At 57.8% G+C, this 133,795-nt stretch overlaps 12 protein-coding genes and 1 pseudogene across 41 annotated transcripts in view; 6 read left to right on the forward strand and 7 right to left on the reverse strand.

Moving 5' to 3' along the window:
• Positions 1–2,596, forward strand: part of LOC149861557 (sulfotransferase 2B1-like) — a 9,061-nt gene extending 6,465 nt beyond the window's left edge. For both annotated transcript variants that reach the window (XM_090052548.1, XM_090052549.1), the window contains exon 7: positions 1,626–2,596. In XM_090052548.1, the coding sequence (XP_089908674.1) occupies positions 1,626–1,735 (110 nt within the window). In that variant the 3' untranslated portion in view covers positions 1,736–2,596. The remainder of the gene's footprint in view (positions 1–1,625) is intronic.
• Positions 2,597–9,547: 6,951 nt separating this feature from the next.
• On the reverse strand, positions 9,548–13,021 carry SCN1B (sodium voltage-gated channel beta subunit 1). The gene is made up of 6 exons (XM_090052603.1): positions 12,631–13,021; positions 11,942–12,108; positions 11,544–11,784; positions 10,742–10,883; positions 10,525–10,629; positions 9,548–10,216 (listed from the first exon to the last, which is right to left on the reverse strand). Exons 1-5 carry the CDS (start codon positions 12,671–12,673, stop codon positions 10,563–10,565), a joined length of 660 nt encoding a protein of 219 aa, XP_089908729.1. The 5' UTR covers positions 12,674–13,021; the 3' UTR covers positions 9,548–10,216; positions 10,525–10,562.
• Positions 13,022–13,447: 426 nt separating this feature from the next.
• GRAMD1A (GRAM domain containing 1A) lies at positions 13,448–21,043 on the reverse strand. 10 transcript variants are annotated; one of them, XM_090052342.1, is made up of 18 exons: positions 20,912–21,043; positions 19,922–20,099; positions 19,799–19,819; positions 19,369–19,453; positions 19,057–19,160; positions 18,875–18,970; positions 18,711–18,791; positions 18,503–18,603; positions 17,928–18,060; positions 17,345–17,804; positions 16,651–16,769; positions 16,424–16,566; positions 16,201–16,304; positions 15,799–15,966; positions 15,612–15,699; positions 14,525–14,632; positions 14,330–14,450; positions 13,448–14,121 (listed from the first exon to the last, which is right to left on the reverse strand). In XM_090052342.1, the coding sequence occupies exons 1-18, from the start codon at positions 20,953–20,955 to the stop codon at positions 14,035–14,037; spliced, it is 2,241 nt and encodes a 746-aa protein (XP_089908468.1). In that variant the 5' UTR covers positions 20,956–21,043; the 3' UTR covers positions 13,448–14,034. The 10 variants fall into 10 exon arrangements, 8 of the variants coding, with proteins under 8 accessions (XP_089908468.1, XP_089908465.1, XP_089908467.1 ...); XM_090052339.1 differs by lacking the exon at positions 20,912–21,043 and adding an exon at positions 20,187–20,876 and having other exon boundaries at positions 19,057–19,207; XM_090052341.1 differs by lacking the exon at positions 20,912–21,043 and adding an exon at positions 20,187–20,411.
• Positions 20,909–28,310, forward strand: LOC149861560 (ly6/PLAUR domain-containing protein 3-like). Of its 13 annotated transcripts, XM_090052498.1 has the most exons (9): positions 20,909–21,046; positions 21,134–21,596; positions 21,692–21,785; positions 22,001–22,290; positions 22,703–22,783; positions 24,039–24,170; positions 25,006–25,182; positions 25,572–25,718; positions 26,891–28,310. In XM_090052498.1, exons 2-9 carry the CDS (start codon positions 21,584–21,586, stop codon positions 27,118–27,120), a joined length of 1,164 nt encoding a protein of 387 aa, XP_089908624.1. In that variant the 5' UTR covers positions 20,909–21,046; positions 21,134–21,583; the 3' UTR covers positions 27,121–28,310. The 13 variants fall into 13 exon arrangements, with proteins under 13 accessions (XP_089908624.1, XP_089908619.1, XP_089908621.1 ...); XM_090052493.1 differs by having other exon boundaries at positions 21,692–22,290; XM_090052497.1 differs by lacking the exon at positions 21,134–21,596 and having other exon boundaries at positions 20,937–21,046.
• Positions 28,311–30,490: 2,180 nt separating this feature from the next.
• Positions 30,491–35,834, reverse strand: PSMC4 (proteasome 26S subunit, ATPase 4). Its single transcript, XM_090052506.1, has 11 exons — positions 35,680–35,834; positions 34,981–35,079; positions 34,616–34,802; positions 34,039–34,185; positions 33,701–33,810; positions 33,260–33,353; positions 32,913–33,080; positions 31,610–31,686; positions 31,314–31,482; positions 30,962–31,017; positions 30,491–30,667 (listed from the first exon to the last, which is right to left on the reverse strand). Exons 1-11 carry the CDS (start codon positions 35,776–35,778, stop codon positions 30,554–30,556), a joined length of 1,320 nt encoding a protein of 439 aa, XP_089908632.1. The 5' UTR covers positions 35,779–35,834; the 3' UTR covers positions 30,491–30,553.
• Positions 35,835–38,861: 3,027 nt separating this feature from the next.
• On the reverse strand, positions 38,862–47,013 carry LOC149861562 (uncharacterized). 2 transcript variants are annotated; one of them, XM_090052397.1, is made up of 7 exons: positions 46,883–47,013; positions 45,728–46,606; positions 42,686–43,707; positions 42,482–42,596; positions 41,485–41,970; positions 39,464–39,621; positions 38,862–39,129 (listed from the first exon to the last, which is right to left on the reverse strand). In XM_090052397.1, the coding sequence occupies exons 2-7, from the start codon at positions 46,356–46,358 to the stop codon at positions 39,121–39,123; spliced, it is 2,421 nt and encodes an 806-aa protein (XP_089908523.1). In that variant the 5' UTR covers positions 46,359–46,606; positions 46,883–47,013; the 3' UTR covers positions 38,862–39,120. The 2 variants fall into 2 exon arrangements, with proteins under 2 accessions (XP_089908523.1, XP_089908524.1); XM_090052398.1 differs by lacking the exon at positions 41,485–41,970.
• Positions 47,014–47,125: 112 nt separating this feature from the next.
• On the forward strand, positions 47,126–52,650 carry LOC149861563 (uncharacterized). Of its 5 annotated transcripts, none has more exons than XM_090052374.1 (7): positions 47,126–47,252; positions 47,737–48,417; positions 48,690–49,708; positions 49,882–50,008; positions 50,169–50,711; positions 51,653–51,810; positions 51,974–52,650. In XM_090052374.1, exons 1-7 carry the CDS (start codon positions 47,153–47,155, stop codon positions 51,980–51,982), a joined length of 2,637 nt encoding a protein of 878 aa, XP_089908500.1. In that variant the 5' UTR covers positions 47,126–47,152; the 3' UTR covers positions 51,983–52,650. The 5 variants fall into 5 exon arrangements, with proteins under 5 accessions (XP_089908500.1, XP_089908502.1, XP_089908501.1 ...); XM_090052376.1 differs by having other exon boundaries at positions 50,217–50,711; XM_090052375.1 differs by having other exon boundaries at positions 48,708–49,708.
• Positions 52,651–58,461: 5,811 nt separating this feature from the next.
• On the forward strand, positions 58,462–80,900 carry LOC149861564 (interferon-inducible GTPase 5-like). Of its 2 annotated transcripts, none has more exons than XM_090052508.1 (2): positions 58,462–58,559; positions 78,916–80,900. In XM_090052508.1, the coding sequence occupies exons 1-2, from the start codon at positions 58,557–58,559 to the stop codon at positions 80,224–80,226; spliced, it is 1,314 nt and encodes a 437-aa protein (XP_089908634.1). In that variant the 5' UTR covers positions 58,462–58,556; the 3' UTR covers positions 80,227–80,900. The 2 variants fall into 2 exon arrangements, with proteins under 2 accessions (XP_089908634.1, XP_089908633.1); XM_090052507.1 differs by lacking the exon at positions 58,462–58,559 and adding an exon at positions 69,354–69,433.
• Positions 80,901–84,130: 3,230 nt separating this feature from the next.
• On the reverse strand, positions 84,131–86,682 carry LOC149861565 (uncharacterized). The gene is made up of 2 exons (XM_090052636.1): positions 86,159–86,682; positions 84,131–86,049 (listed from the first exon to the last, which is right to left on the reverse strand). Exons 1-2 carry the CDS (start codon positions 86,663–86,665, stop codon positions 85,804–85,806), a joined length of 753 nt encoding a protein of 250 aa, XP_089908762.1. The 5' UTR covers positions 86,666–86,682; the 3' UTR covers positions 84,131–85,803.
• A 2,068-nt stretch (positions 86,683–88,750) lies between these two features.
• On the forward strand, positions 88,751–96,304 carry ZNF30 (zinc finger protein 30). The gene is made up of 7 exons (XM_090052391.1): positions 88,751–89,923; positions 90,027–90,213; positions 90,617–90,706; positions 91,204–91,376; positions 91,872–91,998; positions 93,550–93,666; positions 94,376–96,304. The coding sequence occupies exons 1-7, from the start codon at positions 89,567–89,569 to the stop codon at positions 95,587–95,589; spliced, it is 2,265 nt and encodes a 754-aa protein (XP_089908517.1). The 5' UTR covers positions 88,751–89,566; the 3' UTR covers positions 95,590–96,304.
• A 2,210-nt stretch (positions 96,305–98,514) lies between these two features.
• LOC149861567 (maestro heat-like repeat-containing protein family member 2B) lies at positions 98,515–110,590 on the reverse strand. The gene is made up of 10 exons (XM_090053771.1): positions 110,023–110,590; positions 109,091–109,226; positions 108,836–108,931; positions 106,383–106,457; positions 104,919–105,054; positions 104,434–104,543; positions 103,660–103,810; positions 102,535–102,691; positions 102,092–102,239; positions 98,515–98,622 (listed from the first exon to the last, which is right to left on the reverse strand). Exons 1-10 carry the CDS (start codon positions 110,088–110,090, stop codon positions 98,515–98,517), a joined length of 1,185 nt encoding a protein of 394 aa, XP_089909897.1. The 5' UTR covers positions 110,091–110,590.
• An 18,809-nt stretch (positions 110,591–129,399) lies between these two features.
• On the reverse strand, positions 129,400–130,692 carry LOC149861568 (ribonuclease pancreatic gamma-type-like; annotated as a pseudogene).
• A 2,587-nt stretch (positions 130,693–133,279) lies between these two features.
• Positions 133,280–133,795, forward strand: part of LOC149861569 (uncharacterized) — a 13,792-nt gene continuing 13,276 nt past the window's right edge. For both annotated transcript variants that reach the window (XM_090052395.1, XM_090052396.1), the window contains exon 1: positions 133,280–133,795. This exon is cut by the window's right edge and continues 694 nt beyond it. The gene's annotated coding sequence lies outside the window, so the exon portion shown is untranslated.

The following is a 133,795-nucleotide window of genomic DNA, read 5'->3' on the forward strand; positions in this document are numbered from 1 at the left end:
CCTCTGAGAGCTGTCCCAAAAAGTCTAGGTCTAACTCGTCCCTTTCTCCCCGACCCCCCCTGTAATCTGACCCATACTACCTCAATTTGCCCTTCTTTTAGGCCCAACTTAACTACAGAAGATGTATATTGCTCCTTAACATAGAGAGCAACACCCCCGTTTTCCCCTACTCTGTCATGTCTGCACAGCCTGTAGCCCTCAATGCCCACTGCCCAGTCGTGGGTAGGGTCCTACCAGGTTTCTGTTAGCCCAACCAGGTCGAATTCTTTGTTTGCAAACAGGAGTGCAAGTTCCTTCTGCTTGTTCCCCATGCTCCTAGCATTAGTATAGAGACATCTAAGCCCCACAATAGATGCCCAGGATCAGGGCGGGATGCTCTGCCCACCTCTGTCTATCTGGATTCAGCTTCGACTGGTTCCCCACAGTCAAGCACTGGGAAAGGGAGGAAGGCTGCAGGGCCTGGGCTGGGTGACAAGCTGGGTGTCATCGGCTTGATGGTGGCCCTGCAGCAGGAGACCCTTCGGTCTGCTTCTAGCATGACAGGGAGGCTCAGGACACAGCAGAAAGTCTCTTGCCAGGAGAAAGAAGCTGCGGGCAAAGGTGATGAAGAGGCAAGTCAGAGCACTATGCACCTGGGGGTGACAGTGGACAAGCTGAATACGAGCCAGCAGTGTGCCCGTGTTGCCAAGAAGGCAAACAGCATCCTGGGCTGCGTTGGTGCGTGTGTTGCCAGTAGGTCCAGGGAAGTGATTATTCCCCTCTATTCAGCACTGGTGATGGCACATCTGGTGTCCTATGTTCAGTTTTGGGCCCCCCACTACAGAAAGGATGCAGACAAGTGGGAGAACTGGCAACAAAAATGGTTCAGGGGCTGAGGAGCAAGACTTGTGAGGAGAGGCTGAAAGAACTGGGCTCATTTAGTCTGGAGAAGAGGAGACTGAGTGGGGATTGAACAGCAGCCTTCAACCAGCTGAATGGGGGCTGCAAAGAGGCTGGAGCTGGGCTGTTCTCAGTGGAGGCAGGTGACAGGACAAGGAGCAATGGTTTTTGAGTTGCAGCAAGGGAAGCTGAGGTTGGATACTAGGGAAGTCTCTCTCAGTAGGAGGTGCTGGAACAGGCTGCCCGGAGGTGGTGGAGTCTCCATCCTGGGAGGCGTTTAAGACTCAGCTAGATAAAGCCTCTGCTGGGATGGTCTAGTTGGGGCTGGTCCTGCTTGGAGCGGGGGCGTTGGACTAGATATGACCTCCCGAGGTCCCTTCCAGCCCTTGTCAACCATTCGATGCCTTGGGGTGAAAGCCAGACTCACAATGTCCAGAAAGCTGGCGGAGAGCTGCCAGGCAAGCACATGGTTAAGGACCTTCCCCAAAAGGGGTGGTTGGAGACTGGCCGCAGCTGTGGGGGAGCCAGGACCAGGCCATGGCTTTTGAGTAGCAGGCAGACAACCGCTGATTTAGAGGGTCTCCCCCCTCCCCCCCCAAAGAGAGGCACTGACGGCCCCCCGGGGCTCTTCAAAGCCAGGGTAGCCAGGGGCCAGTTCAGCACTGGTCACCCACACAGAGCTGTCACAGTGGGTCCCTGGGGGGTGCCCCAGGGACTAGTCTCTCACCTCACTCCTGGCTCTGCAGGGGTCTCCGGGGACTGGAAGAACCTGCTGTCGGAAGAGCAGAGCCGCCGCATCGACACCGTGTACCAGGAATGGATGCAGGGGCTGGGCATCACCTTCCCCTGGGACTGACATCTCCTCTGTGTGACCCCAGCCCAGGTCTGAGCCCCCGCATAGCGCGGGGTGGAGCAGGGAACAGCAGAGGGGAGCTGGAATGGGGGGTGGGGATTACCGACACAAACAAGCACACACACACACACACACATGCATGTACAAGCACACACACTTATGCATGCATGCACAAACACGGACATACACATACACATGCTCAAACACGTGCAATGCACAAACACCCATGCACACGCACACCCACACCTACACATTCATTTGTGTACACATGCACATAAACAAAAACACACATTTGCACACATGCACGCACACACATATCCACAAGTGAACACGTGCATGCACATACAAGCCCACATGTACACATGCATGCACACACGTACATACACATATGCATGCTTGCACACATGCGTGCACACAAACACATGCACATACATATGTGTGTGCACCCATGCAGACATACACATACATATCCATGCACACGCCTGTACGTATCCACACACACACACGCACTTGCATGTACACGTGTGCATGCACACACACACCTACCCATGCACACATATATGCATGCGCACACACACAGGCACCAGGAGTGCGGGCTGAAGCAGAAAACGGAGTGCCCCCCCTCCCCCACCTGCAAGACACCGCTACCAGCAGGGGGAGGCCGGGACGTGCCAGCTGCACCTGTCTCTCCCCGCCAGACCCTACCACTCTCCCCTTACCCAGGCTGCTTTTCCGGGCCTCCCCTCTGAGGGGGGAGGAGTGTCACAACCCAGGCCTGCTCCCAGGCACCCTCTCCTGTTCCTTGCACAAGTTGCACAGCTGTTTCCGACCGGGGTATTAATAGCGTCATGCCGAAGCTGGCTTGTGCACCACTCAGCTTTGCCGCCTCCCTGTCTTATGGCGTGGACACGCTCCCTGAATTTTATTTGTTCTTGACAAGCGTCAGCCAGAACGAGCGTGGAAGTGACGGCATGGCGCTGCGAGGAAGCCAGGCATACGGTGCCATGGGGAGGGACGGCTTCAGCTGTCTTTTAAGAGGACGTTCAAACTAGGTGGGAAGTAGTGAGGAAGCCCTTTGACTCTGTTGACATGAGGTTCGTAAACATCTTGGAGCCACAGGGCCCCTGTGGAGGTCACTAGTCCGACCCCTGCCTGAGGCAGGATCAGCCCCATCCAAAGCAGCCCAGACACATCCACGTTTCAGCCTCTTAGCAAAACTACTGCCCAGCCCTGTCTGCGTGAAGGGGCTCCTGTTTCCTGTGCTCCGGGCTGGTTTCACTGGGGCTGTCCCAGATCAAATGCCTGTCCCAGGTGTCCTGTCAGTCGGGGCCACTAGACAATGTTGTGCCAGGAGAAGGGTTTCAATGCCTCCGCTCCAAGCAAACCTACCGACCTCCTTTGCCGCACCCCCCCGCCCCGCTGCTCTCCCACATGCTCACCTGAGCCCAGAGAGAGCAAGGCAGGGAGACGAGGCCCCATGTGCAGCCCAGGGAAACACGGTATTGCCTATTGCTGGGGCCAAGACCCTGCTCAGCCGCCTGCCGCCTCCTGCGTGCTCTGGGATTCAGCCTCTGGGACATGCGTGCACAGCCAGTGCGGCGTGTCTCCAGACTCCTCAACAGGCCACACAATTGTGTGCCCACACACTGGCAGCACAGAAAGACAAAGAGAAGTGCCAGCACACTGCCTGCACCGCCAGGCGGGCGCCAGACACAGCAGGACCCCCCGGGGGCTCTGCCGTGGGACGCGGCCCTTCGGTTTGGCACCTTCTCTTCTATTGCGAGACCAAATCCCCTAATGCGCGTGCAGAAAAGGCAGTGAACGCCTGAGTGCAATGCGCTGCAGAAGACCCAGGGAAGCTCTGGGAAAGGCCCTGAGTAGTAACAGCAGGGCAGAAACAGGGATGGGGGTGAGCTCAGTGGGCGCACAGCTTGCAGGGGTTAAAGCCGGGCAAGGAAACTAAGCAGATTATTGGGGGGCAGGGGGAGGGATGCCCCGGGGAACTGGGCACTCTCCGTCCTTGGAAGGGCTCAGGGGGAGACTGGACCGGTGCTTGTGGGGGTTGATCTCGGTGCAGCAAGGCCTGGAGCGCGCAGTAAAGAGTGACAGATGGCAGCCGGGAGCTGCCCACCCACACGCGCGCGGAGTATTAGGGATGATGAGGAACCTGAACCAGCAGGTGTTGGCGAGGGCCGTGCACAGCAGAGCTACCCACTTCACTGGGAGGCTTTGCACAGGGCTGACCCTACCTCGGGCAGAGGCTGGAGCCAGTGAGCTCTGGAGCACCCTCCTAGCCCTGCTGTTCTCGGGGGCCCTGGGCCTGGCTGCTGCAGGTGAGGGTCTGAGGTGGCCATTTAGGGGATGCCTCAGAGAACCACTGATCTGTAAATGCAGGGACCTGGAGTCAGTGGCCCTGAACCCCCCTGCCTCCCAGGCTCCTATCAGGGGCAGCAGCCGTTGCAGAGCACGGCTGCATCCGCAGCTAAATGCCTCATCTCTCCAAACAACCTCAGCCCTGCTCACAAGGGCTGGAGCATCCCGGGGCGTCTACAAGGAGGACAAGGTGCCCTGCAGTTGCCCTGCACCGACTCCCCTCTCACAGCCCACAAGGCCTGGAAACCCAGGAAAGAAGCAGCGCAACAGCTGGCTAAAAACACCATTAGACCCTGGAGTCAGGAATGAACGAGCAAGCGCTGAACAGGGGGCTCCGCTGCGCTGGGGGCAGCTGGAAGCAACTCAGCCAGTCAGTGAAGTAATGCTGATCCCCTGGTGCAGAGCCAACGCATGAAGCACAGGACTGGTCCCCACCTCCTGCAAAGCACCAGCTCTGCAAACCTGAGGGGGGCACGGGGTTGCACTGGCTAGGCCATCCCTGCTGAGCTTCAATGAGGGGTGTGCCTCGTTAACCCTTCTGCTGTGCAGCAGAGCTCCCCTCCTCTCCAGCCCTCTGTGCCTGGGTTTGCCCCCAGGTCCTGACCCCCGAAGCACCAGGAGCTTCCCAGATGGAAGTCTGCAGGCCTGAGGCCAGGGGAAAGGCAGCCCGTTCCCCTCCCAGAACCAAGGCAGTTGGTTCCCCCATCACAGCTTTAGCAAACCAAAAGGTGTTCAAGGCCAGATGGTTGATCAAATATTACATAATCGGTAGGGGCATCCGTGTGTACGTGTACTGGGGAGAGGGGCAGGCCACCTCTGCCACTCAGGGGAGGCAAGGGAGCAGAGGCCAAGAAGGCTGCTCCTAGGCGGCAGAAGGTGCCTGGCCATGGCGGTGTGGCTGGCGCAGGGCTCCTGGGGGTGGGGGGAGGATGGCCACAGAGGCCCCTGGGGGAGGGCAGCAGGGTCGTCTCCCATGGATGAGCCACATGTGGCTCCATGCTGCTCCCTGGCTGGGCCCCTCGGCTACACATTCCCACCCTGGGCTTTGCCCCCAGCCCCAAACCCTACCCCACTCCCTCCATCTCCGTGGGGTCCTCAATCCGCATCCCCCAGCCCATTCCCCTTCACAGAAGAGATTGATACTTACCCGCTGTGCTGGGCTGGAACCTGCCATATCCCACATTTTTCTCCTTTAAAGGACACGATCTGCATTTTTTCCCATGGTAAATGGAAAAACCGGCTCCCTGGTGATGACCCACCCACCTGTACCCTACTCGTCAAATCCAAGCTCTGCCCCTGGAGCCCCAGCCTTTTTGCCAGGCACTGGAGACGTGTAACCCGCTTTCCCAGCTCCTCATAGAGCAGATCTGGGTCTCCCCTTCCCATCTCTTTACAGCTGTGCCCCACCCCTGTCTCCCAGTAGCTGTTGGGTTGGGTTTCATAGCATCACTGCCCTGCCTCCTTCACTCAGACCTGGAGCAACCCCAAGCCCCTGGCCCTCTCATAGTCTGAGCTTTTCTATGCCAACTGCGACAGTGCACAAGAAGCTAAACATGAGCCAGCAGTGTGCCCTTGTTGCCAAGATGGCTAACAGCATCCTGGGCTGCACTGGCAGGAGCGTTGTCAGCAGATCAAGGGAAGTGATTCTTCCCCTCTGTTCACACCTGGAGTCCTGTGTCCAGTTTTGGGCCCCCCACTGCAGAAAGGATGTGGACAAGTTGGGGAACTGGCAACAAAAATGGTTCAGGGGTTGGGGCACATGAGCTGTGAGGAGAGGCTGAGAGGGCGGGGCTGGGCTGTCCTCAGTGGGGGCAGCTGACAGGACAAGGAGCAATGGGCTCAAGTTGCAGCAAGGGAGGTTGAGGTTGGAAAACACTCTCTGACGAGAGAGTGGTGAAGTACTGGAACAGGCTACTCAGAGAGGTTGTGGAGTCTCCCTCCTTGGAGGTTTTAAGGCCCAGCTAGACAAAGCCCTGGCTGGGATGGGAGTGGTCCTCCTTGAAGCAGGGGGTTGGACTAGATGTGACATCCTGAGGTCCCTTCCAAACTTCAGCCTCGATGATTCAATGACTGTGATTCACAGGAAGAACAACACAGGTTTGCTGAGTGCTTGGATGCAGCCTTCCAACAGCTTTGCAAAGAGTGCACCCTGTACTGCAGCGCCTCAACTGGGGAGCTTGTGGCACCCTTTTAGGAGCAGAAAAAGTGCAGGCCTCTCTCCGAGGGGTGTCTGGCTTCCCGAAGGTAGCTCTGTGACAATGAGGATATCAGAGTGTAAGTGAAGGAGCAGCGAGAAGAGTGAGACGTTGTGGGAAGTGCCGGGAGCATTGAAGAACCCTGACATTTGTAGCTAGGGAGAAATTCCCTCCCAGCCCCATGCAGCAACTGGCACAGCTCAGCAGTCTGGGACATCCCCAGAGCAGAGCCCGGGCATCACTGTGCCCAAGAGTCCCGGAGAACCCAAACCCCAACCTGCAGGTCCACTGACTTTGCTGTGTAACTCAGCACAAAAACAGCCTCTGCGCCAGGGGCTGGAGGGTTGCCGGCATAGCACCGAGCCTTGGAAGGGCTCTGGAGGGGATCCAGGGGACTAGGGACAAGCGAATGCAACTTTGCAACCTGGCAAAAATGATAGGAAAAACAAAGTGCACATGTGGGTCATAAGGGAAGGTCATGCCTCGCAAACACGCTGCAGGTCTTCAGCCAGCTTGTGCAGATGCTGCACACAGGCTTTCTGGGAGCTTTTGACAAAATTTTGCGCAAGAACTCAGCTGACCTGACCTCTGTGGATCGAGGGAAACAGGAGCGGTTTTAAAGGGGCCAGTATCCCAGGGGAGGGAGCTACACCGTGGGGTCCTCGTCCTCCACAAGGTAGTGCTGGGGGCTGACCTGCTCAGGAATGATTTGGAAAGGGAAGGGAATAGCGAGGGGCCTGTGGGTGCAGGCAAGACCCACTTAAAAAGCCCCGAGGGGCTGCCAGGAACAGCACAAGGATCTGGGAAGGTGAAGGGATGGGCCGCATGACAGCAGCTGAACTGGAGCAGCCTGCGCGAGCCTGGCTGTTTTGGAGCAGGGTTTGCTGGTCTATCAGGACGCTGCACTCCAATGTCTTCTTCTTCAAAGAAGAAAACCCCATGGCTCCTTCTCTGCAGCTGACCGGAAACAAAGGGGCTCCCAGAGACGGGGAGCCATGGGTCCCCAGAAGGCCAGGGCCTGAGAAGAGCAGGGTCTCCAAGCCCGAGGCTGCCCCACATGAAGCCACACGAGGGCTAGCAGCAGAGATGTCCTTGGGATTGTGGAGAAGGTGGAAGAAGAGCTTTCCCTTCCTACTTGGAAAGAGGCAGTTGATGCTTTTTGCATCATTAATATAGTTTCTGATACATTTTAATGCAAGGGGTTGAGCATGAAGACACCCCCCCGACCCCCCAAACTAAGGGAAGATGATGCTAAGCGCCGAGCTGCTTCACTCACCGGCCTTGCAGAGCTCGGCTCTGGACAACGAACGAGCTAGGGCTAGTCCTAGTGGACACAGGTTTCAGCCCCAATGCATTGCTCACGTGCCTGGTCCTGTTTCCATCAGCAAAGCCCTGGCGTCTGGCCTCTCAAGCCCAGCTCTAGACAAGGTGACCCAGAGCCTGCACTTCATGATGGAGGAGACAGAGGCACCAGAGCCAAGAAGGCTGACGTGTCCTTCCAGGGGAGAGTCCAATGGAGGCCCTCGCTGCCCCTTCTCAGGCCAGGAGCGAGGGAAGAGCACGCAACCCCAGGCCTCCCCGCTCCTTCGTTTAGCTCCAGGTGGCCTGTCCCCATCCCTGCAGCCAGCCCGTGGGTGCAAAGCCAATACACCCCAACGAGCAGGGGGGGCAGGAGGTGAGATCCAGTCTGAGCCTGATGGCACCTGCAGCCCAGCAGCAGGGTCATGCGCTGAGGCCCCTGAAAGTCACCTCGCCCAGGAGCCGGCTGGACCAATGCAGAGGCCTCAGGCACATCGTGGAGGCTGGAGCGACCAGTTCCTCACACTGTTTTCAATGCCTGGGCTCATGTATCTTGGCCTTAACCCGTGCCAGGAGAGCCCCGAGATGGCTCTGATGGATTTCCAGGCAGCAGCCTGGGCTTTTGGGGCTTGAATAATGCATGAGGCGCTTGGAGGCCAGGAACACAGCGGCTTGCAGCCAACGCTGCAGGGAAAGGATGGACCTCGAGGGGGTTTGGGGCTGGGTCCTGCAGAGGCCGAGCTGGGGCAACCCGGATGGTCCTGGAAGGAAGAGTTTGCTGCATCTCCTCTGCCCCGGTCACAGTGAGTATCAGCACGTGGCACTTCCCTACGCTTAGGGTATCACCACGTCACACATAGCACACTTAGCACAAGTCCCATGGCAGCGCTGGCTGTGATTGCGCTCTGCATTGCGCAGGAGCCAGTCCCAGGTCTATGACTGGCTCCCAGGCTGTGCTAGTTCTGCTCCTAGCCCTTCACCTCCCCAAAAAAGGCCTGACTTTGCTGCACTACAAAGGCGTGTGGCACAGCTCGGACACAGTGCTAGCCCCTGCAATGTGTTACACACAATCACACAACTGGCCAGTCAACTAGACAATCAACTGAGACCAGCCAAAGGTGCAAAGTAATGATCACGCCCTGAAAACGATTATTCTGCTGGGCTGGGCTGGGCCGGGGGGAGCTGGGGAAGGGGGCCCTTCTCCCCCTCCACCCCAGCCCAAGGCCTTGCCCAGCCCTGTCTGCCTGGGGCAGCTGCTGACCCCAGCTGGGTCCTGGCAGCTTCAGGGAGGGTGTGGGGGGGGGAATGCCCTGCAGGCATGGGCATCAGTTTGGCATGGGCTGCTGGACACACTCAGAGGCACACATGCATGCATACACACACGTGACACAGGCATATGGGGGACATGTGCGCACCCCTCAAATGCATAGATCTGGGGGAGGGGATACACACTCACACATACACAATGCTGGCATCTAGGACACGCACACACAATGCACGCATCCAAGACACATGTATACAGACACAAGACGCAGGCATCCAGGACCCATACACTGCAGATGTACATTCACAAGCGCAGGTGATGCAGGCATTCAGGGCACACGCACGACACACGCGTCTAGGACACACACACACATACACATGCATGCACACATAATGCAGGCATCCAGGACAGACACACACATGCACACACAACACAACATAAGCATCCAGACACACGCACACACGCGCATCTGGGACACACATATGCACGCGTGGCCCTGCACGCCCTGTGCCCATGATTCAAACTCACCACCCCAGATGTTAGGGCCAGTGCCTGCAGCCTGGGCTGGGAGGGGGCAGAGGTGTCGCTGCCCCTTCCCTCCCTCCCCCCACACACTCCTTCAGCTGGAGCAGGACCAGTCCCCCCACCTTGTCCCCCAACCCAGCCAGGACATGGCACCAGCACTGAAATCCAGTCTCTTTATTGCATGAACAATCCCTACTGTACAGCGCCGGGTGCCTGGCTGCCCGTGGGTCTGAGGATGGGCCGGGCTGGGGCCACATTCCCTGAGGAGCCGGGCCGGGGTGGGGACCGGGCCAGGCATGGGGGCAGCTGGTGCGTGGGGCTCTGTGGCCCAGGAGCCGGTCCCCCACCCCTCTGTGGCCTGGGCCAGGGGCTGGGGATGCTCTACCCAGCTCAGGGAGGCCCAGCAAGGCTGAGGGAAGTCCCGGCTGCAAGGACCACCTTCGGACCCACCCCGTTGCCCCGGTCTGAGAGCGCTGGTGTGTGCGGGGCAGGAAAGGGCAGGGGAAACGGGCCAGGGCCCACAGCTGGCCGGCGGCCTCCCCTCCTCAGACCCAGAAAGTGCTGGCGGTGCGGTCGGCGCGGCGACCCAAAGCGCGTGAAAATGTGCAAACGAAGCGAGCGTGCGAGGGCCCAGCCGGGGGCGGGGGACGGGCGCGGGGCCGGCCCTGCCACGCGGCGCCCGCCGGCCGGGGAGAGCGCGGCGATTCACAGCAGCATGCTTTGCTAGGAGCGGGCCCAGGCATGCAGGGGCCAGCATCAGCCTGGCCTGGGCTCCGGGCGGCTCAGCGCTGCGGGGGTCTTCGTCCGCTGTTGGCTGCGGCCACAGGCCTGGAACAGAGGTGGGCGCGTGGTGTTGCTTGGCTGGTCCCTGCCCCAGGCAGCAGCAGGAGGCTGTTACCCTCACCCCGGGCAGCGGCAGCAGACTGCTACCTTCGCAGGAGCGGGGTGGGAAGGACGGGGGGAAAGAAGCTGGTCCAGTGCTGAGAGCAGTGGGCTGGGAGCCCAGATGCCTGGGTTTTATCCCAGCTCAGCGAGGGGCCTGGGGTCCGGGGTCTTTCTCTGACGGGTGGGCACTGGACTCCAGGGGGTTAGAGCAGAGGGATCTGGGGGCCCGAATGCCTCCCCCGGTGTGGTACCTGCTCAGCCAGGGCCTCGTGCTTGGCGGTGCCCACGACTACTCGGCCACCTGCACGCCGGTGCAGTTCTCTTTGCTCTCTGAGGTGATGGCCAGGTACTCAGATCTGCAGAGACAGAGCCGTGAGTGGGGGCAGAGCCAGTCTAGCCCCCTCGTCCACGGGTAGCCAGGGCTCTTTCTGGTCTGGGGGTGGCCCCGGCCCTGGCCCCGGCACTCACGCATTCTCCTGTGCAGCGGCCTCAGTGGCGGCCGCGATCTTCTTGTAGCAGTACACCATCTCGGCCACCAGCCAGATGGTCAGCACCACGATGAGCACGTACATCATGATCTCCGAGATGATGGAGGCGAGGTCCCGGTTGGCTGCAGGTGCATGGAGGGCAAGAGCAGGCGAGCCTGGCTGGGGACCCGTGTGCTCCCAGCTCCCAGCTCTGGGAGCAAGTAGGTACAGGGACACAGCAAAGGCAGGGGGTGCCAGGGGTGAGGGATCATGGAGCAGCACTGGGTGCTAGGCAGGGGGGATCTGTCTAGGCCAGGCCTTGCGGGGGCTGCTGCTCTTGGTCTGGGATGCCAACCAGGCCAGTGGGTGGGATGGGGCCAGGCTGCATCCATGGGTGCAACCATAACCCTAGGGTGCTGGCTGGGAGGGGTGGAGGCATGTCCATGCATGTAAATATGGGGGGCATGTGTGTGTGTGCGCGCATTTGCATGCAAGCATGTGCACATATGCATGCACAGGCTTGTGTGTGCATGCATGTACACAGGTGTATGTCTGTGCATGTCTGTTTGTACGCATGTGTGTGTATGTGTACACACAAGCATCTGTGTGTGTGTGTGTGTGTGTGCGTGCACATGCATGTATGTATCTCTGCAGGTGTGTGTGTGCATACAAGCCTGGGTACATGAATGTATGTGTATGGCTGTGCACATGCAAGTGCAGACACGTGCCTATGTGTGTCATGGGGCCAGCCCTGGCAGCAAGCATGGCCCCGTGTCCGTGCCAGTGGCAGCACCCACACTTACCCTTATCCACCACGGTGACGTGGATGGTTTTGTTGATGACGGTGTTGAAGACGTAGCCATCAAAGGTGAGGTTGCGGTCCACACGGCACAGGTACTCGCCGGCGTGGTCATAGGTGACATTGAGCAGGAAGACGGACAGGTCCTGCAGGTCCCGCGTGCTCTTGCTACCATTCCACACCAGCAGGTTCACAAAACGGTCATCCAGCACCAACAGGTCTGTGTCAGGTTCAAAGCGCAGGATCTGCACCCAGGGAAGAGGGGTGAGGCTGGGGGACCCTCTCGGGCCCCATGGGGAGCCACCCCTACGCACACAGATGCACACGTATCATGGGAAGAGATGCTGTGCACGCACATGCACCACGGAGGATGCCCGCCTGCCGCACCACACGCGGCCCCACCTTGTCGAAAGAATCAGCACCCTTTTGCTTGAAGTACCACTCGGTGTAGGCCTCGGCCGTGGTCTCACTGCGCTTCTTGCACGAAATGCATTGGATCTTGAAGGTCTTCCCAACCACAGCCTCGGTTTCTGAGTCCACCTCCACGCAGCCTGCCCAGCACGACGCCACTGCAGGCACACGGAGCTCGTCAGCCTCCCACCCGGGGATTTGCCACCACCACCCCCGCACGTCACCTGTGCTGAGTGGTACCTCGGGCCCAGGCAGGGGCCGGAAGCACACTGGGGGGGCGGGTGTGCGCGCGCGGGCAGGTGTGTATGTGCATATGTTCAAGTGTGTATGGCCATGAGCATGTGCACACATGTAAGCATGTGTGTGTGTGTGTGCATGTTCAAATGTGTATGGCCATGTGCATGTGTATGTATGTGTGTGTGTGCAAACAGGTGTGTACACATGACGTGTGTGCGTGTCTAGGCCAGTGTGTGCCAGTGTGTGCAGGTGGCACAGGCCCGACTTGCTGCCTGGCAGGTGAGCAGGGCTGGGGGGTGGGGGGCGGTCAGACCTGCAGGCCGGGGGGGCGAAGGGGAGGGGGCCTGGCCGGGGCTGCTGGTCCCCCCTCCCCCCCGCTCCGGGCCCGGGGTCGCCCGCCCCAAGGTCACGGCGCCGCGGCGGGGCCCCGCGCCCGCACTCACCGAGGACGAGCGGCAGCAGCAGCGCGGGCCCGAGCGGGGCCATGGCGGGCGGCGCGGGGCGGGCGCGGCGCTGGCGCGGGCTGAGACAGACGAGCCGCGCCGAGGAGCCTTGAGGAGGGTATTTATAGCCGCGGCGCCTCGGCACGTCCGGCCCGGCCGGGCAGGGGCTCAGCGCCCCCGCGCCCCGCTGCGCATCCCGCCGCCGCGCTCAGGGCATCGCCGCGCCGGGCCGGGGCTGCGGAGCCCGCACTGCGGAGCGGGGCCGGCGGCGCGGCGTGATGCATTGCAGCACCGGCACCGGGCGGGGCGGGCGCGGGACCCCCCCGCACGGCTCCGGCTCCGGCTCCCCTCGGCCGCCCCGCGCTCCCGGCCGCAGCGTCCCCGCCCCGCCGCCCGCCCCCTTCCATCCCGCCCCTGCTCCCGCTCCCCCCGCAACCCTGCCGGCGCCCCGCGCTCCGCTCACCCCTGCGCCCCCTCCCCCAACCCTGCCCTGCCCCCCCCGCCCCTCTTCAGCCCTCCCGGTGCCCCTCACTCCCGACCCGGCCCCCCACTGTCCCTCACTCCCTGCAGGCAGCACGCGTCGGACCCATGGCAGCTTGGGGCGCTCTGGCGGCCCGGAGAGCCCTGGGCAATGGGAGCAGTGACCCCAATGGGGGGGCAGGGGCAGGAGGGGCCCTCGCATGACCCCAGCGAGCAGCTACTGAGCTCCGACGCTGCTCCCCCAGCCCAGCCCAGCCCAGCCCAGCCCCCGCATTGACCGCTGCTGTGGGACTGGGACATGCAGGGGCTCTGGGACACATGGATGCAGACACGCGGGTCCTAGTGGTACCTTTGCACCTTTTATTTGTCTCTAATAAATAACACTGGTGGCACAGCTGACCCCTGGCTTCTGACCCTTGACCCCAACCCTAAGTAGGGCCCTAATACTGACTCCCGGGCCAAGTCCCCCTGGCACAGGGAGGACGTCAGACCCGGCACCCCCAGGCACAGCACAAGGATGGCAGTGTAGAGGGGGCTGCAACCCTGGTGTCCCAACCCCTGGCTGTTCTTCAAGGAGAGGAGCCCAGACCCCCGCCCCCACCATGGAAACCAGGCATCCCGCTCCGCCCCAACCCCAGAGCTGCAGGGAGAACCCGGGGGGCCGGGCTTCAAGCTGGGGGATGGCAGAGGCCTCACCCCTGTGTCCCCCCCAGCATGGAGCCACTCCCTGATGGGGGACTGGAGACCTACAGTGGTTGCCCCCGCCCTAGACCAGCTGGGGGGGCAGGGGGGCAGCAGGCAAACCCCAATGTCTGGGTGGCAGCAGCTCTGTGCAGCCCAGCCACAGGGCCAGGGCCAGGCGGTCCATGCCCCGGGGCCGGCAAGTCCCAGGCCTGGCTCCGGCTCCGGCCCCGGGGCCCATCCTCAGGAGAAGGCGCCGTCCTGGTGCGGCTCCAGTTCTGGCTCTGCCCTGGCGATGCCCTGCTGCAGCTTCTCCAGGGACAGCTTCATCTGTGGGCAGTGGGCACGGTCAGCGGGCAGGGGCAGAGCTGGCTGCGGGATCTGGGCCCAGGTATTGGGGCCCCCAGCTTTCACTTCCCCCGCCCTGCTACCCCCGGGGGCTGGCCGGAGAGAGCCCGGGTGTTCGGGCTCCTGGCTTTCACCTCCCTGGGGCTGGAGAGAGCCTGGGCATCCAGGCTCAGCCCCCCGCCCCAAGTACCTCGTCCAGCAGCTCCACAGAGGCGCGCAGGATCTGGCGCCACTTCTGCACCTCGACGCGCTGGAACCGGCGCTGCAGCTCCAGGACCTCAGCCCACTCGGCTGCTGTCTGTGGCAGCTTCCTGCGGGGTCAGAAGTCAGGGGTTGCTGGGGACCCCCTACCCCCCAGGGACCCCACCCTGCACCCCTGACGCACCCCTTGGCCAGGGCATAGGCCTGCCAGGCCTCCACGGTGCGCGCCGCCTGCTCCAGTGCCCAGAGCCGGTAGAAGAGCAGCATGTTGAGGACGACCAGCACCACCAGGCTGCAGGAAGCAGGCATCAGCCCTGGCCCAGAACCCAGGCGGCCAGGCTCCCACCCTGCACAGATTATCTCCCCAAACTGGACAGAAACCGGGCATCCAGGCTCCCAGCCCTCGCCCCCTCCCGGAGCTGCAGAGAACCGAGGTGTCGGGGCCGTACCCCAGCCCCTGCTCCCTTCCCAGAGCCAGAGGACCCAGGTGTTTGGGCCCCTCCCCCAGAGGTGGGAGCAACAGGTCTAGGGCTAGAACCGTTTGGCGGTTATTATTCCCAGACCCATCCCTTTAAGAACAAAAGTGGGGGGGGGTCTAATTTGCATGCAGTGTCCTGATTGGCTGGTGCCAGCCCGAGCAGCGGAAGTACTCAATTTATCATGTGTAGGCTGGCCAACCAGGGTGCAGCATGCAAAGCTGGCTGCCCACCCAGGTCTCCCTCACGGGGGGTGGCACGCAGGGCTAATGGGGGTAGGGACAGGAGAGACTTGAGCTAGAGGGCGTCAAAGGGCAGGGGCTCCTGGGGACAAGGTGGGGGGGTCGTTAGGGTCAGGTGACATCATGGCAGGGCAGATCGGGGGCGCAGGAGTCATAAGAAGAGGGTGGGGTCGTCACTGGGGTCAGGGCAGAGCAGGATGAGGGCGCGCAGGGGTTGTGGGGGCGGGGTGGGGCAGTCACTAGGAGCAGTCAGGCGGGGGTCGCGGAGTCGAGGCAGGTGTCCCGTACCTCACACAGATCCTGAGGGCGCAGGGGAAGGAAGGGAGCGACATGAGACAGCTCCCGCGCCCCGGCCCAAGCCCCCCACCCCCTACCAGGGCAACTCCTGCCCCACCTGTGCCCCCCCCCACACTGCCTCCCCCTGCTCTGGCCCCAGCCCCGCCTGGAGCAGCCCAGCTTTGTCACCTCCCCCAGCACTGTCTGGGCTCTGCAGCCATGCCAGCGCCCCCTCCAGCTCCAACCCCAGTCCTGTCCCCCTCTGAACCTCCCTTACACTAGGCTGATGATGAGGATGATGGTGGAGATGCTGTGGCCTGGCCCCCGCTCCAGCACCTGCTCCGTGAGCCGTGCTGACAAGCTGCCTATGGCAGGGGGAGGACAGGTGAGGAAAATCCAGTGCCTCACCAGCTCCCCACCCCCGCAGGGCAGCCCCCACTGCCCTCCAGGCCCTAAGGGCTCACCGGAAGGGTGCATGGTACGTGGTCCACCCTGGGCGCCAGCTCCAGGGGCCTCGGTGTGGGGGGGCGGCCTCCAGGCCAAGGCACGCTTGCGGCGCCGCAGCCCCCGCAGCTCCTTCCCGCAGCCGCTCTCCTCCAACAGTGCCTTCTCGGCCTGCGCCAGGGCCAGCTCTGGGGGACACAGAGCCACGGGGGTGTCAGCGGACGGCATGGAGCTGCGGGCTGTCCAGAGAACAGGCTCCCGGGGGACAGAGATGGGGGCTGCCAGAATGAACTCCATCCAGGAGCCAGCCCCACAGCTGCAGCTGGCTCCAGCACACCAACCCCTGGCTCCCGCCGTGCGCACCCCCCACCCCCAGCATAAGGACTTAGGCTCATGGGTCAGGCTGACAGCACGTGGCCTACCCAGGTGCTGGAAGTACTCCTCCACACCACTCCATGCGTTCTTCTCGATCAGCGCCTTCACCAGTGTCCAGGGCTGCTTGCGGTACCGGATCTCCGATGAGACCCTGCGTGGGGGACAGGGCCCAGGGGTCACGCATTCTTGAGCCTCCACAGCCCCCCAGCTTGCACAGGGCAGGAGAACAGGGGCGGTTCCCAGAGCTCCCCGCAGCAGCATGGCACTTACCGGAGCCGGGCCCGGCTGTGAGCCAGGGCACTGATGCAGTAGCGGTGCGCAGTGTAAAAGTAGTCCTGGTAGGGGATGCCCTGCGTGATGACCTCCGAGTCCACGGCGCAGGTCCCGCTCTGGGGGCCAGGGCGGAAGAGGTTCTGCAGGGACCGGGGGGGAGACGGGTTAGAGCAGCCATGGCACTGGTGCCAGCACCCTCCCTGCAGCACTAGGACACTCCTCACCTGCGTCTCTACCACGGCAGCAGCCTTGGGGCCCAGCGGGTTGGTGACAGGGATGGTGTAGGACAGCACGCGGCTCTGACGGCACTTGTTCTCGCCACCCCATGCTGTCAATGTCAAGTCTGTAGGGCAGGGGGAGCATCAGGATTGGTGGGGCCCAGGCCCTCTACCCCCCCCCAAACAGGGTGGCTCTAGGGCCCTAATGGTGGCTGCACCTGCCCCCCAGCCCGGCCCGGTCCGGTCCTCCTCTGTGCTGTGCGGACTAGCCTATGAAGCACAAGACCCAGCTCCGCGTAAGGCCAGAGACTGGCTGCAGAGGGATGCAGGGAAAGGGCAGCACTCTCTTCGGGGGCTCACATGGATGCTGCTCCTCCACCACCCAGCGTCTGGCCCTGTGGGAAGCTCCCGGCAGCTGGACATGGCCTGATTTGTGGCTGCGGATGAACCCAGCCCATCAGGTCAGCCCACAGGCTTCAGCCTGGGTAGAGGGCTGGCTCCCTCACTGCTGCCCTTGCCAGCAGCCCCCCATGAGGGCCGTCACGCCCAAGTCGCACAGCCCCCAAGCCAACTCTTTCCAAACTCTTGGGTCTGTCACCCAGTGCTCTCCCAACCTTCCCTCCGGAAGACCTGGGAAGCTGGGCTGGCCCGCGCGGCTGCTCACGGCCCCGCAGGGAGACCCCGTCCTTCCCACGCCCACCTGTGAACTTGCGCTGGGCCAGGAAGTCCTGCATGAAGGGCGAGTCGCTGAACAGCATCTGCTGCAGGCGCTCAGCGCCAACGTGGTACACTGCATTGATCAGCAACCGCCCAGGCAGGTCCGAGAAGAAGGAGTCCACCTCAGCTGCGGGCACTGGCTCCGATCTGGGCCCAGGACTCCTGGGTTCCCTCCCCAGCTCTGGGAAGGCAGCGGGGCCAAGCAGCGAGTGCCCAGGAGGCCTGTCGCCTTCATCGTGCGTGGAGGAGGAGGAGGCACAGGAGGAGCAGGAGCGGCTCACGTCAGTTGGCAGCTCCTCACTGGGCGCCACATCACCCGGGGAAGGAGCGGGGGTGGGCAGAGGGGTGTCCCTTGGCCCCTCAGGCTTGGGCGGGTCCTGCACTGGCGTCGTGGTCTGTTCTGCTGCACCGACTGCTGGCTCCTCCACATCCTCCACCGCCTGCTGAGTGGCCACAGGGGTCACCCTTGCCTTCGGGAGTCTCCCCACCCCCATCTGCTGCCGGGGGGGGTCTCAGCATCCCCAGCTGCACCCCCGGCCATCCACCCCACCCCCGCCCCTGCTCACAGAGATGGTGCCATCACTGCTGCTGGCTGATGAGGGGGGGCTGTGGTACTGGCCAGCACCCCGTGGGCCTGCCTCAGGACTGGCATCTGGCTGGGGGTCGCTCAGCTCGGGGTCGTCGCCCTCCTTGGCACTGCTGTGGGGCAGGGGCAGCCATGTGGGTCATGGCCCAGGGGGTAGCAGGGGTCATGGGGTCACCCCGGGAAGGTGGGGAAGGCAAGGTCACTGTGGTGGGGTCAAGGGAGGTGAGCACCAGGGCCTGAGGTCATGGGGTCAACCCAGCAAGGTGGGGGAAGAAGGCAAGATCACCAGCCCAGGGTCAAGTGAGGTCAGCACTAGGGGCGGAGAGCTCAGGGGCACAGCTCAGCCCAGCACGGCGGGCATGGGGTCAAGGTCACCAAGCCATGGGCCCAGCGTAAGGGCGTTAAGAGTCAGCCTAGCACACTGGGAGGGGTCAAGATCACCGGGCTGGGGTCAAGCAAGGAAAATGGGTGGGGCAAAGGTCGCAGGAGCAGACTTCGCTCCAGCATAGGGGGTGGCTCAAGGTCATCAGGCAGGGTCAGGGGGCAATGACTCACCCCAGGGTGGGGGCCACGTAGTCATCATCCTCGCTGGTGAGGCCGAGCTCAGTGCCGTAGCCCTGGTGCAAAATGGGCCGCAGCTCCCGTGGCGACAGTGTCTGCGAGCCGGGCCCCAGGTCAAGGCACATCCGACCCGGCCCCCGGCCCAGCCCGACCCTGGGCCCCACACCCCCGGCCTCCCTCTCGCCCACCCCCGCTCCGGCACCTTGCCCAGCTGCGCGTTAATCCAGAGCCTGTGGATCTGGTCAAAGCAGCGGTCTCGGGCGCCAAATGACGTGAAGAAGTGCTGGGGGGCAGCAGGAGGGTGTCAGGGGGGTGTCGGGCTGGGGGAGGGGGCATGGGCACAGCATAGGGGCAGGGGGCTCTCACCTTCTCAGCCTTGGTGCAGACGAGGATGGCATTGGGGATGAGCCTGGCCGTCTTCTCCTTGCGCAAGTGCGTCACCTCCTTCAACGGGATGGAGATCTGTAGGGGCAGGGGCAGAGGTGAGGGCTGAAGGGTCAGGGCAGGTCTGGGGCAGGGCGGCTTCTGCAGGGGCCGCGACAGCTCACCGCGGTCTCCCAGCGGAAGATGTTGCTGTAGAAGCAGAGCCGCGTCTCAGACAGGTAGATCCGGCCCTGGAGCAGGATGTCCCGCTGCAGCGCGCACGAGTAGTCTGCAGGGAGCAGAGGCGTCAGCACCTGCGCAGGCTGCGGGGTGAGGCTGGGAGCGCCAGCAGGGTTGGGGGTTGTGAGTGAGGGGTACCAGCAGGGCTGGGATGGGTGGGCTCTGCAGGGCCAGGGGAGGGCAGGGGCACCGCAGAGCTGGGGTGAGGGCAGTGAACTGGGAGCGAGGGGCATTGCGGGGCCGGCCCCCCCACACACCTACGAGCAGGCGCTCGGCCTCGTGCAGCCCCTTGAAGATGCGGCGGAAATCCTCGTTGCGCCGCTTGTATGTTGGGCTTAGCACCTGCGGGGGGGAGACATGGGGGGACATGGGGGACGCCCTGCCCTCCCCTCCCCACCCACCCCAGGCCCTGCCCGGGGCCTGGCCCAGTCTGCGTGGGGGCAGCTCAGGTGTCATCGGGGCCAGGGGGCACTCACTCAGGTCCAGGCTCCTTGGTCCCCCCTTCATTAACCCCATCCTACCGCGGGCCCTGCTGTACCAGGGAGGGGCAGGAAGCAGAGCGCAGGCAGCGCCCGGCTCCTCAGGGCCAGGGCAGGGTGTCAAAGGAGCAGGGGTCAGAGGTCAGCGGGTGCTGGCCGCCCCACGACTGGCAGCGCCCAGGCGGGACGGGGGGTGGGGGGCACTTACGCTGTACCAGCTCTGCACGCGCTGCAAAGCAACACATGGCATCAGCACCGCGGCCCCGCACCACGCCGGCCCCGGCCCGGGCCTCCCTCCCCCCGCCGCCCCGGCCCCGGCCCCGGCCCGCACCTTGGGACTGCGGATGAAGCTGCGCCCGGCCAGCGGGGAGTAGAGGGCGGCGGCGGCCGCGTCGGAGCCCCGGGGCTCGGCGGGGGGCTCGGCGGGGGGGCGCGGGGGCAGCAGCGGGAGGCGGCGCCGCAGGCCCGGGGAGCTGCCGGGGGAGCCCCGCGGGGAGCCCGAGCCGGGCCTGGGGGGCGGGACACGGGTCAGGGGGGCCGCGGCCCCCCAGGCCGCCCCCCGCTTCCCGCACAGCGCGGCCCGGCCCCGCACTCACCCGGCGGCGCGCTCCGGCCCCCCCGCGGCCGTGCCGGCCCAGGCGCCCGAGCCCAGCAGCGCGCGGAAGTTGTCCATGGCCCCGCGCCTGCGATGAGCCGCCCGGCCTCAGCCGCGGCCCCGGCGGGCGGGCGGCGGAGCGGGCAGGCGCGGCGGGCCGGGCCGGGGCAGAGCCGGGCGGAGCACGCGGCCCGGCCCCGCTCCCCCGCAGCCGCGCGCAGCCCAGACAAAGGGGCCGCGGCGGCCCCGCCTCGCCCCGCGCCGGGCCCGCCGCCGCGCCCGGCTCCTCTCCCGGGGGGGCGCTGTCTGCCCGGGCCCCCGCGCCCCCTCGCCGGCCCCAGCACGGAGCACAAATAGCCGCAGCCGGGGGCGTTGCGGGTCGTTGCCCCCGCACCGCCCCAGCCCCAGCCCCAGGCCCAGGCCCAGGCCCGGTTCCTCTGCTGCCGGCCTGGCCTCTCCTCCAGCGTGGGCCCTGAGGGCGCCCCCGGCTCCTCTCCCCAGGGACCGGGCTGACCCGAGACTGGCCCGGCCCGCGCCGGAGCCTGCCCCACGTCCAGCCCCGGGGCTGCCTCCCGCTCGCGGCCCGGATGCCCGCCTGCACCCGGCTACTGCCCTGCTGCTGCCGGCCCCAGACAGACTGAGCGCTGGCTGTCCCAGGGGCTGCGGCCACAGCCTCCCTGCCCCGGAGCATCTTGCCCTTTGGTTCTGGCGGGGAGGTGTTCGCACCTGGGCCCTGCGGTCGGTGGGGATGTGGGACAACCCGCCTCCATGTCCTGTCCCTGCTGCTCAGCCGGGAGATGGAGAAGTTGGGACGTGCAGAGAAGGGCAACGAGGATGATGAGACCGGGCCTGTTTGGCAGGGTGAGGGAAGCTGGAGCAGGGCCCTGGAGCGCCAAATGGGGAAGAGAAAGCAGCTGAGGACTGAGTCTTTGCTCCCTCTCGCTGCAGGGGCTGTGATGCACAGCAGACCTGGCGGCTGTCTGGAGCAAACGAGCAAGTTCCTTTCCCCACGTGTCATTTGGCGCAACAAATGTGGTGGCAGCCACATGTGCCACGCAAGGAAAGGGGCAGCAGTAGCTACGAGCATGGCGGCACCAGCCACGGGGCCAGGGGAAACCCCTGCTCCGACCCCGGTCAGGCTTGCTCCCTAGCACGAGGCCCGGGGCAGGCCCAGGCCCCTGGGCCGGACTCGGGGCCCCTCAGGAACTGCCAGCTCCTCCTTCCCACTTGCTTCTTGGCTGCACCTGGGGAAAGCACCGGTCTCCTCTGAACGGGGACCGCCAACAGCCCCATTGCACCCAGCCAGCTCCTCACTGGTGTTTCTGGGCCTGTCTGCTGCGTGTAGCCTCTCAGCGCCCCCCGGGCACTCCCAAAAGGGTCTCGGGGCACCCTGGCGCTATGGGGAGGCCCGGTAGGTTATAGTGTGCAAGCCTCTCCTTGACCTGGGCTACCGGGGCGAGCGCCATCTCCCACCGAGCGCTGCATCTGGCTCTGTCATGCTCCCAGCTGCTGCTGCCAGAAGACGCTGGGAGAGCTGGAGATGGAGCCCACTGGTGCCAGGGATCCTGCTGGTGCCCCCAGCGCTGGGCCCAGCTCCCAGGTGAGCCTGTCCCTGGTTAAAGCTGCTGCCTGTCTGCTGTGTAAGCCACTGCTCCAGGCAAACACCTGCCTTATCAGCCAGGCACTTGTCGCACGTGCCAGCCTGGCACAGGTCCAGCCGCCCGCCCTGCACACAGGGCATGGCCTGCCAGGAACGTGTCCTGCCCGGCTCTGGGGGCAGTGCCCCGTGGCCCATCTCCACCTGCTTTGCTGCAGCTTCAAGAAGCAAAGAAGCTCTGACGTGTGCTGGGCAGCCCAGGACTGTGACCCGTCTCTGCCCCCCGTCACCCCGGCCAGTGCTTCTGGAAGAGGTTCTCCTTCCCCTGGGGCTCCTGAACCCGGCCGGGATGTGCGTGGATGTTCCTGGCAGTGTGCGGCCCTTGCAAGGTCCTGGCTGCAGGGTCTGTCCCCTTGTGCGGCAGAGGCAAGACCCCATGTCCCTGCCTGTCCCCCTCGGCCCCTTAGGGGGGCTCTGGATGCTGCTCCTGTCACTGCTGGTGGGGCTGGTACGGACACCTGGGGCCTTCCCTTGGCTACAGGGACCACATGCTTGCAGGGTGTGCATGTGTGTGTGCATGCACACTTGCGGGGGGCATGCACATGGGGAAGAGAAAGCAGCTGAGAAGACCCATGCTGGCAGGCGTGCGTGCATGGCTGTACATGTTTGTGCAGACTTGCAGGGTGCGTGTGTGTATGTGCACGCATGTGCACCCCTGTAGGGTGCGGGGGGGTGTGGGCACACGCTTGCAGGGGAAAAGCTCTGAGTGTGTGTGGGGGGGGGGGCTGAGTGCCCACATCTCCCTCCTCTCATTGGCCAGCTCACCCCCGATCCTGCAAGTATGCAGGGGTGTGTGCACACATATATGCATGCAATGCGTGCACATGTACACACATCCAAACATGCAATTTGACTTGCAGAGTCACGTCCAGTTTCCAGAACCTGCCTGAGGACGGATCAGCCCTGTTCAAGCCAGCCCAGACAAACCCCGTGCCGGACCTGTGAGCCACGCGACACAGTCACCCTGACACAGCCCCAGGCATCGCCCCCGCCCCTGCCCTGGGGAAAGCGGGGGGGCCACGGCTGCCAACCTCCTGCTGCTGCCAGGGGGTCATGGATGCTGCAGAGACCCCGGGTTGAGGCTGTGCCCCTGCTGCAGCAGAAGGCAACCCCCCCCAGTCCATACCAGTCTGAGCAGGGGGAAATCCCTTCCTGCCCCCACTGCAGCGTTGGTTTGATCCTGAGCACAGGGGCAAGAGCCTCTAACCAGGACCCAGCAGGAGCATTGGCACAGTGCCCACACAGGGGCTGTATCCCTGCTTGGGGCAGGGGGCTCTGTAACATATGCCAGGACTCCTGGATTCTCTTCCCAAGCTGCCCCTGCCTCAGTTTCATTTAGTGTGCCCCCCACCCCAGGCCAGCCACAGCTTAGGGGCCCTGTGATACCCAGCCCTGGCCTGCCCTCCGCCACCCAGCCCAGAGCTGGCTGCATCCCAGGTCTGTGTCCCTGGACCTCGGCCCAGGCTCCCGGGGCCCAACCACAGCACTGGGAGGGGGGCCGGCCACAACAGGCCAATGTCTGTGACCAGTAGCACATGGGTCACAGCTGAAAGGGGGGCTGCAGGTCAGGAGTGAGGGGCTCCAGCAGGGCTGGGGGAGCAAGGGGCTGTGAGTGAGTGACACAGGCAGGGCTGGGAGACCTCCATCTCCAGCTCTCCCAGCGGTAAGGCAGGGGGGCTCCTGTCCTGATCCCCCTCCCTCGGAGTCCAGCACTTCCTGGCAGATCTAGGCGTTGGGACGAATTCAAGAGGTGGCACCGGGGGAGGAGTTTGGGGGGGGGGGGGCAGAGATGGGAGCCGTATATAGACCCCCTGCCCCAGGGGCCAGAGCCCAGAGCAGCTGCCTTCTGTTGAGCCGCAGGACCCCCTGGCAGGATCAGGCCCCACAATGCCTCACAGGTGCCCCCCGCCCTGGGCTGTCTGGGGTCTCCTGGCCTCGGTGCTGCTGATTGAAGGTAGCAGAGGGGGGAGGGGGCAGGGGCAGAGAGAGGGGAGCCCGAACGCCTGGGTCCTCTCAGCGCGGACACCTGGGGTCTGGTCTCTCCAGCTCTGGGAGGGAGCGCAGGACGGGGGTGAGAGGAGGGGGGACTGGATGCCTGGGTCCTCTGGGCGGGCAGTGGGGTCTGCATGTGAGAGCAGGTGGGTGCAGAGCCCGGACGCCTGGGAGCTGTGGCCTCTCCTCTCTTCCACCCCGCAGTGGCCCTCAGTCTGGACTGCTACAGCCACGAGGGCACCTACGTAAAAGACTTGGGCCAGCCCAATGTGACCCGGGTGACCTGCGGGCCAGCCCACAATGTGTGCGTGGAGCAGATGCTGGCCATGACCATTGGTAAGGCCCTGCCTCAGTTTCCCCTTGTGTGCCCCCACCCCCAGCGCCCATTACAGCTTAGGAGCTGTGAGATACCCAGCCTAGGCCCCTACCCCAGAGCTGGCTGCATCCCAGGTCTGTGACCCTGGACCTTGGTCTGGCCCCAAGAGCAGCTCTGGGCTGGGGCCCTGCTCAAGGGTTTGGGCCAACCACAGCTGTAGGAGGGACGGCAGGGCCGAGTCATGACCTGGAGGCAGATCAGGGGCTTCTGGGCTGGAGTGAGGGGCACTGGCAATGCAGGGGGGTGGCAGGGGCTTTGGGTCTGGAGTGAGGGGCACTGGCAATGCGGGGGGGCGGTGGCAGGGGCTTTGGGTCTGGAGTGAGGGGCACTGGCAAGACCCTGTGCCATAGGAATGGGGGGCAGCCATGAGTGGGTGGACTGCCCCTGGCACTGAAGCAAAGGGGCGCCAAGAGGCGCTGCCCAGCTGGGGCGGGGCACAGGACAGAGCTACAAGCAGCTGTTTGGGAGGTCACGGGTATGGGGGGAGGGCAGCTCCCATCACTATGTGTACTCCCAGGCAAGCATGGGGGGTGGAGGGGGCATGTGCCCTCAAACCTGAACACAGGGCAAAGGCAGGCTGCCGTTGCAGGCTTTGTCCTGAGCGGCAAACTTCCTTGCCATGGCACTGGGTAGGCCTGGAGCATGCAGGGCATGGCAGGTCAAGAGTGAGGGGCACTGCGAGGACTAGGGGGGCAGGGCCTGCGGATCGGGAGCAAGGGGCATCCATGGGCTGAGGGGCGGCAGAGACGTGGCAGGCTCCATGCCTACACTGTACCCCCTAACCTCTGTCTGCAGTGGGGAAGGAGTCGGCCGTGCTGCTGCGGGCAGGATGCAGGTCTGAGCATCACATACAGCTGGAGAGCCAGGGCTACGGGATGTTGCCTTTTACCTCCTTCAAGGTCCACATCTGCATTTCCGACCTGTGCAACGACCAGTTGCTCAACGACAGCCTCCCCCTCAATATTCCCCCAGGTACCAGCACTGTCTTGGGGGCATGGGGCCAGGGAGGGGGCAGGGGCTTTCCCCCTCCCCAGTGTGGCCCTAACTGGCTTTGAACTGGTATCCAGGCTGGGTCAGGGAGGGTGTTTCCCCACCAGGGGGTGCTGGATCCGGGCCCCAACCTGAGCCCCTGTCGGGGGATGGGGCAAGGTCCAGGCCTGGCCCAGGTGAGACCCCCCCCAGTAGTGGTCCATGGACCCCAGCCCACAAGGCCAGAGCTCCAAGCCCCAGTCCCCACAGCCCAGGTCAGAGAGGGAACCAAGGCATCTGGGCTCTGCTGGCTGGTGGGGGGCAGGGGCCCCCTCCATCCCTGTCTGGGGTGGGGGGCAGGTATCGTTCACTAAGCCCCTGCCCCCTTGCAGAGGCCGCTGCCAATGCCACTGATGTCCTGCGGTGCTACAGCTGCCTGGGCCTGACCCCCGAGAGCTGCTCAGGGGAGAACATGGACGTGGTCCTGTGCCCCCCCAATTTCCCCCGGTGCGCCATCGGGATGGTCACTGCCGCCATCGGTATGGAAGCCTGCTGCCAGGATAGCTGGTCACGAGGGGTAGGGAGCGCAAGCATGTTAATGTGGGGAGCAGGGGAGAGTGGGTGGAAAGTGTGGGGGGCTGCGGTGGGTTTGGGGTACATGGGAGGTGTTGGGATATATGGACTGACCAGATGCATGGGTCTGTATGGGGATGGAGGGGTGTTGAGATGGTCAGATGGATGAGTGGGTGCATGGATGGATGTGTGAAGGGGTAGATGGGTAGACCCCCGTTTACCACCATCGCGCTCCTGCCACCGTTCTCCTGCCGCTGCCATGCCACCCTAGCCACCAGGGGCACGCGCCGTTCATGCACTCCACCCTCACCCCTGTCTTCCCTCTCAGCTTGCCCCCATGCCATGCTGGTCCTAGCCCTGCAGGGGGGAGAGCTACCCCAGGGCTTCCCAGCCCACATGGCTGCTTCACCTGAAGGGCTGATACCATAGCTCCACCACCCCTTTCACTGTGCCCAAGCCCGGTCTTGCAGGTTTTATCCCTTGTGTCGACCATCAACCCGTTCCCAGCCTTGGTCTGTGATGGGCCTCGCTGCCTGGGTGCTTTCCCAGCCAGGCTACACCCGGGGGGCATTCTGGGCGGGTGTCTCCACCTGGGCACTTCACATCTCAGGGCTACTCCTGAGTGCAGCACCTCAGCTTGCACCACCCACCCACCCACCCTGCCTTCATGGGCTCTCTCAGGTACTGCGTCCTGCCCTCGCCAGCTCCTATCTGTGTGCCAGGCCTTTGGCCCTCATCTCTGGGCCCCTTTTCCCTGCCTACACCCCTCTCTGAGCAATGGACCCCTGGCTCCGATTTCTGGCCGGCTCCAAAAGTGACAGGTGCACCTTGTCACAGAGTGGGCTATTGAGCCAGGTGCACGGAGGGATGTGTTGCAGCTCTATGCTCAGTCAGTTGCAGGTCTGGGTGGGTGTGTGTCTAGTAGAAAGATGGATGGATGGATGGGTGCGTGGGCAGGCAGGCATTGGGGCTGACCAGCCAATGGATGAGTGTTGGGGATGAGCTGGGGGTGCATACGGGATGGATGGATGTCCTTGCCAATGGGGAGTTTGGAGGCCAGGTGGACGGGTGTTGTGGGGGTGGATGGGCACAAACCTGCTGACGGCTCCTGCCCCGTCTCCCCTCTCTCTGCTCCCAGATGTGACCCACACTGCCTCCTTGTTCTACCGCTCCTGCCAGGACAGCAGCAGTGTTCGGAGTAGTACCAGCACGCGGACCGAACCCACCACCACCTGGGAGATGATCACCAGGACCGTCACAGCTGGCTGCAGTGAGAGCCTCTGCAATGATGGGCCCCATGAGCTCCCCACCCCACCGCCCGCACCCCCACACACCGGCCTAGGGGACTGGCAGCCCGAGGGGAACTAGGCCACCTGGGGCAGGGGGTCCCAGTGCCTCCCGGTGAGGAATGTGGAAGAATTCCCTCCCAGTCTCTTCTCAGTCTTTGCTATTGGTTTTTTTCATAGATTTCATAGATTTCATAGACATTAGGGCTGGAAGGGACCTCGGGAGATCATCGAGTCCAGCCCCCTGCCCAAAGGGCAGGAAGTCAGCTGGGGTCATGGGATCCCAGCAAGATAAGCATCCAATTTACTCTTGAAGGTGTTCAATGTAGGCGCTTGAACCACCTCCGCTGGCAGACTGTTCCAGACCTTGGGGGCTCGGACAGTAAAGAAATTCTTCCTTATGTCCAGCCTGAAACGGTCTTGCAGGAGTTTGTGACCGTTCGACCTTGTCATCCCTTGGGGCGCTCTGGTGAACAAACGTTCCCCCAGATCCTGGTGGTCACCCCTGATAAACTTGTAGGTGGCCATCAGATCACCCCTGAGCCTGCGCTTTTCCAGGCTGAATAGCCCCATGGCTCTCAGCCTGTCATCGTAAGTTTTGTTTTCCTGATCTCTGATCATGCGCGTGGCTCTCCTCTGGACTCTCTCAAGCTTCTCCACATCCTTTTTGAATTGTGGAGCCAAAACTGGATGCAGTACTCCAGCTGCGGCCTCACTAAGGCCGAGTACAAGGGGAGAATGACGTCCCGGGATTTGCTCGAGAAGCATCTATGGATGCATGCCAGCATTTTGGTCGCTTTACTAGCTTTTCCCCCTTTGTTGTTGTCTCCTCACCTATGAGTAGTTGCCCCTGGTTATGGCTGCGTGACCTCAAGCAGGTACAGGGAGTGGTGAACCTAGTCTCTATTGTTGTAAGCATTGACCTCGTGGCATTGGGACAGGGGCTTGAGCCATGTCACACCCTTAGGTGACTAGAAAAACAGACAGAGACCAGAAGTGCTAATACTGCTTCTTTCAGTTACATGTTTTGAGATAAAAAAATCCTGCATGTCTTATTACTCTGTGCAGAGGTCTAATTAAATAAACTTGTTTTAGTTTCTCCAAGGTCGTATTTTTTTTTTCTCTTTATGTGTGCTTGAAAACTTAGAGAGGAGGAGGATTCCTTTGAAACAGACAAGTGAGCGATTCCCCTTGCTGTATGAAATCCTCCCTGTGATCACAGTGTAGCCCTAAATAAAGAAAAGCTGGCTCTGTCAGTTCTGATTCAACCACGCCATGAAGTTTGATTTCTTCCACAATTTGGTGCCGTGACTCAGATCAAGACGCCCTGAGTGATCAGTTGGGGCACAGACATCTCTTTACTGAAGCCCTGGCGCCAAACCAAGGTAAGAGACCTTTTGGAATCTCTACTGGGGCTTTTCAGTGAGAGGCTGTCTCTGTGTCTTCCTGATTCACTACTTGAGGCTCACCCTAGCCGAACTTTTTCTACCAGAACTGTCAGGCCCGCTGTGTAAGTAGTAACTGTGAGTAGAAAGAGTCAAGGTTAAGGACTCTGTGTTGCTGTTGTCAATGCAAGTATTTCCCCGTGTGAATTGCGTTAAGTTCTGTAAAGAACTGTGAGGTCTCTCTGAGGCCAGGAGTGGAAACCTTGTGCAGCCGCCCTAAAGACACCAGATTTGTTCTGCGTGCTCTTCGAAAGCGAGGGTGCAAGGTGGAAACTCTTAAGAGTGTGAGTGTTTTCCACGATAAGCGCTGACCAAGGCTGAGACTAAAGAAATGCTCTTGAACCTCGTGCCTCCACGCAGAAATTCCCCTATGTGAACTGAGAATATGAACTGAGAAATATGAGCCACTGACCAGGTCCGAGACTAAGGTTGGGTTCAGCCGCCCCAAGGCTGCCCGGAAGGGCAGTTTTGAATGCAAGGGGGCCCAACTGGAACCTCGTGACCCTGTGGACAGGTTTACCCTTTCCCCACCCTCATAATGAGCTGTGTCTAACCATGAGTAACTGCATTGTGTGCTGTTATTGCAGTGGAGTCTTGTCTTTGGACATTGGCCACAGCATCTCTGTGCCGCCAGCAAATCTCACAACCTGACAAATCTCACACCCTCAATAAGTCATTCCTGTATGAATGTCCTGGGCTTGACAGGACTGATCCTACAGTCTCAGGCCAGACTTGGATTGGACTTTCCCCTGGGGTTCCTCCCAGCCCCGCTCCCCATCCCCTCTTGAGGAACCCAGGAGTCTGGGAGCACGGCGCTAGGTGCTTCTGCTGCCTTCTCGGCCTCCTTGTACCTGCTTCCCTCCTCGGTCACGCAGGGATGCTGATAGCAGCAACATGCGTTTCTGACACTGGAAGGTCTTTCATTGGGCACCAGCCATGACCCGGCTTGCAGGCAGCCCAACGCTGCCGCTATCGCCACCCTTACGTGACCTAGGAGCAGCAGGTGCAAGAGCAGCAGAAGCACCTCCCTGCCTGCTCAGAGCCCTTCTGCTGCCCACTTCTGTTGGAGAAGATACATTCAAAACTACTTATCATTAAAAACCCCAAAGGAAACGGGATGAGCTGTGCCCAGTGTGGCCATGCTTTCTCAGACATCTGGGTCCTGCTGGGTGCTGCCTCTTGCTGCTCTGTGGGCCAGGAGGGGGGGTTACACATATATAATAAAACTAAAACTAAAAAAAATGACATTTCTGTCAAGAAAACCACTAAAACAATGTCAAGTATTTTTGGTAAAAATTGCTCTCCTTTCTGTCCTGCCAAAAAACACACAGGTACTTGATGGGCTTGCCAACCTGTGAACACACAGGCGTGCCCATATGCTCGCAGGGCTAACCCGGTGTGATGGCCAGGCAGGTTGGAGCTGCGGCCTCACGCAGCGGTCCAGGACTGCGTGTACAGGGTCGTCCGCCCCAGGGCCCTGAGGTCATGTCCAGCCTGAAGCCATGACCTCGCACAAGTGCTCGAAGCACCAGGAAGACGCACAAGCACGACCGCTCTGTGGCTGTTACTCCCGGTGCCTGAGTGGGACTGCCCTGTCGTGTCCTCTCTCCAGAGAGAACTGTCACCACACCCAAGACATGCTCGTGTGTCAGAGCAGCTTTGCCAGCGGCCAGATACTGCCCAGATCAGCACATGCCGAGTACATCCCTCGCCGAGGCTGGTGACCTGGACCAAACGCTGCATCCAGAGCCGGAGAGTCCATATGCTTGGTCTGCCTGCTCCACACGCTCCTTTCTTCACACGGCCTTCCTAAGCATGACACTCCGCCTGCCGTGCACGCAAGGCTGGCCCAGACATGTTCCCTCCAGAGCAGGGGAAGAGCCCTCGGCCCTGCCCTCTGCTACCAGCTCCAGGCGTGAGGCCAGGCTGGGGGAGGCAGGGCTGCTAGGCAGAGATGAGGCCTGGTGCCACGAGGCAGCCCTGGGAACAGAGCGGAGCAGACTGGCACAGCGGGGACCCGTTTATTTATCCCCGACATACCGGACAAGCCCCCACCCACCCTGCTGCGGCTCATTTGTAGAACTCGTGCTCCTGCTCGTCCTTCTTGATGACGGTTTTGTAGGCCTTCTCGAAGTCCTTGGCCAGCACAATGTAGCGGTTCTCACGCACAGCCAGCATTCCCCCCTGCCGCAGACACAGTGTCAGCCCCCGCATGCACGTGGGGGAAGGGCCCAAGCCAGCCCTGTGCTCCCTGAGGTCAACACAGGCTACCCCTGGGCCCAGGAACAGCCCCCACCCCTAGAGAAACACGCCTGCAGAGGACATGAGGGACCAAAGGCCCACCGGGGGGAGGGGGTGTCAGGGTTCCTTGCGCAGCGGCTCCCCCCCAGGCCCCTGGGACTGCAGAGCCCTGCCAGCACCAGCCCAGGGCTTTCGACAACAGGACCCCGACCTCGGGCAGGTGGGTGCAGCGCTCACCTCCTGGCAGATGGAGTTGATGTCGGCTCCTGAGATCTTGTCCGGTCGCGCCACGTCTGGGGTGGGGAGTGAGGGAAATGCCGGCACCACAGCTGGCCCTCCCTGGCCCCCACAGCCAAAGCAACGGAGCAACCCTGGACCCAGGCCCCATCCCAGCAGCGTGTGGCTCTGCTGTCATGCCCAGGCAGGAGAGGCTGCCAAGGACCCATCTCTGCCCAGCCGCTGCTGGCTGGAGCCTCCCCTGCTCCCCTCATCACTCTGGCCAGCCCTGCCCTCTGCAGGGCTTGGCGCTGGGCCAAGCTGCCTTGGGAAAGAGGCAGCCAGGTGCCTCCGCCCCGTCCCCAAAGGATACAGTCCTCCAGGTCCACCTCCTCCGACAGGTTCATCTTACTGGTGATAGTGGAAAAGATGAGGCGCTTCTGGCGCCGGTCGGGCAACGGGAATTCAATCTTGCGGTCCAGGCGGCCAGGCCGCAGCAGTGCTGGATCCAGCGTGTCTGCCCGGTTTGTTGCCATGATCACCTGGCCCACGTGGGAATGGTTATGGCTACGGCCCCCATCCTCCACCCTCAGCCCCCAACTGCCATTCCCCATTTCCCCTCCCACACCCTTCAGCCCCCCTCCTCTCCCATCCCGTCCCAGGCTGCACCTTGACGTTGACGTTCTGGTCAAATCCGTCCATCTGGTTGAGCAGCTCCAGCAGGATGCGCTGCACCTCCCTGTCAGCTGGGGAGAGCGACAGGCCACGGATGAGTGGGTGTGGGGCAGGGCCAGCCCATGCCACCACTGTCCTTGCAGCCCCTGTGTCCATGGACCCTGCTCCACAGAGCAGTGGCATGGTGGCCCGGGTGAGTGGTGGGGATACGGGGCCAGGGGCGTGGCTGAGTCAGGTCCCCTGAATTTGCAGGGAGCCCTTGGTCCTGAAGTTCCTCGCTGAGCCAGGCCTGAGTTGCTGCCCCCACACCCTGGACATGGCTACAGAGCAGCACAGGGAAAGAAAACCCATAGGAGGGACACAGGGACAGAATGGGGGTACCCAGGTACCCCAACACCTGGCTCCGCGATGGCGTCAGGTGATGCTCAGAGGATGTGAGGGGGACAACTGCATCCTGCGCTTGAGCAAGGCGCCTGCCGTTCCTGCTCCACTCTAGCAAGGGGCCAACTGAGCAGAAGAGCACAGCACCTGCCAGCAGGGTTTTCCAACAGAGGTTTCTAAGGCTCTAGAAGGTTTTTAAGTCCTGGCAGGAGCTTCTGCGCCCCCGGCTGGAGCTCTGCCGACCCCCTGCAAGCACAGAGGTGGTGTCAGAGCCCTGCGCTGCACTGGAGCGCAACTCCTGCTCCATGGCTGGAGGCCTGTATTGCCTCCCTGGTATCTAGCTGTCAGAGTACAGGTCTGACTGCAACTTTGTATGCTATGGCTGCAGCGGGAGCATGGCCTGGGCACTCTGGAGCATCAGTTAACAACCTCCTACAGCTGCAGGCTGTTGGCAGCTGTAGCTCCCCTGCTTTCCCTGGGGCAGGGCTGGCAGCGATGCCTAGAGCCGTGTCAGGGGAGGCTCTGTTGTGCTGCTCAGAGGTCGGACACGGGATTTGTTGGGACTGTTTTGGACGAGGCTGATCTTGTCCCAAGCATGACTTGGATTACATGTTGCATCCTCTGCATGTCCCTGCCAGCCCTGCAGCTCTGGGTTTCTACGGGGACAGGGTGCCGTAGGGAAGCAGTCTCCCTGCTGCCATCTCTATCCCCTCCTCCGTTACAGCGTAAACCCTGAGCCCTCTCCCCCAGAAGAACTTACCAAATCTCATAAATAAATTACTTGCTTAAGGTCAAGCAAGAGAGACCTGGTGCAATGCCCCACGCAGAGAGTCTCATCCCCAGGAAAGGGATAGAGGCTCTGCCCTCCTCACTGGTGTGAAGGCCCCACACCCCCTGACCCCCAGCCCCAGCTCACCCCCAGTCTGGGCATCAAAGCGCTTAGTGGCGATGGCATCGATCTCGTCGATGAAGATGATGGCAGGTGCGTTCTCTTTGGCCAGGCGGAAGACGTCTCGTACCATGCGCGGGCCCTCGCCCAAGTACTTCTGCACGAACTCCGAGCCTACCACTCGGATGAATGCCGCTGCACAGGCAGACAGACAGCACATCAGCCCATACCTCAGTCATCAGCGTAGACAACTCTTCCAACACCAACGTGAAGACTTCAAGAGTCTGGGACTGAGGAGCTCCAGCAGCACTAGCTGCTCATGTCTCCCCCAGGCCCATCTGCCCAGCCCAGAGGCCCTCCTCCCCTCTGCTCACCTGTAGTATGATGAGCCACGGCTTTTGCCAACATGGTCTTGCCGCAGCCAGGGGGCCCGTACATCAGGACACCCCGCGGGGGGTCAATGCCGATCTGGAAGAGGCACGAGGCAGAGTGGTGAGCTTACAGAGGATCATTGATGAGGTCACTAGACAAGGCTTGCACCTCCACTAGGCCCAGACACACAGGGGGTCCCCTCAGCACCATGCTGCTGGGGCACTTCACCTGCTGCCACGGGCTCAGAGTCTTCCCCATGCTGGCCCCCAATCCACCAGGCCCCACTAAGTGCCCATACACAGCTCTCCAACTGGTGGGAGCAGGCACAGTAGCAGAGATCCTCTCCCAGCCATTTGGGATACCCCCTTAGAGCAGTGGAGCTGGGATCCCTAGCCTCCCCCAGCAGTGGGGTCATGGTCTCTGACCCTGACCCCCACCCCTACCTGCTTGTAGAGCTCAAAGTGGGTAAGCGGCAACTCCACAGCCTCGCGCACCTCCTGCTTCTGGATGTCCATGCCGCCAATGTCCGCGTACATCACGTCTGGCTTTTGGTCTATGTGGTGCACAGGCCGGACTGCTGAGCACGGCTGCCCTGGGGCCCCACCGTATTCCCCTGCCTACCGGGGCTGCGCAACCCCACTTCAAACATAGGGCATACAGCCCAAAGCCCCCATCACCTTGCAGCAGGGCAGAGGCCCTGGCAGTGTCTCCTGCCAGACCAAGGGCAGCTAGAACCCACCCCTGCCCACAGCCTGCCCTATGGCAGGGAAGGGGTCCGTACCAGAGGTGAGCATCATGATGCTGCTGTCAGCCTCGGGGGGCAGCACATCCACCAGCGCATTGCTGTGCTTGTGCAGTGCCACCGAGGCGTTGGGCTTCAGCAGTTCCCGGTCGATGGTGCTCAGGATCCGCACGTAGTAGTTGGAGCCTGCGGGTGGGCCAGTGGATTGCTCAGACCACGCTGGGGGGGCCCATGACCCAGCCCCCCAGGGCCAATGCTGCACTGAGCTGCCCAGCTTGCGTGAGGCAGACCCTGCTGTTTCCCACAGAGACAGAACCAGCACTGGGCAGTCCTCCGGCATCCCAGGATGCACTGCTCCCAGCCCCACGGCAGGAGATGACCACCTGGTGATGAGTCAAAGCCATGCAAGCCCCTGGCAACCGCTCCCAGCATGTGCCTCAGCACCTCCCTCATCACCCGGGGACAGATCTTGCCAGGCCATGTGGACTCAAGCTCTCATCACGCTCTGGGGCACAGGAGCAGGGGGGTCACCAGCAGGGGGACGCTGCCAGCCCCTGGGGCGCCCCCAGACCAAGAGCGGTGACCGGTCCCCCCACCCCGCCGAGCATGGTGCTACCTGTGGTGGAGCCCACGATGGCCGTGTTCTGGTCGACGGCCTCCAGGAACTGGCCGATGACGAGGGGGATGCTCTGGATGCGCTTGACCTCCTCCTGCGCGTGCAGGAACTCCTTCTTCAGGTTCTTCTGCTCATCCTTGATGTACTCCTCCTGCACCTCCAGGAACTCCAGCTCCTGCTGCAGCTTCTAGGGGCGGGCGGGCGGGGGCCACACGGTCACACGCATGGGGGACCCTGTGCCCCTTCCCCCCCATGGGCAGGAGTGGGAGCAGGGCACACGGTCACACACACGGACATAGGGACCCGGTGCCCCTTCCCCAGCTGCTGCCCAACCACAGCCGGGCCCCGCAGGAGCCCCCACTCACCTTGAAGCGGCTGTACAGGTCCTCCAGGTCCTCGGGCTCGGGGCACAGGAAGGACAGGCCGGTCTGGGGCCGGGACACGGACAGGGCGGGGGCCTCATCCTGGCGAGCACGACGGGCAGACACGTCAGCACCGGCAGGTCGCAGAGACCGCAGCCGGGCACGCAGCCGCCCCGGAGATGCGGCGCACGCGCACCCGTTTGCGCAACGCCCTGACCGGGGCCATGGAGCCTGCACACGCGTGTTGGTGACAGGGGCAGGTGCGGGTGGGGAGGGGGCAGTGTGGCAGGGTGGACACCTGGGTCCTTTGGGCAGGCAATGAAGTGGGGAAGGGAAGGTCTGGGGGGCAGGGGGTGGTCCCGGACCCCCGCGTCCCCGGCCAGGCCCGGCCATGACTCAGCACTAGTGTGCGAGTGTGCATGTGCGTGTGTGCACACACACGCCAGGCCTCCCCCCGCCCAGCGCAGGGGCCGTGTTGTTGCATGTTCTACGTAGACGTGTGCGCACACACGCGTGTACACACACGCAGGTACGTGTGCGTGACTACACAGCCGTGTGTGCGTGCACGCGCAGACACGAGAGCCCGTGGGCCTGGGGGGGTGTATGCACATACACGCGGGGGGGGCAGGGACCCCGGGGTGGGGCGGCGCGGCGGGGGGAGGGCCGGGGGCCGCGGGACACACGGGAGCGGCCCCCCCGCACCTGCGCTTTCTCCGCCAGGATCCCGATCTCCTCCATGTCGCTCCGCGCCGGCTGCGTCACTGCCGCGCGGCCCCACGGGAAGGGGCGGGCGCGGAGCATGCCGGGAGCGTGGGGCGGGGGCCGCTCAGCAGCAGGCGCGAGAAGCCCCTCCCCCCGCGCGCCCCTGCCCGCCCCGAGCGGTGCGTGCCCCTCCTTCCCGCGCCGGCAAGCCCCGCCCCCTTACGGGGGTGGGGGGACCATTGCGAGCCCGGGGGGTGCGCTCCCACCGCGCCGTGCGGTGCCTGCTTCCCGCGCGGGACGGCCGTGGCGGGGGCGTGCCAGTTGTCCGCTTGGGGCACTGGTGGGGGGCTGCTGCCCGGCTGAGCACCCGCCTCCGCCTGCCACCCGCACCAGGCTCAGAAGCCCCCTCCAGGCCTGGCCCCCGGTTCTGGCACGTCCCTGTCCCCCCCACAGGGCTCTAGGCCCCCTCCCCCCCACTGCCCTTATGCAAGCGCAAGCATCGGGCCTAGAGGACACCCCAGTTTTCTGCTACTCTGCTCTGTATTGGTAGGAAACCCAACGCCCTTCTGTCCTCTATAAAAATGGACATAAAGGTGTCCGGTTTTGTATCAACAGAGGACGGGACAACCAGACTGTCCTCCATGATGGCCGCCCCAAATTCATGCCCCCTCCCAGCAGCCGCCGTGTGCCGGGGCTCCACACATCCCCGCTTTGCTCCCCCTGCGCGGCCCCAGGCCTTGCATGCATGCACTGCTGTCACGGCGGGATCCTTCCGCCCGGGCCCTCGCTGCCCGCCCGACAGGATACCGTTCAAACAAAAGAGGGAAACTTGCTGAACCCAGACATGACGACTGCATTTCCTTTTCCTGGTGCGAAACAATGAAACTGCTGAATTCGTTGCCTACCTTTGCATCTTTTTTACCTGGTCCCATAGTGTTCCAATATAAGGAAATTTGACATGATTGGCAATTGGCTTTTTTGGCTGGTAATGTTGCCAATAAATACTACAGCCAGCCAGGAGCGTGGCCCTGCAGTGTGGAGGGCGGTGTCTGGATCAGGGACAGGCAAAGTCTGGTCTGTAGGCCAGCTCCAGTGGGCAGTGGACTCCCATTTCCCAGCCGCCCCTGCACATGGCTAGGGCTGGTCTCAATGCTCAAGGCTGGGGTTGCCCTGGAGACCAGCCCTAGCTGCACTGGCAAGGCATGCAGCAGAGCAGGGCAGGGAATTGCTGCACCAGGACAAAGCCACGATCTGCAGCCTGCATTCTGTGGGCAGCAGTGTGCGAGGTACAGATCGCGGCTCCAGAGCAAGCTGCCCCCATCACAAGATCCCAGCAGCTCTGGAACAGCCCCTGCCCTGCTCTGTTGCATGCCCTGCCAGTGCAGCTGGGGCAGATCTTCATGGCAACCTCAGCCTTGCTATAGCAGCACAGCTGTGGCTGGGGTCTCCGTGGAAACTGGGTCCAGCCATGCACAGGGGCTCCTGGGAAGTGGAGTCCACTGCCAACCAGATTCGCCGTTTTGCCCACCTCTGGTCTGGCTGGTAAGCCTGCTGTGAGGGAAGGGGTGTGGGGCCAGACCAAGGCCTCTGCAGTGAGGGAGTGGGGCAGCCACTGGGGTTGGGGCAGGCGCTGCACAGCTGGGGCAGGGCACGGGATGGAGCCATGAGTCATCTGGGGGCCACAGAGAAGGGGCAGATCCTGCCACTGCATGCACCCCAGGAGGGCATAGGAGGTGTGTGACCCCAGATGTGTGCGGGGCAAGGGCTGGCTGGGGCCAAGGTTAGCACTGGGCTCTTCAGCAGAGGGGATGTCTGTGTGTGCGTGTGCTGGGCTGTGCTCAGGGCCAGTGGCAGCAGTGTTGGCACCAGTGGCGGTGCTGGCTATGGGGTGAGCTGCAGCCACTTCATATTTTGCTGTAGCCCCCCTCTTGTCAGTGCTGCTGCCACCCACTTCTCCCCCACCCGTCCCAAGTGCGGCCCTGGCCCAGCTCCCTGCCATGAGTCGTCCAGCAATGCCCCTGGTTCCAGGCCGCAGCGGCAGCCCACCCTTGCCTCACACAGATCTGGGGAGCACATGCTCCCCATGCCCTCTTGGGAGCCACCCCGCCCCACTCCCTGTGCCCACCAGAAAAGCCGCTCACTGCTCTGTCCCATGTCCTGCACTGGCTGTGCAGCTCCTGCCCCTGCCCCACTCCCTCCCTCACTGTGGGGGCCTCAGTCTGCCTCCCCACACCCTTCCCTCCCCAACAAACTTACAAGCCCAGTGCTGCTCTTCAAGCTGTCAAGCCGCATATTGGCAATAGGATGGGTTTCGGCCTATGTGGCTCGTTTCAAATTGGCCATTGGTATCAACCCAAAAAATTTCTATCCGTGCACACGTACTGCGTTCCCCGGGGAAGCAATGCAGGGGTTTAGGAGGGTGGGAGCTCGGACGCTTGTGTTCCTTGGGCAGGGAACGAAGCAGGGGGTTGGGTGCTTGGATGCCTGGGTTTCCCACCAGGCTTCGACATGGTTCAGCACCTCCCCCCAGGTCAGCGTGACCCCTCCCATCCCCATCTGCACCTTTTCAGCCAGGATCCCAAGCTTGTCTATCCCAGACCCATGCTTGTGGCATCACTTCTAGTCCACCCTACACCCGGGCCAAAGCAGGAAATGCAGTGGGCTGCTGGGGGTTGGAGTCCCACGCCTTGGGTGCATGATGGGAATTGGGGTCCTGACACTGAAACATGGTAGGAGCTGGAGTCCATGCCACCTGCCCCATCCCCCTGTGCCCACCCTGTCCAGTCCCAGGGCACCCTGGTTGCCTCCTGGCTCCAGCTGGCTCACAGGGGCAGGCTCTGGGGTGCAGTCACCCATCCATCACAGCCCCCAGCCTGCCCCTGGAGCAGGGCAGGCAGGACAGGTCCCACATGGGGTACCCCGGGGTCCCACTGCCTGTCCAGGTGTCCCTGCCGGCAGCACCCCTGCTCCCTCATCCTGGTTTACAGCAGCTCCAAGACAGGTACCGTGAAGCCCTGACCCCTGGGCCGGGCCAGTGCTGTGATACAGCTGTGACCCTGGAGCCCAGCTGGTGGAGGCTGGGGCAGCAGTTGGATCAGGAAGAGGGGCTGCATGGGGCCCGCAGCGGTGCAGCCAGGAGCAACATGCAACCGAGGGCAGTGCTGGGAGCAGCAGTCTGGGGCTCTGCGCATTGCTTTATTGAGACCACCCTGAGAAACGAGATAGGGAGAAGACAGAGGCCCAGAGCACTGTCCGTCCTATTGAGACCCACGGCCTGGGCTGCAGACTCCATGGATCAGTCCCTGTCAGCCCATGCAGCTTGGCCTGACACTGGGTCAGTACCAGGGGCTCCAGGTGGGGCCAGGCAGGAGCTCTTCAGCATCCGCTGGGGGCAACGCTCCGGTGGGTCCCATGGCGGTGGCAGCAACCAGGCACTGGGCATCATGAGAGCTGCAGGACGGGCATGGCATGAGCAGGAGCTGTTCCCTGGTTCTCCACCTTTGTGGTTCCCAATTGTTCCCCTCCCCAGAGAGGACCCCGTGGCACCGCTGGGGCTCCTACCCTGCAGGGGCTTGGCCCTGCCCCTGGGCCATGCAGCCCTTGTACTGGGACCCAAGGTCCTGCTAGGGAAGGCAGAGTCAGCACCCCCCTGGAAACAGAGATGCCTGAGCACAGCCCTGCATTCACCCAGCTGGGGGGAAGCCCCGGGCGGAGAGAAGCCCAAGGCTAGACATACAGGTGCTAGGGCCCCATGAGTGCTGTGGCAGAGCAGGGAGACACTTACATGTGTGTCTGCAGGCAGCAGCTTTCCTGGGCCCTGGGTGACATCTTGGGGGCCCTTGGTGGTGGGAAGCCTCCGCTCACTCAGCACACGTGAGATGGTGCCCAGCGCAGCTTGCAGGTCCCGCATGGCAGTGCTGCTCAGTCCCAGCAGGGGAGAGGCTGTGGGATGGAGGCGCTAGGTGAGGCCACACACAGCCACGGTACACAGGAGCCCCCCACTGCACCTGCCCATGGCTCTGACACGGCAGGCTCTGGAGCCAGTGCTGCCCAGGGGCTGTGGGTGGGGCCAGCTCTGTCCACCTTTGGAACCGTGGACCTAGCCCACCACCTTACATGCTAGCCTCCTTTAGATGTGGAGGCTACAGAAAAAGGGGACAACTGAATTCTTGGGTCTACAGGTAAAAAACAGGGACGGGAGCACAGATTAAATGTTCAGAATAAGTGCACCAAGCAGGGACACCAAGCAGAGTGCACTCAACAGCGCCTGCTGGTTCTCAAATGTGTCCAAGGGGCCAGTGGACACTGCCCAGTGGTACTCTGCTTGGAGATGGGAACAGATCAGGGAAAGGAAGGTGTCCCCGCATTCCCATGAGACTCTTCCAGCCAGAGCCTCCTTCCTGGTCACGTGCATGGCCAGCTTGGCCAGGGCCACGAGAAAGTTGGCCAGGAGGTCCCAGGCCCTGGTGGGGATGCAGACAGGATGCACAAAAACAAAAGGTGCGGGGAGAAGAGCAGCCAGAACCTCAATAAGAGGTTCTGAAGAAGGAGATCCAGGGGCTGCAGCCTAGCACACTCTAAGTAGGCATGTGCCAGGGTCTCCCTCTGCCCGCAGAAAGGGCAGGTGTTGGGGGCATCTGTGAAGTGCTCCGGATACATGCCCTTGGTGATGGCTCCATGGAAGAGCCACCAGCTGAGGTCCTCCGTGGTGCACAGGACCAGAGTGGAATACAGACTGACCCACCCAAGACCCGCAGCCCTGCCCTCACCCAGGTGGGATGCGAGAATGGGATGTTGGATGGTGCAGCACACCAGCGTGTAGAGCTGGCAACTATGGGTGTATGGAAGTGGACTGGCTCTGTGTCCTTCAGCCTACTCACGTGGTGAGCGCTGTGGGGCTCACAATGAGCTCGGGAAGGAAGGCTGGGGGAGAAGGGGCAGGGGGATAAGAGGGACTGCCCTCATGCAGAACCTGATCAATGTAGATGAGGGCAACGGGGAAGTGAGAGGGACCAGCACCCTGCTAATGGCGTCACAGCCACCTGGCCCCACTGGGGCAGTGACAGGCAGACAGATTCATGGGGACCTCCTGATCCCTGGGCAGCCGACACCACGTCTGGCTGGGCTATGCTCCAACCCTGGGGGGGGAGCTGCAACCTGGCCCCTCGGAGACCCGACTCAGACCATCGGATCCGGACCTTGCAGCAGCCCCTCCGAGGCCCGGCCCTGGGCTCTACTCCTGGCCCTGGCACTGCCCAGATGTCCCAGCAGCCTGGAGCAAGGGGGACTGCTTCTGTCCCCAGGACAGCACCGGCAATGTGGGACCCTGCACCCAGTGCTACAGCGGCTCCCAACACCAGGGCTTGGCCCCAGGCTTTGCTCTGCCTCAGCTGAGAGCAGGGACCTTTCCTGCCCCTGAACCACAGCCTGAGCCCAGGGGGCCTGTGTGTGCTGTGGGGGAATGGGGAGCACACATCGGCCACCGGGGGCTGGGGCAAAGGGGCAGGGCCCTACACCTGAACCCTGGACTGGGCTGAGCTGTGCTGGAGCCAGTGCTGCCAGAGTCTGGGGCCAGGGTCAGGGTCAACCCCAGCCATAGGCACAGGCCAACTTGGCTCCCCATGTGCAGTGCAGCCTCTACCACCTTCTAGCCCCACTGGAGCCTGGCAAGCTCGGCCCCTCAGGGACCTGGGGTCAACCTGGGCCACCCCAATGCAGCAGCCCCATAGCCAGGACAAGCCCCAGCTCAGCCCCACTACACCAGTATTTCTGGGGGTAATGGGCCACATGCCCCGGCCCTGGTACCTCTGGCCTCCCGCAGCTCCTCCTGCGCCGCTTTGAGCTGGGCCCGCAGCACAGCACAGCCTTGGCACTGGGGCTGACCCCCGGGACACGCCGCACCGCCCTCCGACCTCCCATTGGTGCTGCTGTCCACGTCCCACGGTGAGCCAGGGTCTGCCCGTGGCGAGGGGCTCAGGCACCGGGGACTCCTCCCACAGGGGTTGGGTATCCTGTCTGCTGGGGGCTCAGTCCCATTTTCAGCCTTGCTCGAGTGGCTGCCCCGTGCCGCGGCTCCCAGTGGTGCCCTCGTATCCTGCCCCCAGGAGGTCCCATGCTGCTCCAACGGCTGCCCCATTGCTGCCTGCAGCTCTTCCGGGCCCCCTGCTCCGGGTAGTGACTCCAGGCCGTTCTCCACCAGCCGGCTCCTTGCAGGTGCAGCCCTGCTCCTGGTGCTTGCCACCGTCCCTGGGCCCCCCATACATACCCTGGAGGCTGCAGGGCCACATGGGTCTGGAGTTGGGGAGGAGCAGAGCCACGTGTCAGTGCCCCAGAGAGGGTAGAAACCCACAAACCACACCTCGCCTCATCCCCTAATGTGTCCCCATACGCAGCACCAAGGGAAACAGAAATGGTACATGCTTGCTTTTCCCCCCACTTCCTATCACCACTTGACTCACCCTGGCCCACCCCTGAGGTCAGGGCCTGGCCGCCTGGGCCTCCTGTGCCCTGGGACATCCCTGCGCTCAACACCTGCCTTGACTGCAGCACTGTGTCTGCCCCCATCGTGTGCACTGCCTGCTTGGCTGCCGGCTCATGGTTCCATTGCTCCCTCAATGAGCTGTCCCAGCACCACCCCTGAATCCCACGCAGCCTGCACCATGCGGATCCAGTGGCTCACCCCTTCACAGCTGGCCAAGAGGGAGCACAGGGGACACCCAGACCACCCCCACCATGGCTGGGGACAGGCCCCGTGAACAGTCCTTTGCAGCCCGCAGGTGCCCCAAAGGGAAGAGCTCCTTACCCAGTGAGCCAGCACTTCTGTGATCCTCCTGTGTGAGGTCCATGTTGGGTTCCCTCTGCGGCACCTGCTCTGCAGTGCCAGGACCCATGGCCCCTCCGCAGGGAGGCTCCAACACCTGGAATGACAACGGGCTCCTCCTCAGTGTCCCTAGCTTGGGGCGCCAGGGGCAGCTGCCCTGGGAACCACGAGCCCCCCCATACTGACCTGGGGCTGCAGCCGTCTGGCCTGGCGCTGAGCCAGCAGGAAGTCCTCGGCCAGGCCCACAGCCTCAGGGCCACTCTCGGGTCGCTGCTCCCGCACCCAGTGCTGCACCCGCTCCGGCAGCAGGCTCAAGAACTGCTCCAGCACCAGCCGCTCCAGCACCTGCTCCTTGCTGTGTGCCTCAGGCTGCAGCCAGCGCCGGCATAGCTCCTGCAGGTGGCTGTAAGCTTCGCGTGGCCCTGCTGTCACTTCATAGCGGAAGCCCAGGAAGCGCTGCCGCGCCATCGGGTCCTCTGTGCCTGCTTTGGTGTCACCCGCTCCCTCGGCCTCTGTGTCCCGCTGATCCCCGGCCCACCATGCCGCGGCAGGCGCAGGCACTGGGACTGGCCTGGTGGCAAGCAGGGGCCTGGGTCCCTGTGGCCCATCCCGGCACCGTGGTTGTTGTCCATTCACTGGCTGCTGTGGCACCAGCCAGCGCAGGATCTCGTCTGCTGTCCAGTACTGCACCGCAGCTGGGGCCGGGGCCTTCCCCGCCACTTCAGGTTCCCCTCGGAGCTCCACCGCACCCGTCTCCGTCTCCTTGCCCCGGCCCCTGCCCCGCACTGCCTGCTCCAGCAGCGCCTGGAACTGCAGCCCCGCACCCGGGCCCTCTGCCCGCGCCAGCTCCCCGTGTTCCTGCGAGGCCGGGGCCTGTGCCAGGGCCTGTAATGCCTCCAGCTGCCTCTGCAGCAGACGCTCCAGCAGCTGTGCCTGGAAGTCCCGCTCCTCGCGTCGCATCTCTCGGTCGTGCTGCATGAATTCCACCAGGCTCTGTCGCTCCTCCGCCCGCCAGGCACTTGCACGCCGCGCCCGCTTCAGCTCCAGTGGGTGGGTGCGCCCGTGCTTTGGTCCTGTGCCCCGTGCTGCCTCTGCTGGCCCGTCCTCCCGTGCCTTGCGCTTCCGTGCCCGCAGGTGGGTCAGCCGGTCCAGCGCAGACAGCTGCCGTGGCTCTGCCTCAGGCTCCATCGCCATGGAGGTGGAAGGGCCTGCGGTGAACAAGGGCATACAATGAGCAACCACAGGGTTCGCAAAGCACCCCCCAGAGCTCCTCCACCCCCAGCTGGACACAGAGAAGTGAGGGGGTACATCCCAGGCCCTGGCAAAGATTGTGCCTCTCTGCAGTACCAGCACAAAGGCCTCTGAGTGCACAGTGCTCTCCCCAGTGCCCCAAGCGGGAAGCTCAGCTAAGTCACCTATCCCTCCTCCCATCAGGCAAGGAGAGACCTACCTATCAACCTTCAATTACATAGACCCAGCCCACCAAGTTTCACACTGACCTACCTTTGGTGACGAGGCTACAGGAAAAGGGGACAATGGATTTCTTGGGACAAGTTATAAAGAAACAGGATTTGGAATGCTGGTCACGGGTTCAAAGCAAGAATGCCGAGCGGGGACACCAATCAGAGCACACTAGATTGGCCCTTAGATGGGTCCAAGGAGCTAGCAGACACTGCCCAGTGATATTCTGCTCAGAGACTTGAACGGGGCAAGGTTAGGAAAGTGGCGCCACAGTCCTCTGTGTCCTCTTGGCCAGAGCCTCCTTCCTGGTTGGATACGTGGCCAAGGGCCAGGGGGAGGTACTGGGGCTCAGTGGGGCCATGGATAGGAGATACATAAATAAAGGGGTGTAACAAAGCATAGCCAGACCCTCAGCAGGAGGTTCTAGAGGCAGTGCAGACATGTACCAGGTAGACATGCGCTAGGGTCTCCTTCTGCTCGAGGTATCATGGGTGTCCGTGAACTATGCCAGATATGTGCCTGTGGCCACGGCTCCAGGGGGTCCATGGAGAGGGGTCTCCCAGCTGCTACAAACACCTCTGCAAGGGACCCTGACTGCAGGCATGTCCCCACTCTGCCTTGGGTTGTGCCCACAGCCTGTCTACCCAGCTCTGCTTCCTCAGCCCCTGCAGAGGGGCCAGGACGTGCTCAGCTCCTCCCCCCGAGACATGGCTGCGAAGCAGGAGCCTGACCCACTCAAGCTAGCTGCTCTGCACCCCAGGGCAGGCCCTGCTGCCACAGAGGGCTCAACCTGAGATAGTAACTGCGGTTCCAGGCACTCTTCTCGCGACTGGCCCACAACGCGGCCTTGATTTCACACAGAGAGAGGCCATACATTTCTCCTTGGGATGCCCATGTCTATAGGCTTCCCCATCCCACTGCTCCTTTCCTGGTACCGATTCAGGACCCTGTGGGGGGACAACTCCGTGCAACTCTGTGAACTGCCCTGAGCGGCCTATATTGAGGGGGGATTATAGTTTTACTTGGGCCAGCCCAGGACCGATACGGCCCTGCCCAACCGAGCCACGTGGTCCTGTGCTGAATGCAGAGAGGGTATCACTGCGCCAGCGCCCCACTCATGCAGACTACTTAAGCTGCTTTATTTAGTGTTTGTGCTAACAAGTGCAGCAGATGACAACCCCCTAGCTCCTCTACAGGCCGATGGCCTTCCCTTCCCAGCCTGCCACTCCCTCTGTGCTGGGATCCATCCTGGAGAAGGGAAGACGTGGCCTTTCCTGACCACCCCAGGGGGTTGTTTTCCTGCCCCTGGTCCGTTCATGGTCTCTGGGCAGAGAATTGCTGGACAGCATCCCCTGACTCATAGGATGTGCTTGAGAGCTGGTGGTGCCACCCAGAGTGCTCTGCTCAGTGACCCCCTGTGGCACACTCCTTGTGAACTGCCCTGAGCGGCCTATATTGAAGGGGATTATAGTTTTACTTGGGCCAGCCCAGGACTGACGCAGCCTTGCCCGTAGAGCTCCATGGGGAGACACCTCCAGGGCAGAATAGGAGGTTGAAGATGCACGCTATGCCCCTCAGCCCTGAACCCTGGTACCACAGGCCCCAGGCTGATGGCTCACGCTGGGGCGGCCTCAGTGACAGCTGATTTCCCAGCCAGACCAGGCAGCCACTGCTGTGCACGTCAGGGGATGCCTTGCCTGGGAAAGAGATACCAAGCTCTGCCGCAGCCCCTCGATGCCAACTCCCCTGCACGCAGTAGGCACTCACCGGGCTCAGGGGGCAGCTCTTCCTCGGATGCCTCCTCCTCCTTGACGCGGACAGCCTGCACCTCGCCCAGTGCATCCTGCCCCTCAGACAAGCCGCAGCCTGGATCCTCAGCACCCTGGCTCTCAGAGGCAGCTGCCTGCGAGCCCCACTGATCCGAGGCAGATGCCTGCGACTCCCAGTGCTCAAAGGCAGCAGCGCCCTGGGAGTCCCAGGACTCAAAGCCCGCAGGCCCCCAGGCCTCTGAGGCGGCAGCACCCTCTGGCCTTTCCCCAGCGAGGGCCCCGTCACCGGCCTCCGAGAGAAAGCCGGCGCCGGTGCTGGCGCAGCGCCGCATGATCTGGTCCATCTCCTCGTAGAAGGGGCAGCGCATGGGCGGGCGCCCGGCCGCGTTGTTCTCCTTGGCCTTGCGGTAGGCCACCTTGAGGCCCTTCATCTTCTCGCGGCACTGGTCGCCGGTGCGGTAGATGCCCAGCTCCGCCAGGCGCTGCGAGATGCCGTCGTACACCACGCGGTTGCGGCCACGGGAGCTCAGGTCGTGCACGGCAGCCGCCTCGGCCCACAGGGCGATGAGCACCTTGATGTGGTCGGCCGGCCAGCTGGCCGCCCGCTCCTGCGGCTTGTCCCGGCGCATGGCGGGCCGCGGAGGCCGGAGCTCAGCCCTGGGGATGGTGCCGGGCACCCGGGGGGACCCTGCAGGCGTGCAGGAGCCTCAGGCCCAGGCAGCGCCGGCCGGAGCGAGGAGACCCCAGGGCGTCATGCAGCACCAGACCCCAGCATGGCGCCAGGGGTGTCCCCCCAGCGGGCCAGGGGAAGTGGCAGCAACGGGCCCATTGGCTGGTGGGGGGGGGGAGGGCGAGCACCTGCCGCAGCAGCTGCCACCTGCAGGAAGAAGGGGAGACATTGCTGAGCAGCAGGACAGGCCCCGCCCCTTGCCCCTCCCCTTTCCATAGTCCCGCCCCCACGCCATAGCTCTGCCCCTGCCCTAGATGTGGCCCCATCCCCACGATGCCCCGCCCTTCCTATGGCCCCGCCCCCACCGGGCCCCTCCCTTCCCGTAGCCCCGCCCCTCCCCGCCCCGTCCCAGCCGCCCGCGGAGCTGGGCCGCCCTGGCCTGTCGGGGACGGGAGAAGCGGGGCCGGGCGCTGCAACACCCACCGCGGCCGGGCCTGGCACGGGAAGGGGCGGGGCCGGAAGTGCCCGCACGCCCTCGGAAGCGCAGCCGTAGCGAGGGCAGCGCCGATTGGCCGAGCCGCTCGCCCGTCCGGGGAGGCGCGCCGCCATTGGCGCCGGCTCTCGTCCGTCAGCGGTGCCCTCACCCCACCCCCGTCGGGAGGTCATTGGTGGCTCGGCCAGTCGCTCTCAGGGTACCGCGCGGCCATTGGTTCAACTACCCGCCCGTCCCGGTCGGAGCCGGGAGGGGAAGTGATGTCAGCCGGGGGCGAGGCTGCTTGCGGGTTCCGCCCCTGCACTCCCTTGCGGCAGCCGATAGGCCGCAACTGCCAGGCCCGGCTGAGGCTGCTGCCTGGTGCGTGGGGGAGGGGCCTGGTGTGGGGGTGGGGCTTGTCCTCAATGGTTCCGGGTGGGGCCAACGCAGGGGCGGGGTCTGGGGAGGGGTTACTAGGCTTGGGGCGGGGCATAATAGGGGCGGGGTTCTGAGATGGGGCGGAGTTCTGAGGGGGGCTCTTGGGGGCGGAGCCAGAGGTAAGGGTGCAGGTGCATGGGGTGGAGCTATGAAGAGGCGGGGCAAGTGCATGGGGCGGAGCTCTGAGGTGGAGTGGGGCAGTTGCATGGGGCGGAGCTCTGAAGAGGCGGGGCAGAGGTCTGAGGTGGGGCGGAGCAGGCGCATGGGGCGGAGCTCTGAGATGCTATGGGGCAGGCGCGTGGGGGTGGAGCTCTGAGGTGGGGCGGGCCAGGTGCATGCAGCAGTGCCCCAGCCGTGGTCATGGGGGTGGGTGAGGGGTGGGGCAGGGGGAGTTGTGCCATGGCCTGATGGTGCTGTGCCTCTTTAGAGGGCGGGGCTGGGCCAGTGCAGGACGTGGCACCCGTGGGAGTCTCCTCGGTCCTGCGCACCCGCCCCACCCCAGCTCCGTCCCCACGGGTCCCAGCGAGGTGTGGCGCCATGCGGCGGGATCGGGCACCGGAGCGCGCGGCCAGCTGGCCAGCCGACCACGTCACGGTGCTGATCTCCTACTGGGCCGAGGCAGCGGCCGTGCACGACCTGGGCTCGCACGGGCGCAACCGCGTGGTGTACGACGGCATCTCGCAGCGCCTGGCACAGCTGGGCATCTACCGCACCGGCGACCAGTGCCGTGAGAAGATGAAGGCACTGAAGGTGGCCTACCGCAAGGCCAAGGAGAACAATGCAGCTGGGCGCCCGCCCATGCGCTGCCCCTTCTACGAAGAGATGGACCGCATCATGCGGCGCGGTGGAGGCAACGTCGGCCCCTGCGCCACCTTCTTCTCTGATGCCGGCGACGTGGCCTCGGGCTTGGAGATGCCGGAGGGCGCTACCACCTCGGAGCACTGGGGCCTGTCGCGGAGCTGGGGCTGCCCAGCCACGGCCTCACACAGCTGGGGGCTGCAGGAGTCAGGTGCCTGCCCATCCAGGGCCCAGGCTGCACTGGGTGAGGTGTGCACTGTCCGCGTGAAGGAGGAGGAGACGTCTGGGGAGGAGCTGCCCCCTGAGCCTGGTGAGTTCCTCTGGGGTGCAGGTGTGCAGCAGTTCCTGCAGTCCCCTGAGGTGCCCGTTCTGCACCCGGGTCCTGGGGCAACTCCACAGGGCAGCCGCACTATGCTGGAAGTCCACAGTTGCCCTAACCCCCCATGATGGGCTAGCCGTTGCGCACAGTGAGGGCTGGGAGCTTGGCCACAGCACGGGCATGGGAGATCTGTGGGAGGCTGCCGGGGGGCCATGTCAAAGGGCAGAGGTCTGAATGCTCTGCATGCGCTCTTGGCCCAACAGACCCGTCCGTGTCTGCAGGGGAGGAGACGGAGCTGGTGCCACGACGCCTCACCTTGGCACTGGACCGGCTGGCCCAGCTGCGGGTGCGGAAGCGCAAGGCGCGGGAGGAGGGGCCGGCGGAGGCAGCGCGGGGTGCAGGACCGAAGCACGGGCGCTCCCACCTGCTGGAGCTGAAGCGGGCCCGGCGTGCGAGCGCCTGGCGGGCAGAGGAGCGGCAGAGCCTGGCAGAGTTCATGCAGCACGACCGGGAGATGCGGCTCGAGGAGCGGGACTTCCAGGCGCAGCTGCTGGAGCAGCTGCTGCAGAGACAGCTGGAAGCGCTGCAGGCCCTGGTGCAGGCCCCAGCCCCAGCCTCAGCTCCACAGGAGCGTGGGGAGCCGGTGCAGGTGGAGGGTGTGGGCACGGGGCTGCAGTTCCAGGCGCTGCTGGAGCAGGCAGTGCGGGACAGGGGCCGGGGCAAGGACGTGGAAGCAGGCACGGCAGAGTTCTGGGGGGAGCCAGAGGCAGGAGGGAAAGGCCCGGTCCCAGCACAGTACTGGACAGCAGACGAGATCCTGCGCTGGCTGGTGCCTCAGCAGCCAGTGAACGGGCAGCAGCCGCGGTGCCGGGAGGGGGCACAGGGTCCCCGGCTTCTGCCTTCTGCAGGGTCATTGCCCACCATGGTGTGGGGGGTTGGGGGGAAGCACAGCGCAGAGGCCGAAGGAGCAGATGAGGCTGAGGGGGGCATGGAGGCCCCAACAGCGCGGCAGCGCTTCCTGGACTTCCGCTACGAGGCCGCAGCGGGGCCACGTGAGGCTTATGGCTGCCTGCAGGAGCTGTGCTGGCGCTGGCTGCAGCCAGAGGCACACAGCAAGGAGCAGGTGCTGGAGCGGCTGGTGCTGGAGCAGTTCCTAAGCCTGCTGCCGGAGCGGGCGCAGCGCTGGGTGCGGGAGCGGTGCCCCGAGAGCGGCCCTGAGGCCGTGGGCCTGGCCGAGGACTTCTTGCTGCTGCCGAACCAGGCCAGACAGCCACAGCCGCAGGTCAGCGTGGGGTGCTCAGACGGGGGGTACTGGGACGGTGTTGTGCTTGTCGTGGCCTTGGCCTGGCAGAGGCGCCAGCCCTGTGCCCTGCTGTGGGGGCTCCCGGGTCGCAGGGTAGCCACCCCTGATGCCCCGAGCCATGGGCACTGAGGAGTGGCCCCTTGTTGTTCCAGGTGCTGGAGCCTCCCTGGGGAGGGGCTGCAGGTCCTGGTGTTGCAAAGCAGGTGCTCCTGGGCAGGGGGCAGAGAGGGACAGACAGGGACCTTGCACAGGAGGATCATGGGAGTGCTGGTTCACTGGGTAGAGATCTTTTTCTCTTGGGGCACCAGGCTGGGTGTCGGGGGCTGTTTGCAGGGCTTCTCCGGGACCATGGCAGGGGTGGTGTTAGCAAGCAGCCGGGCTGTGTCAAGCACCGACCAAGTGGCCTGGGCATGGCCCACTCTGGTCCCCCTTCCTGCAGGTTCCTGTCCCCTCTGGGGTGCTGACTCCTGGCTCTGCTCCTTCCCAGCTTCAGACCTGCGTGGCCATGCAGCACCTAAGGTATATGCGGGGGGCCCAGGGACGGCAGCGGGCGGCAGGAGCAGGGTGGCACCTGCAAGGAGCTGGCTGGTGAAGAATGGCTTGGAGTCACCACCTAAGTCGCGGGGCCCAGAGGAGCTGCAGACAGCAGTGGGGCAGTCACTGGAGCTGCGCGGGGCCTCCCAGGGGCAGGATGCGAGAGCAACACAGGGAGCCGCAGCGCGAGGTGGTCGCATGGATGGGGCTGAGCCTCTGGCAGACAGGACGCCCAGCCCCTGTGGGAGGGCCCCCCGGTGCCCGAGCCCCGAGGCTGATGGCCCCTTGCCATGGGCAGACCCTGGATCACCATGGGATGTGGATGGCAGCACCGAAGGGAAGGCGGAGGGCAGTACAACCTGTCCTGGGGGGCGATCCCAGTGCAAGGGCTGCACTGTGCTACGGGCCCAGCTGGAGGCAGCGCAGGAGGAGCTGCGAGTGGCCAGAGGTACCGGGGTTGTGGGGTATGTGGTCTGTACCCTCAAAGGTACAAGCCAGGGGGCTATGGCCCATAGTCCCAGAGGTACTGGGGCCAGAGGGTTTGGGGAGGCTGAGCTGAGGTTTGTCTTGGCCGTGGCACTGCCTCTGTGGGGGCCTGACCTGACCCCAGTGCCCCGTATGGCTGAGCCCACCAGGCTGCAGTGGGGCTGGAAGAGGGTGGGGGCTGTACAGTGCCCATGGCTACAGCTGACCTTGACCCTGGGCCTGGGCCTGGCCCTCACCCTAGGGCGCAAGAGCTGTGGTGCTGGCCAGAAGAGGTGTGGCGGCTGCAGCTGCAGAGTCCTGTGCCTTGGCCGCAGTCCCTGGCAGCCCACGCATGCTCCCTAGTACCCTGTGGCACACACAGACCCCCTGAGCTCAGGCCGTGGTGTGGGGGCAGGGAGGGTCCCCACTCCCAGCGGAGGCAGAGCAAAACCTGGGGCCAGGCCCTGGTGCCAGGAGCTGCTGTGGTGCATGGTCCCATGGTGCTGATGCTGCCCTGGGGATGGAAGCAGCACCCCCTGCTCCAGGCAGCTGAGACATCTGGATAGTGCCAGGGCTGAGAGGGGAGCCCGGGGCTGCTGCAGGGTCCGATGGGTTGAGTCTGGGGTCTCCAAGGGGCCAGGATGCAACTCCCCCTAGGTTTGGGACCCAAGTGATGCTGGCCCTGGTACTGGCTGCCCAGAGGCTGGGAGTTGCCTGTGGGTCCAGCTGTCCCTCTGCCTGTCACTGCCCCAGCGGGGCTGGGCAGCTTTGATGCCATTAGCAGGGCACTGGCCCCTCCTGCGGCCCATGGGCAATGCTGGTTTCCGTGCTGGCCGTGCCACAGCCAAGGGCAAGTGTGTTAAGGGGTGGGGGTTCTGCGTGCTGTGGCCATGTGCGGCCTCACCCGGTGCCTCTGTCCTGCAGCCTCCCCCCTACTGGGGCTGAGCAGTGCCACTCTGCGGGACCTGCAGGCTGCTCTGGGAACCATCTCGCGTGTGCTGAGTGAGCGGAGACCGCCTGGAGCCAAGGCACCCCAGGACGTTGCCCAGAGCCCAGGTGCGCTGCTGCCTGCGGACACGCACGTAAGTGCCCTTTGCCATGCCATGGCACTCGCAAGGTCCCAGCAACTGCGTGCCCAGCCCTGGGCTTTTCTCTGGGTGGGGGCTTGTTAGTGCAGCCCTGGGTGTGGAGGGCAGTAAGGTCCTGGGTGTGAACATGACGCTGCCTCCGTTCTGCTCCCTCCAGGTCTCATGATGCCTGATCCACAGCCGGCTGCACCTACCGCCACAAGGCCACCGGGAAGCCCCAGCCTTGCCAGAATGGGGATGGACGTCAGGAACTTCAGCCCTCTCAGGGCCCCAAATGCCCCAAAGCTGGTGGTGCTGAGTGCTGTGTTAGCAGCACCAAGGCCTGGATGAGTTACTGGTGTTGGGCAGCCACTTACAGGAGCCAGGGGTCAGGGCAGCTGCAAGCTGCACCCCTCCGGACCTGCTATCAGGTCCTGGCTTTGGACCCCAGGCATGGTGGGAGCAGAGAGCAGGATGAGGGGAAGCCACTGCCTCTTCCCAAAGCAACATGAGGGGCGCCAGTCTCCCCTTCCTTTTCCATATCTGGGTTTTTAAGCCTCCCACAGAGGTGCTGGGTGCTGGCTGCAGCCTGGACAGGGGATGGGGACTGGGATCTGCTGATGTTCCTGCTGGGATCAACCCCGCAGGCTCCTGGCTCGAGGGTCTTGCCCCTGTGCTCTGGCTCAGTCCGATGCTGTGCTGGGGGCAGAAAGGCCATCTCCAAGTCCGTTTGGGTCACTGACAGCGGGACGGAGGCAGGGTTTGGCTGATGGTGGGAGAGTGGCAGCCCCAGCCCTGCCCACCCCAGCTGTGACTCAGGGCCATGGGGCCTCAGCACTTAATAAAGCGCTTTGTCCTGGATGCCAGTACCTACCTGCCTGGGAACGCGCACGCAAGCAGGGCCGGGGCTGGGGCTGGGGCTGGGCCTGGGGCTGCAAAGCCTGCTACTTCCTGCGAGGCGGTGCAGCATCTTACGGGGGCAAGTCACGGGAGAATGACAGATTTCTATTCTGGTTGCTGTGTGGGGTGGGGGGAAATTCCAGCCCCCACTTCCTGTTCCATGTGTAGGGATTTTTAAGCCTTCCCCAGGGGTGCTGGGTGCTGGCTGTAGCCCAGGCTGGGGGTGGGGACTGGGCTGGGCCAGTGATCCTGCTGGGACCAACCCTGCAGGGTCCTGGCTAAAGGCTTTTGCCCATGCGCTTGAGATCGGACTGATGGTGCACTGGGGGGAAGGAAGGGATTTCCCCCTTGCTCAGACTGGGGGATTTGCCTTTTTCTGCAGCGGGAGCACAGTCTCTGCTTGGGGTCTCTGCAGCATCCAGGAACTTCCTTGGCAGCAGCAAGATGTTGGCAGCTGCAACCACTCCTGCTTTACTAGGGGCAACTGTGTCATGTGGTTCTGAGGTTGGACATGGGGTCATCTGGGCTGGTTTGGACAGGTCTGATCCTCCCTCAGGCGGGACTTGGACTGGATGTGACCCCACAGGTCCCTGCCGGTCCCGCAGATCTAGGATGGATCCTAGCGTTGATACATGCTGGCAGGATTTTGGCCACGGTAGTCATGAGGCATCCAGGGTGCTCCGGCCCCTTTGTGATGCAGATGGGACCCTGCATCAGGACAGCCCCATATCGGAGCCCGGCTCCCAGACATGGCAGGGAGGGTCTGGGCCCAGCTGAAGCCATGCAGCTGGACATCCTTCATGGAGCAGGAGATGATGTGGAGCCCAAGGCCCAGGTGCAAGAAGGGGGAAGCACCTGCCAGGACCTGAGCGCAGCCTATCCCCTTCCACCTGCCCTGGCGCCTGTTGCTGCTCCTGGACCCCTTCTCTGCCGTGATCTGGGCTTCTAGCCTGGTCCTGCTTTGAGAAGAGGGTGAGGCTGTGAACGAGCTCCCACAGCCTGCCTGGCCTGGCCCCATCTTCTTCCTGCCCCTTCCCCTGTAGAAAGGACTCATGTCCCCTTTCCCTTTCCAGGCATCAGCTGTTTCTGCCTGTCCCAGGCCTCCTGCTGCTTTGCTGCCCTTGGAGCAGGGCACAGGTGCAGGGTTCAAATCCTAATTCCACCCTCTTCCCTCCCCCAGCTCCAGCCCTCACCCAGGGACCGGCAAAACCCCCTGCCCTGGTGTCACAGCGGACAGACCCACATGTGTTCATACACACGTGCATGCAGAATCAAGGCATCTGAGATGCACACATACACACAAAACCCAGGCATCTGGCGCACACTAATGCACAGGCGTCTGTAATCCTTAGGGAAACCTTCCCAAGAAAGGTTTGGCTGAGAGTGGTTGTGGTTGTGACACCTCTCACTTGCCCTGGCCTCACCTAGCGCCAGGGGGGCTCATGCAACTGGTTCCTCTGTCCCTGCCCAAGCTGCTCTTCTCTTCCCCTCTGGGCTCAGTGCTGCCACCAGGCAAAGGGCCACATCCTGCAGCTGGTGGCTCTGGAGCTGTCCCCCAGGAAACCTGGGTAAGCCAGGCTCAGCCCAGCAGCTGAGGAAGGAGACCTAGCTGAGCTCCAGTGCCATGGCTCGGGGCCAGCCCCAGTAGCTGGCAGGTGTGCATCTATCTTACAATTCAAACTGGACACCGAGCGAGGCCTCAGGTGGCTGAACATTGTGCACAGGGTTGTAGAACCCCATTTTTGAGGGCCAATAGTTCTACCTGAGGTGAGGATGTTTTAGGGCAGCATCTTGCATTGGAGCCAGGACAACATTGGGATCTAGTTAGACAAGCACTCGAATGTGATGCCTTCATTATCACAGGGACCAGAGACTGCAGAGATCACAGAGTTCCTGTTCGCCCTGGTCCCCCATGCAGCGTGCCTGTAACAGAGCACAGGGTGCAGCCTGCAGCTGGCTGTTATCCCAATCAGGCAATGCTGCCTGATTGGGGAACAAGGACCACTTATCATATAAAGGCTGGGCCCTGAAAAACAGGGCAGCAGTCTGCTGCCAGCCAGCTAGACACCACTGGCTGAGCTGCTGCTCATGGAGTAGCTTGGAGGAAAGGGCTGGGGGTTATGGGGAAGGAGAAGCCCCTCCCTGGGTCCTGGGTATGACTGGAAGCTGCATCCTGCCAGGGTAGGGTGGCCTGGTGGGACTGTCTGTGGCAGGACAGTCCCTGAGAAATGCCAGGCCATTTTTCTCCCTGGTGAAAGGTGAGTATGGGGCTCCTAACCCCAGCTCCACATCCCTGGTGGCTGTACAAGGGGAGCCCAGGTTCACTGTGAGTGCTGAGGCAGGGCCCAGGCTAGGAGGAGGGACCTGTGGCAGTGCTCAGGCTTGCAGATGAGCCTGGGGTCACAAGGGAGCCAGGTAAGGTTCCTGGAGGGGTGGGAACCTGAGCCTTGGGAAGCTATTAAGGAAGCTCCCAGGCTCAGGGATTGTAGCAGGGCACTAGGGTGCCTGCTACTGAATAGTAGTAAATGGGCTTAGCTGCCACTCACCCGAGCAGCAGGTGGGAGTTGCTATGGCAGCCTAGCCTAGCCTAGCCTAGCCTAGCCTAGCCGCCCAAGCGTCGGCATTATGATACAGGGTGGAGAGAACCCTGACAGGGAGTGGAGAATAGCCAGGGTGGTGCTGAATGTAAGTTATAGCCAGGAGGCTTATTTTGTGTCGCAGCCGGTTGGCTTATGGCTTTGTTTCTGCTGGGTTGTTTGTGATAACACTGGAGGACCGGGTGAGGCTGTAGGGGTTGGAGGAGGCCTCAGGGGAGCTCCCCAGTAGTGTGGGGGGTTCCTGGTGTCCTGTAAGGGCACAGCGAGCAGGTGCTGGGGAAGGCACAGCAGTTTGGCGCTGGGGTGGCACTGCGGTTGGGGGTGTCTTGACCCCAGCCCCGTGTGGGGCAATTATCGGGACAGGCCCAGTGAGGGTGCTGGCAAAAGCCCCGTGGGGCATAGAACCCTGGAAGGCGTCTGGGGCCAGGTAAAGGTAAGACCACCTGAGCCCCGAGCGCGGGCGAGGCCGTGGGAGACGAGGCCCGAGTGTGGTCACTGCCTGTAAGGGAGAAGCCCTGGAAGGGGGCAAGCCCATTGAGAAGCCCAGTGAGGGCAAGGAGCGCATGAGCGTGGAGAGACTGGCCCCAGTGGGGCACTGTCTGTGTGAGAGAAGCCCCAGGAGAGGGTGAGCATATTGGGCAGGCCCCGGGAGAAGTGGGGGGGGGGGGGGGCACCTGTGAGGGTGCAGGTGGGAAAGTGGACCGAGCCCTGGTACAGCAAGGTAGGCACTGTGTCAGAGCAGATAGGAAGGCAGCCTCCCATTAAACATATTTACCAGCAAGACGTGGTGGGCGAGACAGGTGAGGGTGCATTGACACCGGCTTGACACAGTAGCCACGGGGTGCTAGGGGAAGTCACGGCACCCCTAGAGGCAGTCCTGCCACAGGGATAAAGGGCATCCCAGGGGGGCTTGGGATGAGGCTTGGAGCCCTGATCCCACAGGCGGGCTTGGAGGCCTGAGGTGCAAGCTCAGAAACCAGAAGGGGTTGGAGCCCTGAGGGCAGATAGGGCTGGGAGCCCAACTGAGATAAGAAGACAGGGCGTTAGGCCACAGAACATCTGTGAGGCATGGGATACGATAAGGGAAGGTCAGAGTCCTGTATATAGGCCCTTGTCATTGGGACAGATAAACGGGCAGCCTCCTGCTGAGTAACAGCTTTGTAATTATTAACACCAAGGCATGGCAAGTGAGGAGATGGGCGGCTAGCCCTAAGACAAGTGTTTAGACCAGTCCCAGGATGCCCACTTGTTATAGTGCCTGAGTGGGCTTTCCCTGCCATTTGCAGTGGAGGGCGACAAAATGGTTGGGGCACATTACTTGTGGGGAGAGGCTGAGGGAATTGGCTTATTTAGTCTGCAGAAGGGAAGACTGGGGGAGGATTTGATAGCAGTCTTCAGCTCCTTGAAGGGGAGCTGCAAAGGGGATGGAGTTGGACTGTTCTCAGCAGTGGCAGGTGACAGAACAAGGAGCAACAAACAGGCTCAAGTTGCCGTGAAGGAAATTTAGGGTGGATATTAGGAGAAATTTTTTCACACAGTTGGTGTAGCACTGGAATAGGTTAACCTGAAACATGATGGAGTTTCCATCTTTGGAGGTTTTTAAGGCCCAGATAGACAAAACCTTGACTGGGATGATGTATTTGGGGCTGGTCCTGCTCTGAGCAGGGGGTTGGAGTAGATGTGACCTCCTGAGGCCCCTTCCAACTATGATTCTGTGTTAAAGCTACTGTACAATCAATAATCAAACAGATGCATTTCAGTTATTAGCAATAACAATAGAAGGATTTGTTTATCAAGACTGGACCAAGAATGAAGACCTATTTTTTGGAAAAGGCTGTGACAGTGGCGAGCGGTCACAGCAGAGGGGTTTGGCCTTTTGAGAATAACAGAGTCATATATGGTCAACTGGAATCCAGCCACCAGTTAGGGCAATGTGGCCTTGTTAACCCAGGCTACAGCATCACCAGTCTATCCAGCACAGTGAAAATAATCCAGGACAGGGCACGTTGCTTTCTTGGGCTATGGGGGAAGAAGATAAGAAGTCATCTCTCTTCTCCCAGGACTGTACTTTTCAGAAGGAAATGGGCCCAGCTCATGGGCATCCTCCAGTCCAATCCAGTCCAGTCCCAAAGTCTCTGGAGAACAAAGACACTTGGAGAATACCAAGGAAAATGTCAATTTAAATAGCCCACCTATAAATACTGGGTGTGAACAAGGGGAATCTTGGGAAGGCTTTAGCAAATGCAAGACATCTGCTATCCTGCTTCCTCCTGCATCTCCACCTGTAAACTTGGACACCCATTTTGAGAGCCTAGACCTGCCTGACACTATTTCAGAGTCCTTGGCATGGGTTGGTGACCTTTAAGTGACCCAGTGACATAGGTTACATGTAGTGTTCTGAATTTTTGGGTTTTTACTGAATTTCACTGATAAATTACCTGTGTGTTTATTTCTTTGTTTTTTTTAATTGAAGTTATTTGTTTTTTACTGACTTACGCTCATTTTTCACATGTTCGTTGTGCCTCCTGGGACCTGTGCAGTGGTGGGAGCTGCCACCCCCTCCCCGTGCCCCCTGGACAAGCCACAGCTCTGCCCTGTCTGGGAAGTGCTTGGGTGGGTGCGTGCAGGGTTCCCAGGGGCTCTGTCCCCTCCAGCCCGTTGGTGCAGCCAAGGCTGGCCCCACTTCAGCCCCCACTCCAGGCCCCCTGGGCCAGGGTTGAGGCCAGTGCAGGGAGGCAGCTGGACCGGCGCTGGGCTGGGGGGTGCCCCCCTTCCCCACCCTCCACAGACTTTCCCACCGGGGGTGGGGCACATACATGCATGCTTGCAAGCACTCATCCCCTCCCCCCAATTATTAGTTTCCCCATTTTAAACCAATTCCCCCCCCCATCCCAATTTCAACACGTTTTTTATGTTTGGAAAAGAAACCCTGAGAAATTTTTGGACATTTAAAAAAAAAATAAAAACCAAATATGCAGAACACTAGTTATATATAGCTGTGTACATGACCTTGAGCTGACCTAGGCAAGTGATAGGCAGAATAGGAGCTACACAAGTAACGGTTGCCAACTGTGGTAAGAGGCTGGATTGGCTGTAAGAGGATTGAGTGGCAAGAGAGGTGCAGTGAGAGAGCAGTTGGTGGAGAAGAGTTGCTGGGTGATTGGGGTGGAGCCTGTGTACTCATTGCATATGGAGGTTGTCAGCTGTGGAGGATAAAAAGAGATTGAAGCAACTTGGTCTGTGAGGGGAAGCCCAGAAGCAGAGATGGTCAGGAGAGAAGACCTCTTGCAGTTTGGGGTGGGGACTCCCCTGCACCCTGGGGCTTTGAGGATGCCTAGCTGGCTGCATCTGCACTGAGGGGAGGGAAGGCCATGTAAGAACCCCTCTGTCCCATCTGGGTAGATTGGGTTTCCTTATGCATTTAATACATTTTGTTTTGGAAGCTGGAACAGATGCATCGGTCAATCAATCCATCTGCACTCCCTCTTTAGTAGATTAATTGATTAATTAATTAATTTGGGGGTAACACCCCAGGCAGGATGTAGGGTGCTGTAGCAGGTAGTGAGGCAGGCATGGACACAAGTGCATGTTCTTGTGCTCTGGGGCGTAAGCAACAAAAGGCTGCATTACAGGCCTGTCTCTTGCCTCTCTATCTGACTTGGGCTGTAGCAATGCTTTACCTGCTAAGAGGGAGTGTGGGATCACCGGAAAATAAGCTGTATGGAAAGGGTGCTTGCTACAGGTATTTTTACTGTCTCTGAATCCTGCATTCAAGCTTGCAAAGAAGTCCTGGTTGCAGAAGGGCTGTAGTCTTGTCTCTCTAAGGACCACAGTACTGGGTTCTCAGTACCTGAATTGGGCCTTTGCCCAGGATGCTAGGAGGGGAGAGACTCAGGTGACAAATTTAGGAAGAAAAGGACTGTGTTTACTCTGAATCATGTTCCTGCGGTTGTGACTGACTGAGCTGCCCCGAGGGCACATGCAGTCATGGTGAAGTTGGGCAGTAAACCATCATGGCTGACCCTGGAAGAAGAGCAGGTGCTCCAGCATTGTAGATACGAGTAACGTGGAAGAGTACATCTGCAAGGCAATAGCTGGCAAATAGGGCTGTGCGAAATGGAAGAATTTTATTTCGACTAGTGCTTCGACAGAAAAGTGTTTCATTTAGACTTTTGTTTCGAGTCGAAACAGCTGTTCCTCTCATTCTGTCGAAATGTTGTGTCGTTTCGACCCTGTTTCCACAGTTCGCCCGTATGATATAATGGGGAAGGTTGAAACGGGCTATAACTGTGTCATTTCTGTCCAGCTTTGGATGAAACTTGCAGGAACGGTAGCCACTTCTGAGGGCATGCTGCCTGCCAAGTTTTAAGGATATAGGTGCAGGGGGTTTGGAGAAACTGCACCCCAAAAACTTGAGAGCAAAACTCATAACACATGTATGTGTTAAGCCACAGTGCTGTCAAAACTGCAGAAATGATGGCCTCTGAGGCAAAAAAGCCTGTCATTTTTCAAGAAGATAGGTGCAGGGGGTTTGGAGAAACTGCAACCCAAAATCCTGAAAGGAAAGCTTGTGTCACGTGTACGTGTTAAGCCACAGCAGGATCAAAACTGCAGGCATGCTAGCTCCTGCTTAGGCCACAAAGCCTGCCAAGTTTCAAGAAGATCGGTGCAGGGGGTTTGGGGGGAACTTCACCCCAAATTTTTGAAGGCAAAGCTCCTGTCGTGTATGTGTTTAAGCCGCAGTGGGATCAAAACTGCCGCGGTGGCAGCCCCTGGTGAGGCCATGAAGCCTGCCAAGTTTGAAGGTGATGGGTGCAGGGGTTTGGGGGGAACTGCACCTCAAGCTGCTGACAGGCAAAACTCGTGATATAGATGATACTGTGTGTGTTAAGGCTCAGCGGGCTGAAAACTGCAGGGGTAGTGGCCCCTGCTGAGGCTACAAAGCCTGCCAAGTTTCAAGGAGATAAGTGCAGGGGTTTGGGGGAAACTGCACCTCAAGCTGTGGACAAGCAAAACTCATGAGGTGTGCTTGTGCAACTGTGTCTGTCTTGGGGCAGTGGAGGGGGTGGGGGGATGGACTACTGCAGGCCTGGCTGCTAAGCTACTGTGTTACCAGTTACCAATTAATCAGGGACCAGCTCAATACACAGTAACTAGCTACTACATAATAAGTTAATGAGCATGGATTAACACCTACAAAACCAGAGCCTGAGGAGAGGAAATAATACAGACAATCAACTGCCCCAAGACAGAGACAGTCAGTTGCACAAGCACCCATGTCATGAGTTTTGCCTGTCAGCAGCTAGGGTTGCAGGGCCCCAGAACCCAGAAGCCCTGCACTGATCTCCTCGACAGCTGGCAGGCTTTGTGGCCATGGCAGGGGCTATCACCCCTGCAGCTTTCACCACTCTGTGCCTTAACACACACAGGGTCACCCATGTCACGAGTTTTGCTTGTCTGCAGCTTTAGGTGCAGTTTCCCCCAAACCCCTGCACTTACCTCTTTGGAACTTGGCAGGTTTCGTGGCCTCAGCAGGGGCTAGCACGCTTGCAGTTTTAACCCTGCTGTGGCTTAGCACATACACGTGACATGAATTTTGCTTTCAGGACTTTGGGGTGTAAGGACCCCTCCCTGAACCTATCTTCTTGAAATTTGGCATGCTTTATGCCCTCAGAAGGGGCTACCATTTCTGCAAGGTTTATCCAAATCTGGCCAGAAATGACAAAGTTATAGGCTGTTATATGACCTTCCCCATTACAGCCAGTGGGCAAAACATTGAAACAGCATTGAAACGGCGAAACGTTTCAATTTGCCTCATTTTGTTTAAAAGCTGTTTCAGCCATATCTGTTTCATTTCAATTTTGCTGTTTCGACCTCAAAACAGGTCGAAACAGTGTCAAAACAGAACTGGTGGTGAAATTTCGCACAGCCCTACTGACAAAGTAGGTCCTTGTGGGAGATGGGAACTTCTGGGTCTCCTGATTCATAGAAAACCCTGTGCAGGGAGCAGGAGGAGTGGACAAGTCTGGGTGGGGAAGCTCCCCTGAGGGGCATACGGATCATGGCCAGTGAGCTGTCCTTCAAGGGCTTTCGGTGGTGTCACAAAGACCATCAGAAAAGGGAGCAAAGAAAATATGGGAAAGCAAAGAGGGTGAAAGGTCACAAAGAGGGTCAGGCAGCTTCCTTAAAAGACTCAGGGAAGCTGTTGGAGGACAGGAAGAAAAGGCAGACTGGGCACAATGGGAGGAAGGGGACCAGGTAGCACAGGCCACCTGTGAGTGGGTGGAAAGACACTGGGTGCTCCTGCCAGCCAGGGACTTGCAAGAAATAGCTGCTCTCCAAGCTGAACAGTCAGCTTCAAGGGATGCATGAGGTTTGCTTTGGGCAGGCCCTGCTACACTGATGCCTTTATGGAGAATGGGGTTTCTTTAAGAGAAGGGGGTGAATGAAAGGTCTGATGGATTGGTGAGCTCTGTTCTACCCCAGCCCTGCCGAGCCCCCTCTGCTGGAAGCCAGCTTTGATTCACAGAGAATGAGGATTGGAAGGGACCTCAGGAGGTCACATCTAGTTTAACCCCCTGCTTCAAGCTGGACCAACCCCGGCTACATCATCCCAGCCAGGGCTTTGTCGAGCTGGGTCTTAAACACCTCCAAGGATGGAGACCCCACAACTACAAAAGGTTCCTCAGCATGTTTTCTTCTTTCACTTTGCAACTTAGTTAGATGCCACCTCATGTGAGTGGAAGAGGCAGTCAGAGCTGGAGAGAGTGAGAGAGACCCACTGGGTGAGAGGAGCAAAGGAGTCCATGGAGAGGCACACCCCAGCAGAGCCCTCCTTGCTCCCTGGCTGGTCTCTGTGCCTGCAGAGATGGAGACAACAGAGAATGGACCTCGCAGTAGGCAGAGATGCCCCAGAGCTCTCATGCTGACAGCAGCTTGAAGCTGGGATTTTATGGGGATTGTGCAAGGGGCCAAACACTCCCAGAAGCTGCAGATCACTTGCTCTCTCTGTCTCACCTCCCAACTCTCCAGAAGTGCCATTCACGTCTCCCGCTGCCCCTCCCAGGCACCCTGTGACACATGCTCCTGATCCTGGCATAAGACCCTGGGCCAGGCAGCCCCCTCCCTGTCCCTAGGGTTCCAGATCCCCAAACTCCCCACATCCCACCCCTGATCCCCTGTTCCCTCCCAACCCCCTGTTCCTTCCCTGGACAGAGGTGATCCTGCCTCGAGCTGGGGTTTGGACAAGATGACCTACGGAGGTCCCTTCCAGCCTGACTTTTCCATGATCCTCCCCAACCCCCCCACATGTGTCAGGTACAGTATTAACATGCTCTCCCTCTGGATTGTCTCTCCTCCTTGATGCTTCCCTAAATTATTTTATTTTTGCTTTTCATGTGGTCCAGCACTCACCACCTGGAAGGTGAATGGCTCTGGACCTGGTCTCTGGCACACAGGAGCCCCAGTGTCTGAGCTCTGATACCCAGGCAGTTGGTGCTGAGCAGTGAAAAACAGTGCACATAAAGGCATCTGGTTTCATATCAATAGAGGACAGAGGACCAGAAAACAGGACTGTTCGCTATAAAACTGGATGAATGGCCACCGTAGCTGTGCATCTCCCCTCCCCACCTGCTATCTCCCCTCAGGGAGCTCAGGTGCAGCCTCCTCATGCCAACCACGGCACATCCTGCCTCAGCTCTTCATGTCACCTCACCTGCCCTGGCCTCAGCCCTTCCACAGCATCACAGACCCCTGAGCACCCTCCACAGACCCTCAGGCCTCACCTGGCTACCCCCTTCATTACTAACCCAACACCCCAGGTTGGACCCTTCCAGACCCCTCCTCTCACCCCTCCTTTCACCCACCAGGCTTGATATGCTCCATTCCCAGGCATCCTACCCCAAGGCTCCGTGGGGCTGACCCCTCTTGGCTTCCTCCTTTCCCCCCACCAGGTGCCTCACATTCCCCAGGTCTAGGCACCTTCCCATCCACTCTACCCCCGTCAAGCCTGAACCTTCTTTCTAGCAAACCTCAGCAAAATCATTACAGCAAGATTTGGAGAATGGCTAGTGCATGAGAAATGATATGTGTCTGGTCAAGATGGAAAGTGAAAACATGAAAGACCACTCCCTGTTAATAAACCATGTGGAATTTTCCAGGGCCAGGGGGGCACCCCTTGTTTGTCTTTGACCATCTCCTGACCAGAAATGTGCCGCTGCTTATTCACTGATTAGATCCAGGATCCTGAGAACAGCAATATGCTTTATCAGTGCTCTACCTTACCTCCTGCTCAGGAGACTGGTCAAAAGCAAACAAGGTGTACCCTTGGGCAAACTCTTCATAGCTGATTAGCAGGGAGTGGTCTCTGCACCTGATGAATGTATTCCCTTGCACAGTTACCATTCTCAAAATCTGGCTGTACTGGTTAGGCTGGAGTTTGTTCTCTCGATGCCCAGGGCAAGAAAATTAATATTGTAATGTTTAAAGCTGGAGGGGTTCTTAGTATAATTCTCCCCAAAGGTATTACTCCAGATTTTAATTGTGGGTGAGTTAGACTCTTAACCAGTGAGACCACTCCAGTCACAACTCAAAAGCTTTATTAGGATAGGCAATAGAAAGACCAATTTGTATCAGTAAAGAGAATGCTTATGTATCCTTGGAGTCAAGGGAGAAACAGGTCTGCTGCCCAGGCTTCTCTGTTCTGTTAGGGACTCTCGCTGGATCTTTGCTGAGCTTCAGAGAAGTCCAATCTTCCTGTAGTGTATGCCCAATATTTATAGATGACTCTTTTAATATGCTAGTAAATGGCCTCTAATTAGTTTTATTTATGTTTCTTTCTTTCATTGAAACTTGTGGAACTGGATTGAACCAGATTGTTTGTAGACCTGGAAGGTGTAAATTCATTGGTATTCATCTCCTTGGAGAAGTAAAGGGAGGGTGTAGTAGGGCACTGTTTTTGGGCCCTGTTATGGTCCATGCTGGTCCGTCAGACCAGAGCCCACAAGGAAACTCACCTCTGGGCCCATGGGTTGTGATGCAGCTGCTGGACATGCACGGCTAGCCTCCCAAAGACAGGCTGCATCTGAAACCATTGGCCTGGGCAGTATGCTGCCATGTGCAGCTGGAGTGGGTTCCTATTGGTTGCCAAGATTCCACCAGAAGCCAAAACAGGCTACCACAGAGGCAGGCAAAATACAGCCTGTGAGCCAAATCTGGCCCTCTAGGCCATTCTATCTGGCCTGTGGGGCCTCTAAAAAATTTAGAAAGTTAATATTTATCTGTTCCTGGCTGCCTCTCAAAGATGACAGGAGCCAGGGGGAGTAGGACCCAGAGGAATCCAGCAACAGGACTGAGCAGCCCAGCCCCGCTCCACCCCCAGCCATTTCCTGCCGACACACTGCTCTAGCAAGACGTGGCTCCTGGTTGCATTGCCAGACCAGAGGAGCATGGGGCCTGCTCCGGTACCCCGGGGCCAGGAGTGTGTGTGTTTGTTTGTGTTCATAGGGTGAGTCCCACATGCACATGCCACCATACACATGCACCCCACCTCATACTGCCATACACATAGACCCCCACACCCCAGCCACCCTCTCCCTACATATCCATATATACAGCCACATACTACCTCACCCCACACCCCCACAGACACTCACACCCTCCCCCACACCCCACATACCCACACACCCACAGCTCCCCACAAACCTATGCCCACCCCCCATACCCCTACCCCCCACAATATACAAGAGTAAGACTTTATTTTAAGCTATTGTGCAATCACCTCTATGCACACTACACAAACACATGTAAATCAGGATAAAATATTTTTTGAAATCAAATTAATGAATGTTGTAGGTGTTTGATTTTTAGAATATAATTTAGTATTTTTCTGGCTTTGAGATGGCAAAACCCCTTGCTGAAAGAAGTACTTCTGGGGGCAAGGAGAGGGACTTCTGGTGGCAAAGGTCAGGGATTAGGGGGTGGGACTTCCAGTCACAACTTGGCAACCAGCCCAGGGGGTGGGGCACCTGTCATGGGGTGGGGCTACCCATGCAGCCCTCAACAGCTTGCCAAAACTCAGTAAGTGGCCCTCCACCCAAAATAATCTCTTGCTCCTGGGCTACCAGCACACATAGAGATTCCCCAGAGAGGGGAAAGCACGGGATCCCTGCAGCTCATGAAAACTGCATGGAGATAGTTTCATAGTAGCTAGGGTCAGGAGGGACCTGAACAGATCATCTAGCCTGACCCCCTGCCACAGGCAGGAATGAATGCTGGGTTCACAAGACCCCAGATAGGTGATCATCCAACCTCCTCTTGAATTTGCCCAAGGTAGGGGCAAGGACCACTTCCCTGGGAAGTTGATTCCAGAGATGCAGGGATGGTGCTGGGAGCCAGAGCGGGACCCACTGCCAGAGCCAGATGCTGGAACTGGGGACCAGGCTGGAGCCAGGACTAGAAGCAGAAGCCAGAAATGGAAGTGGGAGCTGGGGACAAAGGTGGGTGGTGAAAGGATAAACCCCTCCATTGGAAGGCTTGCACTGAGAGCCATTGCAGAGAGCGAGCTAACCGAGTGGATAAGTTGGCAACTGAAGGGCCCGGCACTGGTGGTAAAATAAACTGGATTAATTATTTGGGAAGGCAGTGAGGGAGTGACTTGCAAACTGACCCATCCTATGACTTAGTGAGGGGGATGGACCAGTGCCTCAAGAGCATATTTGATGGCATACATAAAGATTCAGTGATAAGAGAATTGGTAATTAATCGAGTATAAGGAAGAATTAATTGAGCAATGAAAAGTGTTATTTAATAAAATATAAATAGAGATTGAGTGATGATGAACTTGGTCATTAATTAAGTATAAAGAAAGATTAATTGAGTGATGAATAGACACTTGTCAAGATGGCTATGAACCCACAGACAGTGCCAGGAAGGGCACCCCAGGACTGGCAGCAGGATCATGGGTTAATATTACAACTGTTTCAAGGGCAAGCGGTACAAATGAAAGAATTGGTATGGGTGTGCTCACAGGAGGCCAACACCTGCATTACACTATTGAGCCAGCAATAGGAGCTGAGTGAGAAAAGCAAACAGTGGTGATCTGAACCACAGAAGGACTGAGGGTACCAAAAATGACAGCAGAAGATGACACTGAAACCTACTTCAAGGCCTTTGTGCTGTGTTGGCTGCAGGTTGGGACCAAGGCCAGTGGGCCAGTGAGCTAGGTCCCCTGCTAATTGGTCCAGCCCGAGCAACCGATAGACCCTTACCTAAGACCGAGGTGAATGACTATCAGGAGGTAAAAAAATGGTACTCTACCAGTTTGAGATTGCCCCCAAGTACTACCTGTGGCAGGAAGCCACCTTTGTTTCTCTCCAAAATCTGTGCCCTGTGACAATTTGATTAGGATGGGCTCAGCAGAGGAGACACACCTTTACCCTATCTCTTTAGGTAACCTGAGATGGATACATTCCTGAGGGAGGGGGGAAACCTGCTCCCTCTGCCTATGTGACTGGTGTCACCTACCTGGGTAAGGGGCTTCTACCTGGTGGGATAGAGTCTGCCTGGCAACTAGTGATGTATTTCAAATTGGTTGGCTGACAGCCAACAGGTGCTGGCTTCCATTGGACCAGGTGAACGAGGTCACAGGGGCTTTATAAGTTAAGACTCCCCAGGAGAAGGGGGCAGCAGCCATGTAGGGGACTCAGACTTAGAGAGGAGTTTTACCATCTGAAACTGGCTCTCCCCCCATAGCTCATGAGCTGGGAACGGCCTGCCTCCAGAGGTGATCTTCAACAGCCTCAGGATGATGCTTGTGAGTAAGCTACTCGAGACCTGGTTAGATATCTAGCTGGCAGTAACTCAGATGCATGATCAAAAGGCTACCTCAGCCACACTGTTTTGCTCTATGGGATTTCTATGATATTGCTCTATCTTGTACCCTATTCTCACCCTACCCCTGTAATCAATAAAGTTCTCCTTTGTGACCAGTGTAGGAGACTTATTGAGGGGTGGGTCTAAATTATGCCTAGGAGGCCCCTTAGGTCTGCGGACTAAGGAAGACTTTCCTTTTTGGCCCTCAATTACACACATTGGGTGAGAGATATGGCAGATGAGGGTTCAGGGTCTACAAAACAGGACATTGGGGGCAGCAGATTGCCCCCAGGGGCACATGAAGAGAGCGAGACTGACTGGCAGGATCAGAGATGGATCTGGATCAAGAGCAGACACTATAGAGCCTAACTTGCCAGGTGAAGCAAACAGTGATGAGATACTGGCGAGAGCAAAGGATTCCAAAACCGTGAGCACTTACCTGGTGGATCTGATGAGGGAAACTCCTAGTAGGACTGGGGTAGGAAGCAGAGACCTGAAAAGAGAGGAAAAGGAAAGGAGAGGTTAGGACATAATCTCTCCGGGGGGGTTTTTGGCAGCCAAGCAAGAAAGGGGAAAGTAAAGCCACAGACTGGGAGAGAAGCAGTCATGGACTGTAATTGTAATGGGGAAGCTTAATAAAACCAATTTTCATTTTGCTTAATAGCAGGGTGATTGATTGTATGACCTCTCAGAGCTTAACATGTCTTCATTCTTCCAACAACAAAGGTGTGGCAGCAATGGCCAGTAACAAACCAAAACCGGGGACAGAGGATAAGTCGCAAGAGGTTATTGATTTAGGTAGAATCTTTGGAAAAGGTCAGTTCTGGGATGACCAGGCCTGAGAGCCTACCTTTCATCATGCGTATGCAACAGGGACAGCAAAACAAGATGGGGAGGTGCTGCTACTCCCCAACCTGATGGTCAGATGCTCACACTTTGAGGTAAGAGATGACAGACTTTATTGCATAGAACGGGGGCAGAATGAAGGGATGTAGGTTGTCAGGTGCTGGTACCCCAGAAACATCGGTGCGTCTTGCTGTATCTTGCTTATACCCTCCTGCTGGATGGGCATTTAGGTTGAGACAAGTTTGAGTCCTGGTTAATACAGCGGATATAGTCGCCTGGCATCTACAAGCAGGTGGAACACTTCTGCCATGCATGCCCCAAGTGTCAGCTGGATTCAGATGCCACACCCCCTAAGGCCCCACTAATGCCCCAGCCAGTCAGCCAGAAACCCTTGGAAAGGGTGGCCCTAGATATTGCTGGACTCTTCCCAAAGAGTGCTGCAGGCTCTCAGTTTGTATTGGTTATCATGAATTATGCCATCAAATACCCCGATGCAGTTCCAATGACATCATTTACTGCACCTAGAGTACCAGAGGAGCTGATCAAATGGCTATCCTGTATGGGAATCCTTCAGGAAATTCTGACTGATCAGAGGACTAATTTTATGTCCAATGTGCTGAAAGGCATCTGTGAAACCATAAAGATCAAGCAAATGGGGACCTCATTATATCATCCCAAAACAGATGGTTTTGTGGAACAGTTTAATCACACTTTAAAGAATATGATTAAGACTTGTATCCAAGAGGATGCGAGGAAGTGGAAGTTGTGCCTACCACCCTTGTTATTTTCAATCTGAGAGGTCCTGCAGGCCTCCATGGGCTGCTCCCCATTAAAACTGGTGTATGGTCATCATCCTAGGGGGCTATTGGATTTTGTCTGTGAAGGCTGGCAAGAGCTAGAGTTAGTAAGCATGTGCTAAGTTTTGGAATTAAGAGAATGTTTAGAATAGGTATGGCAAATAGCTCAGGATAACTTAGAAAGAAACCAAGAATGGCAGAAGGACTATCGTGATAGGAGGGTGAAAGAAAGAGAGTTTCAGGTGGGAGACCAAGTTTGGGTGCTCTTACCTGATACAACAAGCAAGATCTCTCAACATGGTAAAGGCCTTTGTAACAGGGAACCATCCCTGGCCCCTGTTCTAAAGAAAAGACACCAATGCCAGGGGAACAAACTTATCCAGACACAGAGCCAGCCAGCTGTCCCCACTGAGAGTGGCGGACTCTGCAGGGGAAAGGACTCAACTCCCCGACACACATTGCAGGTGGCATACTCCAGGAACTGGTGCTGATTGGCTTAGGAACTAGAAGACAGGAAAAAAAAACAGTCAGTTCACTTCCTCCAGGGACGGGGAGTGTGCAGGTAGGCTTAGATTGCAGCTCAGAACAGGACTGAATACAAGAGAAGCTGGAAGAAGAGTCTGCATGGTGAGTGCTGGTGGTGGGCCAGCTATGGGAGGCTACACTAGGAGCCAAGGCTGGGACTGGGGAAGCTGGAGTCTGATCTGGAGCCCTGATGGAATGGGGGATTGCCCAAAGTAAAGATCTGATAATTTGCTAAAGGATTGGAATGGGGAGGAAATAAATAAGAGTCTATTGGGTAAGAGGCATCTGCACATCTAACTGACTGCAGTTAAGGATCATTGCCTGAAGGAAAGGCCCGGTGTTTACGGGCCTCTGAGCCGGGGTCCTTTGAATGAGAATGGACTTGGCCCTGGTGTGATTTATCCAAGGGCTGATGTATGAGTGAGAATGCCTCCTAGGATGGAGCAAGTTGTATAAGGACTGATGGATGACTGAGAAGTCCCCAAAGGGCAGTGATATACAGGAGAACTGATCGAGGACTGATAATCCCTTGGAGGGAAAGATATATCCATGAGGTGTAATTAATCGCAGGAGACATTGCTTGTTGCCAATGCGGTGTGCTAGACTGGACAAAGTGGATTCAGTGAGCAGAGATCTAAGAAATCAGATTTGCCCGGATGAAACAGATAGACATAAACCCAGCCAGGAGTGGTGAGGACAGGGCACAGGGGTGGCGGAGCCCTGTAGAAGAGGTCTTGCTGAATTCACATCCTATTACAGACCAAACTGACTGCTGACCTCTTCATTCTTGTTTATTTCTCTTTAACACCAAGGCATGGCAGACGAGTGAAGAGGCGGACAGGGACAGGGATTAGAGTGGACGGGAGCCTATCAGGATAGTCAGAAAGATAGGCCCCATGGATTATGAAACTGAGCACACTGGGCATTGGAAAAGGGTACAGATCTACCTCATAAATGTATTAAAGAAATGGGAAGAACTGGAAAGGTGGCTTATGCACTCCATCCCCAGTGAGCCTGAACTTGGGCTGGCTAATATGGGGCCCAATCCGAAGGGAGAGGGTGAAACCCCTGTAGATAGAAAATGTTTTGCCAAGACACAAAGGGCCAGCTAGAACAGGTGGTAAGGGGTTTTGAGGATGTGTTCACTGAAGAGCCAGGGAGGGCCCAAGCAGTAGAGCATCAGATAACAACACCACTGGGCTGTATAGTAAGAGATTGCTAGAGATGACTCCCTAGGCATTTGTATGAACCAGCCTGGGTTGAGCTAGATCAAATGCTTAGGGGAGGAATTATTGAAGAATCCTGCAGCCCCTGGCAGATTCCCCTGATAGTTCTCAAACCTGATGGGGTGATAAAGTTGTGTATTGATTTCTGGAAAATTAATGTCATATCTATCTTTGACATGCTCCTGATGCCGCATTTCAAGGGGATGTTGGAGCAAATTGGGCAAGCTAAATTCATATCAATGCTAGACCTCACTAAGGGTACTGGCAATCCCTATGGCAGAAGAGGACAAGGTAAAAACAGCTTTCAGCTTGCCATGAGAAGTATTCCAGTTCACCAGAATACCTTTCAGATTGTATGGGGCAGCAGTCTCTTTCCAATGGCTGATGGACCAGCTCCTAGTCCCTCACCAGGCCTATGCTATGGCATACATAGATGGTATAATGTTATCAGAACAATGGGAACAACATCTGGAGTACTTGAAGGAGGTCCTCAAGAAACTCCGAAAGGCCGGTTTGACAGTGGACCCAAAAATATTCCCTTGGGCAGAAATAAATAAATTACCTAGGCTTCCAAGCAGGGCAGGGCTGGATTCAACCCCTTACCAATAAAGTGGAAGTGATCGGGTCTTATAAATGTGCCCAGATGAGGAGACAGTTGAGGGCTTTTTTGGGCTTAGCCAATTATTATAGAAAGTTTGTTTTGTGGGTTTCAGAACTGTCTGCACCCCTAACTGAACAGACAAAAGGAAAGAAGGGGGGATGGGTCCACTGGTCACCCATTGCTTGCTCGGTGGAATAAGTAAGGATTGAGTAATGACGGACTAATTAATGAAGTATAAGGAAGAGTTAATTGAGCAATGAAACATGTTATTTGACAAAATATAAATAAGGATCAAGTGATGATGAAGTATGAAGAAAGATTAATTGAGTCATGGTAACTCATAGGTTGAGCATGTATTGTAGACGTTGATAAGGTACAATAGACAATCAGGACTTGTAGTAGAGATGATATCACTACTACGATACAACCTGGATACAAAGTACAATAATGTAACAACAAGGAAATGGAAAAAAATTGGCATCGTTCCAAAGCATAACCAAATATAGAAAACTCTGAGTTAGGTATGTAATTGTGAGTAAACCATGTGGCTTCAGACTTCTCCAAAACTCAGCAAAAAAGACTAACCGAATCTGTGAAGGTCCCCAAGGGAACAGAGATCCCTGGCCAGTGGACCTCTGAAATCCAAAATATGTAAGTAGTGTCTTTATTAATACAAATAAGTCTTTGCTGTTGTGTATCTTGATAAAGTTTTTGAGTTGAGACTGAAATAGTCTCACTGGTCACCAGTCTCACTCTCAACCCCAGTTAAAAATTCAGGTAACAAATTAGCATCCCAGGGTGGGCATGAGAATGAAATGATCAGTGTGAAAAGCTTTAAGGTAACTGCCAAAACGGGTTGCAAGCTGTTTCGTGGTGTAGGGCACTCAGACCAAATTAGCCTGAGGACAATGTAGGGAGTATTCCCCCTTGGGTTAGTGAGCCTGATGGCGGACAGTCAATACCACCAGAAGGTAAGAGAGTTACAAGCTAAATTGGTGTGTCACAGGGAATTGTGGCAGCAATATAAGGAAGAAGTATGGGGGGGGGGGTTAAGCCTAGTAAAAAGGAATTAGAAGACTGGGATGATAATAACCCAGCTCTAGATCCTCCCTATTACAATTATGGGGATGATTGTTGGGATGGGACTCCCCATTTCATAGTTATTAGGGTTGGAAGGGACCTATTAGATCATCGAGTCTGACACCCTGCCCTGGGCAGGAAAGAGCGCTGGGGTAAGATGACCCCAGCCAGGTGTCTACCCAATCTCCTTTTGAATATTTCCAAGGAAGGAGACAGCACCACCTCCCTTGGAAGCCTGTTCCATATTTTGGCAACCCTCACTGTAAAGAACTTTTTACTGATGTCCAGCCTGAATTTGCTCTCTTTTAACTTGTGTCCATTGTTTCTAGTTACCCCGACTGTCGCCCTGGTAAACATTGTGGCGGGCCAGTAGGGGGCGCTCCTGCGTTGAGCCGCCCACCCCCCTGCGCCCGACCACTTTCCAGGCTCTGAGTGCCTCCCGGCCGACCCCCTTCCTGGAGCACCCTCGCTAGGCTGGGGGTAACGTAGCTGCCACCACCCCGAGAAGGGACTCACTCTCAGCCCTGTGTCCTTGGGGAAACACAAGCCTAAAGTCCTACGGGTACTCGACCCAGCACAGGCACTTGGGGCACTTCCCCAAGTCAAAGGGGCAAAAAGTAAAGTCTCCCTTAGTCTGCAGGCCTAAGGGGTCTCTTAGGTATAATTTAGACCCACCCCTCAATAAGTCTCCCACACCAGTCACAAAGGAGAACTTTATTGGTTACAGGGGTAGGGTGAAAATAGGGTACAAGATTGAGCAATATCCTAGAAATCCTAAAGAGCAAACAGTCTGGCTGAGGTAGCCTTTTGATCACGCATCTGAGTTACTGCCAGCTAGATATCTAATCAGATCTTGAGTAGCTTACTCACAAGCATTTTCCAAAGGCAGGTGAAGTTTCCCTCTGGAGGCAGGCCGTTTCTAGCTCATGAGTTTTTGGGGAAGAGAGCCAGTTTCAGATGGTAAAGCTCCTCTGAGTCCCCCGCATGGCTGCTGCCCCCACCTCCTGGGCAGTCTTAACTTAGATAGCCCCTGTGACCTCATTCACCTGGTCCAGTGGAGCCCAGCTCTGGTTGGCTGTCAGCCAACCAATTTGAAATACATCACTTGTTGCCGGGCAGATTCCAGCCCACCAGGTAGATGCCCCTCACCCAGGTAGCTGATGCCAGTCACGTAGGCAGAGGGAGCAGGTCCCGCCTCCCTCAGGAATGTAGCCAGCTCAGGTTACCTAAAGAGATAGGGTAAGGGTGTGTCTCCTCTGCTGGGCCCATCCAAATCAAATGGTCACAGCACAGAGATTTAATCACATTGTCACAGGGCAGAGATTTTGGGGAGAAACAAAGGTGGCTTTCTGCCACAAACATCCTATCCCTGACTTCCTGCTGAGCCCTGCGATGAGTTTGTAGATGGCCACAAGATCATCTCTCAGCTTCCTCTTGTGGAGGCTAAAGAGGTTCAGGTCTCCCAGTCAGTCGACATAGGTTTTTTTATGTAGGCCTTTAAACAGATGGGTGGCCCTCCTCTGAACCCTTTCCAGGTTATGCACATCCCTCCTGAAGTGCAGCAACCAAAACTGGATGCAGTACTCCAGCTGTGGCCTGACCAGTGCCACACAGAGGGGAAGTATCACCTCCCTGGACCTGTTCGTGATGCACCTACTTATGCAACAAAGAGTGCGGTTAGCTTTACTTATTACCTCATCACATGGGTGACTCATGTTCATTTTGGAGTCAGTTATGACTCCGAGGTCTCTTTCCACAGTTGTGCTGCTTAAAGTGGTGCCTCCCAAGCTGTAGGAGTGCTGATGATTCTTCCTCCCCAGGTGTGACACATGACACTTGTCTTTGTTAAACAGCATCCTATTCTGTTCTGCCCACCTCCCCAGCCTGTCTAAATCTACTTGGATTTGTTCCCTGCCCTCTAGTGTGTTTACCTCCCCCCATAGTTTGGTGTCATCAGCAAACTTGGACAGGGTGCTTACTACTCCCTCATCCATTAAAATATTGAATGAAATCATGAAAATATTGAATAGTACCAGTCCCAGGACAGAGCCTTGGGGAACTCCGCTGCCTACATTTCTCCAGGTAGAAACTGACCCATCTACCACCACTCTCTGGATGTTTCCCATAATTTTCCACCCACCAGACTGTGTAATAATATACACTGCAGTTTTTTAGTTTATTTATAAGAATTGGGTGCGACACTGTGTCAAAGGTCTTTTTAAAGTCTAGGTAAACAACATCTACCTCTGTTCCAAGCATCCAAGCATTTTGTGACCCAGATGAAAAATGAAACTAGGTCAGTCAGGCAGGATCTGCCTGCAATGAACCCATACTGATTGCCTCTTCGCATTATTTTACCCACTGGTCCCCCACAAACTATTTTGTCAAAGGTCTTGCCAAGAATAGAGGTGAGACTAACCAGCCTAACTAACCTGGTTCCTCCTTCTTCCCCTTCTTGAAAATAGGGACCACACTGGCCCTTTTCCAATCCTCTGGGACTTGTTCTGAGCACCACGAGTGCTTGAACAGTTGTTCCAGTGGGTCTGCTATGGCTTCAGCTAATTCCCTACGTGCCCTAGGGTGAAGATCATCAGGGCCTGTTGATTTAAATACATTCAGCCCCTCCAGATGCCCCCTTACTAGGTCTGCATTAATCACTGGTGAGTTGGTATCTATCCTGGGCTTGTCTAAAGTCCTAATGGGATGTGTATTCGTATTCATGTCCAGGAACACGGATGCAAAGAATTCATTTAGAATCTCTTCTTTAGCCATCCTATATGTTACCAGTTGTCCTTGTTCATCCTGAAGTGGTCCTAAGTTATCCTGCACTTTCTTTTTGCTGCCTATGTACTTAAAAATGACTCTTTGTTATCCTTGACTTTTGTCACCAGCCCAAGCTCCATCTCCACTTTGGCTCTCCTCACTGCTTCCCTGCAGGCTTGAGCCAAGTAGGTGTACTCCTCTTTGGTGACTGCCCCTTGCTTCCACAGCCTATAGGCCGTTTTCCTCACCAGGCTCTCCTGGATTTCCCTACTCAGCCAAGAGGTTCTTTGCTTTTTTGCCCCCCTTTACCTGGACTGGGATAGTCTTTTTCTGTGCCTGCAGGATTAGTCCCTTGCAAAATGCCCACCCTTCCTGGACTCCCATCTCTGCAAGGCTGTTACCAGTCAGTCCCTCTGTGGAAGCGCCTAAGGTAGGGTATGATAAGTGCCGTACCAGCCATACTGAGCGGGTCTCCCCTCTCCTCAACTCACCTGCCATGACTTGGTGTTATTGAATGAAAGGAGGGGTTCAGTGGTGATGTTCTTCCTGGGGACCCCAGGGATGGTGGTGCTCACACTCTTGACACGATGTTCCATGGGGCTCCGCCTCCCCTACACCCCATCCACTCACCAACTGACGGTGCAGCCTGCATTGTTCTGCCATGCCTTGTAGACCCTTTTCTCCAGGGGACCAGCATCTGCACAGGTACTGTTGCACTAGTTTGGCTGTCATAGCAGCTACTGCTTTCGCCTTGGGTGCTGGCATCTTTCTTGCCGTCTCTGGGTAGGTGGGACACCTCTAATGATCTTCAGTAATGTAGGCAGCTGGACAAAAGGGGGAGGAGTGGACTGGCTCCTCCCTCCCTGCCTTGCCCAGGGACTCCGCTCCCCCTGCTCTAGGCCGGCACTGAGCCAGCTGCAACCCTCCTGTTCATCACAGGAGCCTCACCATGCCTGGCATGCTCCTCACCGGTGTGCTCCCTCTCTCCTCCCCTGCCAGGTTCTGGTGGGGCTTTTCAATCTTCCTGCGGCAGCTGTTCCGGCTGCTGCAATTGGCTCAGCTTTTCCCTGCCCCAGGAACAGCTGGTTAAACAGTTGGTGTAACGCTGGCTCACATGGCCATGGCCGCGGCTCCTGCTCCAGCTGTGCTCCCAGAGGTACGTTTCCCTGGGGGGTGGGAGTCGGGTCTGCTTGTGTGGCTTGGGGCCCACGGGGTCTGCCCCATCCCCTTCAAGAGCATATGGGGGCTTCTCACTGCCACACCCTCCCTAACTAATTTCCTGAGTTTACCAAAGCTGGCCTTCCTGAAGTCCAGCACTTCTGCCCTACTAGTTATCTTCCCCACCTTTTGCCAGATAGTGAACTCTATCAATAGGTGGTCACTATCCCCTAGGTTACCTTGTACTTGCATATCCCCCACCAAGTCATCTCCTGTGGCCAGTACCAAGTCTAGCAAGGCATTACCCTTGGTGGGGACGTGTACCCCCTGTGATAGGTGAAGGTCCTATAAGGAGGACAAAAACTTACTTGAATGGGCAGACCTGGCTGCCTGCTTCTCTCAGCAGATGTCTGGGAAGTTTAAGTCCCCCATGACAACCAGGTCCTTTGAGCCTCTGAGAGCTGCCTCAAGAATTCTAGGTCTAACTCGTCCCCCTGGTGTGGAGGTCTGTAATAGACCCTGTGACAGGAGTATCTCTGCTGGAGCCTTTCTATTGGTGGCTCCGCCCTCCTGTTCTGGGCTAACCGCCTGCTTACTCACCTGCCATGCCTTGTTCTTAATTGATTAATTGACTGATGTAATTAGCAGGAGGCTGCCCACTTTATGTGCCCCAGTGCCAGGAGGTGCTATCTGCGATTCCTTTTCCACCCCTATACTGCAGCCCAAGCCTCGCAGATGGTACTAATGTGGTCCTTGCCTTCTCTCTCCGGGGCTCCTCGCCCCCCGCGGCCCTCTTTCCGGGCTCCTCACTGTCCCCCTTGCTCTGGGGCTTCTCACCGCCCCCTTGCTCTGGGCTGGGGCCAATGCACCCCAAATGCTGCGCCCTCTCTGGTCCCAGGATCCCCACGCTACCGTGAAATCCCTATGAGGCCTCCTCCAACCCCTAATAGCCTCACCCGGTCCTCCGGTTAAAACAGTAAACACAAAAACACAAAGCCCCTGGGCTGTAACATAAAACTAAACCGTCCGGTCAAAACAACATTCGATTCCTACCAGGAAAATACTCCAACCCATGGCAGCAACCAGGGGATGCTCATGCAGTCAACCTTCTCCTCTCTCTCTGCACTAGCCGAGCTCCCCCCTGGCCTCATGCCTGGGCTTAAGAAGGGCCAAGCCCTGCCCCTTCCTGTCAGCTGGTTCCATTGGTTGCCCTAGCAACCAGCACCGTGCTGCCCTGGTGACTGGCAGTTGAGCCTCCCCCTTCTCGCCACTAGGGGTCCCTCCCGAGCCATTTCTGCTTTCAGGCGCAGGGCACCCGAGCCCTCTGCAACAGACCCGTACTAGTAGGTCTCTTTCCGTTGGCCATCCCCATATACCCCCTTGAAGAAGGAGCTGCAAGGTTTAAACTACAACTGCCAGGGACCTATGGCTCCTATGGTTGAAAAGGTCTCCATGCGTGTAGTGGCACGGAATGGGCAAAGAACTACCCGGACCACTCAGCTCCTATATGGACAGGAGGCAGTTGCCATTGATAAAAATCTGGGACCCATAAATGGGAATAATATATAGGATTGGTTATATTCCCTACATCAGATATGCTAGCAGTGGAAGATGAGTAAAAAATTGTAAAGATGGTATAACAAAACCAGGGCTCCAGGGGCAGCCATGATGCCTCCTGGGGGCTGCATGGATCCTGTCTTGCTCTGGCTCTGAGGTTACTTTCCCTCTTCCCTTGCCTACTACATCTTTTGTGGAATAATTGGAATGTGAAAAAGGAGGCTGTCCCGGGGCCTCCAAGTGATTCTTGGTCTGTGTTTGGCCAGACTGCCCTTCCTGGATCCCCTGCATGCCATCCTGTCCCTCACGCCAAGTGGGCCCTGCTGGCCTATCCATGCCCGAGGGCACCAGCTGCCTTATGGGCTATTGAAGGCCTCCAACCTCCCCCACAGGCTCACCCATACCTTGCAAATGTAATCAGTCTTCCCTTAGCTGGGGCATTTTGCCAGTATCAGGCCACGTCAGGTTTCTATGCCTTTATTGGGGCTTCTGTATTACAGGCCTCCACCCTTTATCTCTTGTTGGTCTCCTTAGCCTAGTCCCATTGTACTGGACCTGGCTTCTGAGCTCCAGCGTATTTCTCATCCTTCTTGACTTTTGGCCTCTGGCCCTGGCCCTTTGAAGTGTGGCTGTTGCAGTGCCTGTGGCACTTCATCATGGTCAAGTGCTTGGTACCATCCCAGAGGCTACTGGACCCAGGGGGCCTGTAGGTGACCTCCCCTGGCCCTGGGGAGCCACAGGAGATCTCTTCCCTGTGAAGTGATAGGGCTGTAATGAGAGAGACCCACAGAGCTTGGAGAGTTCTTTCAGGGAAGGGTGTTCTGCCCAGGGAAGCTGAGCCTGATGTAGGGGAGTACTGATGCAAAGGTAGGGGTGAGAAGGGGCAGGGCCCTTCCCGCAGTCTCCAGACCCCTTGCTACAGCTCTCCCTCCACAAGCAGGGCTGACTGTGCTGGCTCTGCTGTGGAGCAAGTTCCCACTCAGGAAAGCCAACTGGGGGCTTTATGCAGTTTGCCGCACCCTGCCAGCCATGAATCTGAGTCCTCTCCAGGGGAGTGGGTGGGATAATTGGTGCCCTGATCAGCCTGAGCTGGGAATGCTGAGGCTGCCCTCCCTGCAGTTCAGTCCCAAGCTCAGCTCCCCTCCCTCCTGCTACAAGCCAGCCAACCCTAATGAGAACTTCTCCTGTCCTCCTCCCAGGTCCGGCAGCAATGCACAGGAGCTACCATGGCTGGTGCCAATGAGGATTTAGATCCTGAAGCCTTTTCCCATGTACCCCAAGAGAAGCTGAAGGAACTAAAGGCTGCATTAGAAAAAGGAGACCTCACTGCAGCAGTAGGAAATGCCCAAGAGATACTAGATGATGTAGAAAAAATTAGTCTCCACGTTGCCATCACAGGGGTCACAGGCTCTGGCAAATCATCCTTTCTCAATGCCATGCGTGGCCTGGATGATGGAGATGAGGGTGCAGCTGACATAGGAGTGTTGGAAACAACATCTAAGCCTACCCCTTTCCCACACCCCCAAGACCCCAACATCACCTTCTGGGACCTGCCAGGGATCGGGACGCCAGCATTTCCAGAGGACACCTACCTCCAAAAAGTAGAGTTTGACCGCTACGATTTCTTCATCATCATCTCCTCCACACGGTTCACAGACAAGGACATCAGACTGGCTCTTGCAATCCAGAGGCTGGGGAAGTCCTTTTACTTTGTGCGCTCCAAGGTGGATCAGGATTTGGACAATGAGCGAAGACTGTACAAGTCAGGATTCCTGAAGAAACCTTCTGCTTCACGCCCATGTCACTACAGCGAGGCCACAATCCTGGACAGCATCCGAGAAAACATCATCTGCAACCTGCGGGAGGGAGGAGTGGAGTCCCCACGGGTTTTCCTTGTCTCGAGATGGGATTTTGACAAGTACGATTCTCCCCGGCTGCAGGACACTCTTGTGGACAAGCTCCCCAGTCACAAGCAACTCACTTTTCTCCGCTCCCTGCCCAACTTCTCTAAAGAGGCTTTGAAGAAGAAAAAGAAACACTTGATGGCACAGATATGGCTCAAAAGCTTAGTTTCCTTAGGAGTTTCTGCTGTTCCTGTGCCAGGCCTTTCTATTGCCTGTGATGTAGTTATTCTGGTGACGTCCCTGAAACAGTACTGCCAGGACTTTGGCCTCGACAAAGAGTCCCTTGCCAAGCTTGCTAGGCACAATAACAAGTCCATCGAAGAGCTGAGAGCTGTGATAAAATCTCCCCTGGCCGATGAAATCACAAAAGATCTTGCCATTAAGCTCCTGTCGAAGACGGTAGGTGGGGCAGTGCAGTACCCTCTGTTGTTCCTGAAGGCCATCCCCGTGGTGGGCGCTGTGATTGGTTCTGTGGTGTCAGCTGCCATTTCTTTTCCTAGCACGTACTTCATGCTGCGGGGGTTCCTGGAGGATGTTGCTGATGATGCCATACATGTGCTGGAAAAAGCGTTGGAGAGGGAATCATCTAAATCAGATGAGCCCTAGCAATAAGTTAGCACTGGCTCTGCGAGAGGGATGCACGAAGTGGGAACCCCTTGGTGCTGTCTTCCTTGTTGCCCTGTTCCTGGGAAAGCTGCCTGCAGCCAGCCACATGCCTAGGAAATGCCCAGAAAACACCTTCCCTACAAGCCTGCAACTCCCTGGGCACCTTGAGCCCAGTGCCCATGTCCTGTCTCCTCATAGACAGTGAGGGTTGGAAGGGACCGCAGGAGGTCGCATCTAGTCCAACCGCTGCTCCAAGCAGGACCAGCCCCAACCAGATCATCCCAGCCAGGGCTTTGTTCAGCCACATCTTAAAAACTTCCAAGGATGGAGATGACACAACCTCACTAGGTAACCCATTCCAGTGCTTTACCATCCTCCTTGTGAGCAAGTTTTCCCTAATATCCAACTTAAACCTTCCTTGCCTTTTTTTTTCCTCTCCAAACTATCATTCCATTTCCCATCATCATTGGACATAATCATAATTTAAAGCCCCGCAGTGCTGGTCCAACAGTGCAATGTGAGATGCATAACAGGTACTTTTTCAAGCATATTATTTTCGCTGGTTTTGGCATGGCAGATACCTTCAGAAAAGGGGGCAATTTTCATCTAAATAATATATATAACTCAACTGAGTAAAACTTGATGGAAAAATGCTGTATTATGCTTCCCATAGCATCAAGCCTAATATAATAACATTGGTTAATGACTCAGTATTAGGTAGAGTCTCATTGGCTACTACAGCAGCCAGCTCTGGGAAGGGGTGTCACAGCTGGATATAACAGAGCCCCCCACCATTGTGGAGGGCGTTGGGTAGTGCAGGGAGGCAGGCCAGGACTGTGACCAGCCCTTCGCCCATCCATCCTCCAACCTGTGGTCAAGGACATGTGAGATGCAGCTGGCTCTGAGGTGGGCCATGAGGGGGCTGGGTCGACTGGGGTCTCCTCACCCAGGGGCACTGGGAATCCACAAGCTGGGACCCTCTGTCCCAGGTGGCCTATGCCCCCTTGGGTTGCTGGGCCTCTAGGCTGGGCTGGGGAGGCAGGTCTGGGTGGCAGGGTATGAACTCCACCGGTCCATCTCGTGCCCGGTCCTGCACCCTGCCTGCTGCAGCATGGCCATCTGCCCCCCCATTGCAGGCAGAGGATGGGAGTGGGGAACAGTGTGGGCACAGACCCCCCACCCACCGGTGCCCCTCACTCCTGACCTGCATCCCCTGCCCCCACAGTCCTACCACGGCCCTTCACTCCCAGCCCCCATCGCCCCACCCCTTCCCTGCCACGCTCTGAGCCCCTGCCCCAGAGCCCCACCCCCACAGTGCCCCCTGCTGGTGTCCCCAGGTATAAGGGGCAGTTGAAACCGAACCCCTAGATTAGTGGCTGGGCAGTTCCAGGAGCCCGGCCACTAATCCCAGGCGCCCACGCTCCGTACCTGCTTGCTCTCAAACTCAGACCCCACTTCCTTCCTAAAGAGCCCTGGCATCTGGGTCTCATGCCCCCCCGCCCTGCTCTCACCCCCCCCACCCCAGGCAGGGAGGGCACCCAGGGGTCAGGGCTACCCTCTCTCTTTCCCCTGCCCCCTTCCCTACTTCTGCTACCTTCAGTCAGCAGCACCAAGACCAGGAGACCCCAGAAGGTGTGTGGGAGGGGTGGCTGCAAGGCATTGCAGGGCCTGATCCTGCCAGGGGTTCCTGGGGCCCAGCTGGAGGCCGCTGCTCAGGTCCTGCTCAAGGGCAGGGGGTCTATATACAGCTCCTGTCTCTGCCCCTTCCCACACCAGCTGCTACCCCCCACAAACCTCTGCCCCAGTGCCACCCACTGGATCTAAATCAACACATGGATCTGCCTGGAAGTGCTGGACACCAAGGGAGGGTCATCAGGACAGGAGCCTCCCCTTGCCCTGCTGGTGACCCTCACTCCTGATCTGTAGGCCCTGCCCCGCCCCCCCCAGCCATGATGTATGTGATATTATACATGGGAACAGGGCATGGGAGGTGGGAGCAGGCCTCCCACTCCTCTCTCCCTCCCTGCGCTGTGGTTAGGCCAAGACCATGAGCAGAGCCCAGCCCAGAGTTGCCGGGGAACCTGGGCCGAGGTCCAAGGTCACAGACCTGGGATGCAGCGAGCTCTGGGGTGGAGGGTCAGGGCTGGGTGCATCAGCTGCAGGTGGCTCTGAGGTAGGGGCGCACAAGGGGAAAGAACCAGGCCCAGCTTGGGCAATGGAGCCCAGGAGTCAGGGGTCTTGTCACGATCCTACTTGGCTCCCCCCTTGTCACCCACGTGTCATTGCAGTGCGGCACCCACGGCCTCCAGAAGTGGTGAAAGCTGTGAGACCAGCCAGATACAGCTAGGGTGGGGACATGATCCTGCAAGAAATGGGCATTGGCAGCTATGGAGCGGGAAGAGAGGGACACAGCCTCTACATCACAACAACATCAGAAGATGAAGCCAAACCAGTGCTGAGAGCCACAATCCCTTCCCAGGTCTTGCACTTGATGGGTCATAGGCTCAGAGTCCCAGATGTCCCCTAGAGGTGACATCTGGTCCAGCCCCTTGCAGAGGGGACAGAGCCCAGTCCACACAGTCCCATACAACTGGATTCTCCACCTTACGTAAACCTGTCCTTGCCCCGGACACAACACTGACTGCACACCCAAATAGGTGGAAGGGTGCTGGCCTTTGTGTGCCTGCAGGATGCTGCCTGTCTCCCCATGGGACAAGGCTGGGGCTGCTGATTATTGGGGTGCGCTATAGTGGGGGCATGGCCACAGTGAACCAATGTCCAGTGCAGGGGCTCAGCCCCTCCCAGCATGTCCATGCCTCTTGGACCCTGCCCAGCAGTCCCTGGGCACAAGGACCCAGCTCCCTGGTTGCATGCCTAGGCTGCTCCATCTCACCCCCTGCACTGAGTGTGCCTAGTCTCAGCCCCATCTCACACCCTTGTCTGTGCTGTGCACCAAGCATGCCTGATCTTAGCTACATTTCACACCTGTATCTGTGCTTTGCACTGACTGTGCCTGGTCTCAGCCCCATCTCACACCTATGTCTGTGCCCTGCATTGAGTGTGCCTGGTCTCAGCCTCCCCCTGCCCCCCTGAGGCAGGGGATGTCACTGCCCCTGGTAGCCCTGGTGTAGGGCTCTGGACAGACACTGGGGACCAGTGGCTCATCTATCCATGTTTATTCAGGTCAGCATTGCTGGCCAATCCCATTGTCCAGTTGCAGTGTGGACTTGACACATGTCAGCTCAATGCTTGGGATCTCAATATCGTGCTGCTAGGCAGGAGGGCGTGACACAAAATTTTACACACACACAAGCTATACATATGACAGTATGGGCCCACACGCATGCACATACACACAAACATGCACTTGGTGTGTATTAACACTAGGGCGTACTTGGGGTCACTTGGTGCCCTGGGGTTATTTGGGGGTGAAGGAAAATGCAGGGGAGCAAGCAGGTGAAGGAGCAGAGCCCAGGGATGAAGCTGAGGCAGCAGAGAGAGCCAAGCCGGTCACAGCAACTGGGAGGAGCAGCACAGAGGTGAGGTGAGGGGTAGTGGAGGAAAAAGCTGAGAGCTGGAAGGTAAAAGTCAGAGGAGGCGGCGGCTGGGAGGGAAGGAGCTGGGAGACAGAGGAGCCGGAGGCTGCAGTAGGCAGAGAGAGAAGTTGGGAGATGGCAAGGGTTGGAGCCGGGTGGCAGAGGGCAGAACTGGGGCTGGAGCCAGGAAGCAGGTCGGGGTTACCGAGAGCTGGGAGGCAGAGGGCAGAACCGGGCGGGGGAGCTGGGTGACAACGGGGGTTAAAAGATCAGAGAGCTGGGGGGAGGGAGGGGAGGAAGGTCAGAGGTGCAGAGAACAGAAATTGGAGCAGGGCCAGGAGATCAGTCAGACAACACCCACCTCGGGATTTCAAAACAACAGTTTTATTGGACAAGGAACACACTACGCAGCCCATGAAGTTATTGGTGTGTACACACACACACACACACACACACACACACACGGAGCAGGAGAGGAAAGGCTTAATGGAGGGACTGAGGTCAAGCTGTGCAGAGACAGAGCTCAGGTCCCTTGCTTGGGGGAAGATGTGGGTGACAGCTGCCTATCCCAGGCTGAGAGTTGATCCTTGATGGCCAGTCGGGATCTTCTGCAGCAAGGTGTTGTCCAGAGGGGGTCGCTGGCAGGGTCTCTGGGTGGATAGGTGGTGTGGCGTAGTGCTGGTCCAGATGGAGAGGGCGTCCCAAGGAGGTCACACTCCAGCACCCATTTTATAGGGGCGGGCTACCCGTGTCTCCTACGGGCAGGACATGCCCAGGCAAGGGCCAGTCTTGTTCATGCAGTTCTAGCTGTCCTCAGCGTCTGGTGGGATACAATGGCGGAGTTGCTGGTTCTGTTCTTTGTTTCCATGTTGCTGGTTTCTTGGAGGGTCTTTATCTTTCAAATATTGGGTTTTGTCTCTGGCCCTGGGAGTAGGCCTGTGGTTTCAGGGAGAGTCAATGCCAGGCAGTGGTCCGGTGGTCAAGTTGATGGCCCAGTCCTGGAGCAGGAGCTATTCTTAGGCCTGCTACTATTATGTCTCAAGCACCCTCATTCACTCTCATTCACCCAGTAACCAATTTACATGGGAGGGGTGGGTATGAGTCACAGTCACAACACAATTACAATAGGACAGGGGCGGGCAATTATTTTGGAGGGAGGGCCGCTTACTGAGTTGTGGCAAGCCATTGAGAGTCGCATGACAGGCAGCCAGGGTTAGATAAATAGTAATTTTCTAAATTTTTTAGGGGCCCCGTGGTCCAGATAAAATGGCGTGGTGGGCCACATGTGGCCCACAGGCCACCTTTTGCCAACCCCTGCAATATGGTATGCCTGGGCAGGGGACACAAAATGGAGACTTGACATTACAAGATGGAGACTTGACATTACTTCAGCTAACTTTACAGAAACAGGCCTAAATCATATAATATCAATGTAAAACAGTAAAATTCAATATAGACATAATACGAATACAATATAAAACAGTAAAAATCAATATAAAAATAACAGAACACAATTTACAATATAAAAAGGGGTGTGTTACAATAATGGCATACAAGAACTTATCTTACCTTACCTATGACTACCTATAACTACTTATAAGGGATAGAGGGGGCAGAGAAAGAGTCAGAAATGGTTGGAGAAGGAGAGGGAATACATTTTTAAGTCAAAAGAAAGAAAAAAAAAACCAACCTGGGGGTTTTGCTACAGTGGCTGTTCCTGTGCCACAGGCTCACGCAGCTGGTGCAGACACCCCCTCCGGTCTCTGCTTCCCTGACCCAGCACCAGCACTGATCTGTGCCCAGCGTGATCCTGCAAGAGGTTCACAGGGTCCCAGAGGTTGTGACACCAGTGGGACGTGCTGTGTCCTGGTAAATCACCACAGCCTGGAGACACAGACAGATGGACAGATGCACAGTCACCAACTCCTCTCCCAGCGCTGGGGCAGCAAGGGTTGGAGGTCCCTGCTCTGCCCCTGCAGCCCCCATGCCCCTCCGAGGGCGGCAGACGGTATCCGAGCTGCCCGTCTCTACCTTCCCTGGGTCATGCCCCCTCCCCGCTGGAGCAGAGCCTGGGTTGCTCAGTGCAGGAAACCCCCAGCCCCTCCTGTGCCAGCCAGGCTGTCAGCCAAACATTGTGGCTGCCCCTGTGATGCTCCCACCCAGCTCCAGGACCTACAGAGGTGCCCGGTGGTACCATGTCAAGGTAGCTGTCCTGGCAGATGGCTTTGCACCCGAAGGCCATGCAGGTCAGTGCCATGAGGACCAGGCTGAGGCCAAGCAGGATGCCCTAAGTGGGGTGGAGACTGTCATACACAGCACCTGCCGCAGTGGGCACTGGCCACCCCTGCATCCGCCCCCACTGCCCCCTGCTCCTGGTCGCTGTGGCCCTGGCTCACCGGGACCTCCTTGGGGGGATAGACACAGCTTCTCTTGCCCTGGTGCCAGTAGCAGGAGTGGGCACTGTGGGTGAACATCATGGATAAGCAGAGCATCACAATGCTCATGCCAGCCACTGAGTTCAAGGCCAGCTCCGCCTTCACATGGGGGGCATGGGGACAGGCCCCTTCAGCCATGTGGAAGAGACTCCCCTTGAACCCCCAAGCTTTGCCCCCTAGACCGCCCTCACCACTGGTGTTGACCTGACCCCCCACGCAGAGCTGAACCCTGACCCCTCCTGGACATGCTGGCTGGACACGGCTGGCTGCAGCCCACGGGGAGGGGGGCAGGCTGTGCCGATACTCCAGAGGGCCCTGGTGAGAGGGTCCCTGATAATCCCGCCCCGCACACCCACTCTCCCCGCCAGGCTCCAGCCCAGCAGGGCCTGGGGCACCGCAAACCACAGCTCTTACCAGCAGGACCTTGGGGTTCCTGGAGGCCACCACAGAGAGGGAGCCCGAGACCATGCACTGCAGGGGCAGGGGCAGAGTGGGGGTCAGTGGCCATGTGGAGCTGGGGGGCTCCTGAGTGAGTGTTGCTGCAGGGGTAGGTTGTGGTTGGTGCCCTGCAGGACTGGGGGTTGGGGGGGGGGTGAATGGGCTTTGGGGGGTCCATAAGACAAGGAGCGGTTACTACAGGACCTTACTACAGGGATAGTTGCTTGTTACTCCCAGGTTCCTCGGCCTTACCACAGGGGCATTCACCCCTGCTGCAGGCTCTCATTTCCTACCATGCGAATGCCCAGTCCGCAGCACAGGGTTACGCAGTCACTAGGACAAGGTTACTCAGCGCCTACAACAGGGTTACTCAGTCACTACTATGGGGCCACCATAAGCAGGTTACTTCACTGTTATGATGAGGTTACTCAGCCCCTCCTGCAGGGCACCAACCACACTGCGGTCATTCCTACAGGGTTACTCTGCTCCCCCCCCCCCCCCGCAGGTACCAGCCAAGTGGGCGCGGGGTCAGCCGCCTCAGGCACCTTGGGGATGCTTCCAAGACGTGCCCTGCCCCAGATCCTCCTACCCAGGGCTCACCAGGAGGCCAGTGCAGACAGCTGCTCCCAGGTGAAGAGCAGGGTAGTGGAAGTCAAACGTCAAGATCAGGACGGCTCCAAATGTGACCTGCTGGATGCCTGTGAGGATCCGCGTGGCCTGCCGGGACACCGTGGCTGGGGCATCACTGCCATGGCATTGCCCTCAGCTGCCTTGGTCGTTGCTGCAGTTACTCAGAGTGGCCCCTCACCTGAGCCCCTGGGCCCAGGATGCCCTGACCAGACAGAGCTATCTGTCCGTCTCCCAGGGCAGGGGGGCCAGGCAGATGTACTTGCCCCCAGGGCCAGCGGCTCACCCCGCTGGAACTTCTCCAGGGGCTTTGGCCTGGTGCTGGGGGGTGAGATCCGGGCCAGCAGAATGGTGCCAGGGGCCCCTTGCTCCATGGTGCAGCAGCCTGGCTCCTGCAGGGCGAAGATGGGAACCGATGCGGGCAGAGGGAGGAGAGGGGGAAAGCAAAGGGGCAAAGACTCAGGAGCCGGACACCTGGGTTGCACCCCAGCCTGGTGGAGTCTGGGGTTGGGGCAGTGGGGGATGGGGAGCCCAGACACCTGGGTCCCCTCCTGCTGGGTCTGTCAGGGCACAGAGGAAGTCTCCTTTCCCGTGGAGCTAACGGGCCTGGCTCCGATGAGCTTGGAAAGGGCTGGGACCTCACACAGCCCGGCCCACCCAGGCTGAGCCCCACGGCGGACCCCTACTTGTTCCTCCTGGCATCAGACCCGGCTCCCACGTCTGCAGGGAGCAGTGCCGGAGCCTGGCCCCTCTGCCCAGAGAGGAGCGCAGGGCACAGAGGAAGTAGGAACATCTGGACAGGGAAGGGGCAGGACGTAACACCCCCGCCCAGGGCCAGTTGTGCAACAGGGTGAGAGCCTGGGTCAGCTGCTTCTCTCCAGCAACTGCACCAGGAGCACAGCCCATTCCAGTGCCAAGATGCAGCTGCCTCTGGGGTGGGCCAGTGGGAGAACAGCCGTACAGCAGTGCCGTGTAACAGCAGCATGCGGATGCAGCAGCTCTAGGGAGGAGGTCACGTGGCCAAACTCAATGGGTCTTACTCTGCTCCTCACTCCCAGTTCCTTTTTCAATGCTGATCCTTGCACAATTAAAGGTTGTTAGTAAAGAATTGCTCAAGCTAAAGAGTCAGGGTGCTATTAAAATGAATATTGACTCATAAAATATAGAATTATATCATGCAGCAAGTAAATGGCCCTCAAAAAAGACCTGGGCTAGGGATTTGGCTGGGATTGTGGGGGACATCTTTTCTAGATTACCCCAAAACACTCCCCACCACCCACCAGAGCCTCTCCAGAAGCCCGGCCTGCTTCACCTGATGCTCTGGTTTTGGGTGCCAGGTGCTGCCAACACCTCAATATCTGCAGGCTGGGTACATTGCACCAAATAAGGGTCTTATTCTGGGCTGGGATTAGAGGGCGAAACTCCCTTTGGGTCACCCCAAGCCATAAATCTCTGTCATTGCAGGACTCTCCCTAAGAAGCCTGGGCAGAGCCGGCGCGGCCCGACGCTGCCAGCCCGACAACGGACAGCCCCGCAGGTCTGTGTCATAAATACGGTACGTTGCCCGCGATAAGGAGCTGGGTTTTCGGCGGGATCGGCAGGCCAAGTCCTTTACGGGGCACCTTGAAACGCACGCCCCCACCTCCGGCTCCCGACCAAGCTCGGCCCTCCCGTGCCAGCCCCAGCCCCGGGCACTGCTACCGCTGCGAACGGACCCGCCGCCGCCCCCAGGAAACGGGAGCAGGTTTCGGCCGAGGGCGAAGGGGAGCCGGGCGCCCTGAGGAAGACAAGGGCCAAGAGCCAGATGTGAAGGCAGAGGCCGGCGCGGGCGCGGGCGGGGCCTGCCCCCAACACCCGCCCTGGGCCGCGACGTGCTTCCGGGCGGGCAAAGGCCCGCGGCCCCGCCCCGCGCCCTGCTGCCCGGGGACACGGGGGTCGTCCCGGCCGGAGCGACCCGAGCCCCGGGGGCGGGGGGGACGTGCTGCGGCCCGGGGGGGGGGTGGCCCCCTGCCCCTGCCCCTGCCCCTGCCCCTGCCCCTGCCCGGGGCATCGCGGCCCGAGCGGCGGCGGCGGCTGCTGGGGGCGGAGCGCTGCGTGCGCGGGGCGTTGGGGGGCGGGGCGCCGCTGGAGCCGTCCGGGTGGGCGGGGCCGGGGCGGGCTGCGCTGCGGAGCTGCGTGCCCGCGGGCCGAGGGGGCAGCAGGAGCCGGGGCCCCGGGCAGGACGCGTCCCCGCGTGGCCCCGGCCGGGCAGGTGCGGGCCCGGGGGCACCGCAGGCACAACAGCAGCCGCTGCGGGGCCCGGCGATGCGGGGCCGGGAGGCGCAGCGGGCCGCGCAGCCCGAGCCCCCCCGGGCGGCCCCGGCCCCCGACCCCCCCGGCCCCGAGACGTGGCGCCGGCGCTTCCGGGCCCTCCGCTACCGGGAGGCGGCGGGGCCGCGGGAGGCGTGCAGCCGCCTGCGGGAGCTGTGCCGGGGCTGGCTGGAGCCGCAGCGCCGCAGCCCGGAGCAGGTGCTGGAGCTGGTGGTGCTGGAGCAGTTCCTGGCCATCCTGCCGCGGGGCATGCGGAGCTGGGAGTGGGGGCGCGGCGTGGAGACCTGCGCCCAGGCCGTGGCCCTGGCCGAGGGGCTGCAGCCGGGGCAGGAAGAGGATGGGACGCTGCAGGTGGGGACATCTCACCCGATCACGGATGCCGCCGTCCTGTCTCCATGTGCTTGGGGCTGTTCCCTCCCCGCCTGGCTCCCCAGTGACATATTTCTCACCCCAGGTCACAGTGCGTGTGAAGGTCGCGGAGGTGTCCTCGGACAAGAAGCAGGTCGTGGGGGCACTGCAGGACCCCGGTGATTGCTGGCCGGAGCAACCGAGGACACATCGTGTGGACAGCCCTGCAGAGGAGCCTGGGGACAAGCCAGCTCGTGTCCCCAAAGGGGAGCGCCCGCCCCCCCAGGGGTCAGGTGCGGGACCAGGCCTGGGCGTGGGTCTGGGTGCGTGCGGGGGGGGAGGCTCGAATGTCTGCCCCTGCCCGGGACAGGGCTGCAATATTCGTACCCCGGTAGCCAGGCTGGGACGCAGCGCTGATCTCTGTGGGGGGCAGCGCGCAGGCCGGGGGCGCCGATCTTCCTCCCTGCATGTGTGCTGCTCCCAGCAGAGAGAGGCTGTAGCTTGCTTGGATGCTGCCGTGGTAACAGTGAATGACCTGACTGATGTTTTCACGATCAGTGTGCACCTCACCCCTGTCCCCTGCACGTGTGACCTGTGTGTACCCAAGAAGGGGCTGGTGCAGGTGTTGGGGAAATGAGACTGCCCAGGGGCTTAGGTCTGGTTCATGTACAGCTAAACCAGGCCTCTGTCCTGCAGATTCACCCAACCTCGCGGAGACCTGGGAGCTGTCAGCAGACAACAGCTCGTCAGGCTGGTGCCCCAGACGAGGCCCTTCCCCAGGAGCAGGTAAGGAGCTCTGGCTCGACCCTTTCCCGCAGCAGCAGGCACCGTCCGTCAGTGGAGAAATCTCTCTGCCCCGATATTTTGATGGGGTCACTGCTCCAATAGATGGTCTGTCCTTGTTTTCCCAGTGTCCCTGGAACCATTTCACATGTCCTGGAGAAGATGGACCTTGCATTTCCCCTTCCCCGCCCTTAACATGTGCATGCTGATGAACCCCCAACATCCCTCGAACTTCTTTCCCAGGGAGCGACGTCCCTGCAGGCTCTGACATGGTGTGATCACTACCCCACGCGGGGACAGAGTTCCTGAAGTTCATCTCCAGCCCCATGCCCGTGGAGGCGTATTAGAAGGAGCTGTGGGATTTGGAGTCCTCCTCCCACCTCTTCCACACCCGGAGTCCTCCATCACGCTTGGTCCCAGGCCAGGCCAGGAGACGAGCGGCACTTCCCCCACGCCAGCAGCGCCAGGGCTGACCTGTGCACGCTCTTCCCCACCCGCAGGTGCTGGGACCCTGAGCAGAGCTGAGCAGCAGCCTCCTGAGGAGGGGCCTGCGATCCTGGAGCTGCAGAGGACTTGCCCAGGGAGACTGGAGGAGAGGGGCTCCCCGACGCCTGAGCCGGGCCCAGGGCAGATGGGGCAGGGCAGGCCTCCAGAGCAGGGGGAGAGCGCGGAGGTGAGCAGGGCCCCTGGGTCACTCATGGGTGGGAGCGCAGCTGGGGCAGAGCCCAGGAGGAGCCAGGGGCGGGCGGCATAAAGACTATGGAGAGCGGAGAGCCGTGAAGAGCGTCAAGCCTGTGGTGATGGGAGGGGGCTGCAAACACCCCAAGCAGGAGCCCCTCCCAAGTGCAGGCACCCAGGGGTGCTGGCAGGGGAAGGCCTGGTCAGGGCGCATGGAGCCGGGGCTCCTGCCTCTAGAAGCGGTGCCCAGGCTGCCTCCAGGGGCCGAGCAAACAGGCTGTGCTGAGCTGGGCCGAGGCCGACACCTGAACTCCTGTGTCCACGGCTGCGTGCACAGCACAGCCCAGCTGACTAATGGGGATGTTGCACCCCTGCCTGTCCTGGCTCAGCCTGCCACTAGTTACAGCACAGAGTGATCCCAGCACGGGGCTGTGGGGGCTGGAGGCAGGTGGGAGAGGAGACGCTGATGGTGTGACGCTTGTGCCTGCAGCTCCGGGAGGTGTTCGAGGACGTGGCCGTGTATTTCACGCGGAGGGAGTGGGAGCTGCTGCAGGATGACGACAAGGTGCTTTACCGGGACCAGATGCTGAGGAATTTCCAAGCCCTCGTTTCCCGGGGTAAAGCTCCGGTTCTTGCCTCTCCTGTACGAGCTCTGAAGTGTAATGTCTTCTCCCTGTGTTACAGCCGTCTTGTCCTCATGCACTTTTCAGGCTGGGGTTTTAATTTCCCTTCCTCCCCACTGCTCTGTCGGTGATCAGGCCAGTCTCACGTTTCAAAGTGATTCATCCTCCTTCATTTGATCTAGGGGCTTTCACATCAGTCTTCCCCACTGTTGTAACTCCTGGTCCTTCCGTATGCATCTGGTTCTGGGCAACATGATCTCCCTTTGCCTTCTCAGCGTGTTCATACCGACTCCAACTCCTTGTACGTCAGCGCACTAAGAGCTGTTTCCAGGGAATGGTTCTGATTTCCACCCGCTCTTGCCTAGCGTGTCCTGTCCAAGCACATTTATCAATCCAGCATGCTCCGTTCTGTGATACCTAAATTCTCTTTCTTCTCCTTTGGTTATGACCTAGAAGAAGCTAACAGAAGTTTTATTGGCCTCTGGTGCTACAGCACATGGATGATGCATTTCTATATGTCCATCTCTTGGGAATACGTACAGGTGATGGATCCTAGGTCTCTCTTTCAAGGGGTCACTAAAAGCTTCTGTTGACTGTCCTTCCTAACATCTTCATCTCCACAGACCAGAGGCTTTGGCTTTGCTGTATTTATGTTAAGAGCTGTGCTCTCAAGCTCACTCTGTCAGTCTCACATGTTTTCTTCCCCGCCTCTTTGAATCCCTCTGCAGATCACAAGCCATCACTGTGATAAGAGCAAGTGGGCTAGGTGCAGGGCCTCGTGCAAACCAGTCTTCATAGCCAGAGCATCTCTAATACAGGGGTTTTTTGTGACATGCATAGTACCTTCTTTTCTCCAGATCCAACTTTGTATTCCTAGCAGAACCTGTAGTATTTGCCAACCTGTGCACTCATCTGCCTCCTGGGCTGATCCTTTCATTGGAGGGCATGATTGCTCAGGTGTTGTTACAGTTATTATAAAATGATCCTTTCCTGTGGCCTGGTGATGCTGAATTACCCTCTCTCCAGAAAAAAAGTCTCATTGTCAACCACCTGTCACAGATTCTTTTTACTGCCACGAGTCCTCACTTGAAATCTTTCCCGAGAAGAAGCTCCTTTCCACTCCTTTGCCTGGGATACCACCAATCAGATTAATGTTTTCCATCTGTTAGTGTGTCCAATGTCTCTTCATTTTAGTACTCTGAAAACAGCAAAAGCTTTATCTTTCTGCTTCCTAGTACATCACGGATCATTGTGTCTCCAGCCCTGTCCACGGTCACTGCATCAGTGTAATGCCCTTTCTATACCAGGAGTGGTTGGTGCTTTGTTTCCTGTGACCATCCCACCACTGCCTGGGTGACCAGGAGCATCATCTAATGACGGCTTCTCTCTGCAGCGCCTTCTCTTCAATCCTAAATGCCCCTCTTCCCTTGTCCAACAAGGCTGTAGTAGAAACCTTGAGTTCATTGGATCCGTTCCCTAACCACGGTGGGTTATTCTGCATCCAGTACTGAGTCACAAGCCCTCTTTAACTACCACCTTAAACAGGTTATGAAGGTCCCACACCTGACTTAATCTGCCGCATCCAGCGAGGAGAGGTGGAGCTGTGGGTCTGTGATGATGAGGATGGCGAGGAAACCTCAAGGTTGGAGGACCTGCTGCCAGGTGAGTGTGGCTTTGCCCTCCCCTGACTCCCCTCTCAGAAAAGCTCCGTGCCCAGAGGGCCAGGGGCACCTGGAAACTGCAGACCTGCCTTATGTTGCTATTCCAGGGTGCTGCCCTCAAATACAGTACGTGATGCTGCAAGATTTTAAGGCAGGTGTTGTTCCCAGTCTCTGAAATTCACTGATGTGAAGACAAGCAAACGTTCTCTGCTAGGGGACATCAAGTTTTCTGTCCTGACTTTTTTTGTGTGTGTGTGTGTGGGTTAGACCTGCTTTCCCTGGGATGCCATGATCTTAATATTCCACGTTCACTCAGTAATGCAGGAGTTCATTCCCCAGCCCACAGTAGCCATATCTCTCCCACCCTCTCCCAGGGTGTGATGGGATTTGTAGTCCCCCATGGACGTCAGCCAGGTATACAGAGGCTCTGTATTTATACCTTGTAGATGAGAAGGAAGTTGAGGTTGTTGCTGGCTCCTCCTCCTCATGCTGACATGATACCCAGGAAGTTTTTCATCATAGTCTCAGGCTGCATTACATGGCTCTATGGCATGGGTGGATTCAGAAGCCTTTATGTTGCGTGGGGAAGTGAATCCCCAGTGGTTTGCACCAGAATCGCCCCCTGACTGTTACATCTCTGGGGCCCTGAGTATCACAAAGCCTGGGACTCAGCACCAGAGACCAATTTGGGGTTTGTCTTCCCCACACAGGAGGTGCCTGGCTGCTTGGCAGAGCTGAGGAGAGGCCTCCTGTGGGAGGGCCTGCAGACCTGGAGCCAGCATGGGCTTTCCCAGGGGGTTTGAGCAAGATGGACATCCCGAGACCTGAGAAGGAGCAATGGCACAAGAGTCAGTGGAGGCCCCAAAAGGAAAAGGAGAATGTAGCAGTGAACCAGGTACCATCTGCAGCTGGGAGTGACAGTGGCGAAGGGGCAGAGCCTGGACAGAGCCCTGGGTGCAGAGAAGAAGTGGAGCTGGGAGAGCTGAAGAGCCCCTGGAAAGAGGCCCTTTATCCAAATGTAGATGGTGGGGAGGGCATCAAAGTGAACCAGGAGCTCACGGCCAAGCATGGGGGCAGAGCCCAACCCAGCTCTGAGGTCATGAAAACCTTTAGTTGCCCCTCACTCCTGGCTCTGCACAAGATGAGCCATACTGGGAAGAAGCTCCATGTATGCGCCAAGTGTGGGAAGAGCTTCGCCTTCTCCTCTGGCCTGATCCAGCACCAGTGCATCCACATGGACAAGAAGCCATATCAGTGCTTAGTGTGTGGGAAGAGCTTCATTTGCTCCTCTGACCTGGCCCAACACCAATACATCCACACAGAAGAGAAGTCACATCGGTGCTCAGAGTGTGGGAAGAGCTTCACCCGCTCCTCCAACCTGATCCGGCACCAGATCATGCACACAGGGGAGAAACCACATCGGTGCTCAGAGTGTGGGAAGAGCTTCACCCGCTCTTCCCACCTGATCCGGCACCGGTTCAGCCACACTGGGGAGAAACCAGAGTGGTGCTTGGAGTGTGGGAAGGGCTTCCTTTCCTCCTCTGACCTGGCCCGACACCAACGCATCCACACAGGGGAGAAGCCACATCGGTGCTCCGAGTGTGGAAAGAGCTTCACCCAATCTTCCACCCTGATGCAGCACCAGATCATTCACAGAGGGGAGAAGCCACATCGATGCTTGGAGTGTGGGAAGAGCTTTACCCGCTTCTCGAACCTGGTGCAGCATCAGATCATCCACACAGGGGAGAAGCCACATTGGTGCTCAGAGTGTGGGAAGAGCTTCACCCGCTCTGCCCACCTGATCCAACACCAGATCATTCACACAGGGGAGAAGCCACATCGGTGCTCAGAGTGTGGGAAGAGCTTTACTCGCTCCTCCAACCTGACCCAGCATCGGTTCATCCACACTCGGAAGCATCCATAATTTTGGGAGCAATGCAGGAAAGGGCTTGGGTATGTCCACCTGCTCAGTTGCCCACCAGTGGCTGCCTTGAAGCAAGCAGCCTTGTGCTGGTGGACCACAGCAAGAGTTCACCCAGTCTTGGCCCTTCTAGGGGCCTGCAGAACCCACAGGAGCCAGAGGCTGGCCCCCAAGGTTTGATGTGGGGAGGGGCTAAGAGGAAATACCTGAGGCAGAGGCCAGACCAGATGCTGGAAGAGCCGGTGGGGGACCTCTTAGCATCAGCCTTGGAGGCTGAGTCTTTACTGTCATTCTCTAAAAGTGATCTAAGCTTCAAGGGGGAGAAGTGCCTTCAAAATAGGGTGCCTCTCCAAGACAACTGGCTTTAAATGACATCTAGGGACTGTCCTTGTCCAGCTCCCACCTTCCTTCTCCATCCTGGCCCCTGGGATTCTGGTATGTGAAGCTCCAGAGTTGCAGGAAGGAGGACATTTATGGCTGGGGAACCATTTCCTGCCCTCGCCTCTCCTCCCCACCGCAACACATCTCCCTAGGCCCACATAATAGGGTGCCTCTCCAAGACAACTGGCTCCAAAAGACACTCAGAGACTGCCCTTGGCCAGCTCCCACCTTCCTTCTCCATCCTGGCCCCTGGGATTCTGGTATGTGTAATATACATGAAATGATACAATAAGTAATTTCTCTTTATTAAAAAAATAATACAGTAAGGAAAATAGTGTATCTATAAAGTAAAATAGAACTGTTTTGAAAGAAAGTCACCACTAAAAGATAACTTCACCCCTTTAGTTGTAAAATAGGTAGAGATCTGGACACACAGGTCAGATTTGTGGTGATCTGTTTTACACTTACAACACACATCCCCCCCCAACCCATACCATACAAAACCTGTAAGAATATATTTGTCATTCAGTCTTTATTTCCATCAAAAACCTTTACAATATTTACTGGTTTATTTTGTTAAAGCTTCTCCTAAGAAGGTTTTTAAATCATTTATAGTGACCATTAAGCCTTATTGGCTTTATCTGTACAACAGGCCTTTTGGTAAAAGATAACTCCTTTAGTCTAAAAATATGCAGAGCTCTGAATGCTGGTCAGCTTTATTGCAGTCTGTTTTATCTTCACAACACCCCCCACCCACCCATACCATGCAAAGTCTGTAAGAATATATATTTTTAAATTTAGTCTTTATTTCCATCAAAAACTTTTACAATATTTACTAGTTTATTTTGTTAACCCTTCTCAGAAGGTTTTTTTTTATCACTTCTAGTGACCATTAAGTCTCATTGGCTTTACCTTTACAAAAAACCCTATATGCATGTGATTAGGGATCCAAGACAGTAAAGCAAAAGCTAATCTACACAGCTGAAAACTGTTGATGTTCTTCAGTACCCCCACCCCCAGCCTCCTACCAAAATCAGGAAAAGATATAACCCCCCACATTTTAAACTGTTTTTGTTAAACTCTTTTCTTAAGCAGGGTTTTATCATTTCTAGTACCAATTAAGCCATCAGTATGAGTCATGAGAGTTTATCTTCCTCAGTGACCAATCATGAAGAGCAGCATTAGGATCTTCAGCAGCATACACAGCGTTTAGATGCTCTCTAACCTGAAGTAAATGTTTCTCGGTAATTTTGAGAACTTTCCTGGCAAACCCAATGGCTGTAACAGCATTGAAAATGCTATTGAGACATCTTTCCTGGTAGAGATCCTGAATTGTTTGATTTATGTCTTCATCTAACCAAGTAACACAGTCATGCATGCTCTGACCACCCAGGGTGTGAACACACCCCTACCAGTTATCAGAAAGTCTCCTCCTCAAGCAGTATTTCATTATGCCATAAAAGGAAGAGACTTCATGAAGATTTTATGTTCTTGACGTGAAACAGGACCTGATGATTCAATGCCTGGTTGTATACACTGGCTTCTGGTGTCAGCGGTGACTGGTGAGTGGGCTTCCTGGAGTCATTAAAAAGGCTTCATCTAACTGCAAATGAGTTCAAATGAAGGCCTTAGTTTACTGCTGTTTAATCAGTCCTTAGCTACTTCCAAACACACGTGCTGTGAAGTGAACCCACACCACTACCATCACAATCCAAGTGCCCCACCCCACCTCCACAGCCATGCTCTTAGTCTCTTACCAGCCTCTCCCCTGCGATGACCTCTACTTTGCATGCAGGCCCTGGCACAAAGATACCATCTTCCAAATTCTCAACGTCTGTTACAGGGCCTGAGCCTCCTCCATTTGCCTGTTCACTGAGTCTTCCTGAACAGGGTCAGGCGTCTCAAAGAGTCTTTGGGCAAGGGGCCTGCCCTCCTCCTCCAAACTATTTCTATGGTAATGCTTTCTGTTTCATTTTGATGCTGTTTTGACTCATTTCAAGCTTGAAACAGCTAAATCAAAACAAAGTAGAGGGCTTCAGAACAGCCTCAAAGCGAAACGAGGCTAGTCGAAACGTTTTGAATAACACCAGGTCTGTATTCCCTGCTGACTGCTGAGCTGAGGCCAAGGCTTGCTTCTTGACCCAGGACTGCACCCAGGTCAAAAACAGGAGGGCCTGGCCAGGAGGTGCCTGGTGCTAGGCACAGAGGAGTGGCTGTGGGCAAAGGGAGGACTTCTCCTGCCTTTCAGGTGGCACCTGCAGCTAACACCCATCTCCCCCTCAGTAAAGCATGCAGGGGGATTTCCTGCATGCACAGGGGGTCAGATCTGCAACTTGCCTTGGACCTGGGAGGCATCCCTGAGCTCAAGGAGATGCCTGGATAGAGCTGCCCCAGTGGGAAGGGGATGGTCACCATGGGAGGTAGGAATGGCAGAGCTACCCTAGGGCTGGACTGGGGACACCTGGTGGGGCTGAGGACTTCAGCGTCACTGGTCCTTACCTTGGCCACCTGACTGTTGGGGACCTCCAGGAGCAGCAACAGTGCTGCTCAGCTCTGCCCCACCTGGCTTTTGTACCAGCTGCGCCATTTCTTCGTTATGCACCCTGCCAAGGTGCCGAAGAGGATGAATGACACAGTCCGCAGGGCATCGTCCTTCTGTGGACAAGAAACCCCAGTGTGGGCATGACCAAGCCTCTCTCTCATGGGCCTGGCACAGCTCCTGACAGGAGCCTTTGGTTTCCAGCCTGCCAGGCGGGCTGCGGGGGGTGGACTCCGACTGCTCCTGCTCCACGTGGGCTGCCTGGGAGCGGGGGCGCTCAGCGCAGCGTGGGGAACAGCAGCAAGCCTCGGTCCCTGACCGTGCCCTCACCGGGGACTCTGATTCTGAATCCTGACAAAATCAAATCCCCCCACCCCTGCGGTGGCTCATCTCTGCCCGGCTCTGCTTCCGGCTCCGGAGAATCAACAAGGCAGAGAACAGCCCCAGAGCCCTACAGAGCCCCGTGACCGCGGCTGCAGCCGGGCCTGATCCCCCCCAAAGTCCCTCCTTGTCTCCAAGGGCTCATCTGTCATCCCGTCCTCTTCACTTGCTTTTCCTCCTGAAAACTCCTCTCTTCCACAGAACTTAAAATCTTCCAGTTTGGACTGGAGCAAGGAGCAGCAAGTGCATCCCCCACCTTTGCCATGGCCCAGAACGAAGAGCACTGGCATGGGGGCAGGGTACAGTGCTCACTCACGTGGTCAAAAAAGGCCCTGACATGTCCCAACAGCCAAAATCAAGGGCCCTGCACTTGTACCTAAATGGCTGAGGAGCTTTGCCAGAGCTTTCATGCCCTCCCACATCACCTTGTTAACAAATGGCACAAACGAGGCCCGGAACAGCGTTTCCAGGATGGGGGTCCCGTGTTGTTTCAGCTGTACAGACAGAAGATACGACACAGTGATCAGCATCTACGCTCTTCACCTCTGGACTTCTCCTTTCATAGTGTGTTCAGGACTTCACCTGGCCAAGCGAGCCCCCGCGGCTACATTCCCATATGCCTGTGAGACGCAAGGCACCCACTTCTGCACCAAAATAACACTTGTCGCACCCAGCTGTCTGCAGAGACACCACAAAAGGTGAGAGAGCAACACTGGATGTACTTCAGGGGGCTTATGCATCCTTTCAGCCCTGCTTGAAAGGATTGTTTGGTTGCTTGTTTGGTCTCTAGGGTCAAGCTCCGTTCCAGAGAGCAGAGGGATTTTGGCCTCGCCTGCGCAGGGGCACCACATACCACGTTGCCCAGGGCTCTGGCTGCCATCTGCCGAATGAAGCAATTGTGGTCCCTGGCTCATTCTGTTAGCAGATGCAGCGCTGGACGTCCTGCTCTTCAGCGGACGGGTCACACGTAAGCTAAAAGAAATCAGTGAGATCCAGCACAGTCATTGCCAGGAGCCCAGGCCTGCAGCAGAAAAGTCACCTGTGCCAGAGCAGAATCCCACAACACACCACGAGGAAGAGCCCCAGCACATGGTGCTCTCCTGTTGGACGTGGGGATGCTTGTCTGCTTAGAGCCAGGACAGTCACCAAGGCAGGGGCTTAGTGTGAGCAGGAGAGGTGATGCTGATGCAAGTAGATTGAGGCACTGCTTGGTTTAGTGCAGTGTCTTCCAGTGATCCCCCCTCCTAGGAAGGGGAGCAGGGGACTGCCCAGGCAAAGAGCACAGCAAACAGCCACCTTTTCATCAAACTGCTCATTCTCTATGGCGCCTTACCTGGCTGAGGAAGGCTGTTCCAGTGACCCTCAGGTTTCGAGACCCAGTCTCGACCCGTTTCAGGACCTATGAACTTGGGTGTTACAATGCCCAGTGGGAGCAGAGCCCTGCAAAGGAAAACCGCTGGTTGTGGGACCGGCTGGGCACTGCCAGCACTCAGTTGCTCGGAGGCGGCAACTCTCATGTCTTGGGGCACAAGCTCCATGTCTCCAGCCCCACACGACCCTGCAGCTTCAGCACAGAAAGGTCCCCCTGCACCGCTCTTCCCACTGCCTAGAGCACAGATGCAATGCAGCCTGCCTCGTACCTGGCCAGCTGGCATGCCCCCTCATGGTGCACCTGGCATTCAAGCAGGCGCCAAGTTCCCTCTTTGCAGAGGGATGCTGCCACACTTTCCCCAAAGCCCTCGCAAATGGCCCAGGTCAGGGCCACTGTGGAAAGCCTAGGGAAGCAGAAGGCCATATTTACAGACTGTAACGAGATGCTGCAACCTGAGCAGGACCAAAACTCCCCGTCACTCGGGCAGTGTATTACTCAGACACTTACTGTGCACCCAGCCAAGTGCTGTGTGATACCGATGTCCCTGGACACCCAAAGGGAGAAAAGTCCCTGTCTGCCTATAGCTTCAGCTGTGGGGATGACAAAGGTCTCCAAAGGGGTTGCTCCTTCTCCTCTCCGAGCCTTCCCAATGGCTAAGGCAGACAGCTCAGATCAAACCGATGCTGCCATTCTTTCTCATGCCTTTGTCCCCTGGCAGGGACAGGGAGGGCTAAGCCTTGCATGAATCAATGCTGGAAGCCAGAAGGAAAGCATGGAGGCTCTCCTAATCCAAATGCACTCTGGGCAGATGTGGGCAGCCATTTTTCTCTCCCTACAAGGACAAAGGCTACATGTAGAGCACGGGAACATGCAGCAGTCTCGTGCCCAGGTCCCAAGACCTGGGGGCACAGCGTGTGCTGGTCACTGATGGAGATTGTGAAGCCTACACTTGGAGCCCTTGGCCTGAAACTGCCTGGCCTGGCCCAGAGGAGCTTAGATGGGAGGAACAAATAGGGCCCCTCCAGCCTTAACACGTCAGACCCTGCCCTTGGCAGACAACCCCCATTTCTTTGAGCTGCCAGGACCAGGACAGCTCAGCAGAGCCCTTGGCAAGGGCAGGAACACCCTGCAGGCAGCGGGCCTGAATTGAGGCCAAACCTGTGAAAGCAGTCTCAGCCTGCCCCTTACCCGCAAGGGTTGCCCACTACGTGCAGGTGGCCCTCCCTCAGCTGCCTGCTCCACGGGCTCCCGCTGGGTGCTGACATCTCTTGCCCTGCCATGCGGCTCACTTGCTCCAGAAGAGCACACAGCATTTCTGGGAGCAGCTCCATCAGCACTGGGCCAGAGTGAAGGGTGCTGATGATTTCCAGAGCAGCACAAGTGCCAGAAGAGACAGAGAGGACCAGAGTCAGCCCAGGGAAGACATCTGGAAGTCCATGACTCCAAGTCAAAAGGTCTCTTCCTCACATCCAGGAGAGCACAGGACAGCGCTGGGAGCAGCTCCCTTAGCACTCGGCTCTCTTCCCACTCACATCCCTGCACTGCTGCCCGGGAAGTGCGGGGGCACCAGCAGCCTGAACAGAGAGCTGCGAAGCAGAAGGAGCCTCTGGGTTACAGAAGTTTCTCGTTGCTAAGTCTCATGGAGTCTGTCAGCCACGGAGCATGAAGCCGCTGTGTTTCTGCTGCCGACAGCAGAGCGGGGATGGCCAGGGGGCAGGAGAGCAAGGGAGAAAAGCTCACCCTACAGCCTGACGTCCGGCCTCAAGGTCTCCAGAACCAGGATGCCAGCCCTCAAAGGGAACCGGTACAACTGGGCCTCGGCTGTCACTTACTGCCAGAGGTCCAAAGGCCACCGTGTCCTCGGCTGAGTTGCTCTTGAATCTTGAATCTTGATATTGAATCTTGCTGAGGAGCAACTGCAGCACATGGAGGGAGAAGTCATTGTCTCCACTCAGAGCCCTCCACAAGTCAGAGGTGTCCCTGCAATTTAAGACACATTACTTATGAGCTGCAGGTACTCTGGTGATGTCATGAAGGAAGAGGGCATTGAAGCAAAGGCCAAGGGCTTTGCTGGTCTAGGACGGGGTTGGGTCACAGTGATTCCTATGCCAAAGCCATTACGTACAAGCCTGGCATTTCCTACACCAACACACTAGGACATTGGCTCTCAGGAAGTCATCCCAAAGGATCTGCACCTGGCTTGAAACTCTGTGGGCTTTTTCAGGTTGTGGGATTTGTGTGTCACCAGGTACAAGAGGGAGGGAGTGGCAAGTACCTGTCCATTGGCAGAGGTTTACTAAGGAGGCTGCTGGTCACTGCCTCTAGGTGGAAGCCAGCCAGAGTGGACGCACCTTCCAGCAGGAAGCCTCTCCCAGACCCTTCCTGGATAGTTGGCATCCGGATAAATATGGTGCCCAGGATGTCCGGCACCTGGAGGGAAAATAACAAGAACAACGGCCCTTTGCTCATTCAGCCAGCATAACACAAACCAATCCCTCCCACAGTTGGGAAAGATGCTGCCATCTTCGACAGTCCTTGCTTTAAGGGACTAGTGTCCAGACACTGCTGCCTCAGGGTGATCGTTAGCAATGAGCACGTCCTTGTGCCCCAGCTGGAGGTGAAAGTGGGCACTGCTACATGGGCGCAGACACCCACCAACCCACCACCCTCAGCCATTCACCCACTCGTGCACACACCTGCAATCGAATTGCACGTGCCACCTGGGACCTATTTCTACCTGACATTTATCAGCGTGCTCGCACCAACATGCCAACAAATATCAATATCTGGGAGCTGTTTTAAAAAGCTAATTTTGGCCTTTTGCCTGTGTGGGTGCTCAGGTCAGGCCCAACAAGCACCACCAGCTTCACAAGCCCTGTGAGAGCCCCTGGGACCACAGCCAGGCCTGCGGGGCAGTCAGTCCAGCTGCTCACAGCCAGTCCCATCCAGAACAGGGAGAGTGGGGAGGCTGCAGTATCTGGCATCCATTTGTATTTGTGCCCTGTTCCCAACCCCGTGGAGAGGAGCAGGATGGAAGGAGCATCTTACATAGCCTCTACCATAGCTGGAAAATGTCTGAGGATCGAGAAACATCTCCAGCTCCTGCCTTGCCATGGACCCCTGGATGGTGTGGCACTGAGGGAAGCAGGCATCCATTCCTCATGGTGTTCCAGCACAGCCGCTTCACCATCACCTACATTACTGAATCCCCATCTTGCCTTCCTGTGCTCTCCCTCTTGACTGCAGCTGATCTGCTCTTACCCATCTCAGGCTAGTAAGGGAACTGGAACTTGCTTCATGTCCAGGGATCAACGGTGAGGTTGCTGTTCACGCTGCATGAAAACAGCATTTGAAAAACTTAAAGCATCTGCAGAAAGCCTCCTCAGCTTCAATTTTCCTTCATCTAGGAGGGCCTCTCCATGCTCCCTAAGGGTGTTCAGGAGCCAATATCCTGCTGCTGTAGCACACGTGGGGCTGGCAGACAGCATGCCATCCGTTATGGTCTCCACAAAGTCACGGGCCTGTTTTGATGGAAAGTATTTTCCAAGGACCTGGAGACAAATTGAAAGAAGGGAAAGTGCACTGAAGTTCCTCTCCAGGTTAGAAAAAAGGTGAAGGCCTAAGAGCTGCTGAACAAAGGTTTGTGAGCAGGTGCTCAGTTAGGCGTCTAGCTCGTCATTGGGAATGGCAGCTACCCCAGAGTTCAAGATTGATATTAAAGAGCTGTGCTGTGCAGAAGCCTCTGTCCTATGGTGACTTGGTGTATGTGCAAGAGGCAAACCCTGCGCTTGAATGTTGCATCAGCCTTCAACGGGGAGAGCCTCATTTGATAACGCAACATGAACACAGCAAAGCTGCACCCAAGGATATATCAAAACAGGCACACAAGGAGACCAAGTCCTGGTTGTGGCTCTCATTCAGGTGCTGTACTGACAAAAGGTTTCTTCTTCTGTGCAGGGACAGAAGTATCTACAAAACTTTCTAATCTTGCTCTGACTTATTCTTTCTACCATGTACATAGGTAAACAGCAGCAGGCAGTGGATGAACAATAACTCTCCCAGATGCCTCCCCCATGCACTCCAAAGAAACAGGCAAACCATGTGTGAGCAAAGAAGTGGACAGTGAAGGACGCCCAGCCCCAGCGTCCGCACACCAGCTTTTTCAGACACTGACCTTTGCCATGCGGGAGGATGCTACCAGCACAGCTTCAGGGTTGGAGGCTTTGAGCTCCTCATGGAGACCCCTCAGCTCCTCCTCCACTGCACCCGTGGTCATAGACTGGCCTGAAATAAAAATAAGGAGGAAAAGGTGCCTTAATGCTGTCTGAAACAGATCCTTGGCTCCACGGAGGAACCGCGTGTCATGTCACGGGCAGCGCGGTCCAAGAGTGATGTTTGAGGTCTGAGTGACTTCAGTGGGGTCAGACGTGCAGTGGGATCAGAGCCGCTACAAGCCTCTCCCCATTCTTGCTGGGGGGAGCTTATTTTCACGCTCCCTGAAAGAGGGCGAGACCCTTCACACCCCTCCACTCTTCTCTCCTCGGAGATCTTGCAAGGGCCAGTCATGGTGCTTTTGAGATGACATTAGACTAGCAGCGAATGGACAGAGGAGAGGAGCGGGCATTACCAGAGGGAGAAAAGGGGCAGAGTCACTTGCACCTGCTCCGAGTGCCCTCACCTTGTATGGGCAGGCAAGGCTTTCAGCGACCCGCAGGCAGGATGTGGCCAGAGAGGTGCAGGTGTAGGGTGCCAGCAGCCCCAGCAGGGACCCAGATTTCCCAAAAGGCTCCTGCAGCTGAGAAAAAAGGAGAAAGAAATGAATGAAACACGCCTGGGTCTGGCTACAGTGACATTCAAGTTTCTGATCCGGGGAAGGTGAAAATAGGAATGCGTCCCAGTGAGACCCTGTCTGCTGGGGAAGCTTTCTGGGTCCCAGGGGGAGACTGCCATGAGGACACCAAAGCAAGAGACAGACCAGGGGTGTCCGACCTTTTCAAAGGTGGGGCCGGATCATGATCTTTTTATCGCCCAGCGGGCCGGCGAGCCATATTCAAAGACCTCACAGGAAGTGGTATCACATCAGGAAGTGATGTCACGGGACCTTTGCCACCAATGAAGTTGCAGGACGTGACAATGAAATGGGTCTAACCAGTTCAAAACTCTCCCTCTGTAGCATCCACCTCGGCCACTGTTCAGGACAGGAGACTGAGCTGGACGGATTGTGGGGCTGACCAAGCGTGGCGCTTTTTATGCTCTTGCGTTCAGAAGCGCTTACGTTCTTTGGCTGAGCTTCCACACCATGGCTGAGATTTGCAAAAAGGGTAGATAGGCACGTTACAAAGTTGTCATAAAAGATTTGGAGCCCTCAAATCCCATTCATTTTAATGGAAGTTGGCCTTTTGACTCAGCTTTGAAAATCTCAGCCCAAGGCGCCAACCAAATAAGTCAAAATATAGTTTGCATTTCTATGCGGCGCATCCATGTGGGGCTCTCCAAGCATTTTACAAACATTAAGTGAACCTCAGGACGAGCCTGGCCGGGGCTCAGCTGCACTTCCCTGCCTGCGCCGGTCAGTCCCGAGCGGCACGTGGCTCCGCCGACGCCTCTGCTGGCCAGTGCCGACCCGGGCGGGTCCGTCTGATCCAGAGCAGCATGCGGCTGAAGCCGGACCCCCCATGTGCTGCGGGGTACGGGAGGAGCCCGGCCAGGTCGGCACTGGCCAGCAGAGGCGTCGGCGGAGCCGCGTGCCGCTCGGGACTGACCGGCGCAGGCAGGGAAGTGCAGATGAGCCCCTGACGCTCCGGCCATGCTCGTCCTGTCCCGAGCGGCACACGGCTACTCCTCTTCCCACACGCACCATGTTGGCAACATCAGGCTGACGCGGTGCGTGTGGGAGCCTTGTCCCTTCCCCAGCCCTTCCCAGCCATTAGGAAGCTGCTGAGGGGCTGGGGGAGGGCCAAGGGGTGGGAACGAAAGTAAACCGTGTTTACTTTCGTTTCCTGTCGCAGCACCGTGGGCCACAGAAAATGCCTTGGCGGGCTGCATGGCGGCCTGCGGGCCGTATGTTGGACAAGCCTAAGTTAGACCAGACTTACTCTGCATTAGACTCTCTCAACAGGCGACAAGCAGCTGGGCGTTGCCCTGCAAGGCCCTATCTCTCTCCTGCTGCTTGTCAGAGAAAAGCCATGGCTCACGAAGCTGTTGGCAGAGCAAGCTACGGTCAGAGGAACCTTTAAAACAGCTCAGACAAACCATTTCAATAGCAGACATCACCGTCGCCACTGACATCCCTCCAAGCAATCTGATTCTTTTATCATCTGGATACTTCCCAGGGGACCTTCATTCCCCTGAAGCCAGAGGAGCTGTGGAGTGACCCTGGGACAACATGGGACAGCTAGTAGGGATGTCAATGGGATTTCATAGATTTCATAGACATTAGGGCTGGAAGGGACCTCGGAAGATCATCGAGTCCAGCCCCCTGCCCAAAGGGCAGGAAGTCAACTGGGGTCACAGGATCCTAGCATGATAAGCACCCAAATGCCTCTTGAAGGTGTTCAATGTAGGTGGTTGAACCACCTCTGATGGCAGACTGCTCCAGACCTTGGGGGCTCGGACAGTAAAGAAATTCTTCCTTATGTCCAGCCTGAAATGGTCTTGCAGGAGTTTATGACCGTTCAACCTCGTCATCCCCTGGGGTGCTCTGGTGAACAAACGTTCCCCCAGATCCTGGTAGTCACCCCGATAAACTTATAGGTGGCCACCAGATCATCCCTGAGCCTACGCTTTTCCAGACTAAAGAGCCCCATGGCTCTCAGCCTGTCGTCATAAGGTCTGCTTTCCTGACCTCCGATCATGCGCGTGGCTCTCCTCTGGACTCTCTCAAGCTTCTCAACATCCTTTTTGAATTGTGGGGCCCAAAACTGGACGCAGTACTCCAGCTACGGCCTCACCAAGGCCGAGTACAAGGGGAAAATGACATCCTGGGATTTGCTTGAGAAGCATCTACGGATGCAAGCCAGCGTTTTGGTCACTTTACTAGCCGCAGCATCGCATTGCAGGCTCATGTTCATCTTGTGGTCAATGATGACCCCCAAGTCTCTTTGTTCTGTAGTGCTAGCCAGCATAGCGCTGCCGAGCCTACAAGGATGCTGCAGGTTTTTCCTCCCAAGGTGGAGAACCTTGCATTTTTCAGTGTTAAACACCATCAGGTTCTCATCCGCCCATTGCTGAGCCTGTCCAGGTCAGCCTGGATCACCCGCCTTTCTTCTGGCGTGGATGCTTTACCCCAAAGTTTGGTGTCATCGGCGAACTTGGCCAGTCCGCTCCTGACTCCAATGTCCACATCGTTAATGAAGATGTTGAATAATATGGGTCCAAGGACAGAGCCTTGGGGGACCCCACTGGTCACAGGGCACCATGATGAGTGACTGCCATCAATTACTACCCTCTGGGTCCAACCACAGAGCCAATTTCCCAGCCAGTGGATCATGGTGGACCCAAGGCCACAACTGGGCAGTTTGGCCAAGAGGTGATCATGGGATACCAGATCAAAGGCTTTTTTGAAGTCAAGACATATGACATCAATCTCTTCTCCCTTGTCCAGATGATAGGTCACCTGGTCATAGAAGGAAATGAGGTTGGTCAAGCAAGACCTACCGGCAACAAACCCATGCTGGCTATCCCTCAGGATGTTGGCATCAGCCAGTCCATTAAGGATGGCCTCTTTAATAAACTTTTCTAAGATCTTCCCCAGGATAGAGGTCAGGCTGATGGGCCTATAGTTAGCCGGATCCACTTTCCTCCCTTTCTTGAAGATTGGCACCACATTGGCCTTCTTCCAGTCTTCAGGCACTACACCTGGTCCTGAGCACCAGGAGTTTTCAAAGATCTGTGCCAGGGGCTGGGCTATGACGCGTGCCAGCTCCTTGAGTACCCTGGGGTGCAGATTGTCAGGACTGGCTGACTTGAAGGTATCCATCCAGTTTCTCAAGATGTTCCTTCATGAGGTCGGCATTGATGGAGGGCAGGGGATCTCCCTCACCCAGACCTCCCTATCCCATAGCGGGCATGGGCATCCCATGGGACTAATGAAAGACCGATGCAAAGTTCCCATTTAATAGGTTAGCTTTTTCCTGGGCGTCAGTTGTCAGCTGTCCGATCTGGTTCAGCAGGGGTCCAATGTTGTCCTTGCTTTTCCTCCAGCTCCCCACATATCTGAAAAAGGACTTTTTATTGTCCCTGACACTTAAAGCTAGTTGGAGTTCAGTTTCAGCCTTGGCTTTCCTGGTTTGTTCCCTGCAGGACTGGACCTCCTTGGAGATGAATCCCATCCTCCATCCTTTGTAGGCCTTTCTTTTTAGCCTCAGGAGGTCTGCTAGGTCCCTGGAGAGCCAGGGGGGCTTCTGTGCCCTCTTGCTGCCTTTCCTCCGAGATAGGATGCAGGCCCATACCCCCAAGGACACCTTGGGAGACTCCCCCTCTCATTTGCCCTGCTGAAGGAAACCCTCCCTGTTTCTTGGGCCCATTTCCAGCTTCCCCAGAAAAGAGAGCTCTGCCTGCTCCTGCTGGCTACTCACATAGAGCATCTCCATGAACCAACTCTCAGTGGGGTCTTCTTCAAGGAGGCCCCTCATGAGCTCACCCAAGGCCTGCATGGACAACTCATGCAAGGACTGCAAGCAGGAGATGGAAGAGGGAAGCTCGGGGCCAGCTGGAGTGTGTTCTCAAAACCCAGAACCCTTCTAGGGAGGCCAGGGGTAATTGCCAGGACCCAGGGCAGGCTGGGAGCAGGTCCCAGCAGGTGATGCCAGAAGACAGCTGTATAGGTGTACCCCTATTTGCAGTGAGTCCTGAGCTGTCTCCATGTCCTTTCTCAGGTGCTGCACAGCTGGAAGAGGTACCAGGCACTTGAGGCAGTTATTGAGGACGTTCCGGTTTGCATCCAGATTCAGTGAGGGTTTCACCTTGCTGGCAGAAGAAAGAGGAAGAAAAGCCCTCAGTCACGCTGACTGCCAGCCCCAAGGGAAAGTGGGTCTAGTGCTAAGATGTGATCTGAACCTAGAACCCAAAATCCAGACACCCCTGGGCATGGCAGCCTAGAAGCTCCTTGCACTGCCCACCACTCCTGGTTGTCATCCCACCACCTCCAGGTCTTTTGAAGTCCAAATCTCCCAGTGGACCAAACACGTTCAAACCCCTCTGACCCCAGCTGCAGGGAGATGTGGAAGAAATCAAACTTCGTGAATCAGAAGTGACAGAGCCAGCTTTTCTTTATTTAGGGCTACACTGTGATCACAGGAAGGATTTCATGCAGCAAGGCGAATCACCCACTTGTCTGTTTCAAAGGATTTCTCACACTCTCTAAGTTTACAGGCATATTTATACTTAAGACAGAGAAAGAGAAAAAAATATGACCTTGGAGAAACAAAACAATAGTAAATCACACAGACATTTAGGACGTTTACTTAAACAAACTATCTGTGCACAGGGCAATATATCAAGAGAGACCATGGCATGCAAGATTTCTTATCTCAGAACATTTAACTGAAATAAGCAGTATCAGCCTTCTGGTCTCTGTCTGTTTTTCTAGTCAAATAGGTCAGAAGCTCAACTAAATTACTCCTACAGAAAGCAGCCTGTGACCTGCACCCTGCATCTGTCTCTCAGCTCCACATCTGACAGGAAGAACAGCAGAGAGTTAAGGAAGGAGCTCATCTCTGAGCAGGGCATCCCAGTGCCAAGAGCCAGGGCAGGAATCACCTACCTCAGGTGCTTAATGGAAAGTTTGGCCCCGAGGCGAAGGGGAGAGGCCAGGGAATCCATTGGAGCCATGGAGGTCGGGGCAGGGGTAGGCGAGAGTTGGTGAACTGGGGCAGCAGGCCTGTTGGTGGGGCAGGGGATGGAGTCCTGGATCCCAGTCCCTGTTCCAGGGCCTCCTCATGCATTTGGCCATAGAGAGTCCCTGGGCACAATGCACTGGGAGGGCCCCTGCAGGTCTCTATCCAGAGGAGGTGGCCTTGCCTGCTGTGCTTGGTGCAGAAGCTGAGGCCCCATTTTCCAGCAAACACATAGGTGCCTTTAGACTGCCCAGCACCTGCCCAGGGAGCTGGGTGTGCTCGTGGACTATGCACTTGGAGCTGGTACTTTCAGGTTGGGCAGTAGGGCTCCCACGGCTAACTGAAAGATGTGAAAACTGCACACTCTCTTTCTCTGGTGAACAACAGACGTAGTTGCCTCTGGGCCTGAAAGGGGCTGTTTGACTGCTGACCCATTAACCTGAGGCACAAAAAATGTGAATAAGGACAAACTGTGCTCCCTGCCATCTCACCAGACCTCTGATGTGGAGCATGTCCCCTGGGAGAGGGTGGTTTTTTTTTTTTTATATTAAAAACATTTTATTAGAAAAAGCTGTCACTATGAAACACATTAAGAAAAACTACAAATAAACAAAACGCACCTGAGGTTTCACAAAGTTAATACAAACTCACTTTTACAAAATTTCCTAACATTCACAGAAGAAATAAAATCACTTGTGAATTCCTGAAAACCCATTTAGAAATCATTTAACTTGTTTCTTATATAATTGCAAGTTCCCTCACCCACTCTTGGAGCCCCTTATCCATTTTATCAGAGGGGAAAAACAAAAACAGGCACTATTAAACACCTTGTGGAACCAGAATCCCACCTTATTACATAATATTCACATATTCAATGTCGCATTCGACCTGCTGAAAGCCCCCCCCCCACCCTTGCTGGCAAATATGCTGTCCCTTAAACTATCCTATGCCTACGCGGGGCTGAAACAACCCTCTGAAGTCCAGCCCTTCCCAGGGCGTTGTATCCCCTCCTTGCGTTCTCTGCTTTCCTCTTCCTCTATAGAAATACAACTCGTGCATAGCTAATTGCAGACACTCTACCGTTGAAAAGCACGAGCCCTTTAGTGCTAGCAGGGAACGCACTTTCCAAATTGCTACTTTAATACATGTGACAAGCACCCTCACACCCCATGACCCATCCGTTCCCTCTGTCAAACCATAGAGCACGTTTTCACTTGTGATCCCCGTTGCCTTCCCTGTCTCCTTCAAAAAAGCCCCTGCCCTCCCCCACACCTTCTGTGCATAAAAACAACCCCACAAAACGTGCGCCACGGACTCAGGTTCGTCACAAAGTTCTCTTGGGCACTTGGGGGACCGTGTGAGTCCCCATCGATATAGTACTTGTCGCACTGGCAGTGCGTTTCTCACGGCCCTCCATGCCAGCTCCTCGTGCTCCCCTTTCCATTCCTTCCCCACCAACCCTCTCCACACCCTGCGGACTTTGTCTGTGCTCAACTCTCCGACATCAGCCATTCTCTGCTTCCCCCTGAGGAACTTGAGGACTTTCCTGGCATTCGCCAGTCCTTCCATCCCTAACCCTGCCAAGCCTTCCCTGGCGACAAAGGATCCAAGGTGTGCGTAAGGGAGTGACATCCGCCAAGCCCACGCCCCCCGCCACCCGCTCCCAAACAGTCCCAGCCTCTGTAGGAGCCTTCCCCCGCAGAAAACGCAAAGGTTGGAAACCGGTCCCGCTGCGCCCCTCGCTTCCCTCACGACTATCTTCAGAAAGTGCACGTAAACAAAAACCTCTATATTCGGGAGAGCCCATCCCCCCAAGCCCTCTTCCTTATATAACTCTGTCCTGGCCACCTTCTCTGTCTTCCCCCCCCAAAAGAAGAGGCATAATGCCTGCTGGACCCGCCGGGCCTGTAGCCAGGACGGGGGATACGCCATCGCCGTGTACAAGATCTTTGGCCACAGGCACTGTTTGATCACTTGCACCTTTCCCCTTGCGGATAAATGCCGGGTGCTCCACAACCCCACCGTCTGGTTGACTCTCCTCTCTAACACTTCCCAAGCCCGCTTCCCTTTTCCATGGGTATCCATCCACACGCCCAAGATTTTCAGTTCCTCCCTTTCCACCCTCAATCCAAATTTCCCCAAATCCCCCCAGTTCCCCACCGCCAGGACTACGCTCTTGTCTGTGTTCACTCTCGCTCCAGATACCTCCCCAAACTCCGTAGCGTGCTTCACCACTCTTTCTAAGGACACCTCGTCCCTCACCACGCATGTCACGTCGTCCATGTACAGGAGGACTTTTAATTCCCCGCCCCTCGGCACTCGAACCCCGCTGATCTCCCTATCACTTCTAATTCGTTGTGCCAGCGGCTCAATGGCGCAAACAAAGAGCCCCGGCGACAGCGGGCACCCTTGCCTCACCCCCGAATCCACTGCAAAGGCTTCTCCCAGGAAGCCCCTCACCAGCACCCTGCTCGTTGCCCTCCCGTAGAGCGCCCGCAGCCACCCCACAAATTCCCCCGGCATCCCCATCCCTGCCAGAACCCCAAACAGGAACTCGTGCCCGATGCTGTCGTACGCCGTTTGCAGGTCCAAGCTCGCCACTATCGTGTTCCACTTCCGGTCGATAATGTACGACAGCGTATCCCGGAGCAGCCAGTGTGTGTGTGTCGTCCGCCGCCCCCTCACCACGCACATTTGTTCCCCGCCCAGCACCTGCGGTAACACCTCCCCCATCCTTGTCGCTAGGATCTTGGAAAATAATTTATAATCCGAATTCAGCAGGGTGATCGGCCTCCAGTTCTTAATGTCTTCCCGTCCCCCTTTCTTATAGATCAAGACTACGACTCCCTGGGCAAAGCCCTCCCCTACCTGACCCCGATCCATAATTTCCTTAAACAGGGCCAACAGGTCCCCTTTCACTAAATCCCAAAACTTCCCATAAAATTCCACTGGGATCCCATCGCCTCCCGGGGTCTTCTTTAAAGGCATTGTCCTCAAGACCCCCAGCATCTCAGTTTCCGTCAATTCCTTTATCAGCCCCTGTCTGCCGTCTTCCCCCACTTTGGCTTCCAAACTCCCCACCAGCCCCTCCAGGTCTTCTCGCCTCCCCGCTTTTCTCCGAAACAAATCCCCATAGAACCTAGTCACCTCCCGCAATACCCCATCCACGTCCTCCACCCTCCCTCCCTCGGCCGTGCGGACCGCCCCCATCACCCGCTTCTTCCTTCTCACCCGCAAGGCGAAAAACCTGCCCCATTCCTCTCCCTCCTCCACCCACTCCGCCTTGGCCAGGAACATCCGCTCCTGCATCCTGGTCTGGAACCAATTTTTCACTCCCTCCCTCGCCCTTTCCCATTCTCCCTGTACCGCTGCCCCCTTCTTCCGCTCTTCCCACAACCTTTGAACTTCCCCTTGTAAATGCACTAACTCCTTCTTCTTCTGCCATGCCCGCTTCCTCCCCACCGCAGTGAACCACCCCCGCATGCGTTGCTTGATTTCTGCCCACCAGTCCCACCGTGTTGGGAAAAGGGGCTGTAAGGATTGCCACTGGCGATACGCCCTTTGAAAGGCCATGCATTCCTGTGGGTCGTCCAGTAAGGACACATTCAATTTCCAGACCCCTCTGCCCTGTTTCAGCCCCTGCCCGATGCCCACTTCCACCCACAGCACGCGGTGGTCCGAGAAGCTGACATCTATCAGTCGCTTGCCATGGATTGCCAGTCCCTCCGACACCAGCACAAAATCGATTCTCGATTGGCCCCGCCCACCGGGATCCACTCTTGTAAAGACTCCTGTCCCTGCCCATATATCCTGGAGCCCCTCATCTTGAATCCACCCTCGCAACCACTTCCCTGTACTATCCATCCCGACTCTCTCCCCAACCCCTACCCACCCACCCTCTTCAAGTATACAATTGAAATCCCCCATCACGATCCGCGGCCCTCCACCCCCCATACACATCCCCATTTTGCGGAAGAAACGTACCCTCTCCGTTCTCTCGGCCGGGGCGTAGACGTTGTACAACGTCACCTCCACGCCCTCCACCTCAACCACTGCCTTTTGCAGTCGCCCTTCTTCCAGGACCTGCTGCCCTTTGATTTTCAAACCCCGCTCCCTCATCAAGAACCCTACTCCTGCCGCTCGATTTTCGTTTGAGCCCCCCCACCACGACGGTCCCACCTCCCAGCGCTTCTCCAGATATCCATAATTTCTCCCCCAGGGGATCCCACACTCCTGTAGGCCTAACACCTGTGCGTCCAGACCTTGTAAGGTGCTATACATTGACTCCCATCTCTGCCTCCCATATACACTTCTTACATTTAAGGATGCTATAGTCAGCGCCATCGTGGCTAGTTTTCAGGCAAAGCCTACCTCGTTAAACATCCGATCCGCTACTGGGATCTGAGCTGTCTTCCCCCACTTTCCGCATCCCCGTGGCCCTAGCCAGATGTTCGATAGCAGTCGGGCTGAGGTAGCCACAAACATCCGCCCTCCCAGACTCCTCAACCTCTCGTCCCTCCACCAGCAGTTTCCTGCTCTTCCCCTTGTCTCCTTTCTGTGCAGTCCCTTCTGTCCCCTGGACCGTTCCCCCTTCCTCCTCTAGTCTCTTTTTCATAGGTTTAACCCTCCGCTTCTTCTTTCTTTTTACAGGGGAGGGTTCTTTCCCCTTCTCCCCAGACAGGTCCAAGTCCATGGTTGCCGAATCTGATTCGTGTGCCCCTTCTCCTGCTGCCTCGCTCTGCTCCTCCTCCATGTGTTCCTCTCCTCCCGACCCCAAAAGCTGGTCAGCCGCCTCAATCACGTCGTGTCTCTGCTCCGCTTCCAGTGTTTCCTCCACTAGGAAGGTGTCTACATCTAGGTTGGTGGACTCCACCTCCTCTGGCTTTTCTTTATCCCTCTCCTTTGCTGCGTGTGACTCTCGGGCTTTGTTCGTGTAGGACAGGGGGCACTGGCGCTGCAAGTGTCCCTCACCTCCACAAACGGTACATTTCAGTTCCTCTTGACAGGCCTGTGCCCGGTGCCCCCTGCCACCACACTTGTAGCAGACTGTCAGGCTACAGAAGGCAGCCAGGTGCCCCGCCAAGCCACACCTGCTACACAGTTTCGGCTGGCCATGATAAGTCACGTATCCGCGGTAGGGCCCTATGGACACGACAGAGGGCAGGTGTCTCACCCCGCCGGGGTGTCTGGGGTCTTCGTCCAGGAGGACTCTGGCTCTCCATGCCCCGGTCCAGATTTGCCACTGATCCAGGACCCGCTGAATATCAAGGATCTTTTCGACCCGCCCCTCCAGCCACCTTCTGACATCTGCATGCTCTAGGTCATCTGTATACATTTTAAAATATAAAACTCTCTCCCGAGCCTTCTGGCCTGCTTCAAAATGCAGACCCTGTAAGTCCTTCTTGTCTGCTACTTCCGCGTAGCGGGTCTAGAAGGCAGCGTACGCCTCTTGCCTCCAAAAGGTGATATTCCAGTGGCGGAAATTATCAAAAGCCACCACGCAACTTAAATCTTTAGGGTTCACATGCAACTCTTCAAAAAGCACCCTGGTCATAAAGTCTGCTCTCAACATAGTTGTTTCTCCTTTGACCCCTTCTGGAGTCAAAGTGGCCTTGACCCGCAGCTTCAGCATTCTTCGGGGGTCTCCTTCTTCCCACAAACAATAGGAAGGTTCCGGGCCCTTCCGGGCAGCTTTACTGCTCTCTGCAGAGCTCCGCCTCCCTTCCGGCAGTGGGACCGCCCCCTCTCTAGAATCTTCCTGCCCAGCAACATTCCCACTCTTCCTCTCCGACAACACCACCTTGCCTCTGCGGCCCACCGTGGACCAGTCCCCAACCACCTCCGACGCCATGCCGCCAGGACACTCACCAGAAACGCTCTTCATTGTCGAAGCCAACAGCATCTTAGATGAAACACTTGCTGATCCATACTCTTCAAGAATCAAGGCTTGCTTCCGCGCCGCCGCCTCCAACAACCGAGCCTCTTCGTCCTGCTCCACCACCTCCATCGCTCCAGCAAGTCAGCAGTCACACCACTTCACAGCTCATAGTACCCTCCCGGCCGAGGGGAGCTCGCCTACGTGGTCACGCTGCTTCCCCTGCCAGGTGAGAGGGTGGTACCGCGGAGAGTAGCCACTGCTGAGCTGTTCTTCTCAAGGGTTTCTAGGGGAGGAAGCAGGAGGCTGATCATCCCAGACACCTGCACTTTACTTATGGCGGCACCAAAGTCCTCCAGTGTGCCCAGAGTGAGGTCCAGGTGGCCCTTGACTGAGAAAGCCAGAATGCGCATGACTTGCTGGCACCTAAGAAATGCATTGGTGAGTGCGTGTGACCTGCTGGCTGCAGACCCGAGAGTCCTCCCTCTCTGCCATGTTACTACAACTGCCCATCCAACCTGGAGCAAGCGAGGGGGCTGTCCAAGGGAAAGGCCAAGGGAAGGCATTGCAGCAAACCAGCAACAGAGATGTGAGGACATGGGGAGGAGTCAGGGAAGACCTGGCAGTGTCTGGAGAGGACAAGGTCCTCGCCTCTCTCGCAGAAGTGTCTATGTAATCTGTGCCCTTCAGAGATTTCGGAAGCTGGGATTTCACATAGGCAACATCCTGGCAAGAGGCCAATGTGGTACCAAGTGCCTTATATAGGACAGTCTGAAAGAAGGAGACCAACATCACCAAAGAGCTGGGAACACAGCAGGCGGCTGGTCAGGACAAGAGCAGCCCAGAAACACCCTCTGTCCTGAGGAAGGACAACGAGAGTCCAGCCCGAGCACCCATGCACCCATCAACTGGCCCCATGCTCCCTTTGGGTCAGTGCGAGACTAGAGAACCAAAGATAATGCCTCTGATCAAGAAAATAGGATGGAAAAGCACAAACTTTGGAGAGAAACTCTCTGCAGCCTCCCTGCCACAGCACCTTGAAACAGCTGCACAAACCCAGCCACCGCCACGAGCACGCACCTTCCCCGGGGAGGAGCAGGCGCGACCGGCCGTCTGCTGCTGCAGCTCCAGGCGCAGCTGACTGCTCCCGGCATCGTCACCAGTGTCCTGTTCGGGAGCTGAGGGCATGAGTGAAGGGAAGCGAAGGGTTGAGTGCATAGGCTGAGTCTTTGCCTCCTCCTCTGCTGCGCCCTTTCTAACACCCGAGTCTCACAGAAGCTCCCTATTCATCATCTCCTTCCATTTCTTGACTCACACGGAAAGTCTCGGTGATCCCAAATGACAGCTCTGGACGTCAGGCCAAACTCGAGGAGCCTGGCAACCCTTCCAAGTTGGACTCTTCCTGCCTTACTGACACTCATCGCCTCATTTTCCTGAGGCTTGAGGGACCCCCACTTACCAGACAGCCGTACCCAGTTTGGCTGGCTGCGATAACAGCTCTGAGAGCCATCCTGTACCTTCAGCAGCAGGTACTCCCACCGCACATTGTCCTGGGGGGTCTGGAAGTGGGAGGCAAACCGGACGGATGTCACTGAGGCAGGCACTGAAGCAGAGTCCCAGGTGCCTCCCTGGGCATCAATTCTGTGGAAGCTCCTGCATCCGCACCCTGTCACTTCCCGGGGTCCCAAGGTCACAGGCCTTGCACCACATGCTCAGTGGGTCCAGCAGAAGGGCTCTAGCACATATCATGCTGACAGGCCTGGAAGTTGTGCACAGCCGGCCCCTGCAGAACTGGCCGTAGGAGGAATGGAGGGTGCCTAGCACCGCGCGGACATGCTCAGCACAGCACAGGACAGGACTGGACTCAAAGAAGGGAAAAGTGCACAGAGTTTGCACTGGTGCTGTGGTGGAGCCCTTCAATGGCAAACTCTCCCCTCAATGCTGTCAAGCCCCTGGATTCGCCAAAGAGCAGAAGCTTTCAAGCATGTGGCGCTGCAGAAGGGGGATGGCACCATGGGGACCCCCAGGAGGCTGCACCTTTCCCCCGTCCCTCCCGTTCTGCAGAGATCACTGTGCTCCCCCCTTGGCCGTTACCTTCAGTAGTCATGAGCAGGATGGGGATCTTGATCCTCTGCTGCTCTCCAACAGCAGTGCAGAGCCCCAGTCCCTGCAGGGCACAACGCGCACGGCTCCTGTCGCTCAGGGCCAAGGTTACCACCCGGCAGCGAGAGAGAAATGGGCTCAGCTCTGAAGTGGGGCTCCGTGCCTTTCCTTAGTGGGGAAACTGGCCTCCAGCACACGTGGCCAGAGCCTTCAGCAATCAGACACAGGCCAGTGTGCTGTGCTTGGCCCCTCCGCAGGCTGCGAGGCAGGGGCCGAGCCTGGCTGTGCTCTGCTGAGGGCAGGGAGCTCTGCCAGCAAAGGGCAGCTCTGCGTGAGGGGAGAGACGGCGTGTTCCTCCAGCCAGGGTGACAGGCACGTGTCTCCCACCCCACTGCCCTTCCCCACGCCTCTGGCGGGAGCCTTTCCAGGGCTCCTCCCCAGGAGTTGTGCCAGCAGCCCCTGCGCACTGGGAAGTTTTGCTGGAAAGAGAACAACGGCATGGCCGTGCGCGACTGCTGCAAGCCTGTCCACCCCAGTGCGCCCACCCACGTCTGCTGTGGGAGCTGGGCACCACTGGCATGTCCATGGGACCTTCCTGGTCTGGGTCACAAGCAACTTCACCAAGGAGCTTTCACTCCCAGCCCCTCTGAGGCAGGCGCTGCTCAGTCACCAGTGGATGAGTGGGGAAGCTGAGGGGGGCCACATTGTCTGCATTTGGGGGGGCCGCATTGTCTGGCTCCCCCTCCCGGGTTGTAATGTCCCAACTGTCAGTCCTGCCTTCAGGCCTTGCACTGTGGACAGAAGAGGCCGAAGATTTTCTAAGAGGCCCTTGGAGCAGGTTCATCCCCAGGGATCTGGATTGCAAACCTCCGTCGCTGGGTCTGTGCAAGGCGCCTCTTCTCCCTCCCACTGCTGCTGCTCGGCCAGGCCCCCGAGGCATCGGCACGGGGGGGCGCAGAGTGCAGCTGTACTGAGCCAGCATGATGTACTCCAGCAGCCAGGGCCATCAGACCTGGACACAAGAGCCAGACAGCTCCGACTCAGCTACCAGTTCTCCTGCATCCAGGAAATGCATTGACGTGCAAGGGCAGCAAGTGGTCACCTACTTGGTTCATGCCCCTGACTGAGACATCCACATTTTCTGGGATCTCCACACAGGTGGCTCGGATGCTCTGTTCCTCCTCAGCATCCAGACTGCAAAGGTTTTTGGACGTGTGCACAAGAGATAGAGAGAAAGCTCATGAGTAGTCAAGAGGCAGTGACTGGACACTCAGTCTCTATCTCTTTTGCAGCCAGCTTGGGTTATGTCTTGACAACTGCCAAGTTTTCACTTTCCTCGTCCTCCCGAGGAAACTCTTCAGATTCAGCCCAGTGGACACATGTGCAGACATCCCCCCCCCCCCCGCCCCGCTCTGTGTGCTCCAGGGGCCCAGGCAGCTCAGTCCTCTGTGTTCCCTCAATGTGACTCTATCCGTGGGTCAGGCTATGTCCTGGGCACCAAGACACGTCCTTGGGAGTCTGTTTTTGCAAGAGCATTTCTGTTCTCAAGCACGTCTCCCTGACAGATCGTGTGATCAGGGTTTCCTCTCACTCCTCAGGGCCTGAAGGGGGAAATCTCAGCCTCATCAGAAGATGGACATGGTCCAGGTCAGAGTCCGGTCTTGCTGCCTCTCTGAGGAAAATCCAGCGTAGCAGCACTGCCATCAAGAGAGCTCCCTTAGTGGGACTGGTCTGGCCCTGGTTCAAATGACTCCACCTGGCTGCCCCGGGGCGCCCCGTGCTCCTGCACCAGCCAGTGCCAGGCTTCACCCTGCTAGGACATCAGCATCAAGTCTTTAGCCTCCATTTCTCTTACCATTTGGCTGCTAGACAAGCTGGCCTGCTTGAAAATATAGGCCACCGGCTCCCAGGCCCACTCATCCAGGCCCTGCACATTGAACAGCGTCCTGCTGAAATGGAGGACAGCTTTCTGCACCTGGAAGGGAGGAGAGGACAGACAGGAATCAGGACGGCCCTTGTGCCCAAATGGCAGGAACCCTCCCTCAGACCTTGGACAGGGTGGCAGGGAGGGAGGAGGGTCCTCAGGCCTCCAGTGTTACTTCTGGGATTAATAAAGAGGGACCCACTGACACAGGCAAGAGAGCAACATGTCCTTGACGCTCACTAGTCCCATATTGGCTTCTGCGGGAAAGCAGATCCCCCTCCCACCAGCAATGTGAGTGATAACGCTCCCCTGGACCCCGACTTTCCCCCGGCTATGGATGCAGAGGGCACACGCCCTGCGCTGCCTCCCCTGAAGACGCAGACGGGGGAAAGGTTTCCCTACAAGAGAACCAAGGATCTCACTTGGGAATGTTGTGCCAGGTCCACGTGCCATCCCCGGCACAGCCACGCTCACACCCCCCTCCCCTCAGTGCTGTCATCCCCGAGCACGCGCCTCATGGCCTGGACTATTTCACATTTTTGCTCCCGCATCATCGGCACTGGAAGGAGAAGGAGGGCATGGTATGGCTTTGTTCTGGGCGCTCACCCTCCACAGCAACATGCACCCAGATTTCCAAAGACCTGCTTGTGGCAACCCACACAACCCCCCGTCTCTACTCTGCAACCTGGGAAAGTCTCTTGGGCCATCAGAAGGGTTTCATTAAACCTCTTGATTTCAGAGTGAGGTCAGGAAAGGTGTCCGAGCAGGATTTGGCCCCAGCACTCCTGTGTGATCCAGCAGGACGCGGGGTGCTCCTGGCCCCCTGGGACCCAGCAGCAGAGGACGGAGGTCTGGCTCTAGCTCTCCACAGCCAGGGCTCCTGCACGCAGCTGCAGCAGGACAGGTTATTAGTCCTGGTCAGTCCTAATGCAGGTCCTGAAGGCTCAGCCGAGACGGCGGCCAACACGTTTGCTCTGGTCATACTCACCGTCAGCAGCAACGATGCCACTGAAGATGGAGAGGGATGCCGAGAGGGATGCCACACAGCTTGCCTCCTTGTCAGCCTGGAGCCAGGAGCCCACAAGGGAAAAAATTTGGTCTGGGGAGAGACCGGCTGCAGGGGGGAAGAGCACAACCTCGGTGACCTCAGCACTCCTCGTTCCCATTCCCTCACTTGGCACAGGGCAGGGAGGTTTGAAGGAAACCCCCGTGGCACTCGGACTCTCTTCTCCTCACCGAGCAGACCGAGACAGTGCAACACCTTGGCATGGTCCTCTGGTCTCGGGAGCTGCGTGTGATCACACACCTGTGGGAGGAAGGGAAGGGATGCTCCACGGTCCCATCTGGATGGAGATGAAAGTGTGGCATGGATCTGAAATTCCCACTTTCTGTGACTTGAACTAGAGTCTTCCTGAGCCCAAGGAGACATCACTGCCACCACAGCAAGACCCAAGAATGCAAAGGTCCAGACCATAAACCAGAGGAGATCCTGGTTTCCAAGTCCCTTTAGCAGCACGGCTGCTCTTGGCTGGACTTGTGCCATGGGGTTGCTCGTTCTGGGTCCGACTCGCTAGGACAAAGGGATGTGCATGGACCTCTCCAGCAGTTGAACCGGACTGAGGGGAGCCCAGGAGGCCACCACCTGTTTTCTTCTTCTTGGGCAAGCAGAGAGGTCACCAGCAGAGTGGGTCTTTGCACAGCCATCAACTGGGTCTATCTGGTTCATGGGACTTGGACCTGCTGGGCCTCAGGATGAGCGGTACAGGACCGGCCTTCCCTTAGCTGGTCATGCAGGGTGAGACAGATGTTCTCGAGTTTCCCATCAGGGAGAAGGACCTGAAGATCATAGGCCACCTCCAAGACCTGGCTCGGACTCTGCAACAGAAGGTGACCGTCAGAGGCAGGGCCAGTGAGGAGAGCCAGGGAGCTCTCCTCGCACCCACATCCCCGTGCAGGCAGGCACGGGCCAGGGCTGCTTTCCCACGTGGTATCTCAGCACAGTGACATGAAGATTGTTGACCCCTCCCTCATACTCCTGCAGGAGACACGGGAGCCTCTCAAACACTGTATCATGATGCCCCTCATGATGGAGAAGGAGGGCCATCATGGGTCCCAGCACCTTGGCCGCAGGCTGCTGCAGCTGCCGAGAGGGAAGGCAGGACTGAGTCCCTCACACAGACTTTCTGGGAGGTTGCTCTGGATCAGCAAGAGGCACAGTTTTTCTCTTTCTCAGGACAACAGCACCCTTGGTTCATCGTTGGACCAGCCCCGTCTGCATGGTTCCCACCTACGACAGCCGGGAGGGCTGTGGAGTGTGACCCTGGGGCTGGTTCACAGATCACACCTTCCCTGTGCTGATGTGCCCAGGTTCATGTGCAAAGAGATCAAACTCCTCCTTGCTGCCATGCCCCGGGCACCAAAGGAGACAAGCCTGGAAGGACCTGCCCCTATCCCAGTGCTCACTGGCACCCATTAATGCACACAAATGCACAGTGCCTGTGGGCAGAGCAGATGCTCAAACACGTGATATCAGCCCCTGAGACTGGGTCTTCCCTGCCAGGACTGCACAGACAGGCAAACATAGTGAGACTGTCTTGGCCAAATCTGAGCATAGGTGCTGATGACACAGAGCTAGAAGCTGGAAAAAAAAAAAAAAAAAGAGAGACAATAGGCAGAAAGTCCAAACTGTCAAGCAGAAAGTCCCTACGCATGCCCAGTCGTGTACTAAGCACACGGCCAGTGCGTGATCACCCCAAATGTTCCACACAGCTCACATTGTGATTGGCTAACCATGACATATATAAGCCATCATAATTTCTGCCCAAGTCAGAGACCGGCTCAGAGACCCTCCAGAACAAGCTCTGAGCTCTTCGTAAGCTGGCCACTTGCGAACTTCTCTCCGCCATCGTTGTCTCCCGGCGTACCCTGCCCTTGCTCGAGTTAGATCCGATTACTGATTCGTCTATTTAATTAGCTATCGACTGGTTTTGCAGCTGTCGTTTGAAACCGAGTTCGGAACTGAATTTGACCTGTGCTGCACTGTTTCTGGTAGCGTAAGTAAGAAAAATGTTTTGCAAAAACGTTTTGCAACCATACGAATATAAGCCGCCTGACTCTCCGCCGCCAGCCCCCACCTGCTTGATCATGTCAGCCCAGACTGCGACCAACCAATTTGGTTGCCACATGGCGTCACGAACAGTGACACGTGACAGACGTGCTACAGATTAAGAAAGACAGCAGCCCTCACCTCTGGGTCCTCGCTACTCAGCCAGCTGCTGTTCATGAGATTAAAAAAAAGGGAGCACGTGGAAACAGTAGTCTGCTGCCCAATTGACGGGGAATGGGATCTCGTCCCTGACCTGACTTTCTCCAGGCCAGAGTAAACGGTTACTCTTGTCTCCTGGGAACACACCGAGAAAGAGGACAAGAGGGTAGGCTTTCCTTTGGGACCAGTGCCAGACCACCCAGGACTATCGTGTTGAACATCAGCTACCCAGGATCAGGGCAGCTCTGACGGGGAACTTGCTGCCTGGACAAGATGGCCCCAAGCTGGGTTTCAGACAGATGTTGACAGCTGGCACGAGCAAGGGAAGAATCCGGCACTGTGAGGGCAAAATGCAACAGGATGGTGGGAGACACAGAAATACGATCGGAAAAGCAGTCAGCTGCATCACAGGCACTGTCACCCCAGCTGCAAATTTGGCAGGGGGATTCCAGGCAAAATGCTGCCAAAAACCATTGTGTGAGTGGGTCTGTTACTGAAAGAAGAAAGGATTTGAAATACTTGTGAACCAGGTTCCCCTAACCCACTGGGGTCGTACGTGGATGACTGCAAATGAAGCGGGGAAGGATCTAGACAGGGTCTAGACAGAGACTCAGCACCCTTGGCTGTATCCCCCATCCTTTTCCTGACTTGCTGTGGGACAGTGGGCAAGTCACTTCACCTCCTGGGCCACCACACTGAGGCTTTCCAGGCTCATGAGGCTGCTGGGAAACTCTTTCATGTCAGCTCAATGCTGTGTGATACTTGGAGGAGGACGCTGAAGAGGCTCACGGCATTAGCTGCAGGGTGAGGGTTGTCTGGACGTGGCTTATACCACATCTACCATCCACTGGGGAGGGGGAGGTGATGCCATGTGAGCGTGCCCTGATGTCATAGTGACATCACAATAGAACGAGGCATGTTGTATTGTGACTTTGTATTGGAGAAGGAATGGAAAAGACACAGGAGATGGGCAAGGACCAGTTTTAGTCGTGCCCACCCTGTACAGCCTTGGAAGGAAATGTTGAGAGCAGCCGCGTCTACAGAGCCACGGCCCTACCTCCTCCCACTGGGGTCTCGCCAGCAGAAGGCTCACAGTCACGGCCAGCTCCACGGCGGATGCCTGGCCAGACCCTCTCCCTGCAGAGGCATCACCAATGGAAAAACCTGACACGGAGGGAAAGGACTCTGCTGATTGCCATGTGAGCTATCACACTGGTTTCTTCTTCACCACCCGCTAGCAGCTCTGCCGGAGCCAGAGCCTGTGGCCTGGCTACGAAGGAAAGGGCACCCACGGGAGAGCTCGCCAGGCCCCTCCTGGGCTGGGGCAGCTGGTACTGCCAAAGGGGCACTCTCCTTAGTGCAACTTAGTTCTGCCAAAAAGCCCTTCTTTGTCAGTGGGATGGGGATAATGCTCTGGTGTTGGCCATCAGCAGAAGGGCATTATCTGCTGTCATCAGTCCCAGGCGCAATGGCCACGGCTGCACCAGCCGCAGGGGCTAGAGTGGACCTGGTCAGGGAGAGGAAGATGTGTCTTCCCCTTCCTCCTCTTCCTGCTCTGTTTTGCTAGAAGATTGGCTTGAAAAATGGCCCAGCCAGTTGAAAGGGCAAATGACTGTGACATTTGTTTTCAGGAAAATAAGGGCAGTCATGTAGACAATGACAAGTCTTTTCTCCTTGACAATTAGTTGGAGAATTGGGATCACATGCAATGATTGCTTAGGGCCAAAGTCTTCGAAAGTTAAGCTGCCTATTCACATTCAGGGGGTGGGGAGGGGCTGTTTAAATTAGAGTGGTTCCTCAACAGCCACTCGAGTGAAAAGCTCATCTTCACATGGATTAAGTCCCCCACATTCTGAAATGGCCATGGGAGCACATTAACTAAAGCTTATTCAATGAGCTTTAGTTAAAGCACCCCCACAGCCATTTTAACGTGCGGAGGGGGTGGGGGTTAACACACATGCTGGTGAGGCAATGCTGGAGCGTTTTAATTAGAGCGCAGGGAAGACTCAATTAGGCCTGCGCCAACGGGTTCGAGTCAGAGCGCGAACCAGACGCCCATCGGCTGCCCTAGCGCTTACACGTAGGTCATGTGTACGGAGACACCCCACACCACCCACGTGGCGGCAAGGGGGACAGGGTCAGAGACACCTCGGGGACGGACGGACCCTTTCCCTGAACGTCTAACGCAGTCTCCGATGATCGGGGGCACGTCAGGGTGGACCCAGCCCTGGTATCAATCACCCAAGCTACAGCCCAGGCCACCAAGTAACACGGGTTTGCTCAACTGAAAATCTGCCTCTAGAAAAGCTGATTTTCGCTGACCTGCCTATTCCTTGTGCTTTTTTGAATGGGCGTGGGACTAGAGATTAGGCACGGGGAACATCATGGGGTCTTACTTCTGCCATGTAGGGTCAGGTTGATGTCTCCCATTGTTCAAAAATGACTTAAACAAGCTTTCCTTCTCTCACTCGCTGAGCAGCTCCTATCGCTAAGGCGTCCGGAGCCACTCCAGCCGCCAGGTCCAGGACCCAGGACAGAGGTGAGCCAACCGCCGTTGTGATGTAAGCGCCACTGTGACATCTAGGTGACCACCTCCTACCTCATAGATGGCTGCCGACCAATGAGGGGCTGTGTATCGTGTAAGCTTTCACATGGCTGCATAAGGCTCCATATATAAGTATCCTCAGAAGAGGCTAAACTTGGTTTAATGTAGAATATCCCAGTCCCTCCGATCACCTTGGAGTGTTTCTGTCTTCTCCAGGAGTGCGGTACCTTCCAACGCTGACTTAGTATTTAAACCTGCCCATGACTGAATTTGTAAGAAATAAAAACAGGTAGGGACCAGGAGAAGCTTCCTCTGAGTTGCTCGGCCTCTGTTGATTTTCATCTTGTCCAGAAGGGCTTGTTGGAGTTCTCAGGTGCTACAGGACTGGGTTGCAACCATCTTGTCCAGACTGAGGTTGGGCAGGGTTTATGTTGAATTTACATTTACACTTCATGGCCGAGGCCCACCGTGCAAATGAATGATTAAGTGTCCTTCTTTAGCGTGACTGGTTATACTTTGATCCCAGGTGACAAAGGAGCCTGTCGAACAGGGTGTAAGGACAGTGCTTGATTTTAGCCTCGCTTCACTTGGGATCCTGCCCACCAGCTCTCTGAGGCTCCTCAGGCCTGATTTTCTGAAGCCCAGTGTTTATATTTTGCTGTGCCTTGTCCTTGCCCTCCTTTGGGTCATCAGTCACCTTCTCTGGGTCCAGGTTTCCAGGTACCAGGATCATCCTGACACAGAAAGCAGGGCAATGGGAGGCTGTCAAAAGGAGGTGTTTAGAAATTCTTGAGACATTTCCTATTGCAAGGCATTTTCCAGACATCAGCTAGTGAATACCTCAAGTCGGAGGAAAGGTGACTAAGGGGCACATGGCAGCGGCAGCCCTCAGGTAAGGCTCCCATAAAAAAGAACATTTTTCTTCCTTGCTGCGGCAGGTAGGATGAGAAGCAATGGCTTTATATTGCAACAAAGTAGATTTAGATTAGATATACAAAAAATACTCTCTTACTGTTTGAACAATAAGGTAGTGGGATAGACTGCCCGGGAAGTTTCCTGTTTCCTTCAGCCACTCCTTGCACGACTTGCCTTCCAAGCCCTTTTATTGTTTCTGTCACCCAAGTACATTGAATCCCTTGGCAAGTAAATGCTAATTTCCACTGGCCCTGCTGCTAGAGTGCCCCAAACCCATTTCCAAGATCGCAAGTGGAAAATACATTTTTCCTCACTGGTAATCTTTTGAATCAAATCCTGATATGAGGCATAATAGGAGCTAATAATTGTATGTGTTTATTAAGAACTCTGAAATCCAGCCCAAATCTCCAAGAATTTCTTAGCAATTCCATTTTTTCCCAAACCCAGTGTGATCTTGCCACCACTCCTACTCCATGGACTTCTTCTCCAGAAGTCTCCAAACACGCTGCACCGCTCTTCCCTCTCCACCCTGATACACAAAAATCAAATAGGAAGAAAAATAAAGCTTCTTTGACATTGCCTGGAAAATGGCATCGCGAGCACTTGCTCCACACCCCTTCTGCAAGGGGGGCTTCTCCTACTGCACCCCACCCCGTGTAGATCTGCCCTCATCACCGCATCCTGCCCTGCTGCGTACCAGTCTCTGCGCCCACCTCCGCTGCAGGCCGTGCTCTTTCGCTCCCTCCCCATGTCACCGTAGATGAGGTGCTGGTGTTGTTGTCCTGAGTGTGACCCCCCTGCCTGTCCTGGCATCTCTCCAGTTGTCCCTGGCTGGGCTAATACTGATTTGTATCAGCCACGGGATTTCAACCACCCCTCCCTCTTCTGACCGGCAGGGCAGCAGCCAGCTTGCATGGTAAGGAGAAAATGGGAAAGCAGCAGACACGTCTAGCCGTGGAAAGAAGGCCGCAGCAGCAGGATATACGGAGGTGCCCCCCGTTGTGCTGGTCGTGACACGTCCAGTGGGACAGGCTCCACACTCACGTCTGCTGCTGCCTTGGTCACCCTCCCTCCCGTTCACTACTGAGACACGGGCATCGTCAGGCCTCTTCTGAAGATGGGGAGATGAGGCATAGACAGTTCATGCCTCACTGTTGGGTGGTACCGAAGACAGTCCAGATGCTACATCTTGGGACTTATCCTTTCAGCTCTCATCCGGGCAGCAGAAAAAGGAGACTGGCTTCTCTGAAAAACTTTTGGTGCCCCTGAGCTACAAAACCAGCCTGACAGATCTCTGATCTGAAGATGTCCTGTCCTTGGCCTTCATTGCAGGCATCCCTGTTCGGACTCCTATGCTGCTGCTCCTGGACATGGCCAGTCTCCTAGTCCTGGCCATCCTGAGCAGCTCGGGGCCTCACTCATCTCTGAGACCCACCAGGATTCACAAGTGGGGCCCTCCCCCACTATCTCGCCCAAGCTGGGCCATCCATTGAGCATCCTCCAAACATGCTTAGGGCCGAGGGCATTAGCTACCCCCCCGTTGAGGCCGGGCCTCTGGGCAGCCGAGAGTGGGAGAGTCGTGGGACTAGAAGGAAAAGGGAGAGCCTAATTCCAGAGCCCAATGGGATGCTGTTGCCCTAGACAGGAGAAGGCCCTGGATTCTGGCCATTAGCAACTTGCCTTGGCTCCAGAGGGGACGTCTGCTTCGCATGCTGTTTATTACTTACTATTCTATTTTAATAGCCCATCTGCTTTTAACAGCTCTCGTTTTTTATTGTGTGCTGCCCTGAGCTTTTTCTGGGGACAGTGACATATCAATCTAATAAGCAACATAAATACATAAATAATAGAGTGCCCAACAAAGGGTACATATAACCCGAAAGCTTGCAAAGAAGAATTTTTCCAACTATCTGAGTTGGTCTGATAAACTGTATCAAATTCACCTAAAGAACCTTGTCTGCCTACGTCATTAGGCCAACACAGCTACAGCTTATACCCCTGTAAATACTCGAGTGGCACTGTCATAATAGCTAGACTGGGGGTGGGGTGGGGGAGAGGGGAGAATCCAGGACACCTGGGGTCTTCCCAGGTCTGAGCGGGGCTGGGGGGACACTGTGTTTTGAGGCCTTGAGGAAATCACTCCCTGTCTCCACGCCTCTGTTTCCCAGATCCAACGTGCAGGTGCTGCTGCTTGGCTCCCATAATCACCCTGGACACCTACATCCCCCCTGTCCACCCTGCTAGCAGGGAAGCCCACCTCAGTACTGCACAGGAAGAAACTCCGCACTCAGGATTCATAGCCGTGGGGGCCAGGGAATAGCGCAGAGCAGGAAATCTCTCTGTAGCAAGAGGGACTGCAAGGTCTCCTTGGCCATGGTCGTGGAGCTGGATGGAGATGTGGGACGGGGTCTCTGAGCAGGGTCGACTCAAGAGCCATCAAGGATAGCAGGAAATGTTAGGCTAAGCCCTCCCTTGTATCTGCAGGGAAGGGGAAAACCCCAGTGTGAGAAACACCCCATTTTCCACCTCTTGGGAAGAGAAATGAATTATTGTGCACCAAGCCCCCTGCCGTTCTCCACGCACACACATACGCACATGCACACACACGCACACACACGCACACAGGCACACACACACACACACAGATAGAGAGGGAGCACGAGCGCATCCAGGCCAGTTTGCAGTTGCAGCTGTTTATTGCAAAAAGCAGCGAGAAGGTTTAACTCAGTCACGGCTTTGAGGGCTCATCTGGATGCTGGAGGACTGGCGCACATTCCTGCTGCCTCTGGGTTTGCGGGGGAGGGGAGATGCTGCTCTGCATACGGGGCACTCGGGGCCAGGGGAGGAGAACGGATGGGCTGGGAGGGGCTGTTCTGTATACTAGATACAAAATAACCAGTAGCGTGACTAAGGAGGGGAGATGGGCAGCAGCCCCATGGGCTAATTTTGGATATGGGTATAACAGCGGCTGCCAAAGCCGTACAACCACGTCAAGGGCATTGGCAGCCAGAAGTCACCACTTCCCCGCTGCGTTGTCCCTGCCCTTTGAGCCCAGCTGCTCTGTTGCAGCTCTGAATTTAACTACTGGATGAGTTGGATTTGGGGCCTCTGTGACCAGGCCTTTTGCTCCAAGTGAAAGCTGAGGGATGCAGCAGGTCAAGGCGTGGCCCACCCTGGCTAGTAGGGGAAGCACTCTTTGTATTTGCCATAGCGGAGAGGCACCAGTCCAGCTCCCTGGACTTGCTCACAGGTTATGGAAATCCTCCGGGAGACGGTGGTTGCACAGTACACACCGCCTTGCCGCGGGTCCTTTCTTATAAATTTGCAGTCGGTGACAGAAGCTGTTGTTGCTGCAATGTCTGCTGTTGGTCCTCTGAGCCCCGGTCCGTGTGCAGGCGGCTCTTACTGTTGATAGATCTGCATGGATGAAGGTGTTGAAGGGCTCGCATGTGGGAGTGGTCATCTTCTGTCTTCTCATCCTCGTGTTGCAGCAGGCATCACTGACAGGCAGGTGTGGCAGCTCGCTGATGTGCTGCCCCTGCAACATGTCGCATTGCGATTCCCCGCCGTCCGCGGTCGGCCAGGAAGACATCAGGGTCAGCGTCAGGAACATCAGCAGCACGGCGGGACATGGGTGGAGACAGTTATAAGGAGTACGGATTAACCACCCACCCAACGCTGTTATGTACCCAAAACCCATCCCACTCCCATCACCGCCCCCACCCTGTCCTCCCCAACTCCCCCCCATCACCTGCTCCCTCCCACCAATGTCCTAAAGCCCCTTCCTCTCCCAGCAGCCATTAGTGCCAGATAGATAGATAGAGATCCTCATCACCTAGAAAAAGGAGCATTATTCTTGGCATTAACTGTCACACTTCAGTGTGGTGGCTGGGACAGGGTCTCCTTATACTAGGGCAGCGTTTCCCAACCTTTTCCAGCCCAGGACATACTTACAGTAATACGTATTTTCTGCAGCACACCTGTTAAGGCAATCCCATCCTCATACCTAGCGTAGCTCGTTGCCATGGCGGAAGCCTGCGGCACACCCCTCCATTTCTGAGCGCTCGCTTTTGTGCGCGGCACACTGGTTGGGAGGCACTGCACTGACGTGTGCCGAGATCGGGGCTGCGCTGAGTTGGGTGCTGCACGCGCCGACCCTGGATCCGGGCTCCCGTTGTGCTGGTGCCTGCACGGACCCACACGGATCAGAGCTTAATAATCGCACAGCAGAAGCGCAGAAGGGGCACAACGAAGTTGTGATAGTTCTCTCCTGCTCTGGGGGACACTGAGCCACACAGCAGTCCTGACTGAGTTTTCCAACCCTGCCTGAGACACCCACGATACCCAGTCTTGGGACTGGGCCTTGAGATTCCCACACGGCGTTCAAAACCGCTCATCCTGTAGGAAGGAGAAGGGCCCAGCTCTGGCACCCCCAGGGAGGCTTGAGTCACAGCACCAGCCTCTCGCGAGCCCGCGGTCTCACCGGGACGCTCTCTCCTTTGCTCTCACTCCAGGTATTGCTGCTGTGACCCCCCATCCCCCTTCCCTCCCCTGGTTAGGCAGAGCATGCAGGCATCCGCACTGAAGCTCTCCCCTTCTCTGACTCTTTCTGTTGCCCCAAGTCTGATCGCAGTGCTCCCGGGGTGAGCCCGTGGAGGCTGCGTCTCTGCACGTCCCCTGACGCAGCGAGGCCTTGGGCTTACTCGAGGCGTGGTGCTGGGACGCCTGGCACAGCTGGGTCCAGCTGCCCGCAGGGCTGAGTCTCTGACTCTCCTTCCCTTCCTCCCCCATGACATAGAGCCAGCTGGGGGCTGGCATGGGGGTGGGCAGGGCAGCTCCCATCGCAGTTGTCCAGCAACTCCTCCCACTGAGGTGCTCACAGGCACCGAGTGGGGCAGGGACCTCGGGGACGGTGGGGGGTGTCACGATATTGCAACCTCCAGAAATATCCATCCTGCTGCCCCCCGAAAATAACCCAATAATCCCCAGCCCAGCGCCACTGCAGACAGACCTGGGCCCAGCAGTGCTGGCCCCCAACCCCCCTGCTTTAACCAGCGCTGCTCTCCAGATCCCAGGGTAAAACCTCAGTCCAAGGCTCAGAGAGAAGATCCAATCCAAGGCTCTTTTTTCTAATGCAAGAAACTCCACTGCCCTCCCGCAGGCAGGGAGAGGACCCGGGAGTCCTTGTTTCTGGCATGGGCTTTAGAACGAGCACCCTGTTTCCCAGAGCAGGTTTCACGTCAGCAGTAACGAGCAGGCGATTAATCAGCACAGAGACGGCTTTCCTCGGGCTGCAGACACCAGGCTGGTGAGGCCACACATCGGTGGTAGGTGGGGACTGAGTTTCAGTTCTCGGTTGAGGGTCTAACATCCATTGCACATGGCTAATAGTTTCTCCTGTGCACGGCCTGCAGATCCTGTGCCTTGCCGGCCCTCAGCTGCAAACCCTGGATGCACCTCCCCTCCTGGAGTTGGGAAAAGTCCCCAAGAGCCCTGGCTCCCAGCTTCCTATTACTTCACAGCCCTGCAGCAGCAGCTCTCTTTACTGGCTACCCGGGATATCTGATGAGTACAGGTCCGTTCCCAGTCCCTGCCATCCCATCCAGTACGAGTGGGTGAGTGGCTGGGGAACAGGGGGGCAGGGGTGGTGTAGCAGCAGCTATAATTTCTGTCGGTCTCTTGGGGGCCAAACAGGCTTCAGCAGTTGCGTGCTGGCTTGGGCTTAGGAGAGAGCAGAAAAATAACACCTGCTTCTGCCATGAGCCAGGAGCCACCACTGTCCCATCTGCTGCTGCTGCCCAGGGTGTCGGAGATGCCCGGTTTTGCCTGTGGGCCTCTGGCTCAGGTAGGGGTGCTGGGTTCTGCCTTTCTTCTCGACAGAGAGCAAGTACCACTCAAGGCCGCCATCAGCTAAGCCATGTGCAGCCTTGACTGCAGCCAAACCCTGCGCTGATACGTGTCAAGAGCAAGCGGTCAGAACAAGGCCTGATCAAGCAGGGCTGCATGGGCAGTTGTCTTTGAGGAGCCAGAACTATTCCTTATTACGACAGCACTTTCCTGCTGCAGGAAAAGAAGCATCCCACAGCCGAAGCACGAGACCCCTGTGCTGGTTGCACCAGGGATGTCACAAGGGACGCAAATCAGGTACAGCTCGAGGAGATCACCAGTGCAGTTGGAGCTGTTGTAAAAACCACTTGGCACAAGGGCCTTCGTCTTGCATACACGTCCTCCATCTCACACAGATCCGACTTGCACATTGTTGCTGTAAATGTGCAAGTAAATAATAGAAATTCTGGGTTAAGCTGAAGAAGTGTGGCGAAAGCAAAAGGCCCCAAAGGCCTGTCTCTGAGTGATCACAAAATGAACCTTTGAGGTTGACTACTATATTTCCCCGAATACAAAGACGACCTTGAATTTAAGACAACTCCCCAAGAATTAGATGCCACACATGGAGCAGTTTTAATTCCTTGCCATTTTTTTTTACTCAAAACAACTAATGAGTCAAAGTTCAACAAACTTACCTCAAACTCTATCAGGTAAACGAGGAAAATCCTGGTGGCACCTCCCAACTCCTCTGTGACCCCAGCTCCATCCCGCACCCGCCCTTCGGCCCTTGTCCTGCTGCCCCCCAGCATCTCGCCCCGCGGCTGGGGCAGCCCCTGCCGGGACCCGGCGCCCCCGCTGCCCCCTCTCCTGGGACAGGCGGCAGGCGGCGGCAGCAGGAGCGGCTGCAGGGCTGGGGTGGAAACCCTCGGGCCTGGCACCCGGGCCCACTCGCGCACAGCCCCTCCCTGCCCCGGCCGGGGGACACGCGTGGGGCCCGCGCGTCCCGAGGCAGCCGCGGCCGCCGCTCCACGGGATGGCGGGGGAGGGCCCGCTCCGGCCGGGCGGCACCGCGACTCCCTCCGGCGCACAAGCCGGCCCGTGGCCCGGGCACGAGGGTGCCGTGCCACACACGTGTTTCCGGGCAGGGACACGGCCCGCCCCGCACAAACCCGCCTGCCCCACGTCCGCGGGCCCGATCCTGCCCCGCCCGCGCCCTGCTGCCCGGGGACACGGGGGTCGTCCCGGCC

The sequence above is a fragment of the Crocodylus siamensis genome, chromosome 6 (genome assembly GCF_052110815.1).
Source record: "Crocodylus siamensis isolate JL-2025a chromosome 6, ASM5211081v1, whole genome shotgun sequence".
Taxonomy (NCBI): domain Eukaryota; kingdom Metazoa; phylum Chordata; order Crocodylia; family Crocodylidae; genus Crocodylus; species Crocodylus siamensis.

Coding starts and splice junctions, on each gene's coding strand:
- SCN1B (XM_090052603.1), bottom strand. CDS start 12,673: ATGGCCCCGCTCGGGCCCGCGCTGCTGCTGCCGCTCGTCCTCG. Junction 11,785..11,941: donor GTGCTGATTCTTTCGACAAG/GTGGGGCCGCGT, acceptor CCCTGGGTGCAG/ATCCTGCGCTTTGAACCTGA. Junction 10,630..10,741: donor GCCGCTGCACAGGAGAATGC/GTGAGTGCCGGG, acceptor CTGTCTCTGCAG/ATCTGAGTACCTGGCCATCA.
- GRAMD1A (XM_090052335.1), bottom strand. CDS start 20,876: ATGCTCCGGGGCAGGGAGGCTGTGGCCGCAGCCCCTGGGACAGCCAGC. Junction 18,061..18,502: donor TACGTGGCCCCCACCCTGGG/GTGAGTCATTGC, acceptor CCTGCCCCACAG/CAGTGCCAAGGAGGGCGACG. Junction 16,770..17,344: donor GGCCCAGCGCAAGTTCACAG/GTGGGCGTGGGA, acceptor CCTGCCCTACAG/ACTTGACATTGACAGCATGG.
- LOC149861560 (XM_090052492.1), top strand. CDS start 21,726: ATGGAGCCCACTGGTGCCAGGGATCCTGCTGGTGCCCCCAGCGCTGGG. Junction 22,784..24,038: donor ACAAACCCCGTGCCGGACCT/GTGAGCCACGCG, acceptor TCCACCCCGCAG/TGGCCCTCAGTCTGGACTGC. Junction 25,719..26,890: donor GATGGTCACTGCCGCCATCG/GTATGGAAGCCT, acceptor CTCTGCTCCCAG/ATGTGACCCACACTGCCTCC.
- PSMC4 (XM_090052506.1), bottom strand. CDS start 35,778: ATGCTCCGCGCCCGCCCCTTCCCGTGGGGCCGCGCGGCAGTGACGCAG. Junction 34,186..34,615: donor CATCGTGGGCTCCACCACAG/GTAGCACCATGC, acceptor GCCCACCCGCAG/GCTCCAACTACTACGTGCGG. Junction 31,018..31,313: donor GGAGGTGGACCTGGAGGACT/GTATCCTTTGGG, acceptor TCCCCACCCCAG/ACGTGGCGCGACCGGACAAG.
- LOC149861562 (XM_090052397.1), bottom strand. CDS start 46,358: ATGCGCCGGGACAAGCCGCAGGAGCGGGCGGCCAGCTGGCCGGCCGAC. Junction 43,708..45,727: donor AGAGCTGCCCCCTGAGCCCG/GTGAGTGCCTAC, acceptor TGTTCACCGCAG/GCCCTTCCACCTCCATGGCG. Junction 41,971..42,481: donor CAGAAGTGCTGGCTCACTGG/GTAAGGAGCTCT, acceptor CCCCAACTCCAG/ACCCATGTGGCCCTGCAGCC.
- LOC149861563 (XM_090052374.1), top strand. CDS start 47,153: ATGTCAGCCGGGGGCGAGGCTGCTTGCGGGTTCCGCCCCTGCACTCCC. Junction 48,418..48,689: donor GGAGCTGCCCCCTGAGCCTG/GTGAGTTCCTCT, acceptor TTGGCCCAACAG/ACCCGTCCGTGTCTGCAGGG. Junction 49,709..49,881: donor CCAGACAGCCACAGCCGCAG/GTCAGCGTGGGG, acceptor TTGTTGTTCCAG/GTGCTGGAGCCTCCCTGGGG.
- LOC149861565 (XM_090052636.1), bottom strand. CDS start 86,665: ATGGTCTCGGGCTCCCTCTCTGTGGTGGCCTCCAGGAACCCCAAGGTC. Junction 86,050..86,158: donor ATCCCCCCAAGGAGGTCCCG/GTGAGCCAGGGC, acceptor CACCCCACTTAG/GGCATCCTGCTTGGCCTCAG.
- ZNF30 (XM_090052391.1), top strand. CDS start 89,567: ATGCGGGGCCGGGAGGCGCAGCGGGCCGCGCAGCCCGAGCCCCCCCGG. Junction 90,707..91,203: donor AGGCCCTTCCCCAGGAGCAG/GTAAGGAGCTCT, acceptor CCCCACCCGCAG/GTGCTGGGACCCTGAGCAGA. Junction 93,667..94,375: donor GTTGGAGGACCTGCTGCCAG/GTGAGTGTGGCT, acceptor TTCCCCACACAG/GAGGTGCCTGGCTGCTTGGC.
- LOC149861567 (XM_090053771.1), bottom strand. CDS start 110,090: ATGGCTCCAATGGATTCCCTGGCCTCTCCCCTTCGCCTCGGGGCCAAA. Junction 106,458..108,835: donor GGTTCATGGAGATGCTCTAT/GTGAGTAGCCAG, acceptor CTCTGCCAACAG/CTTCGTGAGCCATGGCTTTT. Junction 104,544..104,918: donor GGTGAGGGCACTCGGAGCAG/GTGCAAGTGACT, acceptor TTTTTATTTCAG/GCCAGTCTATGACCACGGGT.